Genomic DNA, 144179 nt, shown 5'->3' with positions numbered 1-144179 from the left:
CCACCCGGCAGCTCGCCAGAGCTCACCCTCCCCCTGACGTCACGTGACCCCGCCTCTAGCCTTAAGAGGGATTAAGGAGGCCAGCGACTGCTCTCTCCACACCGGAGAGCAGGCAGCTGCCCGCCGGGCAGAGGAAGTAGAGGAGCGCAGGCAACTGACAGGTGAGGCTCATTATCTTTGGTACGATATTGCGAGATGGTGTCTACCCGGTGTAGGGCCACGACCCCAAAATCTTCCAGTGTGGAAGTAGGAACACAGTTCAAACAACTGCAGCAGCATGTTGCAGTGCAGGGCTTGTGGTGTAGGGAATGTAACAACATGCTTGCAGCAGGAGACAGCTCTGATCACGGCTGTGTGAGCTGATTAGGGATCTCCTCAGCAGAGCAGCACACCTACAAGAAGAGGTAGATGTTCTCAAATATAAACTACATAGACTCATGAGCATCAGGGAGGCTAAAATAGAGATAGATTGGAGGAGCCAGGTTCTGTCCTCCCAGCCACAGAAATGTGAGATCCCAGCTGACAGTGCCCAGGACCGGAGGGACCCTGTACCCTCCCCCAGGCAGGATAGTCTTAATGGAAGGGATGAATGGAAGCCGGTATGTGGCAAGGGTAGTAGGAGAGTGCCTTCCATGCCTGTCCCTCCTCAGGTTCCTCTGAGCAATAGATACAAGGCCCGACTAGAAGGGGACCAGCCAGATAATGAGACAGCTGATGGGAAAATGACTCCTGCGGTTTTGTTCCCTAGGACAAGACCCCCTAAGCATACTATCAAAACAGGCTCTGTTAAAACAAAAAGATGGGTCATTGTTTTAGGTGATTCCCTTTTGGAGGGGTCTGAGGGCCCGATCTGTAGGCCAGGCCCTCTACACAGGGAAGTCTGCTGCCTTAAGGGAGCTTCAGTTAGGGACTTAAGAAAGAGACTCCCAACCTTGGTCAGGCACACGGACTATTGCCTGCTTTTAATTTTCCAAATTGGTAGTAATGAAATACATAAAAGAAAACTGAGGACCTTTAAGAGAGATTTAAGGGCCCTGGGATGCATGGTACAAGGATCTGGAGCACAGGAAGTGTTTTCCTCCATCATTCCTACTACAGAGAATGGGGAGGGATGGAAGGAGAAAAGCCAGGAAATTAATAACCTGGCTCTGAGCATGGTGTATGAAATAGAACTTTGGGCTCTTTGACAATGGGCTAGCTCAAGACTCACCAGCCTTACTTTCCAGGGATGGGAAGGACTTATCCCCAAGGGGCAGAAGGATACTGTCAAAGAAGCTAGCGGGGCTTATTAATAGAGCTTTAAACTAGATAAGAAGGGGGAGAGGGACAGGGCCAGGCTAGATGGAGAAAAACCTGGTTGTGGTGGTCAAGCTATTGAGGAATGGTGTGCTGGCAATGGCTTCCGGTCAGCCACCCTAGTTAATCTGGGGGGTAGTGTGATAATTCAGAGTAGAAGCGTAACTACTACCAGTGGTCTAGGTAACTTAATCAGCTGTCACTTGGGAAACAAGGCTTCCCTGAGGAGCATAACGAGGTCAATAGACCAGATGAAGTTCATCTACACCAATGCATGCAGCATGGGCAATAAACAGGAGGAATTAGAAGTCCTTGTTACTAAGGGAGACTATGATGTGATTGCCATCACTGAAACATGGTGGGACAATTCACATGATTGGAGTACTGCAATTGCTGGTTACAAACTATACAAGCGTGACAGGCTGGGTAGGAGAGGAGGTGGGGTAGCCCTGTATTGTCAGAGAATGTTTTGACTGCCTGGAGCTGGAGTATGATGATGAAGGGGCTAAGTGCCTCTGGGTAAAGGTCAGAGGAAAACAAAATCAGGGAGATATAGTGATGGGAGTCTACTATAGACCACCTGATCAGGAGAAGGAAGCTGATGAGTTGATTTTAAACAACTGGGAGAAGTCTCATGATCACCAGCCCTTGTCCTTATTGGGGACCTAAATTTACCGGATGTCTCCTGGAGGTGCAATACAGCAGGGAGGAAGCAGTCTAGCAGATTCCTGGAGTGTTTGGAAGACAACTTCCAGCTTCCAACTTGACCCAGCTGGTAATTGAACCCACCAGGGAAGGTGCTCTGCTGGTCTTGTTGTTTGTAAACAGAGAAGGCCTAGTGGGGGATGTGAAGGTTGGAGGACGCCTGGGGCATAGTGATCATGAGTTGATAGAATTCTTAGTACTGGGAGAAGTAAGAAAGGGAAACACCAGAACAAGCACCTTAGACTTCTGTAGGGCTGACTTTGGTCTGTTCAGGAAGCTGCTTAATAAGATTCCATGGGAGGCAGCCCTTGAGGGCAGAGGAGCCCAAGAGGGTTGGTTGCTCCTCAAGAAGGAAATCTTTGTGGCACAAGAACAGGCTGTCCCAGTCTGTCAGAAGAGGAGTTGACGAGGAAGGAAGCCATCTTGGCTGAGTAGGGACATCCAGGAAGATTTTTGGGAAAAGAGGGAAAAAATAAGACCTTTGGAAGAAGGGGCGGGTGTCTTAGGCCGATTATAGGAATTTAGTGAGATCATGTAGGGAGAAAGTCAAAAGGGCTAAAGCTGAACTGGAACTCAGACTGGCCAGTTCTGTAAAAGACAATAAAAAGTCCTTCTCTAGGTACCTTAACAGTAAGAGGAGGATCAAGGAGAATCTCCAGCCCTTATTGGATACTGAGGGAACATTAGTGACAAGGGATAAGGACAAGGCTGAGGTCCTTAATTCCTTCTTTACCTCAGTCTATAATAGTAAAGATGGTTATTCCCTGAGTACTCATCCTCAGGATCTGGCTGACAGAGAGGGGAAGAATAGCAAAATTCCCATGGTTAAGGAGGAAATGATTAGTGACCTACTTGGCCAGTTAGACGCTGGGCCTGATGGGATTCAACCGAGGGTGCTGAGAGCGCTGCTCTAATTACCAAACATGCCTAGAAAGCTACGTAACCAGTGACCGGTTTTTATGATGATTAATACTAATTTTTCAGCAGCAATCACATGTCAAATTTGTAAGGAATATGTGTCCTTGTGACTATTGATGTAAATGTTTCTTGGACAGAGATTGTATTTCCTTGAACTTGCGTGTAAATTTCTACCACCAGTTCTGTTGCCCCATTGTGAAGACACTGTAGGACTGAATGTATTCTTCAGGGATGAAACAGTTTTGCAGTGGTATGTCTAGTACTGCTGCCCTCAGGGTACAATATATCACTGGGATCTGAAGACAGGGACAATAAAATCGTTTATTCAGGAGATTTAAAATACTGTGAGATTCATCTCTGTTAAACAGCCTTCTCTATTGTGTCTGATTAATATTAATTTTTTCAGCAGCAACCATATGTCAAATTTAGAAGGAATATGTGTCCTTTAGAGATCAAAATATGTGATGTCTTGTGAAGAACCATTTACACAGTGGCTGATATTACCAAGTTTGGGAAGTTTGTTAATGCTGAAACTAAGCTGCAGCATTCCTAGCTGCATTTCACCCCTAAGGAGGCAGATGTTCCTATAAGAGAACAAAACTCTATTCTAGACTTCTGGTCTGACTGTAATTGTGTCACAGTGTACACCAAACCTGAGCAGTAGCAGAGCAGACATATGTCTCTTTCCTCAAACAGCAAAGCAGATGTACAGATAAAGTGCAGGGTCTTGTAGTGCATACTACAAGCTGTTTTACTTTATGCATCTCTTTGGGTACTTGGTCTCTTATTCAGGACCATGTATCCTGTTGATATCCTTTTTTTGACCTTATTTACATTATTATTCTGTCAGTTAAACTCTTTTAGACTTGAATTTTCTTTTGGTTTTAATTGTTTGGATAGGATTTATTTTTTTATTTTCTTAAATAACTTCAGATCTTTTAATGTTTTCAGAAGTGTGATAGCTGTGAAAAACAGATTTCTGGATAAGCAGAAAGCAGTTGCTGGTGCCCTAGTTGATTCAACTTCAAAAGGAACTGAGAAAACAAATGGTAATGTGGGAATTCTGACATACAAACCAGACAAAACAGCTACCATGAATGATAAATTCTGGGTGGGATTATGGACTAGATTTGAAAAGGTAGATATGGAATTCTGGTTATCTTCTTGAAAAAATAATTAGAATCATTATTATTTTAAGGAATTCAAGGTTAAAACAAAGAAGAGTTACAGGACCTGTGTTTTAGTCCCAGCTCTGCTGTGACCTTCTCGTGTTGCTTCAGCAGCTAATGAAACTGCCTTTTCCTGTTTCCTTAGCTAGCAGTGAAGTGGGGATGATGATGGTCCTGTTCTACCACTTGGGGTGTTGCAGGGGTGAAGTAGTTGACATTTGTAAGGGAATTGGGTGAACAAGGATGCATGGTACTCAGCCCTCTCAGCTGTTAAACAGGGACAGGGAGCAGAATGAAGCCCCCATAATCGGAAACACTGACCTGTTATAGGGCTGGATCAGATCCACCCCAGGATACTCCAGGAACTGGTGGAAGTGCTCACCAAGACACTTTCCATCATTTATCAGCAGTCATGGTTAACTGGGGAGGTCCCAGTTGACTGGAAGTTATCAAATGTAATACCCATTGATGGGGGAAAGAATCAGGGAAAGCAAATGGGGTTTGGGGCAACCTCGGCTAGTGGGAGGTGTCCCTGCCCATGGCAGGGGTGGCACTGGGAGGGCTTTGAGGGCCCTTCCGAGCAAACTATTCTAGGATTCTACTTGTGCTGAAATTCTGTACTCACTTAACTGATGGGACAAAGCATCTGAAGCAGGGATTTAAATACTTGAGGCTGGGCCTGACTGTGCTTTTACTGGTTGGGTAAAGACTGGATCTGGATGAAAAGAATTTTGGGAACAGTTCCTCAGCCTCCAAGGAAATAACAAATATTAATGAGTTCATTGGTATGGTATCCTTGTGAGGTAAAGGAATGACAGGGTTCCTGTTTTGTAGTAGTGAAGTTATAAAATACAAATTTCTCGATATGTATTACAAAGAGTGCCTTATATGTTTCATAATGCTTATGTGCAAAGAGAGAGTAGTAAGGTGGCAGAGGAAAAATTTGTTTTGATAATTCCATGAACTTTAATGCTTTCTGTTGCAAATTTCACTTGTAAAGTAGGGATTATATATGTATATATATATAGGGTAGTCAACTGTGCAATGGAAATTTGAGCACATTGAAATACTAACTCAAGTTGGTGTTAAAGTGTATAATTGACATAATTTTCCAAAGGTGATAATGAATTATGCCATCTACTGCAGTGAATTTAAAATTGTTTCTTTGATTAATTCCAACAAAACATTTCCTCCTTCCTACTCAGTCCAACCCTACTTTCCATCAACAGGTAGAAGAGGTTCTGGTCCTAGAGGAAACATTGATGCTACTGTGGCAAAGAAATGTGGCATTGCTTCACTGCAGTTAGAGCTCATGCCCCTCCTCTCAGGTAGTATGTGGTAGGAAGGGACCAGTGACATGCTAGGTCTACTACTTGTCTACTCCTCTGAACTCACCTGTGCGGGTGGGTCTGCCTGGAGGAAACTGTCTTGAAAGATTCCCAGGGAATTTCAGGCTCTGATAAAAGCAGCCTGGTTAAGAAGGATTTGGGTTTGATGTAGGGGAGGCTGACATATGTTCAGAAGTCTGTGTGCTCTGAAGGGCAGTATGTCAAAAATAACTGCACTGTAGTTATGTTCTTTGATTCAGAACATCTTGAAAATGGGATACTGGTCAGAGTGGGTTATTTCTGTGGTTTTCTGACTAGCTAGATCAATATTTATTATTAATATATCTTGTCCTATTGTGTGTTGTGAATTAAATCTCCCCTTGTTTTGTGCACACAGACAGAAATAGCTATATGTCATGCAGCACAGCACTCAGTGGATGTGGCAAAGCTGCTTGCAGAGAAGTCAGTTTGCTTAAAGGTGCTTGTTTACCTTTAACAAAGAGTTTAACTATGATGAAGAGTCTCCAAACTGCTTTTATTTTTGTGTTTATGTGAACTGTATATTTACAGCTTCATCCAGAAATAAACTTCTCTGTGCTTTCAGCAGTCATGCTGAGTAGGGATTCTGACACTGCTTTCCTCCTTACAGTAAAAGAGAAATTGTATTTGAAGCAGCTAAACCAATACTTGTATTTTAATATAAATTCAGTGGAAATTTGTAATTAATTGCATAAAATAGGTGTGCCTTGGTAGTATGGCTGTGATAACAGTATCTAATCTCGTGTATTTAAAAAGGAGAAAAATCAGTGATGAGTCGGCTGGCTAAAGACAATCCTAAAGTTTTAGATGCTTATGTGACTTTCACTGTGGAAACCCCTCTCCTGTCTGAAAGACAAAGGCGTGAACTGAATCCCCTGATTATACGGATTGATTCGGCTAAATGCCTCCCAAACACACCGGTACCAATAGAAGTGCTGCAGGTAACACACACCACTGCTGCTTTCTCAAAGAATTGCCTTGTTACCCTCAAGTGGCTTTGCTTAACATATGGGCAGGGTTTTAAAGATAATTTTCCCAAGTAGTAGTAAAATTGAAGAATAACTAAATTATTTCCTCAAAAACATATGGTCAGATTAGTGCCTGTGTTATCATAGGTGCTGGCAGCAAATCAGCAATCCTCATGTTTCCCAAGGGCAATAACTTATATATATAGTAATCCCATTTTGGCTTCTGAGCAATGAATCTTGTGTAAGCTAGAGAAGATCTACTGCAGTCACAGTGCTGTACTGTTTGCAGCAGGTTGCTTTCAGTATGTGTTGACTTGCTCATTAGAACAATTTTTATTCCTGTGTTAAAAATAGTTAGGAAAATAGTGAGTGTTTCACATCTTAAAAAACGTTGTGCACAAAAATTTCTACATTGGTGAGGATATACTTGAAAGGTTTTGGTTTTATATTTGTACATTTTGAGAAATGAGCTAGAAAAATATGTTCTTTTCAAATGGTTGCATTCTTAGGCTTAAACTCCCCGCACCCCAAATCTATTTTCTGAGTACTACATATGGTTGGTGTGAAAATGAAATGAAGGTCAAAGACCTTTGATTTCAGGAGCTATTTCCTGGTCCTCAGCTGAGGTAGAATTATAAGGGAAATTACATGAAAGAGCTGGCCCAAGTTGCATCAGCCTGATCTTTTACATCATTGGGATGTTTTGCTGTTGGTTTTGTGAAAATAGTTTAATAATATTATGTCAGGAACTTTATAATGGTACAGAGAGTTCTGTGGAGGAGTTGTACACTGCAGGGCTTATGGTGGACTAGGCAGATCGGTGTAGCATTTATGAAGAGAAAGGGGGGAAAAAGCAGCAGCGTAACAAATAATGGTGACAAACCCACTCTGTAGTTTCTAATGCAATCTGAAGAATGACAACAGAGGTTTTGACTTCGTTTTCCCTTGCCAAGCAGGGCACTGTATGGAATAATGAACTGTTTCCAACTTGGAATTGTCAGGATAGTCCTTGACAGGTGGCCTCTAGCATGCAGGCTGCCGTAGTGCTTATAGATGCTTACAAGTCCTGTGCAATGATTCCCCACATTTCTACAAAGATGGCTAATGATGGAGATCATACAGCCCATTCTGTACAGTACCTCTGGATATTAGTTGAATTTCCTAACTTAAAGCCTTTATTTCAGGCCTCAAATCACAGAATCACAAGATGTTAGGAGTTGGAAGGGAACTCGAAAGATCATCTAGTCCAACTCCCCTGCCAGAGCAGGTTGTTTAATCCAACAGATGAATGCATAGAAAGAAACAAAAAGGGTCTTGGAGCCATTGCAGTACTCAGCATGCTCCTTTAACCATATAGTAGCAAGGAGAGTTTTTCTGACATATTTGGAAATCGAACAAAGTGGAGGAGAGGCAAAGGAAGAGGACAGTATATTCCCTAAACCCAAAATCCAGGCATGTAGAATGGGTTCTTTGCTGCCTTCAAAGCCTATAATTTGTGCTGTGAAGTTCATTCCCATAGCTTGTCTACTAGAAAGTGTAATTGTTCTGTGAGGTTAAAAATATAAAGGAAAAAGGTTAATGGTATGAATACCTGTTTCTCCCTGGTTTTTGTTCTTTAGAGATTGTGTGTTCCCACCTACTGCAAATATAAATTTCACAACTTCCCGCCTCATCAAACTCATGGACAAATCCATGGAACTGATGTCTACTTTAAGGATGTTAATGTACTTCTAACAGGGACAATGAAACCTGGGGAGTTACAGAGATATCTTAGAGGTCCACCTTTGGAGATTGAAGTTCATGACCGGGACAGAAACATGGAAGGCAACACAAAAAAGCCATGTTTGTTTGGGGAGGATGAAGCTGATGAAAAAGTGGGTAAGGTGAGCTTCCTTGCTTCCAAATCCACAATCCGTAATTCTTTTACAAAGAATGAAGTGTGGCAGCCACATGGGGTAGCTAAAGTCAGTCTAACTGATCTATTGTTGGGTAAAAAGTACTTCACTATCAGTGCTCCCATCCAGAACTGTTCAGCTCCAAATTCAGCTGCTTTTAGAGAGAAGGCTAAAAAAGAGAAAATAACAGAATCTGGGAGCAGTTCTTCCCTGCTACATATGGGACATTATCTAGAATCAGGCTCAGTTTTGAAAGTAAGAGTGGAAATAGCTGTGCCGTTGGGAATGTGTGCAGAAATCGCTGATGCTCAAGTCTCAGATTGCCCATATGGTTGTATAATCTACATTTTTGACTACAATAATTCATTGTTGCTACATGATTTGGTGGAAGAGATTACAGAAGTCAATGCTAAAGCCCTCCAGCTGGACTGCTGTCCTTTACACTTAGTCAGAATGGATCTTGCTGCGTTAAAACTGAAAACCACACTTGAGAAAGTTTCTGAGTTGGATATTATCACTGGCTTTCACTTATCGGATGGAGCACTTCATGTCTTTGTCTTGGAAGGATTAAAAGACAAAGCAATCAAGAAAATATGGGATAAACACTTTGCAAGGTAAGAGAATTTGAGGTTTTTCAACAGTTATTTCCTTGAATGCAGAGATTTTTAAATTGATTTATACCTCTCCCATCCCTTTCCCTGCAAAGATGTAGGGGCAAGTACATTGTTGATGCTTTCTCTGCAGTTTTAGTGGATGAGTCCTCATGGCTGCTTCACTTGAGACATAATCTTTTCATCTTTATCTTGTCAAACCATAGATCACCCATGTAAAGTTGAAATGAAAAGGCTAGCAGCCTATACTTTTTTTTTAGTTAAGCTGCTATTTGGTTTGTGGGAACACCACCATAATCTGCCAATTCTAAATAATAACAAAAATAGTACTTGGGATTTAAACCAAAACTGGTCACCACGAGGAAGCTGGGCTTCCAGCTGTTTCTTCCTTTGAAGAAATGTGACAAGCTCAAAGTGAGTGTATCCCTCAAAAGTCATGCTTAAGAAACAACCGATGGTTTTCCCAGTGCTGTAGTGTGTTTCTAAAGCTTTCCTGTGCTCCTTTGGGGTTTTGTATGATTTTTATAAAAATGGAAATCATGTCATTGCAGTTACTGAAGTTAGTTATTGCATGTAAAGCTGTCTCTTGTTAGCACTTACCTGTAAACTAAATCAAAGCTTTGCGTTACTGCTGAGGTATGAAGTTTGGCATTTGTAGTAGAAATATTTATATAATGCTTTCATAGCTACAGAGAGGCTGGTGAGGGGCACCCCGCCTATGAAACGGTGATGAGCTTCCTTTCAGATGCTTGCTGTGTGACTTAAAAAGGACACATCTACAACTTGGTTATGTCATGAGAGTTGTAATTTTTTAGAGTAGTTAATGTGAAGTGGAGGCTCCATCTAAAGGACTAAAGCCCAGGGGTTTCATTAGAGAGGGCAGTTGTGCTGGAGAATGAGGAAACCTGAGACTGGGCTGGCTGTTTTAATCTTGACATTGGGGTACTTTGTTACAGGACTTGCAGACATGAAGATGGACAACTGGAAATACTATACAACTCACAACTCTCTTTCCATCAACGCCTGTACACAGACCTGGAAGCTGTCTTTTACCACTTCCGCCTCCGTAAGCGCCTCTTCACTATAAGAAAACAGCCTCTGCTTTATGTCAGGGGTACGGTTCCTTGGGCGTGTTTCCAAGCCTTGTCCAGGTATGACTCATCCAGATTCATAGTCAAGGAATCAAGAAATGAAATGTTAGTAAAGTGTAGTGAGTATTTGATAAAAAAACCCCCAACAAACTCCTGGATATCTCTCCTGTGATGAAAGCAGTCTGTGGGCCTGATGGAGAATTCAGATACCAGACCCAGTGTGGTTAAGACAGACGAACTTGGTTTTCTGACTGTAGTGGTAACTGGATATTGGTGACCATGCTTTTAGATTGGCCAGGAATTTATACTTTGTAAAGAGAGAGGTGTGTCAGTAGGATAGTCAATCAGAAAATATCTGACTATAAAGCAAATTAAAAGAGAAATTTTTTCTTATTTTTTTTCTTCAACAATGGTTGGTAAGTACTTTTCTTCCCTTAGCTACGTGCTGGCAATATTTGAGGTAGAAAATAACATAATACTGCATATTTAGATACTCAGTAATTAATTTTCCTGTGAAGTTTTATTGTAGTATCTGTCTAAAATGAAAATGAAATCAGCAGATTGATTGCTGTGAAGAACTTGCTAGACAGCTGTAGCTCAGGTTCTTGCAGTGAAAATGAAGGGTTTGGGATGGCTGCGATAATTTTAAATGCAGGAGGTTATTTTTCCAGTAGAGAGGAGGGAAGCTGCATGAAGGGTTGCTATACTTCATAGTACTCATTGCTGTAGAATCAGAGAGCATCTCAGCATAAGCATCTTTAGTGCCTGAGACAATGTCCTTCCAAGAGCAGCTCTTGTCAGCCACCCACCCACTGCCATGGATGAGTGAATCCTGTTTGCTGGGCATTGGGCATTAGCTCTTTTTGCCATGCCTTTGTTCTGCTGGGCCTGTAATTATTCAGAGAAATGCTAATCATTTCTTCACTGGAGTATGCAGACTGCAAACTGTGTTCCAGAGCACCCTCTGACTTGGAAAACTGTTTTAGTGAGGTCTGGTTGTCTGTAGTCAGGCACTGCTTTAATGTGTGCACAACAGAACCTGCTGCTTCTTGCTATATTTTCTCCTGCTAGAATTAGCCAGAACATTACCTGTAACTGTAAAAAAACTGTATCAGTATGTTAAAGATTAAATTGGCCATTGTGCATATGGCTTGTGTCCATTAAACTCAATTTGTGTCATCAATGCCGATGCAGCTTTGAAATGAGTGTTACCAGTTGTGTGTGTTGTTCACAAGTAATGGTAATAAAATAGTGCTGTTGCAGCATTTTTTACAATTTACAGTACTCTCCCCAAATAAAGAATAGCTGTGTGACAAATGAGTCAACAAACTCCTGCTTTTAGCAAGGAGTCATCTATCACTGTTTGACTGGTACATGAGTCGCTTTATTCCGTGGCCTCTGCTAGGGCTGGGCCAGAGGCTGGAAGCTGCATTGCAGTGTGAGTACAACGTGTGTGCATGGGGTTCAGAACAGCCAGACGTTTGGAACTGTAGTAACACCAGGCTTTGCAGGCCAATTTAGTGAGTGACATCAGAAGTGAGGTAAGCATTGTTGTGAATACTGTGTGGAGTGAAATGTGATCAGAATGAGATGTAAGGTAGAGGTAAAGCAGGGTGAATTTTACTGGGTGTTCAACATAAATGCGGGTCGTACACCGGGACCAGTGTGCATGAAGGGACTTCGCTTTATTGCCTTCCCAGCCAGAGGCCAGAGGAACTTCCAGCTCATTGCAGTGATGGCACCATTCCTAGAATGTTCCTAGTAGGTGTATGAAACTGGTAACCTTCTTTATTGCTGCGAACTGCCAGCATACCTGAACTGACCCAAACTTCTTCATAAATAGATGCTTCGAGAAGCTTGTATAGTTTTTCCACGGTAATATTAACTATAGTGATGTGATAGCAGTAAGGGTTTTGTAAACTAATCCGATGTTGATGTCTATTTGTAGGCTCAGTTACCTCTGTCACAGTAAGAGGTTGAAGGACGTAATTCATGGGGATTTGTTGCCCTCAGCAGAAATGATCACAGTCTTGAGTCACGAGTACGGAGTTCCCCTAACTGTTGAGGATCTCTTCACTCAGAAATCTCCTTTACTCTTGGTTTCCTCTGATGATTATACAGCACCAGGAAAAGTTAGCAGAGTGAAACAAGCGGTATATCCGTCATTAGATAACTACAATGAAAGGTGTGTGCAGCAGAAGAAAGAAATTGCAGACAAAATGTCTTTAGAGAGAAACCATATTAGGGTGAGTAGTTTATAATATTTGAGAGGCAAAACTTCATATCCTTAATCAACACCTCCTTCTTCTGAAATAATGATTCATTAGACTTGAAAATGTATGGTAAGGTGTTTGTAGGTGTTGTGGAAACATTATAGACAAGTATTTGTAGTTTTTTACTTTGTAATTTTACTTTGCAAAAGTTGAATTGCAAATGTAATTAATTTTCAAAGGGGAAAACAATTCCAGTGCTTACAGGTAAACAGAGGAAGCAGTGAGTGAGTGGCAAGGAAACTGATTATTTAAAGCACTTGTGATTTCTTTTGCAGTTTGTTTCCTACTTTTCTTTGTCTTCTCCATAGCCCCCCCGTTGTGCTTTAGCATGTCATCCAGGCTTCAGGTGCTCACCAGAGACAAGCCAACTAAGCTCATGTGAAAATTGCATTTTCTTCTTCCTCTGTGTGAAAGAGTTGCTGCCTTTGGGCAAGCAGAATGGCATTTATTCCTCACTAAACCAAACCAGCAATTGCAGACAGACCTGAGCTGAGCTTTAAGGAAATGGTGAAGAATTTTAGAACTACTTCTGGCTTGTTACCAATCTCCATCTATCCCTTCTATTGCCTCAGGGAAAACACATTGAAGCTAAACCCTTTCCTGTTAATATAAACATCAGAGAAGGGATATCCCACATATTTCCGAGGAATCTGAATTGGTTTGGAGTATATGGCTTAACTGTGGATCTAGCCATCCCATGGTTTGTGAAGAGTAGTTCTGAGTGTTTTTTCCTGTATTTATTTTAGTACAAAGAGGTTTTGCCTGATATGAGGAAGTCTGTGTTCTTGTCTTAGAGGTAGTGAAAGAAATTCAACTCCTGAGTGTTTCCTTTTTCAGTCAGTCTGTTGATAAAGGAGTATTATGTGAGGCCAGGAAAGAAAACTGCAAGTAATTGTTCGTGGTGCTTGTGTTCATAGCATCATAGCAGGATGAGAGCAGCACAGCTCTTGGGCCTAGTCATTCTGCATGCCTTATGTGTAGAGTTGTTTTGTTCTTTGTATAAAGCTAGCAGTCTTCCCAGTGTATGTGTTTTAACCAGTTTTCATGTTTTGCGTGTCCGAACTCAAAGCCATAATTACTATGAAAACAGTAGAGTGATGTTCTTAAGTCAATGAAAGGTACGAGGGTTTAATTATGCTGTGCTGGTAGAGCCAAAGAGTCCTAGTGAATGGTGTTTCCCCATGTTGCTGCATTTGCTGGAATGTCAGTGGAAGCATAGAAATGAAAGAACTAATCTTATTTTGTTTGAAGACAGTCAATCTCCAGAGCAACTGTTCAGCTCTGTAAGTAGAAGCTGCTCTGGTGAGTGCTTGTCTGCTGTGTATGGGCATTAGTCTTGCAGGATGAAATGGGGCTTTTTTTTTTTTTAAAGAGTCATCTTCTCCTGCGGGGCATTTTATTAGCAAAAGGCTGCTGTGCAATATATATAACTATATTTTTAGTGGGGTTTTTGCTTCATTAAAGTTGGAGTTCTTCATGTTTACAGAAGGGTTTTCTTGTTCATATTTTTTTCATAATGCTCTGAATCATCAAGTCAGACAGAAATCAGGTGTAATCTCTCTTTACAGGCTAACATTGCTGTTGTATGCCAACTCAAAGGAAAGAGGAAAAAGCCAGAGTTTGAAGTTTTCAGGATTTCTCCAGTTGATGGCAAATCTGTGTTTAACTACAGCTCTCAGAGCCTAAATTCTGCAGAGCTTGCAAAGAAGCATCTTCGCCGGGAAATGGCAAAGGTGAGGTGAGACAGTTAACTGGAAGCCCTCTGCTTCTGTACGTAGTGATTGAGAGAGAGAGAGAAATTAAATAGGTTTACACCAGTAACTGCCACGTTAGTGCAAGGCAAAGGAAGTTGGCATCCAAAGAGATGTCAGTCTGAGAGGTGCCCTGGTGCAGAAGTCTGCTCTTAATGCCATTCGTTACAGTGAATTTGCCTTGTCTCCATGACTTCTGCTGTCATTTTCACCTTGGACTTCGATAACCTTGGTGGTCACTTCAGTTCTGTCCCCCTCCCATTTCTAAGTGGGAATTTAAAGTAATTGCAGGGGTGGTATATGCAGTGTTGAGTGATTTGAAGAACACATTTAAGAAAACATTTGAAGAATCGCATTTATCTGCTGCTGGCTTGAGTCTTAATGACAAACGCTGTTTTCCTATCAGCTAGTGGAAATTATTATAGGTCTGTGAAAACTGCTACCTTAAGATGTATAGTACTCTTTTTGTGCAAATAATATTAAAGATACTTCTTTCTGTATTACTCTGTATTACAGAATTCCCATTATACCACTTGTCATTAAGTTCATCATTGGATCATCATAGAATTAAAATAATTTAAAAATATTTGAGATATATCTGATATATATGATCTATATACTGTATATATTTTAAATATTTGATATTTATTTTTCATAATCTTGATCTGTGATTATGTGCAGTCTTAAGGAAAGACATGATACCAGTTCCATACCTTATGGGCTCTTCTCCCACCAGAGGGGCATTCACATGAACAAAAAACCTCACCAAACACCAAACTTTTTTTTGTAGGAGCCAAAGAACAGATTCACTTACTGTCATGAGTATCTGTCAGCCACATTTGACCCTGTAGATGAGGTTTCTGCCTGCAAGGAATCCTTTGCAAAATCCAGGAGTATGTGGCTGTCGCCGGATGGGTTTGTATTTCCTGGGTTTAAGAGCAGCATTGAAAGCAACCTGCACCCTCAGATGCCCCATCAGGCACGTCAGGAGGAGCTAAATGAGGTAACAGAAAACTAAACGAACAGTGCAAAGTGAACTCAAGCATTTTGGGAGGCTTGAAGGGGCAGACTGCTTTAGCATGTGGAAGTCTCTTTTGAGGGGTTCAGCCTAGGCAGCTCTTTTGACAGTGACACCTGTGTTTGGGATTTGGGTACATCAGCATCCAGCTCACCCAGGTGATATTTTGGTTGGATACACAAAGTCTGCCCTGAACACATATGGGAAGCCCTTTGCCAATATTAATTGGATATTAAGAGGCATTAATGGACTATAGAGAGCTTTGTTTTACATTTACACGTGAAGTCGTGTCAGAAAAAATCATAATATTGCATTCCACTGCTAATGGGTTCCAGACTGTTCTTCAGGAGTTCCCAATATAATTATAGCTGTCCTTCATGTTCCCAAATTCCCTCCCTGCTTGTTTTTCCTCCGTTTTTTTATTTGTGGTTTGTAGTTACAGTTTTATGGGATGTTTGTCCTCCACCACTCTGTTCTATATCCATCTCTTCCTGCCCCATGTCCTCTCTCCCTTCTGCTGTTCTTTACTGTTTGGCTTCTAGTTTTCTGCCATTTTACTGGATCATCAACTTGACTGGTTTACAGTTCCCTGTTTTGAGCAGTCTTCAGCATTGTGCACCCTCAAGCACATGTGGTCTGCTGTTAGGAAGAAAATGTGGATGTTATTAGAATTGGCAAGATGAGGAAACAAAGGGAATAGGATGGAGGTGGGGTGTTTGTGCAGGATCGATCAGTTCTACCAAATTAATTGAACACAGTCGCAGCATGGAGAGGAACAAGCTGAGTGCTTGGGGGCTTGGTGTCATGTCCTGCAAGAATGTGTGTCTGGTTTTTAAATATATATATATATATATATATATATATAAAAAGCCTGAAAACTAGAAAGTGGCAGTTGAGCAGTATGTTCTACTGCCCTCTGGCACCTACTGGTGGGATGAAGTTGGGAAGGGAGCTGATGTCTTCCCCTGAACCACACTTGGTGTAACCGGGCAGTAGAATCAGTGCTACATGGAGCTGCTCAAGTGGGAGCTCACAGCAGTGACAGTGGCAGCATTGTAACGGACAGCAGAGGTGGGTTCTGAACCGCTCATCTTACCTGACTGGTGGGACAGAAGCTTAAAACTAACCCCAGAAGCTAACAGCAGAGAGGGGAAGGTAACTTGTAACTCAGGAAGGATAGTTTTGTCTGAAAAACCTCTAGAGTGGTATTTCAGCTGCAGGTAGTCAGAGGAGCACCATGGCTGAACTCTTACTTCACAGTTGTGATGATTCTTTCTGTGACTGTGATGCACATGCTGCTTCTCTCACCAGCTTCCTCTGCACACCTTGCTTCTTGGCCCCAAGAGTTTAATACTCACGGTTGTATTTTTAGCAGCACTAGAACAACTTCTGCTTTCTAACAGCACCAGGCTTTCGGATTATCCTTGAGCTGGTACACAGCTCTCAGAGCCAGCCCACTTCTTATCCCAAGTAAAAGAGAAATAGGTAGCTGGGCTTTGGCCTGGGTCTGTCCTGTTGTGCGAAGCAAAATACTGGCATGGAGTCATATGGACACTGTGAGTTTAGCAGCTCTGTGAAGTACAGGAAAGTGCATCAGATCCCTTATGTTACTGCAGAGAAACTGGACCTAAATCTGAACTCAAATCCTCTGGCAGGTGTGTCTCAGGTGTGCTGAAAGCACCTGTGTGTTAGTCACAGCTCAGTACTGGAGTGTCAGCAGCTTGCTCATGAATTGTGTGTATGAAATGTAACCAAGTGATGTTGGGGGTTTGGTGAGATCCTATTACAGATGACCCAGTAGTAGTCTGGCTAACTTATGTTTTGTGACTCCTCCCCAGTGTTTTTGGCCTGGCTTCTTAAAGGGATTCAATTTTCATTTAGAAATGGCAGGAGAATGCTCTGCATGCTAACATGGTGCCAGTGCTGTCACGAGATAGATGGAGCTGGGACAAACGGCACAGTGATTTTGATCTTTACAAGAAGCCACCTGAGCTCTTCGTCACAGCAGCCCCGCAGACTGGTAATGGATCTGTTAATATTGACTGATCACAAGGTTTTTAACTTGAAGGTCTGACATATGATACCGAAGCTTGCTCAGTTCAGCCATCAAGGAAGGGCATTTGAATGAGTTTGAATGCAAAGAGATGTAGCCAAGAGCTCCACGTACAGCAGAAGGGTACTGCAGCAAACGAGGCATCGCAGGATGCAAGACCTTGTCCTTGGCCACACACCAGTTTTACCCCTCCGTTAACCTAACTTCTTCACTTAGGTTCCTTTGTCTGTAGTGAAATATGATAGGGAGGTGTAGATACTCACTGACTTGTGTGTCTAAAGCTAGCTCAGAACTGCCTGAGAGTCTATGCAATGTTTACAAGCAGGAAGTAATCAAGTCCTTGTGATTGTTTGACTCTCAGCTCTTCTACATCTTTTCTGGTGCACGTGACCTTGTAACTTGCAAAACACTTGCTTAGTGCAGCTCTTCACAAATGCAGTTGGGATCAATTCTGCTTTCATGTGGGTTTTATGGAGCCTACAAGACCAAGAATCATCTTTGTGGGCACCAGCTGTAATTTTAATGCCTGAATCGTTTGTTCTGCTTGAATCCTTGTGTGGGTGGTTGCTTGGTCACAATAGAGGCTTTCAGCCTACTTTGTTTGGGTTTTGTTTTAGTTCAAACAGCCAGAATGCATCCTTTCCAGCTAACTGGTTGCTCTTGCCTGTTTTTTCTGTTGTTGCCTGGCAAAGATGCTAAGCAGATCCTGCAGACTACTTGTGGTGATACCAAGCTGGACGCTCACCAGTGCTCCATAGCAGCTGAGTTATCCACCCATGGGCTGCACCCCAGCTTTCAGCTACAGAAACTCCAAGGTCATCTGAAAGATGAACCGCAGGAATCCTCACTCAGGAAGGTAGGACTGGTTTTGAAGGTAAAGGGGAACTGTCCTTGGGTAGTGACCCTGGTGCCTGCCTTTGCACAGCAAGAGCTGTCCTGTATGTTGTGGAAGCCAGATCATGTGTGACACTCTTAATTTAGCACAGTACTTTTGGTTGTAATGCTATTTGTTAAAATTGATGTGCATAGCACGGGTTGACTCAGTCTTACAAAGCTCTTCAGAAAGCACAGCAGCCAGGGCACAATGTTTTTATTTTTATTATTTCTTTTAGTTCTCTGCTTTGATGCTTGGAGATAATGGGGAGCATTTCTGTTCAATTAACTAACTAGCCTGTCACCGTGCAGTGGGTGAGAAAAGAACAATTTTTGGCCAGCTGGCTTAGTGGCTCCAAAAGGAATTGTAATGTCCCCTAATGAAATGTAGGGGTCGAGGTGCTTCTATAGACTGGATGCCAAATGTCTCCCCGTGTGTTCCCTTGATTACCATAGTGCTGTATAGAGTTCCTGAGCTTTGCACTGCAGCCTGTTGGTGCAAAAAAATCCCCCACAGACACCGGGGTTTGCAAGACGAAAGGATTTGTGCTCATTAATATAAAGAGCTGTATGGGTGGCCTGCACCTAACTGTTCTTTTGTTGGCTGAGGCAGAGCCAGTGCTTGGGGCTCAATGCCTGGCCCAGCCCCTGAACTGCTCTTAAAGCTGATTGTCATCAAAGGGACTGAAGCTCCTGGTGGGCTACAAATGCTCTAGCAAAGCAAACACAGGAACTACAAGAATGCTGGTAACAAAAGCAGAGTTAAACCTCTGAGGCCAGCTCACTGCCACCCCTGTCCCCCCCCTTTTTTTATTTGTACTATTCTGAGCACCAGTGCCTGAGCTAAACGGCACTGCACAGCGAGCTGCCCACCCGCCTCAGGTTTCACTGTGGGTCCTGGGACTGGGCACCCCTCTGTGCTTGGCCTCTGGTCTTGATTTGGCTGTTCAAACTATCAAACTTGTCCCTCTTGGATGCTTTGGCTGCTCCCTGTACTTCCACTACACGGCCTTCCTTGCCAACTTGCGTGAGTACTTGTACTGGGCTGTCAGATAAAGCACAGCTTGCCCTTGATGACCATCTACTGGGGACGATCAGACACAACCCTCGCATGTCCCAAGTTCTTGAACACATTTTTCAAGGCTTCCAACTCTAGCCCTTAGGAAGCCATTGCTGTCTTACCTCACAAAACTGGCTGCTCCTTTGCAAAGATCCCACTTGAGAAAGGGGAAGTTATGTGCATTAACTTCCAAGGGGCTGCTTTGGAAAAAAGATTTTTTTAAAAAGGGAAAAACCCCCACTATTTTGTCCTTGTTGTTGTCCTCTGCCAGCAGAGGGTTTTTCCCTCTGTCAGAAAAAATACAGCAGCCAGTGTCCTTGCTGGATGACATGCCTGGCTGAAGGAGCACAGGACCAAACCAAGATGGACATGTAACACCTGCCATGCAGTTACATTATCACAGCATCATTTATTTTCTGCTTATTTTGATGTAAGAGTGTTTCAGACTGGTGACTACAGTCCCTCAGCTTCTCAGGCTATGGTCGTGCTGCTACTGGCTATTATCTGCTCAGGCTTGTGCTATTGCCTTTCCTACTGAGCTGTGTATGAACACCACCTCCTTCACCTGTTTTTTTTTTTTTGTTTGTTTTTTAAAATAAAAATCTCTGCTGTGGCTGCTTAGAGCTGGCTGCTGAGTTGAAGCTTTCCCTCCCTCCTGTATACACTGTGTAATCCCTTGACTGGGATTCCCAGCTCTGCGATATGAGGGCCTATATTCTGTACAGGGCTGGCTGTGCTGAACAGAGGGATGCCTTGGTGTTTCCCTGGGGTGCTCCAGCAGCCCCCCCACCCCTCATTGCTCATCTCAGGGGTGGGGCCAGCTCTGTGCTCCCCTCCCCTGACCTGGGAGCAACCCACAAGCCTTGTCTTTGTGGCTGAGGGGACCAGCCTGGCCCTGCCTGGGTGCAGCCTTGCTATTCCTAACAGCACTGGTTTGGCTATAAAGCAAATAGGGACTTCTTTCTCTTTGCAAATGGAGCCATGCAGGCTTCCCATGCCTGGGACAAATGCTGGCCTGGGTCTCACACTCTGTGCTTTCCTTACCCTTCTGGGAAGCTCATCTAACCTGGTGTGTCACTGCTCATCTTCAGGTTGTCCTTCTGAGTGTATTTGGTCTCCTGGGGCCTGGCTAGCACAGCCCTTTGATTGCTGGGACATTTTCTGCTAAATATTTCTACTCCTTTGGTGGGCAAGCAACCCCGACCCCCGAGGGCTGTAGGATATTTCTGTGGCCACTGCAAGGTGGAGTGTCACCTTTATGGGATTGGCTTTGGTTGAGATTTTCACTTTGGATTTTTTTTGCTTAACACAAGGAAGCAGTTTGTGATTTGTAGCTTAAAGGTTTTGGTTGGGTTTTTTTTTTAGTACAAAGTTTGTACATAATGGCTTAAAAACAAACAAAAAACCCCCTAAATATAAAAAGAATGATCTTCAGTGCAGGCTTATAAGACCCTACAGGTTTGTGTAACGTGCTTTAGCTGGGCACATTTCCCACCTTGTAGTTTGTCTGTAAGGAAAACACTCTGGGACTTACTGATGACTTTTTTTTTTTTTTTTAAAAGCTTAGCTGGCTGAGCACCTCAACAGACACTATTTTCTTGTCCCAGCCTGCCCCAGCCCTGTCAGCATTGGACAAGCAGCCCTGTGATGCTGGGAAGAGGAGGGAGAGCTTGGTACCAGGGCCTGATGACCAGCACAACTTCAAGGCTGTTCTCCCCGGCACAACGCAGTGTGAGAAGGTTGAAAAACTCCAAGGTGCAGACTGCAAGTAAGAGAACGGAATTGGGAGGGGGGAAAAAAGGGGCCTCCACATCGTTTTATGTGGTGTGTGGCCATTAGAGCACACAGACATTCTGACTGATAATAAATTGCTAGTAGTATAGTAATAAATTAATAGGTTGGTAAATTCATAGGGTATATCTGAAAAAAACACATTATGGAGGCAACGTGGCATTGGGAGGTCTCCCTCCAAGTCCAAATTCCAGAATTAAGGAATAAGTTTTGCCACTGGAAAACACTGGCCCAGGCCCTGTGCAGTACCACCTTGGTCACAGCTTGTGCTTTCCACATGCGGGCACGCAGGGATGCTCCAGCCCCTTACACAGTTCTAATCTCAGCAGCATCAATCTGAGCTCCTGAGTGGCAGTTTTACCCTGCCAGTTCAAGTGCTAGAAAATTGGAGCAGGTTCATGTACTTAAACTTGCTTAAACTGTATCAGCCAGCACAGGTCTGTGTTCATGGGAAACGTGTCATTACTGCCATAAAGTGGGTTAATGGGTATGTTGTTCTTTACTGTGGGCGAGGAGTTCTGGCCTTTGCTTTACTGTCATGCCATCACTCAGCTCTTGCAGGAATGTGACCCTTCAGAATCCCACACTAGAGCTAAATCAGGCCTGACAGGGTCAGTCAGACTCACCTGCTCGAGTGGCCACTTGCCAACATTAGATCCCGTGTTGAACCTGGTTTTTACTATGTTGAACCAGAGTTCTGCTTTTTCCCCACAGCTGCCCTATGCCTTCCAAAGGCACCTCTGTGGAACCAGGGCATGAGCTAACAAACTGCTCCAGTAGCTGATGCAGAACTACTAAGCTGTCAGCAAAGCTTGCCAGAGCCCACACACCAGTCTTTAACTGGTATGGCACACGCTGATCAAAATTCCATATTCAAACCACTTCTCTGAGTGTTGCTGAACAACAAGCTTGAAGTAACAGTCACAGCAACTGACAAAAGCAGTGATCCCACTGGCCAGTGCAGTGAGTTACCATGCAGTCAGTGGTGTTCAGCAAACACGCAACAGAGATACAGTTTAATCTAAGAGCCCACTTCTTCATTCCAGGTTACTCTACTATAAACATGGTTTGCTTACAGGAGACCAATCTGCAAGAGCGGGAGGATGCAGCACCACCCTCCCATAACAGGAAGACCCTCTCTAGAATGATAGGCCGGATGAAAGATACTCCCAATTCAGGTAACCTGGTGTGAACAGAAAGCACTTGGTGAACAATGGCGATGCATAGCACACCTGTGGCCCAAAATAATCACCTTCCTAAGGAAATCTGGCCAGCAAGTAGTTCCCAAAGGCCATGTGAAATGTGTCACTGGACTAAAGGTTCTCACAGGGGCAGGGGAGAGGCAGCTAAATTACCTCTGGGGCTTAGCAAGAAGGTGGGGGGAATGTCATCTCGTTTGAAAAGTCTCCTCTTTCATGAGGTTCCTTTAACAGAGGTGCCAACAGCTTATATATAAAATTCCCTATTGATTGGTTTTAAAAAACAAAGCAGAGCATAAGACTAATTAAATATAAGAAAAAATGTTCCAATGGGACAAAGAGATGGTGCAACCTCCATCCTTAGGGACACTCAGCCAGGTGATTGCAGTTGGCCCCGCTGACCTCTGGGGGGGTCCTGCCCAAACAAAATCCTTCTGACTCTGCAAGGCTTTCAGTACTGACTGAAGCATTAAGATACCCACCCACCCCTTCCCTGCGAAAACACATCTCCCCTCTGACCCTCAACTGCCTTTGGCTCCCAGGGAAATACAAACATACATCTAATGATATAACTGAAGACCTAAATAAAATGTCTTTATTTATCGTCTTTATATGAAGTTGTGTTTAGAAGTTTTATTTTACACAGTTTCAGCTAATTACATTTGGTAAATGCATGAAATAGTCAAGTTTAAGGTGTCAAAGCCTTGAAATGCAGAAAATCAGTCACTGCTTTACATTCATCAGTATTTGCTGCCAGAGCAGCATCAAAAGGTCCTGTCCAGTGGGTGAGAACAGATATAGGCTCTCTTCTCCAGCACCTGCTTTGCAGCTTTTTTAATATAGTCATCCAGGTTTTCATCTGCATCTGCGCAGAAACAGAAGGGGTGTTACAGGGGGGAATTAACCAAAGCGCTGGAACAGCTGTTCCAGATGTTTTCCAGAAAAGCTTTAAGAACGCAAAGGAAGGACCTACACTGCAGGGCATTATTTCTCAACAGCTGTTCCAGATGTTTTCCAGAAAAGCTTTAAGAACGCAAAGGAAGGACCTACACTGCATTATTTCTCAACAGCTGTTCCAGATGTTTTCCAGAAAAGCTTTAAGAACGCAAAGGAAGGACCTACACTGCAGGGCATTATTTCTCAACAGCTGTTCCAGATGTTTTCCAGAAAAGCTTTAAGAACGCAAAGGAAGGACCTACACTGCAGGGCATTATTTCTCAACAGCTGTTCCAGATGTTTTCCAGAAAAGCTTTAAGAACGCAAAGGAAGGACCTACACTGCATTATTTCTCAACAGCTGTTCCAGATGTTTTCCAGAAAAGCTTTAAGAACGCAAAGGAAGGACCTACACTGCAGGGCATTATTTCTCAACAGCTGTTCCAGATGTTTTCCAGAAAAGCTTTAAGAACGCAAAGGAAGGACCTACACGGCATTATTTCTCAACAGCTGTTCCAGATGTTTTCCAGAAAAGCTTTAAGAACGCAAAGGAAGGACCTACACTGCAGGGCATTATTTCTCAACAGCTGTTCCAGATGTTTTCCAGAAAAGCTTTAAGAACGCAAAGGAAGGACCTACACGGCATTATTTCTCAACAGCTGTTCCAGATGTTTTCCAGAAAAGCTTTAAGAACGCAAAGGAAGGACCTACACTGCAGGGCATTATTTCTCAACAGCTGTTCCAGATGTTTTCCAGAAAAGCTTTAAGAACGCAAAGGAAGGACCTACACTGCAGGGCATTATTTCTCAACAGCTGTTCCAGATGTTTTCCAGAAAAGCTTTAAGAACGCAAAGGAAGGACCTACACTGCAGGGCATTATTTCTCAACAGCTGTTCCAGATGTTTTCCAGAAAAGCTTTAAGAACGCAAAGGAAGGACCTACACTGCAGGGCATTATTTCTCAACAGCTGTTCCAGATGTTTTCCAGAAAAGCTTTAAGAACGCAAAGGAAGGACCTACACTGCAGGGCATTATTTCTCAACAGCTGTTCCAGATGTTTTCCAGAAAAGCTTTAAGAACGCAAAGGAAGGACCTACACTGCAGGGCATTATTTCTCAACAGCTGTTCCAGATGTTTTCCAGAAAAGCTTTAAGAACGCAAAGGAAGGACCTACACTGCAGGGCATTATTTCTCAACAGCTGTTCCAGATGTTTTCCAGAAAAGCTTTAAGAACGCAAAGGAAGGACCTACACTGCAGGGCATTATTTCTCAACAGCTGTTCCAGATGTTTTCCAGAAAAGCTTTAAGAACGCAAAGGAAGGACCTACACTGCAGGGCCAGGAAATAATTTAACACTATCTTCTGAAAAAGACTGATGGTTGCACACTGCGTTTCACAGAATAAAATGCCTAACTGCTCAGTATTATCAAGGTGGTATTTGACAGTTTTGGTTCTCTAATATTTTCTTTACGGGAGTATTTCTACTGAGAGATTATATGTTTCACCCCCCACACTTTTTTTCAAAAAAAAAAAAAAATCACTGCAGTTCATTTTGTCTATTAAATGAAGAGACTCATTATACTGAACTAGTAACAGCTCTGTCCCTCCCCTCCTCCTAATTAAAGGCAAAGCAAAACTATTCTGCTGGTTACATCAAACTACCCCCTGTCTGGAGTCTGCGTAAAGACTCTTTTATCTTACAGAACTTACATTTCTGTAACTGAGCCATGGCGTAATTGTTCTTGAAATACGCTTCTGTGCAGAAAATATTTGTAAGAAGCACCTGAGAAAACAGTAACAGTTAGTTACTAACTGGTAAATGAATTTCATCAACAAACCAACATAGTAAAACTACAGTCGTTTAAATTTCTGAATGTCTCTTCTTGTTTCTTGCTAATGGAGCCCTGGAAGTTAATCACATTCCCTGCATTGCTTAGTTGCTGTTTCCCCCCCACAGCCACTCCGTGTCAGGGATGACCCCTTCGCTCAACGCTGCCCAGAAGATATTCTGGGTGATAGATCCAGGCGTGTAATTTAGGTAATAAATACACACAGAGAATGTGAAGTCTTAGGGCCAGTGACAACAAAGGTTAAATCAGTTTGGGTTCATCTAACACTTAATTGTAGCAACTTGACTTGTCCTGTAATGTAGCTGTTACCAAAAAGCATTAAATGAGCTACTATACAACACCCTGTGTGTCACTGTACCGTCAATAAATTTATTGACAAAATATTCATCTTGTTACACGTTACTAGTTATTAATGGCTTCATGGATCGTTTGGGAGGAACTGCCTGGTGTCAGTGGGTTTAGGAGAACATGCACACTCGTAGCTCATTCATAAACGTGTAGGTTGTATGTGTTAAGTTAAATACATTGACAGTGTGCTACTCGTGTGGGCAGAGCACCCGAGAGGCCATCAGTGTGGTACCAATCAGTTTAGAAACAACCTGTGCACTGTCAGTGGACAGGAAATCTTAACAAATGCAGAGTGTACGCTGAGGCATGATGAGAGCTGTTTGTCACTGCGGCTTTGCCAGGTCTGAGACACGAGTGTGCAATGCCGGCTGGTTGAGGCAGCAATAGCTGGTTAGAACCTGGTAAAACAGGCTCTATAAGGCCAAGGCTGGGTAGTGCCTCTGTATTCCAGGGTGGGAAGAGATGCCTGTTAAGCTACATCATCCTGGGAGCGCAGGCATTAAGGGGGTATGACTGACAGTAAAGCACACTCACTTCATGGTCGTGGTTTCGGAGCCCAATACTGATGGACCGGCTGGCTCTGGAGATAGCTGCTGTCATGGCGTATAAATTAATCACAATGTCTGCCACTCTCTTCAGAACCAACTGCTCATCCACTATTGTCTGCGAGAATAAAAACAGTTATTAACAGTTTGTCAATTCAAAACTTTAACCAAACATTTTTTCCATACTGTGTATTTAGGGTCACATTTCCGTAGCGCAGACAGGCAAGATATTACATGGAATTCCTACCCTATGTCTGAAAGCTCTGAACTACACCCTGCCTTTTAACACTGCCAGCTACCTTTAAACTATTAAGTTTTGGATTAACTACATTCCACCTTTTAACAGTCTTCCCAGCTGCAGGCAGATAAATGGCTGTGTCAGGTAAAGTAAAATGCTGTTGGTACGGTGAAGCGTGGCAGGGTCAGTCTGGCAGACATTCTCAGCCCACATCAGCCCAACTGGAGTTCTACCACCTTGCAAGGTGTAACCCCAGAGTTCCTTGCTCTGCAATATGGATGAACAGGATAAATTCAAAACCTGCTGGTACTGCTCTTCAGGTAGGAGCAGGGACATGGGTTCCAAGGACAGCTCACAGCAAGCACCTAAACTAATCACTGCAGCAGGCAGGATCTGTGCTTACACAGGGAGACGAAAACAACTAATTCACTGGTATCACTGGGATTTGGGGCTATCTAAAGGTAAGCTGTCCATTAGCCTGTGTGCAGAATGTCAGTCTGTTTCCTCACATGCAACCAAATGTGGTGTGTAACAGAAGTCCTGGCTCTTGCCAGGCAGAGTCCACTCAAGCCTCTAGCACGACCAGTCCAGTTGAGGATAAACTAGTGAGTAACAAAGGAAAAGCAATAGTTACCTTGCCAAACCTACTGAGCAGGCCTCTCACTGTAGTTCCAAAATAATAAATATTTTCTTCAAGTTTCTTGCCACTTTCCTATGAGATAGAACAGAAAATACAACTTTAGTCTTCTAAGGGCAAACACGGCATTCTGCACCAGAAAAGAGTTGCTCTGCCAGTGCTGGCCTGGGCCCCCAGTCCAGCCCCAAGAAAAACCCCACCATGTGCCTAAGGAAGTATGTATGTATAGTTCACAGAAATTCTTACCTAAAAGTGTGTTATCAGTAAAATTATAAAGGGCAGCAACAGGCCTTACAAGAGCCTTTCTGCTCAAGTTACGTAAATTACCCAGATGGATAAACCCCTGGATTTGATATACATACAGACTTCGAGCTGCCCTTCTTTTACCTTGCTACGTACCCTTACAATCCCTGTAACCGAGTCCCTGCCCCCTGTGTGGCACAAACACCTGCTCTAACTTGTAAACCTCACTGTTCCTGCGCACACACCTTGGTTTGCATCACCAAAAGCTGTGACAGGCAGTGACGGGGCTCGAGCATGACAGATCAGTGTGTGGCTCTGACCAGAGATCCCCATGTCCCCTTCCCCTTACCTCCAGGCTGGGATGCACCACGCCGCGATCGCCGACCAGCCCATAATCCACTTTTCTGCCCATCATGTCCCGTAACTGGTTCAGAAACTCGCCCAGCGCCACGCCCACGTTTCCTTTCTTGATTTCTCTAAAAGGGTTAGAGAAAGGTGGTGGGGGCCTGCAGCATGGAAGCAGCTGACACTCTAACCGCTTTAGCAAAGCACCTGCTGCTGTCTTCTGATCCATTTTGCCATGAAGTCCCAAGAGCAATTCTGTGGCCTGACAAGTACTCAGCATGGTGCACATGCAGTTCCTCTCAAAAATACAAGGCCAGAGACCAGTACCTGTCCTCAGTAGGTGCACTACAACGTACATCTGCACCAAGCACCTTACAGCTGCCTTAGCTATAAAATGCTATTATGAAATCTTCAGTTATAAAAATTTAATTACAGGTCTTGCAAGAAAGAATTTTACACAAGCTGGAATTATAACATAAAATACAGTAAGGCCCAGATTCCTAAATCTATAAATCACCCAATTAAAAAGAGAGGGGGTGGGGGGGAGGGAAGCAACCCCTATAACATTGAACTAACTACCTTTTAGGCAGATAATACATTGATAAAGTACCACACTTCTTTTCCCTACAGTTTCCCCTCTTATCTAAACAGTTATCAGATTCAGTTTAGTATATTAAAAACTATTAGCAATAAATAAGAACATACTTAATTTTGTCAGTTAAGATTTTGCCTGCATATTGCATACCCGTCAAGGCAATATACATTCGCAGAATTTCATTTGTTCCCTGTAAAAAAAACACAGTATGAAGTGGAGTCAGTATCAACTACCGAGCATCTTCAGCACTCAGAAACCCCAGATATGCTGTGCTAATAATTTGTATACATTTTTCTCCCTAAACCTGCTTTTGATGTCTAAGTAACTTCTGCTGTGCTTTTCTTTGAGCCATTCTAAAATGCATCTCGACTCATAGGATAAAATTCCTTTGAGAGCTTGATGCAAGACAAAAGATGATCATGAAAAGACCCCTGTGCCAGAAACTGCACTCCCAGGCATCTGCCTGGAGTGGTAACAGGCTGGGGAGGGAGAGGACATGTGGCTGCAGAGGGTCAGCAATGCTGGAAGCAAGCAGCAATGACAACTCCCAACTAATTGTGCTTTAAAGTCTAATTTTTTGGTTTAAGTCTAGTTAACCATTACATTATTAATGAAAGTTTTCCAAGTAGGTCTATGGTGCCAGGCTTCCCTTTCTGCTCTTCTAGACTGAAAGATTGAGCTTCATCCATCCGACCTTAAAGGTTTGCTTTCTTTTGCTTTATCTCAGTTACAGATTATGATTTCATTTGGCTGTGAAGAAGCTGAGCTTCTCATTTCTGAACATACATAACACATCCTAGTGAAAAAGAAATGAGGCTAAAAGCATTGGGAAGGCACTGTAAGCTCTGCGCTGTGCCAGGGAAGGAACACTGAAAGAGCTGGAAAGCGGCTCAGTGTGTCTGTGGGGAGAGCAAATGCAGACCAAGAAACCAGGCTGGGCCTATACAGCTCGGTGCCGGGGCTCTGTTCTGGGGCTGGTCTGCTCCTGGCTGAAGACTCAGGGTGACAAGAGAGGGCTGGTGAGGATGGAGAGCACCCTGAGCTCTGGCCCAGCACCAGGCCGAGGGAGCTACATTCAAACAAGACCTGTGACAGAGATGGATCAGGTGCCCTGGGGAGGTGAGGCGGCACACAGCCCCCCTACCCGCTGCGTGTCCTGCACACCAGAAACGGGCCCTGCACAAACTGCACGTATCCTGTCTGGTGAGGACAACAAGGTAAGCACAACCTCTGGGCCCAGCAGGAGAGGAACTTCTTATAACTGCTGGGACCTTCCGTGAGAAAACCCAGCTGAGTAGCAGGAATTCTAATGGCCTGATGTTTGCAGGCGTTTGCTAGAGCAGCTAGGTGCCTGCCAGGCACTGAGTTGCAGCTTGAAAATTCCTGCTGGCATTAATTTGCAGCTGAGATCTTTGCTGTCCTGACCCCAGGAGGTAAATGATCATTTCTAAATCGTCCACCAAGAAAAATCAAGTCTGCAAGTCTGACTCAGACCTACAGATGATTAGCCGGGCACTGATGATCCAGCTTGGAATCAGAGTAAATCTCACAGCCAATGTTGTGTTGTTTTTTTTTTTAACATACACACCAATACATTAATAAACTTCTAAATAAACCTTGTGTGAGTTTCCCTACTTCATGTGTGAGAAGCACACAAGAGGAAAGGTTACTCAAGTCCAGGCACCAACAAAGCATCTTACCCCGACCCAAATTCTATAAGAAAAACCTATTTAAAAATTAAAACGTTGCCCATACATCTTACCAGGCACAGGAGAATAAGAGCAGTAAAAGGTTTCACAGGACACTGCTACAGAGGAAGATGGCCAACTTCCACGAGGCTCTCGCTTAGGCAGACACAGTACTGAGCTGCTCCTGAGACAGTGTGTGCAATTACAACTACTCACTGCCCATAAACTGAGGAGTTACTTTTGTCTGCTAAAGTAGTGTTAGGCTTTTAGACTAATTTAGGATCCTTTAGTCTGTTCAAAACACAATAAAACCCAACCATGAACTTGGGACTGCTCTTCTCATGCAGCTGCATGTTTTGTTAGAAGCATCAACAAAGTTTCTTAATGTTTAGGAAATGAGATATACACTATGAGCGTGTGTGCACGTATAGATACACAGATACACACCCCCATCTACACACTGCCAGTCTGCAGTGGCTATAAAAGCCAGCATATTTTATTATAGGGAAGTACTGGCAGCATCTCCAAAGAAAACATGATTAAACCTGCAGTCTGGTTCCCTCACAGGCTTTGCAAGCGAGTGAATGAAGGTGTGTGAGCTGAGCACTTGGCTTTCAGAAAGCCAAGTACACAAAAGCCAGTACACTGATACTTGCCTCAAAAATGAGAAGTATCCTGGTATCTCGGAGGTAGCGTTCGTAGGGGTAATCTTTCATATAGCCAAGGCCACCAAGAATCTGCAGCGCTTCACTCACGCAAGTCCATGCGCCTTCAGAACTGAACACCTACCGTTGAAGAGTATTTTAATCACCATGTGAATGAAGAATGAATAATGAATGCAGGGCAAATCACTGCAGTTACAGCTACCTGACATTGCTGTAATATTCTGTTCTGCTGTGAGACTTGTCCTGCTTTCCTGAAACAGTACCTCATGGGTGTACACACACACACACACACACACACACACACACACGCTCTGAATACTTTGGTCAAGCTTAAATACATGAACAGGTCTCTCTAAGGAAATACTCTGGGGAGAGCAAAAGCCTGAACCATGAGAACAGCTGTAGCTGGTTGGCTGGAGCCCGTGAAGCTGTTTGGAACTGACCACACTGTAAGGGCCCATCAGTGGGGGCTGAAAGCCTCCGAGTTCTCCTCTCTTCTCTGGCTCTGTGTGGCAGAAACTGCACAAGCAGTGATGCTCCGGTAGAGAGGGCCTGACTCTTCCTCAGTCTGTATTTTGCAACCAATCCTGCGTCTGCGCCAGGACAAAAGCAGCTCAGCCAGGCCTGCAGCTGGAAATACAACTGAGTGTCTTTTATGTGTGTAAAAAAAGGCCACATAAAAGAGAGTTCAAGAGGACCAGGACATTCCACACCTCTTGTGTGCAGTTCTTATTTCACATTGTGACGAAAGCCTGAATCTGAGGCAATCTGTGGTACGTGGGATACACAGAAATCACCGATGTCTATTTTTCCCCATCTAGCTGAGGGTTTGTATCACAGGTCTAAATACCTCAGCCCCTTTACCAGTCTGGAACGCGGACTGAAAACAGGAGAGGCATTAGTCTGTAGTAGCTTAAAGCCACAAGCAAAGTCTTTCAGTAAAATTAATTACCTTGACCATGGCAGCCTCCACGGAGCAGTCTGGAAACCCTGGCCTGTCCATCATTCCTGCAGTGAGGTAAGCCATACTCTCCATTACATATGCTTTCACAGCCATAAAACAAAACTTCTCCTGTCAAATAGTAATGTGAGGAATCACACAGTAGTTCAGATGCAAAATCCCGCAGCCAAGCCTGAAACTTAAGAGCAGTTTTTGTTTAACATATTACCAAATAGTAACAAAGTACTGCAAACAATACCAGACACTCTAGAAAGACCTATCTTCATTTATTACGCTGATCAGTCCAGACATTTACAAGACGAGCGCACAGCCGTCTGCGTTACATTTACACAAATTTAATAGAGTACAGCCAGAAGAGCCCCAACACAATCTGTGTCCTTGCACTTAAGCAATACAAAGCAGAGATTGAGATTTTTCATGCTTCATTACCTGAATTAATCCAAATTCACTCAGTTTCTTATTAAACTGCTTCCTGGTACAGGCATACTCCGCTGTCATTTCTTTAAAAAAGAAACAAAGTAAAAACACATCTCAACAGAGCAGAACTGTGCCAACCCTCCCTGCTGAGAGCGCCTGTCTGGTTCAGCCCCAGGCAGTAACCCTGTGCTGCTGTGCTTTGGGACCAGCACCCTCAAAACCCCGGTGTTAGTCTAGGAATGGTGAGCCAATGGCTTCCTAACAAGAATCCAAGGTGCGAGCCTGGACTCAGAGACAGCAGGTTTTAGTTTGTGTAATCAAGTACTTCAGAGGGATTTCTGCTACTATTTGGGGTATCTATTGGTAAAAACACTTTTTGTTACTTATTACTGTGCATAAGCTTTGAACCAGTTATTCAAGTGGGAGATTTTACAGGAGACTGTACTTCCTAAAAGCTAGAGCATATAGGCTGTTCTCTGAGCAGGAACACTGTACCTCAGAAAAATTCGTCAGAGGCAGTAACTTGCCTCTGTATGAAGTGGAAAAACCCTTCAGTGTTAAAGCACTGTAATAGGCTTTTAACAAAAATTTGAAATTAAAGTATTTTAATGTTCTAAAAACGTCAAAGCATGTTTTGACTGGCAACACAGCAATGCTGTCATGATAGAGATGTGTTATTTGCACAGCATCCAGCAAACAGAACAGCTAATGCACCCACCTATCAATTTCTTAATCATCCCAGCAGATGCACTGCCCATGCTAAACCTTCCACTGTTCAGGATATTCATGGCGACCTGTGAAGAAAAGGAATGAGTTTCAGGCAAACTGCAGAACTTCTCCTGAGGCCACCAGGCCCAGCACCACCCTGCTTCACACCGAACTGCTCTCCTGGATTTCACTGTCCCTGGAACACACCTCCCACCCTGCGCCACCCGCCCTCATGCTGGTCAGCGTGGCATTCAGCATCCCAGCCATGCTGCTTCAGAACTGGGCACTTCCGGTGACCTCCAGGTCTCCTCTGGGCTTTTATAAATCATTACTGGTTATCCTCACTGCTTACCTTAAATCCCCCTCCTACTTCTCCAATTACATTCTCAATAGGCACTTTTGTGTTTTCAAAATGTACTTCACAGGCTGAAACACAGTTAACAGCAGTTGAATTATTATCTAGAAATATTTAGAGGACACTCAGAAACATAATTTAGTCTTTTTGCAACAAGAAGTAAAGTTTCCTAATGCACTGCTTGACAGAATTACACACACTTAGCCAAAGAAGTTAGAATTTGGCAAAGAGTGTAGCTAACATCAATTACTGATGTGAAATACTCAAAATTTAATTAAATATATTACACTCAGGAAAAGTTAGGTAAAGAAACATGAATCTTACAGTGTTCTATGGGAAACTGATTTGCCTCTCAATTCATATTATCTAAACAAGATAAAACATTAAAACATTTTCTATTAGCAATGTAAAGTGATTCTTACTATTGGATCCTCGAATGCCTAACTTATCCTCAGGCTTCCCATGCGTGACTCCACCAAAATCCCGCTCTACGATGAAGGCAGTGATTTTATCTTTTAGCTGTCCATCCTTATCAACAACCTCTGTCCTAGCAAATACTGTGAAAATACTAGCAAGGCCACCGTTTGATATCCAAACCTGTTTTGAGAGAGGAAAGATGTGTAACAAATATATTTTGTCCTGACTTTGTGACACTCCTCTTCAGTGTTTCATAATAATTAGCAAAGAACAGAGCGGTGAAAAATTCCTGCTTCTTCCCTTAAGTTCTAGTGAGTGTCCTGCTACGAGTTCTGCCTCCTGTGAAAATGTTTCCAAGGAAAGTTGATCAAGAATCATAAGTCTAGAGGAACTGTAAAAGTAGGTTGCAATAAAGATTTAAATTAAAATCTGTGATACACACAAGTTTGTGTATCTTGCCACTTACGGCATGTGAGTGATACAAGGGTGATACAGAGGGTAGAATCACTTTGCCCAAAATAATTTTATTCTTGAAAGAAAACCACCAAGTCTGGCATGCAGATGGGAAAACGTCGTTTCTTTTTGCATATGTTGTCCTGGAGGGGCTAATTAACCAACTAGCTAGCTAACCAACCCACCCTTCCCTGAAGCTGAACACCATGAGCTGGTGACAGAGAAGGAGCATAAGGAGGGGCTTTCCATCTCTCTCATCTCTTTTGTGAAGGTTATTCCCTGACCAGTGTGTGCCTTTGGCCTGAAACAAACACATCTTCCTGACGTGGTTGCTCTTTGCTGGCCTGGAAACCTCAATCCTGAGATGCAGCTGCCAGGCCAGCCTCTCACTTAGCATTGCCCACAGACTGCAACGCTGCACAGGACAATGGTGCTTTCTCAAAAGTTGTAACAAAACCCTGCTGTATTTCTGGTCTGTGTGTGGATACCTTGGAGCCATTCAGTAAGAAGTATTTCCCATCTTCACTGAGGGTTGCTCTTGTCTGGATGGACGCAGCATCACTTCCACTAAAAGCAAACAAGTTATTAATGTTTAAAGAAATAAAAAGGCTTTAAAAAACAAAACTGCATCTTTTCCTTTAAAAAGAAATGTTTACAATTTTATTCACAGAATCACAGGGGTTGGAAGGGACCTCGAGAGCTCATTGGGTCCAACCCCCCTGCCAAAGCAGCTCCCCAGCTCATATTGCACAGGTCGGCGTCCAGACAGGGCTGGAATCTTTCCAGAGATGGAGACTCCACCCCCCCTGGGCAGCCTGTCCCAGGGCTCCCTCACCCTCACTGTGAAAAAGTTCTTCCCCATGTTGGTGCGGAACTTCCTGTTCTCTAATTTGCAGCCATTGCCCCTTGTCCTGTCTCCACAGACCACTGAAAACGGGCTGGCCAATTCCCCCTGCATCCCATATTTAAGATCTTTATAAACATTGATAAGGTCCCCCCTTAGTCTTCTCAAGACTGAACAGTCCCAGCTCACTCAGCCTTTCCTCATAGAGGAGATGCTCCAGGCCCTTAATCATCTTTGTAGCCCTTCTTTGGACTCTCTCCATGAGATCCCTGTCTTTTTTATCCCACGGAGCCCAGAACTGGACACAATACTCCAGGTGGGGCCTGACCAGGGCAGAGTAGAGGGGGAGGATCACCTCCTTAGACCTGCTGGCCACACTCTTCTTGATGCATCCCAGGATCCCATTGGCCCTCTTAGCCACCAGTACACACTGCTGGCTCATGGCCAACCTGTCATCAACCAGGACCCCCAGGTCCTTCTCCACAGAGCTCTTCTCCAGCAGGTCATCCCCCAGCCTGTACTGATACAGATGGTTATTCCTCCCCAGGAATAAACAGTCATTTGTTATTTAAAAACTAAAATGTATAATTTCTAGATTCAACAGCGAAGAAATCTACTAAAGTTACCTGAGGAGACATTTCTGCTGGTGAACATGTCTGTTACGAACCTTACGACCTGACCAGAGCGTTCCAAATACCACGTACGCAGCATTTGAGAGCTACACGCTGAGCTATGGGGCCATACAATGAAACTGTCACCCAAACCCACAAGTTTAAAATGTCTACATTGCTCCTCAACAACTCCTACCCGGCCTTTACACCCTCAGTGACAAAAGGCTCAAGAGAAATGAAACCCCCACCCTGTGCCAGTCTCTACCAGCGAGCACTGAGGCACATCACCTGCCTTCTGCAGGAGCAAAACAAGCAGGTGAATTACAAAGCGATCAGAAGGTGACATTCTGTGATCAGATTCTCCAGTCACCTCCTTCATCTATAACGTGACAAGCAACACGCCATCTCCCCCAGGAACAAGGGCCCGGCCCAGGCTTAGCTGCAGGTGGCTGCCCTGCTCTCTGAACAGCCAGATCCCAGCTGCTATTTTAACAGCCTTAGATTGCTACAGTTCAGTTCCAAACATAATTGCTTCTGTGCACTAGAACTACAGTCTCTTAGAAGACTGAAGTTACAAAGACTAACAAGCTTTTTTATTAATACTGGGATAAAGAAAGATGTTAGAAGAATTTCAGAACATGGCTAGCCCTTAGTTTTTTCCTGTGTATTACAACCAAGTCCCTTCCATGGATCACTCTAAACTAGCACAGAGAGTTAACAAATTTAACTGCAAGTGGGATCACTTTCAGAGTGTCAAACCTCAGCTTAGGACTCTTGAATAAAAACCATCACTGATGGCTGAGAGGTATCTGAATCACAGCAACATGAAAATAGCAAATACATGAAATGGTCCCTGCAAGCCACTCTAGCAGACAAGAACTCAGAGAAGAAAGCTTCAAACTAGAGCTTTGGATGGACGAGCAGGATTCAAACATTCTGCTGGTCTTGGCCCCTCAATCAGCTTCCTTTACAATCATACAGTAACACATCTGCCCATATACTTTAAAAACCTGTACCTCTTCTGGGTTAACAGAACTTGTAACAGTAGCAGGAGTCAATGAATAAATGTCATAGATATAACTTCTTTCCCATGAAGTTGCTGCTATAAAGATGCTTATTCAGAGCTCTACAGAAAGACCAAAACTTTGTCCTATTATTTTTGGTAGCTCCTTCAATACAGGCTGCTAGGATTTCAAAAAAGAACTGAAAGTATCCTAGAACAGTCACAGCACATCATTTCTAACACAGCACAAAGTATCCTTTCACCTCATAACACCAGAAATGAATGCTTGGCATGGGAACAACACTAAGTGATTTCATAGAGACTGCCATAAGCAGGGGAAAGAAGAATTACATGCTTTGGAATGTACCTTTATAAAAACAATCAAAAACATCTTTAAAAAATAACTTGTATACTGAAGACATCGGCAACAAATAATAAAGATTTAATATATGAACCAAAACAATTACTGTAACAAAGTTTTGGTGCTTTCTGAAGCTTTTACGATTACAAAACCAGTACCTTCCAGGCTCAGTGAGACAGAAAGCAGCAATGTGCTCCCCAGATGCCAGTCTAGGCAGGTACTTGGCCTTCTGTTCGTCCGTGCCAGCAATGAGGATGCCCTGAGTAAAGAATTAACGGGAAACTTTTCAGCATCAGCCTGTGTGAAAAGAGATGAGGCTGACAAGCTTCACCAAGTTCAGAAAGCCTCATTTGCCAGTTTTTATGGTGTAACAAGGGACAGTTTAATAAACAATGGACATTATTATTTATCAGACATTAAAACACCTTAAAGTTCTCATCACACAGTTGTTCAAATGGCCATAGGAGATGACTTATTAAGACTGCCTTCTAGGGTGGGTTTTGCTGTATTGTACTGCAAGTGAAGACGTCTCTGTTGCTCTGAAAGGCAGATCTAGCCCTTCCTTTATAATTTGTCATACCTTCATGACCAGCGCTGTAATTTTAGTTCAATAACCTCAAAAGCAACTATGTTCAAAGCTGCTCATCAGAGAGCAGAACCCATGATTAACAGGTTCCAAGTGATTTAATTACACAGGCATTCAGTGGCTTTTTGAGAGTGCACCTATTTTAATTGTTGCATTAATTTTTTCCATACAGCCAGTTTCTAATGAGGGACAAACAAAATATAAAACCCATGACAAAGCTAAATAACCTATGGTTAAATAGGTATGATAGAGTCACTCCACAAAAGTAGGATTAATCCCAACTGACCCACTGCCCACAGCATTTGTGCCTTACACTACAGTTCTGGTTAGACTGCTTTACAAATCAGCTCAGCTCACCAGTCCTGATCTACAGATGTGAAATTTTAAGTGAGGAATAAATATGTATTTATAGTTAGCATTGCCTGCTAAAGACCTTTTTCTGGCTAGAATGAACTTACTGCTATTTCAAGCTTCAGACTACTACCATCTATACCCTGCTAAAAGGCAGATACCTAAGGTTACACTGTGCAGAAAATGAGTTTAAAACTCACATGTTTGCTTGGTCCTGGGCAAATTTTCTTCTCTAAGGCCCGCAATATGCAGCCTCATTCAGCCAGGAAAAGTTGCTCCCTTTTGAACTGTCTGCACAGCTGTCCCACCTCCCCATAATTTTAGCCCCACTGATATTTTACTTATTTCAATATTTACTCTACCAACTTTTAGCAAGTTTGCCCAAGTTTAAAAATCTGGGATAATTTAAGGTATTTTTTCGAGGAATGATTTCAATGTTTCCTGGACTAATAATTTTCTTGCATTCCTCATACTCACCTTTTATCATGCATGGAAGCCTCACACTAAGCCACTGGCAGAGGGAGCTGGGAACATGACCAACCCCCGGCACCTCACCACACTCCACCCAATTCACGCTTCACCTGCAATTCTGATTCCTTGCACCCACACTCAGCAATGAAACAAGCTTTTCTCTGCAAGTTGTGCAGAACTGCTTGACAACAAAGAGCATTACCTTAAGCCCAATAGCTTGATGAGCTGCCAAAGTGACTGCAATCGAGCCATCTAAAGAAGTGATTTCCCCCAAACGCGCATACATGGTGTTCGATAGACCAAGACCACCTGGAACAAACACCAAGTTTTATTTGAAGTAGATACCTTACAATTTAACTTGTCTCACATTCCCCCCACCCCTCCCCAAAAATATCCCCTTTCAAGTAAAGAAACACCAAGAATGTAACACTCTGAACTGGAGAGCTCCTCAGTATGGACTGGATATAAAATTACACTATCTCACTCTCACATCACCCTGCCTAGTTCTGAATTCCCATGAAAAATATTTAATACAATTTCTAATGCATTTCAAAAGCATTATTCATCAGAGATCATGTATCATGTTACAACACCTGCAAGTTGTCCAATAAACTTTAATGAGTTGTATAAAAATGCTTTAAAGAATCGAAATCAGGGCAGCACCACAGCAATACCAGTTACTTGCCCTAATGGAACAAACAAAAAACATGTAACAAGAAGTGCTACAAACAATAGGGTATTACTTTAACATCAACTAAATACTGAAGTATGCCTCCAGCTTTACATGGTGTTATTGCAGTAACTGGAAAAAATATTGTTTCACACTATTCTCTTCAAATATCAGGCATCTTCCCCACTGAAACTATCTTCTGCATATGGTCAATTTTGTCTTCCTCCAAGTTGTTCTCTTTAAAGTCACTTTCTTTTATAATAAACAATAAATGAAGCAAGGATCTCATTTCTTTATAAATTTCATGTAAAGTATTAGTTTCAATCCCAGTTTTTATTTCATGCATAAGAATAAGATGATAATTTTTTAATAATTCCTTTGCAAATTCAAAGGTTATTCCACTGAGCAACTAATGTCTCTGATCTCAACTGGCACTATAATGATGTAACTTTTTGTTCAGTATTGAATGGGAAAGGTTCTGTAAGGAAGCTGTGCTCTCAGTGAACAGACATGATGCTTTTACACTTCTGTAAGGCCACATTTCTACCTGCCAGTGACAAGTGACAGCTTTGATGGATCAGTTCCATGAGAGACACTGCAGTTTGGACACAGTATTGCTTCAGGTACCACCAGCAAGAACTGCAAGTACCACAGAGTGTCATGCTACTCTGCTGCATCCAAAAAAAGAACAAAAAGGAAAATGCTATGCCAAGAGGAATTCACGCAACCTAAAATTAGTTACCTCACCCAGGCGCCAGTACTTGTATGCAGAGCTCCCCACACAGCCAGCAGACACTCTGCGTGCCCACATCTCTTCATTAGCTGGGGAGGAAGCCTCAGCTCCTAATTTAGCTGTCCAAGTCAAATAACTACATGTGGAATAGTACAGACACATTTTGCAAGACCCCAAAATGCAGTACTTAACATAGACTAGTGGGTTATCCTTTTGTGACCATTTACTCACCATATTCCTCTGGAATCTGCATGCCAAAGAGACCCAAGTCCTTCAGTCCTTTCAGAGTTTCAGGTGGGATTTTTGCATCTTGATCAATCTTCTTGGAGTCCACTACAAATACAGAAGGTTTTGTAATTCAACACTGTGTTTCTTGGTGCAGAAGAAGTCTCTGAGACTGCAGTATTGTCAAACCAGAGCCAAGGTCACTGTGTGCTATGAGCTATCTTGTAGGTCTAAAAAGGCCAGGCCTGAAGAACTGAAATAACTTACACAAAAGGAGCTGCTGGAGCATCACACCCCTCCTGCTGCAGTTTTCCTCTGGTCTCCTGAAGCACTTTAAGACCAGACACAGAGCTTGCCACACCAGATTCAGACATACTTCTCCTCCCTACCTGCCAAGAGTTACATTTCCTAGCTTCAGTCTGACCTTGCTGGCCACCCTGTTTGACCTCGAGGCTGGAGAAGTCTCAAACCCTGACCTGCCTTCTGCAGGACTAATGCTGCACTGGCCTGGAGGGCTGCTTGCTGCTGCCTGACACCCCAACCCCTCCTCCTCCCTGCAAAGTGAAAGAGCACAGTCACAGAGACAAGTCCTAAACGTGGCAGCAGGAGGTCTTGGTTCTCTCTCCTGAAAGCAACACTCCAGTCCCACAGCTGCATTTATTACACCACCAAAGTCAAAATACAGAACCAGCTGGAAGGTCCCAAGAATACCAAATGTGTCTGTAAAGTCACAACATAGCCAGGAAAGGGCTTGGAAGTGGGAAAAAAAAATCTAATTTTTATTTCATTTTCTTATATCTATGTGTACAGATTGTGCTGATGCATGTTAGCAGATTTCATGACTGGAATAAGGAAGTATTTCCAGGATTTTCTATCAGAACTATGTCTAGGTCATGATATTAAAAAAAAACCCAACCAAACAAAAAACCTCTATGAACGGGTTCATTTCAAAAATCCTGTTCTTGAGTTACTCACATTCTTGGGGGATTACAAGAGCTGTTCTGTACTGTGACAGTGCAAATAGACAAGAATCGTATTAAGCAGCTCAGGAAGGCTGTAAGCTGCAGCAAGGGGAACACAAGCCATCTTTCCTAAAAGAACACAAAGTGAGGTAACTCCACAATATCCTAAAGAAACTGAAGTGATGCTGTGACTTTTATGTGAAATATAATAGGGGGAGGCAACAAAACATTCTCGTGCTTTTCTGAGAGGAATTATTCAGAAAGAGAACTTATTTTAGAAAATACTTTTAATTCCCCACACTAGTTATCTAGCTCCACAGCACGTCATGCATGTGTGTGGTATGCCTTCTGCTGTTCTGGGGAGAGGAAGGTGGCTTTTTGCTTCTTCCTCATCACATCCACACAGACCTTCTGTCTGTGTCTGGACACTGTTCACAATGACTCCGCTGAGGTCAATCTCCTAACCCAGTGCCAATCATATCAAGTTTCTAACTGTTTAAGGCTGTTCTCCTGCCATATTTTTACTACACCTATAAACTACCCTGAGTAGCTGAACAGGAATAGCTTGTGAGTTCAAAGACGAGCAATTTCCACCTGCACATTCTATAATATGACATTTGTATTCCTCCCTTATATATGAAGGTTTTTTACTCAATAAATGATGTTCCCCAACAGAACAAGGAATTTAAAAATGCAATCTGCATAAATTCTTAATGTACTGTTAGTTTTATTGTTAAAATAATCTGGATCTCATGAATTGACAAACACAGGCTTCTTCAGACTCTTGCAGTGCTTGGCAATCTAGCCCTGCTACCTTTGTCAGTGGGAAACCTGAGATGATGCTGTTTAACTGTCTCCAAAATTGCTGTCTGCAAAAACAGTTTTCTACAATCATCCTAGAATTTGCTTATCTATTGCAGCAGTAATAGGAGAAACACCCTGCAACCCTATCAGGAATGCATGTGGCTAATACACCTTTTCCCAACGAGATTTGCTTCTTAAGAGTCATCCTTTATGAACATCTCTGCTGAATTCTGCTAGACCCAGTTTTTAGTACCCTAGGACAGTTAAAAAGTTTCAGGAAAAAAAAAATCACAATCTGTGAAGCAGGAAATGGCATTATCCAACCAAGCTAAAACCAATTTCAAGTCCTACCTCTACATAATTCTTTTACTTCCTGGATTTTTTTCCCTATTATTATTTTTTTCTGTTTTAAAGACTTACTTATTCTCATTAGCTTCCAAAGACTCCACATAAAAAAAGCCATAAATTAACATGCCAATAGAATCAGCAGCATTTTATGACTGGCAATAAATGCATAAGATAACTCAAGTATTTAAAGCATAACAATCTCATTCCATTACTACAGTTAAATCACTGTAATCACCAAATGACTTCCACAAATAAGGAACAAATGACTATACCTTCTTCACTGAAGAATTTTTCTATAGGTCCTACAAACTGGTTGATCTCTGATAGTTCTTCATTGCTAATTTCTGGATAAGGAAAAACTTCTTCCTAAAATAAGAGGAAAATTCTATTTAATTTTTTTTTTTAAAGCATGCATCATGCAACTGAAATACTCCATATACCTTTCAAATACTAGACTTTTTAAAAAAAAGTGAAAAATAAAAAATTGTGGAAAACATTCACAAACAGGACTCAACTTGGCTACAGACCAAAACCAAATCATAAGGTTTTTAACCTGAAAAACAGAAACATTTGAGAGAAACAGATTTTAAGAACTACGAATATGCAAAAATCCTTCACCAACCACAAATTTTGTCAATGTAATCCCATTCTGGGATTATTAAAAAGAAAAAAAAAAAAGGAGTTAAATTTGTATCAGAATAAATTTCGTTTTGCAGTGTTTTCAAAGCTCAGTGTGTAAACGCTGCCCCTTGGAAACACAGGACATGTTCCACCTGTTAAAGTCACCAGTACAAAGGTTAGTGTGTGACACTGCTCCTTATCATCACCCTGGTATTTTGGTCATAAACTGCAAGCAGTGTGACCTGATGGGACTGAATAAATAAGAGTCCAAGCAACTAGCACAATAAGCGAAAGACTACGTGAGATGCGCAGTCCCAATTAGTACTGTCTGTCCCCAATTAAGTAGATAAGCGTACCGCTGTGCAAACAAAACTGTTCAAAACAGCCTGAAGAATCACTCCAGCTACAAAATCTCAGGATCTGGCAAACGCTGAGCTCGGTCAGAAAGCTGCTGCATTGAAGTTCTGAGAGAACTCACACAAGAGGCACACGTACAGAGGGTTTAACATGGCGAAGCCTGACTGACCGCCCCACACTTCACACCCCGTGCGGGAGACTTTTCACTTCAGAGGATTTCAGCCATCCCTTCCTTCTGTTTACTTACATGCCGCCTGGGATAAATGCACGCCCCAAACCCGGGCTTGGCAAGTACTGCCTGAGCACAGCCTCGCTGCCTGAGTACAGCGTCAGTCAACTCTGCACCTTCCCTGCCCAGCAGCATCTCCGCGTAAGCCGCGAGCTCTGAGACGCGGCTTCCCGCTCCCAGAGCCCAGCAGACACCTGGGGCTGCGCGGGAACAGGCGGCCGCGAGCCAGGGTTGCCTCAGCACTCGCGCGTGCAGGTGCAAGCGGCTCCATCTACTTAACCGGCTACAGCCGAGCCCAGGTGAGCCGCCTGAGCGCAGGCAGGCCCGAGGCCGAGCCGCCATCAGCACCGCTCCTCCGCTCGCTACGGCCGGGCAGGGCGGCGGGGACAAGGCCAAAGCGCGGATCCACGTCGCGCCATCGTCGAGGAAAGAGGCCCGGCCCCCCGCCCCCACCCCGCAGCGCCGGGCACGCTCCGCGGCGCCTCCACAGCCCGCCGAGGCCCTATTCTCCGCGGGATGGGGACCCGCTCGAGTGCCCCCACAGCCGCGACCCCGCAGCGTCCCGCTCACCTTCCGCAGCGTCCCCAGGAAGAGCTCCTTGGCGAAGGCGGGGCGCGGCGCAGCCGTGCGCAGGCCTCGGACGGCGGGGAGCGGGAGGGCGGTGGGGACGGGGAGGGCGCGAGCGGCGCGCAGGGCGCGCAGCACCAGCCCGCTCATGGCCGCCTTATCGCCTGCCTTCCGCGCGCTGCTCTGACGGCGGCGCGAGCACCAGGGCACGTGACCGCGTGACGACCGCGCGCCTTCTCCCGCCAGCCGCCGCGGGGCGAAGGGGAGCGGCACGCGCAGGGACAGGCGGGCCCCGCCCGCCGGGGGCCTCGGCGCGCCCCGCCCCTGGGCGGCGCCAGCGCCAGCCCGTGGGGAAGTGCGGGCTGCTGGGGCCCTCGGCTCAGGGCCCGGTACCGCAGGGCCCTCGGCCGCCTCCTCAGGCTGCGGGCCTGGAGATCACGTAAGGGTAGCAACAGAAAACGGGTCTGGAAGTGGGTGGCCTAACAGGAGGCTGGTGGAGCAGGCAGCATGGCTGAATCACCTTCCAGAACCAACTCAAAAGGCATCGGCACAGACCGGGAGCACAGGTCCACCCCCGGGGATGAGGGGAGTGCTCCAGCCCCAGCTCAGGTCGGGTTATGTGCTGAACTCCACACCGAGGTGATGGTAGTCACGTCAGAAGCTGACGTCAGAAGCCCTCACCTGAGCAGTCGGGCCTTTGCTGGTGGGGCCATTTCCATCAATGCCTAAGCTCCAAAGACTAAAGACTGCAGTGAACCTGGCCCTGCACTGAGGATGTCCAGATCTGTGCAGTGGCTTTGACCGCAGGTTTTGTTTTACTAAAGACCCAAGTGGCAAAATGCTGAAATCTGGTTAGGAAATCAAGGCTGCTCCCTTCCTGTCCCAGAGGTCACCAGTTGAGTTTGTTGCATCACCACCAGCACCTCCTGTTCTCACCTGCGGGTGGATAAGAGTGCTGACACGTGAATGCTTTAGGAATGCTGAAGTTCATTTACAGAAGGATAGAATTAATTTGTTTGAAATACTTCTTTCAAGTCCTTTAAAGGCTGTCTTAACTCTCTCATTTTAACGATCACTGTGTCCTGCTGCCCTCGGTTTGTTTTGGTCTGTTAAGAGACTTCCAGAATGCTGGGGACTTAACAAGATAGCACTTAGCAAAAGAACAATTACTAAACACCTGATTTGCTTTGCTTACCTATTTGCTTAATCTAGGATTTGTAAATCCTTTAATCCTGTAGTCCAAATAAATCACCATTGTGGTAGCCTCTCAGGCACTGCACTGGGAACAGAAAAGGACTCTGAGGGTGAGGAGAAGGGAAAGGGTAGGGAAATGTACATCTGACTGCTAGCAGCTCTGCTGACTGGTTTTATGTGCGTATGTGTGTATGTATTCACGTTGTGGGCATCCCCGAATCCTCACCATTTGGAAGCAGAGAGGTGTCTGTCAGAGCCCTGTGTGCCATGACCAGGCTGACAAAGGTATCACACAAGTGTGTCATCCATACATCAGGGAGGAGATGAGAAGTATTTCACTCTGGTTGGTGAGTCAACCACAGTGCTGAGTCCAAACAAGTGTGGAACTCTCCAGATGCAAACCCTTCTCAGCCAGAAGGTTTTTGCTTTTCACAAACCCTTTGATCCCATGAAGTATGACTCTTTGGTGGGGGGCCACATGCAACTGCTGAGAGCTCTTTTCTGACACTCTCTTGAAAGGTGAGTTTAGAGATGATCTGTACCAACTGCTTGTCTTTGTATGAAAGATGAACACCCTATTTCAGAGAGAAAAGCCAGCACCCTTTGCAGCCCTCTGATAAAGGCAATCAACAGGAGAGGCTACCTGCAGGACCCCGCTTCTCTGTGGTCCTGAAAGATGACAGTACTTTCAGTTTTGTGGTAACAGGAACACAGGAGCATACAGAATGCAGCCAACAATGTTCCTGAGATTCTAATCTCCACATGTTCAGTTCTGGTTAAAGCTGCCCAGCTGCTTTTAAGTTTTGAGAGGTGGGAAAGCAAGAGGTGATTACGATGTCCTAGTCCTGTCAAGGTGGGGAAGAGTAGGGAACTCTGAGATGGCTCCAGCACTTTGCAATCTTCTGTGTGGAGTGATCATGTTACTGTCTCTATAGGGAGCTTGTATAGCTGGTTGGTGGTACAGACAGGAGGAGTAAAAACCTGCTCTGCTGCTCAGCCTCATGGGGTTAATGGAGCAAAGGCCCTTCCACATGATGTCACTGAGAGGGAACCCTCTGGGACTGGGGAGAAGGTGATGCCCCGCCAGGGCCATATCCCAGTTCTGGGCAGAGGTGGTGGTGGCTAACACACCCTTCTGGGCAGGAGAAGAGGTGTGGGTCCAGTGACATCCTCACCAGGCTAAGGACCAAAAGCTGAAGACACCCTCTACTGAGACAGGACACACTGCCTCTGACAAGTACGAATGGGGTGGTTGGGCAACTTTAAAGAAGGAGTAAACAAAGAGCATGGGGGTAGACTGCCTGGAGAAAATGATCCCACCAGTGAAAACTAGGCCATTGTGAAACAGCAGGAAAAAGATGCCTCATCAGGAAGTTGAGAAGAACTGGAACAGCAGCCAGCCCACTCCACCCTCGCATTCATTCTCTAAGCATGAGAATGGTATTGTCAGTGTAGCTTAAAGAAATACCCAATTTCTTTTCCAATTGCAGAGCAAATCACTGCAGATGGACGATAGCATACCCACAGCATGAAACTACAAGCAGACTACCACTTGCACAATCCTCTCTGCTTCTGCACTGGCACAGATGATGTCACACCATTTATTTTGTCTCATACATGGAACTCCTTCTAACACTGTATGTAACTGTGGCTGGAAGCATGCTCCTGGCAGCTGTGGTTCTCCACAGCTCTCCGTAACACTTAGTTTCACCATTCCTACCTATAAACATCTCCAAACTGCACTGCACAGAACCACACGATGTGCTGCTAAAGGAAACACAACTTTTTTTGCACTTTCTTCAGCAACACACCAAGCCTTTTTCTTTCCCTGCTTTTATTTACACAAAAATCTCTGCTGTCTCTGCCACTCAGCTATTCATGCTTGTGTTCATGTCATTTCAGCTCCTTTGACATCGTTAGACCACTCTTCACCACCTTCCTGGACCAGCTAATCCCTCAGCCCTGAGGGAGCTCTTCAGAGCTTGCGTTTTGTGACTGACCACAAATGCCACAGTGATACACATTTTGGTCTATTCCACACAGATCAGCTTTTCTGAGAAGAAATTAATATAAGAAATATGGACCAGTAAATGAGTGTCATGAAGTGACCCAACAGTTTTTCTTTCCTCTTTTTCTCTACCATACTTTTCAGTACCTACTTAAAAATGGTATTCAACAATCTAAACATCTACTGATACTTAGTTCCTTGAGACATGCGTATTTTACTTACTGAAAAAATATTCACTGGTCTTTGCAGCAGCACTTTCAGGAAAATACAGGAAATTCCTTTAGTAGCCTCTCTCCTGCCTTCAGTAATTGCTGTTTTCTCCTTTTTGGTCAGACAGATGGTAGGAAAGTTTTGCACTTGAAATTCATAATTGTCTTCCCCTTGGGCATGTGATGATGTGCTCATTGCATGATCCCTCCTGTCTCTGAATATTTTAGAAAAGTTAGCTTACAAATTAAATCTTGGGAAAGGTGAGAGCAGGAACTGGTATTTCCACTCCTGCTCCTGGTTACGTGCTGTGAAGTAATTTATCATGTTGGAAACAGAGATATTAACACATCTGCAGTACAAACACATTGGTCCAAGCTAGTGTGCATCCAGAACTATTCTACTGTGGCTGTCCCAAGCACCACCTGAAAGAGAAACAGGTACCCTATGTTAGTGAAAGGGTGTGAGTGAGGCGGCATTTATAGGCAAATCATCAATTAGCTCTGTCAGATTAGATTAAAAGGAAGCACTAAATGATCTTGGTTTTAAGGATTTTATTTTCTAAAGTATTTAATTCCACATAACAAAGGGTTATATTTTTTTCTTTACAGCCAAAAAAAGTTTAATTTCTCAAGAGAGAGAAAATAGACTGAACATTGTATTGAAGCCAAGCTTAATTCTTAGTCTGTGAAGAGGACAACCTAAACTTTCAGCCTAGGAAAGAAGCTGTTACCACAGGATCCTGCACGAGCACGTTTGTGGATAGGGAGCAGCAAGCCAGCCTGGATAGCATAGGCTTTACATCACACAACAGTGACAGTGATAAGTGAGAGAACAAGGGTGGCTATAAAAAGACCTTGCAGTAACTGAATAAAGCACGGCTTGGCAGTAATAATGAATGCAGATGGGAGATGGGTCAGAGCCTCTTTGCCAAAAGAAATCTTATTATACTCTAATGTTGGAGAGCAAAGAAGGAGCTCCATGGCCTCAGGAGCATTTTAATAATGGGTTTTTTTAGTCCAATAATTTGCTTCATCCCAGATGAGGCATCCGTTTCTCCCCTCTCATGTATGGAAAGGGAAACAGATGACCCAAAATGCAAGGGCTTTTTCATCACATTTTTCTTCAAGGTACTTCAAATCCAGAGAGTCAGAGGATTCATTCAGGCTGCCTCTCCTGGGATTCCTCACTTATATTCTTACACCATTTTGCATGAAGCTATGCTGGCAGTTTCGAAGTACGTTAGCAGGGTTGTGAAGTAACTCCAATAGCCCAGATTTCTGAATGCTGTGGTAGTGGAAAAAAATTAGAGTAGAAACAAAGTTTCCTCCACCTCTAGGTATAAAATATACATGCAAACTATTCTGAAAAATGTACAAACTGCTATGGTAGAAGAGTTAGCACATAATCAAAGGCATTGTTAAAAATTGCTGAAATGCTATCAAAATTCAGGGCTATGAACACTGAGGATGCTTGAAGTCTGATTTAGAATGCTCAGCACACATTTCTCATTGGGTAGAAAATGTTACTTCTTGTGACTGCTCTTCCAAATGCCAGTTTTGAAACAGAAGTGTCTTGGGTTGGGGGTTTTTGGTTGGTTGGTTTTCTTGTGCTTTGCTGTTGTTTTTTAATTACAGCAAAGGCATTTTTGGAGCTTGGGGTAAAGTGAGGCAGAAGCAGAGACAGGGGATTACCAGAAAGATGGAAAAGACAACATATGGGATGAATCATTAGATTAAAATGTTGCTGCAGATGGATACACAGGAATATTAGCCACTAGCAAAATGAAAACAATAATCAGTCAAGAGCATAAGGTGAGTGTACCAGGGAGGAAAACACTCACAGGGGCTGCATGCCTGGTACAAGTGCAGTCCTGCCAAGGTGGTCCATGCAGCATCAGCCCCACACCTTTGCTACCTTCCTCCCTCACCCCTGGCACTGCGTCCGCTTTCCTGCACTCACAGGGCTTGGAGCTCCCTCCTACTCCACAGCCTGACCCACAGCACAGCTGCCCCAGGTGCCTGGGGAGCTCTGTAGGGAGAGGGACCACTGGATCGTACAGCTCCAGGGAGGGTGTCTTTCTGCCCAAGGATCATGGATAAAAAAGGCTGCACATACTCACTCTGGCTGGATCCAATGTGATGAAGCTCCAGGTCTGAAAGACAGGTTGTTTGCTCATTAAAAAAAATAATCATAGTGGTAATGATTACATTCATTAATTTCCAGCTTTGGTTTGCTGTGATACTGTTGCTGAGGAACAGCCTCCTCACCCAGAACACCTGCAGAGTCTTTGCTTTTTCTATTTCCCTAGACAAAAACTAAAGCCCATTTCTTTGACAAACACTTGTTCATGTTTTGCAGCAGAAATGAGAAGCAGAGAACAAGTGTTTTTCACCAGGCATGCGTAACATTTCATTTGTGTTAGAATGAATTTACCCTCTGCATCTTAGTAAGCCAGGTTAGTTTTTCTTTGCTCATTACACATACCTGTTTAAATTGCTGTGTCTAAATTTGAAGAAATAAATGAAAGCTGAAGTTGTGTAAGTTGTTTTACAACGGAGCTGATTAATTGTACGGCTGCTGTGATTTGTTTGAGCTCGCTGTGTCTTATGAACCATGATGCTAATTTCACATCTCAGTTATTGCAAGAATGCTAAAGGGGATTTTTCATTACATTTTATCCCTTAAAATATTCATTTTTATGTACAGTAAAACAGTAAACCTAACCAGTTGAAAAAAATTATGGTTTCAGGTCAGTATCACCCACACAACTTTCATCTAAGTTCTTACTTCGCTTAGGAAGTACTTCAAGCAAAGATGTTAATTTAAGCATTTCCTGACATCCATGATCAGCCTCATCCTGCAGTTGATTTAGTTTTGCCAAGTAACACAGGATTTGGCTTTAATTCTTGAAATAATAGGAAATGAAAAGAGAGTCTAGTAAAAAGTACATCTAAAATGAAGCATTTGTCCATCATTTCTATCACGCTAGCTGTGCTACATTCTCTTCTAGGAGTTTTATATCAATAAAATAGAGCAGCAAAGAAATCACTAGGAGGCTAGTGAACCCACCAAAAATCCGGTACGCTGCTTTGGGAGAAAAGTGTATATATAATGCAGCTATAGTACCAGTAAAGATTTATTGTGGCATCTAAGTCCATTGCTCATCTTACACAAATATGTTTGGCAGTACGTATTCATGCTGAAATACGATTTATCCCACAATCCCAACAGCATCATAATTCTGATATCCCGTGGCAGTTGTTTGAATGGCTGCAGGAGAAGCCCTAGAAGCTGACTTAACATTTCAAGCTCAGTCTGAAAGGCTGAGGGATAGAGGAACAGCGTTTGGGATGCTGTGTGACCAGGGCCTGTGATACTGTGCCAGACACGTCAAAATAATTTGGCCCCCCAAATCATCCCTGTGCACAGGTGGTCGCAGATGAATAAAACATCATACAGCTATTACACATACACTGTATAAATAGGTGGCAAAATGATACTACACCTGTTGGTATGAAACTCCTGAATGAAAACTGAGGCCAACTGGGAAAAAAAGTCAATTTGTGAGATTTTTAAGTAAAAAAAAAAAAACCTGACAAAAAAAGACAGTTAAAAAATATCTCAGAAGTAAAAAGTATGAAGTTCATTATTTCATTTCCTGTCATTTCAATACTGCCTTACTGTATTTCAACCAATACTGAAACTACCTGAAAAGTAACTCTTAAGAAGATGCTGTCCAGAAGAGCTTGAAGGATCTTGCTGCTGCATGAAAATTCATTCACACAATTGATGTGTGCACTGACACATGCATGCAAACACCTAAAGCGCACAAACGTAGGACAATGCTTAGGAAAAGTTTTCAAAAATCAGACTTCTGACTTGCAAAATATGTGATTTTCAGTAACAACTCCTAATAGGAAACCTTGACTTTTTCCTTAATATAGGTTAGACTGCCTGTCCTCAGTAGGAAGGCAATATAACCTCTGAAATGAAGGCATTTATCGCTAGATATGTACATATGAGCTTTATCGGAGACTTACAGAATGCAACTCAGAGATGAGCACCTAAAACAAGTAAAGATAGTAAATTTAAGAAAAAAGCATGAACAACTGGGAGCCATTAGACTACTGCATGCTTAACCTACACTGAATCGCTTTAACTAAGTTACTTGGCTTTGCTGTAACCTGTGGAAATCTATCACACAAACCACAACTGCTGCTGAGGTTCCTTCAGCTATTTATTTTTCCTCAGTGCCAGATCGTAAGTGCTTTCAACCCTGTCTTAGTTTAGGTGGGAAGCAGTAGCATTTAGATGCATTATTTAGGTCTTACTTTTAAAATGGATCAATAATTAAAAAAAGGACAGATTTAGGACATTATTTACAGGCTCTTAAGAGTTTAATTAGAGAAGACAGACTCTTTGCCTTCTCAAAATGTCCATAAAAATTCTTCAAATCCTAACTTCTGAAACGGGAACAGAAGTACCAGTAAAGAACATCACTGCAAATTCTTCCATGTCCACCAACAGAATGTTGCTATGAGGCATCAGTTACCTTCTCACACCATGCACAGGCCTGGAGGAAGGCATGCTGAAAGTATCTGGTGATAAATGTGTACTTACCTATCCAAAAAATCACTGATTGAGGTGAACATTGTGAAATCACAGCCAGTCAGAAACAGGTCATAGTCGACTACTGTCAGAAAATAATTCAAGAATGTCCTAAAATTCATAGAAAAACAAGCAAGCACAATATTTAATTTTAAATTGATAGCTAAGCATTATATTTTATCAGGCTTTACCGACTCGCTGTAGTGTCCTTCACATCTAGGAAACACAGAAAAACCAGAACACAATTCAGTATGCCACAGTTACTGACTAGAGCAGCTGTGGGAGTGTAATACCAATTACTGTGAGGGCCACGTGTGACAAACATGCCTGCGTAGCGATCCTTCTGTGGTACCAGGACACACAACAAATAAATACTGGTACAAGCAGTATCGGGATAATTGGTGTTCAATTACATCACTTACTGAAGGCTGGTGATGGTTTCCTGCCAGCGGGCGCACAGATGCAAGGAGCACTGCCAAAGCTTGATCCAAAGCGTGCAGGTTACACTTGGGAATGCAGGACTGCTCCCTGGGAAGGACAAACTTAGAACAGTTGTGAGTCAGGGTCCTGAGCACGAGCTGTTAAGGAAACGTGAGAGCCCAATGGGATCAGTGGAACACGCTCGCCAGCTTGTGTTTCAGAAGATTCAAAACCTGGTTACTGTTTTTCAACATTTGAGTAATTGGACACATAGTATGCCAAAAATGCTTCTTCTGGTACTTCTCCTCCTTTGCAGACCTAGGTGGTGCGTCTGCTGCTCTCCATTGTACCTTGGAACCGAACCTATTTACAGTACCACTGAACAAACCACTGCTGCTCCACAGCACTAGGACTGTTTCCAACATCTTATCCTTAATTTAAGATGAAGGCTGAAATCTCAGCCCCTTTGCAATGAGTAGCAGAAATCCCATGGGCTTGGCAGACCCAGAATACTATGGGAAGGAATTTCCTTCATCTCAAGTCTGAAGAGTTGAAGTTCTTGCATTACATAAAATGAGAAACAAAGAGTTTTAAATGATTTATTTGATTTCTCCACATGATCACAGTTATAGTTTTACATCAATAGGGTCTGTTACTACTTACAAACAGAATGCATATTAAAATGAAAGCACTCCTTTCTTCCCCATGTTACAAAAGGGGTCTCGAGCCTCCCCAGAACAGAAGCTTCTTGTAAGCATAATGTTTTTTTGAAGTCTTTAACAGTCTGCATTCAAGACCTAATTCTAACAGTTTTAATACAACTCAAAGCTGATTTAAGTTCCTAGCAGGAGATAGGCAACCTCAAAGTGACTGCAGACTTATAGTAATACTAATTTACACACTATGTACAATTTAGAGAATTAATCTATTCCCCCAACTGGTCCCATTTTCACCACCCCCTTTTCTCTTTTCCAGATTTAATCTTATTATTGGTTCCACTTTTCTTTTAAATATATACACAAGAATCCATTTTGCAGGCAAGAAGTGCGATGGTATCTTACAACGGAACAGCAAAATGCATGCTTAACTGCAGAAAACACACAGCTTCATATGGAACAGCAAGTCAACATCTAGAGATTCATTGTTTAAATATCTGCTGACTGTCTTTCAGCTCATTTTATCAAGAAACAAGAGGCTTCTGCTGCATGCAGTACATGATGGGAAAATCATTCTACACCGTATGTTAGACTTGGTTTCTTTTTAGCAATACAAGACGCACATTATATTAGGATGAACTTTTGTTTTTTGTTTGTACATTGTTTTACATTTCATTCTTAACTTAAAAAAATAAAAACCCCAAATATATATTTGATTGTTGTCCCAGAAAAGATTTTTGTTGCCACACCTTCACTCTTTATGTCTCCCTTTCATGTTTTCAAATCAGCATTACTACTTTGCCACATCATCTATGGGAAGAAGAGAAACACGGTTGCTCCGTGCAGTTCTGTACCAGTTTTTAATTGGCAAGGGCATTACTGGAAAAAACCCTCTCAATTTTACTCCTGCCTGCAGGCTGAAAAAATGAATGTTCTTAATCACACGCAGTGTTAAAGCACTATCATTTTCCTATTCTAGGCGTGATCCACACTGCTCTAAGCAACTGTTAATCTAGGACAGAGTCAGAGAGGTTATACTACAACCCTAAACAAGCAGCAAAGTTCTTAAGACTTATGCTGACACCAAGACAGAGTCATTTGTTTAAAGTACATACAAACATAGAGTCTAAAAAATAATGGAAAAAAAATATCAAGTCCACTGTTTCTCCTCATTGACAACCTGAAGTAATAGTTTACAAATACTGTGCTCTTACATGACCGGTTTTGGTGTTTAAACTAGCCTCAGAATGACTGGTGGTTCCCCACGTGCAACTTAATGCACCCAGAGGGTAGGCACAAACTCTTTCCCCATAGCACATGAAATCACGAGTAAATGGGTTTTTGCATGCACATTTGTGACATCTCCTGAACATTCAGTTGATCGCACATGGAAAATCAGTGGTCAAGCATTAAAATGTGGCTTACTGTGTAAGTTCAGAATATTTAGATGTAACTCTAATTTAAATGAATGAAAGGGGGGTTTAAACATAGAGCAGATCCAGGAGATTGAACATCTTTGTTGTTAATTAACACAGCTAGAGTCGGGTTTTCCTCTCCACTGCTCCCACATACATTCCATACACCAGCAATTTTACTCCCATTGAAACTCTGCAAGTGAAACAGGCACAGACTCCGACACTCAGTGAAGAGGAGCATTCTTACCTCTGTCTTAATTAAAAGATGCAGTTTCTGAAAGATGTTTGTACCTGAATAGTTCTTTATCTTTTCTGGAACAACCTATAGATTACAGTTAGACTCTACTATTGGTACAGATGTATGAAGAAAAGTCTACATATTGAAATATGTTATCACTTTACTTCAACTAATATCAACAGTAACACTGATATATTTTGCAAATATACAATATGTAGAGTGTAGCCTCACACTAATAACATTAGATGACATGCAGACAGTTCTACTTTCCCTTATAAGAACAGTATATATTTTTTAAACTGCAAGGAACAGAGCCTCAGGGGACCCACATGGGCCCTCTTAAGGTAAGCCGCAGAATTTAGGATAGAATGAGCGATACTTAAAAATAATAATGCGAGTCTTTTCATGAAGACAATTCAGAGGAGAAGGAGCAGAAGGGGAAATCATATTGCACATGTGCGAAACAAACGTGGACAGCTTTAAACAAAAGGCTAAACTCTAGATTGCTGTATTTGCTCTCTGTGGAGGTTAACAAAGTGCTCAGTTTGCAGTTTTGCTGGTATTGTGATATCAATGGTATGAAAGGGAAAAAAACTACTCAACCTCTTCCTGCTCCCCCCCAAATATCAGAGATGCCATGAGCAAGACACTATGAAAAGTCACTCTCTTGTTCCCATGTCCTCATTTTTCCTTACAACTTTATTACCATTAAATAGAAATTTGACTGGTTGTTATTATTTTTATTACTTTTACCCATCTCATACTGGAACTTTTTGCTCATCCTCTTCAAGGTTTGCTTTTAGGCTGGTACAGTTTGGCAGTTGTGATTCCTTTGTCTCTACTGTTTAGGTGTAAAGTCCTTGCAGTGGCTCAAAATGCTGAAACTACAAAGTAGGCGCCATGTATAACTTTGTACAGGATTCGGGGATAAAAATTGTATATAAATTTGCAAATGGTTTGGTTACAACACATAAGCAACAACAGCACAGCCTGCTTTTATGTGATGTCTTGCAACTAACTGGACTATGAAAGTGAGGGTTTGAGCATCAACTCAGCCTGCTGAGTGCTGGGTACTTTCAAACTAACAAATGTGATGAGAAAAAACGGTGAAGCCACTTTGTTGCTAGCACATGGCTACATGGAATTACATTCTTTTTCTTTTTAATATATATATATATTTATATATATATAAAAAAATCCCTATGCTAAATTCTAAAACAAACCTTCAAGTTTTAGAGCACTTCCACCCAGAAACACTCTGACTAGAATTCAGCTTCATTGGGGGGAAAAATGAGAAATTATGGTAAACAGGAAACAAAGTAGCTGCGAAAGATGGAAGTTTGCCATTTTCATGTCTGAGATGAATGTTTTTGCAGTGTGTACATGCACCTGTCGTAACTCTTTGTGTGTGTTCCTTAAGTCATACGCATACAAAAGAAATGTGGATCATGTAAATTCACAGTTATCACAGCCTTTAAAGTGTCTAAGAATTTGTGTGACCAATGTCTGAAGGTGACCACTGGTAAATGGTCACCCTACATTGCTACGGTATAATTACTGCATCTTAACAAGTTTGCTTACCTGAAATAGCAGAGCAGTTATAATACTGATTACGTATGATATTATTGTGTTAATAAAATAAGGATTTATACAAAGCAGTATTTGACTACAACATTTAAATGCTATGTTACTTGGCACATTTAGTAATGATTGCTTAGAAATCTTAGCAAGTCCAGAGGACTCTTAATGAAAATACTGAAATGTCTGAAATTTGTTTCTAACATTTTGTGGTTTTGGTCTACTCTTTCATATGCTATTCATCTATTATACTGTCCTATCAAGTAAGTGGAATTCCTTGTAAAGTCTATATTGCTAGTTTTGTGGACTGAAAAAATTTCTTTCCAAGCACAAATGTTAACTATACAGTATATATATATATATTTATATGTATATATTTATATTATATAAAGTTTACTTACGTACTTTCATCAACCATATCAGGTCTACTTATTTTTTTTGCCCATTGTCAATAAAAGAGCAAGAATGCAACACTTGGTTCTGTATCACTTTTTTCCTTTTTTTTTTTTCCAGAGACTAAGTTTTTATTATGTGTGGAAAATTGTCAAGGGATTTGGTGGAAAAGGTAGCTTTACTCATGTTCAGCAAGCAGCATGTTTTTAAAGGCAGTTTGGATAGAAGAACTAACCGGATGGCAAGCGTCTGTCAAGTAGATAAGTAAAACCAGTATCGATTGCGCTAACTTGAATTATTTTATTTAGTAACAGCAAGCCTGGAAGCTCACACAACTCAATCCAATTGTCTAGGTAAAAACTGACAATAGTTTTTGTTGCTTCCTGTAAGTGCCTTTGTAACTCTGGTTAAAACTATGGTTAATAGGAGGGTCGATGCATTCTAGACTATTGTGCTGATGCCGCTGTGCTTGGGCTTAGTGCTGGCTGAAGTGGAGGGAGGTGGTGGCGGTCCATGGTGATGCTGAGAGTGTGGGGCATGAGAAGAGTGCCCTGGGTGTGGGGGGGGCAGCGGTGGATGAGGAGCGTGGGTGTGCTGCGCGTGGGGGTGCTGCATGTAAGGGGCGTGCTGGGCGTGCGCCGCGTGCTGGGAATGGGGCACGTGTTGGTGATACTGGTGCGGGTGCTGGATGTGCTGGGGAGGGTGATAGTGGTGGTGGTGGTGGTAGGGCGGGGGGTTCTGCTGCATGTGACAGTACTGGGAATGGTGAGAGTGCACTTGTGCCTGCGCCTGCCCCTCAGCTGGCCCTGCATGATGCATGGCAGAAGGATGCTGTGAGTGTTGCTGATGTGGGACTGCTGGAGGGTGCGGAGGTTGCTGTGATGAGCCAGATGGTGGATGGCCTTGGGAAGGTGGCTTTCCCCTTTTACTACCAAATAAGGAACCTAGGAGTGAGGAGGAGTTAGGCATAGTCTGGTGAGGGCGAGATGGACACTCTCGGGTTGATGTAGCTCTTCGGCGCATGTGAGGACTGCTAATGATGGACCCCTAAAAAGAAATTAATAGAAATAAAAATTAAAAAAATCTTAAAATGTTTAAAAGAAAAAGTTCACACTGACCCACAAACTCCTCCTTCAGTGTTCACATGGATGGACTATCTTAAGAGTTCTAGGAAAAAAATTATTTCCACCTTCTCTAGGTTGCCATTGAGGCATTCATGCCCTTCTTGGGGTATTTTAAGCATTAAATGTTTTTTCTCTTGGTACTTTAATATAGAAAGCTTTGACTTTAAATAAGAAACATGTCACGGATGAGTAACATGACATAAGACCTAAGAGTGTGTTTTTAAAGGAAAAATACATTTTAAAATACTGTAAAAAAATACCATGCTTGCTTTTTTACAACAAAAAATAAAACTACATGAAATTCAAACTAAACAGTTAAACACACAGCAGCAGATATTACAATTACAACTCCGATTTCAAAACAATATTTTAAACTTTTCTCTTTTTTTAAAGTAGTTTTCCACTACTGTATGCCACAGTGCTGCTTCTCAATCCTACCTCAGAATTATGTGTTAAATGGAACCATACCATTTTGGCCACTAAGATTTCTATGTGATTGTGTTCTTCTGACCTGTGGTCCAACGTTCTCTATTATTTAGCCTGGAATGATGTATTTAGTTTCTGGAAGTTTTGGGTTTGTATTTTTTAAGAAGAATTATGGGACACAACAGTATTTAGGCAAAGTGTGCTAGATTTAAACTGCAATCTACCTAGAGCAAACACAAAAAAGAAAAAAAAAAGAAAAAAATAGAAAAAAAAATCTGCAAGCTGAATTCAGAGACATGAACAGTATATATAAATGGTTTGAAGATGAATGAAATCTCATGAAATCCACATTGAATTCACCTATCTTAGTAATTTTTTCCTCCCATGCCCTATCTGTGCAATTCCATGGTGTCATGACTGCATACATTTAGCAATTTAACTGGAAAATAAGCAATGGGAATGGTTGAGCATGAAAGTCGATAGTTGTAGCTAAATATCAAACAGCAATAACAGTGTACTTTGTAACAAAGAGCAAGTGGGCTTTTAAGCTGGGACCAGACTGAAATGGTGGCAAAAGGACACATCATATTCATTTAACCATGCTTGCAGGAACACAGGGAACAAGGTTAGCTCAAACCAAAAATGGCATCGGTCTAAAACAAGCTGTCAGTGCTTTTTAAGCTGGAAGAATACGGAGTGAGTAGCCCAGGCATGCATTTTATTTGAGGCAGGCAGGTTATATGTTAGAAGAAAAAAGAGCAAAAAAATATGTATATAAAAGAAAGGTTTGAAATGCACATCATCACATCCAGCTAGACATCCGTAACTTCCTACTTACTTCCATATTGCTGTCTAGCGATCCTGCACTGCTGCGTCGCCCACGCTTGCCTGCCCAGGACATGCAACACCATAGATTAGAGACTGAGACAAGACCCGGGTGAAGAACAGCTGCTTTCCCTCAATCGCTAGAGGAGTCTCTAAACACAACTAGGGGGCTGCGGGGTGAACATCGCACTGGACTGGCACAGCAGCTACTACGGCAGAAACTTAGATTTGGGGTTTTTTTAAGGCCATTAAGTATAGTAAGTTTCTGAACCTGACTAATTGTTAAGAGGTATTGTTGTTGTTGTTGTTGTGAACCAACTGTCATTAGCGGGGTGTGATTTTTTTTTCAGTCTGTACAACTCTTGCAGTAGATGGATTTTAGCACCTGTATCTATAGTAGCACGGTTATGATGTTGACCAGCAACAATTTTAAATTGTTTGATTTCCTGAAACGTAATTGTCTATGAAATCTCTTTATTTAAAGACTGGTGGGATTGAGATATACTTGTGAGGTATTAATTTAAACAGAAAATTTAGTATCAGCACAGTCTGAACTTCAGTGTGGGGGTCTGGTAAGGGTCAATGGTTTCATCATTTCATTTTCAGTTTGGAACCTCAAGTGGATTTCATATAATCTTCTTTCATGAGGTTTAAAAGTAACTAAACTTAATTTTTGATCAAGAAATCTGGAATCTGTCTTGATATTATGGTTAGATTTTGTTTGTTTAGCTGTGCAGTGCTTTATCTTTACGTATGATGGATTTGTCCTCCAATGTCCTCAAACTGCTAAAGACATTTGCCTAAAATTACACATGAAACACCACACTGGTTGCCTAAAGAGCCAGAATACCTCAGTGGCTATATATAGGACACAGAATCCCAGATTTTTTCTCTCATTTCACAGGAGAGAAAAAAGCATATGGCTGCAATGGAAATAGATATTTTTGAAGAGATAGCTTGTTTGAGCATTGCTCTGCAGTTTCACAGTTCTTTACTGGCAGGGTGTACAAACAAAGCTAACCTCCGAAGAGTGGTTGGGTTCTCAAAGCTTCTCTAAAATCTGCATGTTTGTAGAAACCCAACTTTTCTCAATGCTTTACCCTTGCTTTTCTGCAAGGCCAAATATCAAAGACAATCTTCTCCCTGCATTGGTACATTGCTGCCTTCTGAATCTTCTATGCTAACAGGTGGCTTTGGGGAGGAATGTGAAGGTTTCAGCATCACTGAACCTACGAGCTACATACCCTCATGTTTATGAATCCCAAAGCCACATGGTATCAGGCTAAAAAGAACTTTGGGACTGGTTTTAAGTGGGACACAACAGTGATTCCCAGAAGGTTCACCCTTACTTCTCAATATACCCTCTCACCGACCAATTTAGACTACCTATAAGGCTTATAAGATCAGTATGATCTCAAAATACCACTGACTGGATCCATAAGCATAACTTTGACCTGGTTGGTTGTGGGATGGTGCCCTGCAACACAAGTTTCTCTTAGGAGCTTCAGTTCCCTGCAACCTTTTCCCCTCTCCCAGAGTTACTCCCCAGTACAAACCCCTCCATACTGACATTAAATCGAGGGGAAGGTGTTTGTGGTGAAGGTGTTTTGTTCAACTCTGTTGGAATTCTGAACAATTGCCCTAGGCAGCCTCATTGTCAAAAGCTTGGTGGTTCATCTCTTGCTGCAGTTTTATCTTTATCAAAACCATAACTGTGCTATCTTATGACCCCCCTGAGAAAAACTGGTTTTGATAATCCCTTATTTTTACTTCTAGTCAGGCTTTGATATTTTTCTGCTCTGCTAACGGGATTAGTACTGATTAAGACTCAAATCACTCTTATTGCTGACACAAAAACAGAGAAAGATGGCAATCTCGACTCAGCAGTCAATACTGCAAGCAAGACTGACAGCTGCCACAAGCCATTAAATGTGGCCAAAAAAGTAAGGAAAATCTAATGCCTGTTCTATATGGCAAGAGTCAAAGGCTCTAATAAAATAACCACAAACACAGTATATACACAGTATATACGGACAGAGAGAGACAGATGGATTTTTGCTTAGAATAACTTGAAGGCAAAGAAGTACTAGCAAAGCCAAGAACAAACAGAAATCCTACTAAAAATCCCTGTAAATTCTCTCAGATAGGTACTATCACTATAGACAGTGCTTTGTTTTGTTTCTTTAAAACACATTGAACCCAATTCTGTATTGACCTATAGTGTGATATGAAAGCTATTAAGTAAATCCTCCAGAGTGTTCTCCCTGCCAACATGTGTTTGTTCAGGACTGTTCTCTGGTGCTGGAGATGGCATCCTGTCCCAAAAACGCTCCCCTAGAGCTGCAGCGCTCACAGGCGTTTCAAGGAACTGGTGACCTTTGGCTCCAGCTGTATGTCAGCAGAACTCTTTGCTTGCTTCATAATTAACAGCTACGGTATAAAGCAAGGCAGTGTTCACCAAGTCTGAAAGCTGGTTTTGCTTAATATATTCTGAGCTACTTGACATTTTTAAGGCTATTACTTAGGGTGGGTTTTTAATTTATTCTTATGAAATTAAATTTCAATTGGTTTAATCTCTTCTGAGTCACCCAAAATTCACTGATATAAGACATGAATATTCTGTCAAAGAAATTTCTTAATTTACACACATATGTCCCATATATGTGCATGCATCATGTGGGACAGAATATTTCAAATTCATAGAGGAAATATTAAATAATGAAAATATTTTTACAAATTTAAACATTCCAAAAGAAATTTCAGTGTTTCATTAGTAAAAATCCATTCTACCTTCAAGAAATTGATCTCTCAGATGTGCAGATCATGACAGTAAATGTAAATATTTCTCACTGATGCCCTGTAATTCTTGAGACTGTTCTATGCCAGTGAGATACACTGATATCTGAAAAATGCATTGTGATCTGGCTTTACATGTCTTGGTAAAAAAAGTCTTTAAAAAAGTTCCTAATTAATGTTTGGGTAAAGCAAATGAATATAGCACCTCTTGTAACAATGAGCCATTACACTAGCCTTCCAAAGGCTGTGAAATTGATATATTCAGCAGCAGCATGTAGTTACTGATCTTTGAGGTACTAGTCAGCCTGACCTGCTCAAAATTACCTACATTATATACTCTCATCATTCATTTAGAGAGATCACTTTCCAGGGTGAAAATACTCTTTCTAACCTTTGTATTTTCATCTTGTTTTCTGGGTGAAACAGATGAAGCCTGAAGATCACACACCAATTGTGAAAATAGTTTCTTGGCACCTTCAAACAGGTTATTCTCAATATACTGGTTAAGCAGCAGGAGATGAGAAAGCAGCATAACCACACCTCACCTTGCTGAGCTCCTTCTGGAAAAGCACAGTGCCTCTTCCATTGGACTTAAAAGTTGTTGGTACAAAGGTCTTTACATGGTGTGTGGGGTGTCTTTGTACAACATACTTGCAAAATGGTTTGGTATTAACATCCGCATGTGACCAGAGACCTGATCCACACAAGTCTGTTTTATTTAAAAAGACCCAGTAAATTTTGTCATGCCCCTTACCATTGCTACAGGAAAAAAATCTCTGATAATAAAGACTTGCTAGTATCCTCCATCCTATGTAGCACAGCAAAATCCACGGGACAGGAAGGAGGAAATAACCTGGTAACTCTGCCTGCGTGATGGGTGAGGAGCCAAGGGCACCATTCTGTTACAGACTGATTCAGCAGGGAAAGGGATCCTGGAATTGTAGGAACTCAGCACCTTTCAAAGGGGACTGCTGTGCTGTGAAGTTCCCCCATCTTTTCCACTAAATTTTGGGATATAGGAAATTTTAAAAAATGCAAGATGAAATTTTAAAAATAGAAATAATTTTAAGAAAGCTTTTTTGGAAGGTAGAAAAAAACATTGAGGACTGAGATTATGTGCAATATACAGAGAGAATTATTTTAATTGTGGAACTACTTTATGGTTTTGGTTTGGGTTTATTTGGTAATGTATTTTAGCTAGTCTCTCCTTGAAGATTGTTTTGAGATACCTCAGGAGATAATGAGACAAGCACTACTTTTATTAGTAGTAACTGTTATACCATCCTGCTCTTCTCTGCAGATTCCAACATTACAGTTATGCCAGTTGTATATTACTGAGGCAAACCATAAAATTAAAATTTTTAACCCAGTGAAGCATGTAAATATTATTCCCCCCTTAAAGGTAAGGGATGGGGGGAATAAGGCTTGACTTCCACAGTTGCTCACCACTGTGAACTCAGTCTGAAAGCACCAGGTCCTCCAGCAACTCAGAGTCACTGGAGTTCAGACTGAGTAGCCTAAAATCAGTCAAGAAACCTGAGAGAGATACAAATAAATTCAGATCTTCCTTGACTATAGCTCAAGAATGAATAATAAAAAAGATAAATTTTTCTTTGAAGAAAAATAAAGCACTGAATTTTTGACATATTCACATCTTGGAAGAGTTGGTTGCCACATTCTGCTTTTTAGTCCATGGAGAGAACCATCAATCCACAACAAACAATGAGATCAAGACATGCTCATGCACATCCTTTTTGCAATTATGATTTAAGCTATTGTGGCAAATGCATGGAAGAACAACCACCAGGAAATGATTCCTGACATTTTTTCCTGACAGAGAAAATCTTGCCTTTTCTTATGCTTTACAGCTTAGGGGTCTGAATCATTCAGGGTATCAACATTCATTAGATCTAAGGAGCTTATGAATCATCACTCTTTTCCAAGAGAGAATTTTAAAGGCCCTTTCTACAGCCACCATTTACTACTGTGATACCTGGTAGAGAGCAACGGACATTTTTTAACAATCGTTTTGTCATATATTCATGCAATCAAAGTGCTGTTCAATCACATTTCCCCTTCACTGTATAAATATTTTAAATTTTTCAATTTGTTTTTGCGATGTTCATTGGACAATTACCTGCCTCACTGCATGACTATGCGACCAGGAAATTTTCTCATGTTTATTAGATTTAGTTCTGTTGAAATTAGAAAGGAACTCAGTAAAAATCCACTTTTATCATGGATTTTCCTACACAGCCAGACACAGTCCCACTACTCTTGTTCCTCCTCCTTTTTGATCCTGTGTCTCATCCAGAAAAAGAATTGAGGCAACCTAATTTGCTCCTGTTTTACAGAAGCGATTTAGCATGGTATAATCGCTGGGACGCAGCATCTTGCTAACTGAAAGAGATTTCTTTGGTTTCCTATGGATCATCAGTCTCATACTAAAACAAAACCATCCTCATGTGCAAGCTGTTCACTGAGAAAAGGCAGAAGAGATGCGTATAATCTCATTTAAATGACACCAAATAACAAAGCAAATAACAGGTATGTAATTGCTCAAGTCAGTTGCACTGCACAAGACCAAACAGAAACTCTCCATAATTCTCAACTCCTTAAAGTTAAAATTAAGTTTAGTTGGGTTTAACAAGCTCATTGATAAACCCTGCAGTCTGTGAGTGATTTCTACTTTTTATTATGGAAAAACATTGTTTTCAGTCCTAGGCATGCTGATTGCAGGCATGCCCTTTTGAAACATGAAATGTTTTCATGATTACAAATAGTCATTTATTGCATAGTATCCAAAACATGAATTTAAATACATGGCAATGTTTGAAAGACTGGGATGAGAAATTCCTATGGGATGAAAAAAATTGATCAGAAATCACATTTATGGGTACAGATACCCACTGAACTCACATATTCAACAATATGGTAGTTCTCATTCTCATGAAATAAAAACAAAAAACCAAAAAAGGATGATGGAGGTATCCTCAAATCTGAGGTATAAGAGTGGTGACGACTAGTGGCTTGATCTAAAATCCTTTGAAGCCAATCAAGCACCAGTATTCAACTTCAGCTGATTTTGGATCAAGGCCCTACGTCTTTTTAATGAAGCAAATGGACATATGAGTGTGAAAGCCTAAACAGAGAATAAAATAATTGAAAGAGCTCACCTCTACATACTTATATGCACATACATACACCCACAAAACACAGGTTTAATTTCAGTTTGCAATTTAATTTACTGCAGTACAGCTAAAATCTTTTCAGTTAAAAAAGGATAAAGATAAGTAGTGTCTACTACTAAGATATACTTACTACTGAAATTACAACTATACTGTAACTCATCACACAATTGAAAGAAGTCAGGGTATGCAGCACAGACTATGAACTACCAACAAAAAAATAAAATAAAAGTAGCTACTCTTCCCAGAATTAATTCCTGAAGAGTGGGCATGGTGTTCAGATATGACTTCTTGTAAACGACAGGGATAGTGTTTAACACCAAAAGACAAGGCTATGACCCATGGTAGCCTTTATTCCATGGGTATGCCAGTTGTGTATTATCAAGGCAAACAATAAAATACATACCAAACTTCCTCTGGCTTTTCCTTGGCTAAAAAATCACACCACCACTCCTTTCCAGTCTTTAGCTCTACTAACCAGTTAATAAATCTTAAGACACATCAGTGGCATTTTGGTATGTTGGCATTCTTGTCCACTAGGGCTTCCTTTATTATACTGGCAATAGTATTTCACAACAACCTCTTTTGCAAGAATTGGAAACTACATCTTGAGTTACAAAACAATACAAGAAGGTCAGGGACACACTGTATCTGAACTACACAGCTCTAGGCAGAATTTAGTAGGGCTTCACTCAATTTCATTCATCAGTGTGGTAACACAGGTACACTTGAGCACAACATACACAGAAAGCGGTCATTACACAGAGACCAGTTTTGTTTCTTTTCTCTCTAAGCCTATTGTATGAAGGGGAAGAAGCAAAGGGGAAGAAAAAAAGAAAGGAAAGCTAAGTGGGTTACTCCTAGCACAAGTAAACCAGCAGTTTTTTAATAAAACACTTACAATTTTTCCTCTGTCTTCACTCTCCTTTAAAAGTATATATAGCAATCTACAATGGTTTAAATGCTTTCAAATAGTGGTTGCTTAATAGAACAAGGGTAAAAAAAACAAACAGAAATTAAACACAAACTATGAAAGAGGAGCTATTTAAAATGTTTGAGGTTTCAGGATTACTAGTCCTAAAAGCCCACTGCGAGCTGGGCTTTATATGCATCATTCACACCTCTGCATGCACTAGTGGGAGCAAGGGAAGAAAGGCAATGCTTACCTGCTTCAGACAGGTCTCGCAGGGAGCTGCTCAGGGCGCTTCTCTTCAGCCCCTCCCCAGTAGCATAGCTGTCATCCAGGCAAGCTCTGTTCAGCGTCCCATTGCCAGAGTCTTTTTTCAGGCTGGAGCACTGAGACATGCTGGGACGCACCACACCCTTCTGCTTTTCTAGCTCAGCTGAAACACAGAGAATAAGTGTGCAATTCATATTCACTGACTGTATGTACTGGAGGACACGGGAACATCGCGGTTTCTGTATGTGGTCACATACAAGAGTTCATTCTGGCACTGTTAAATGCCAGAGAGGAACTTCAGCCCTGTACTTACACAGGAGGAAAGGCTATTCCTCTTTTGGAAACATGGTAGCTAACATGCCATGCTTAGACAGTCATCAAGCTTTCAGCAAAATATATAGATTTGTACTATGGCTACTTATTTGAAAGAACAGAGGCATATCAATGTGGAAATGAAGAAATATTAAGTGAAACTGTTTTGAAGGGTAATCATTGAGAATTTCAGTGTGATGGAAATTACCCCCAAAATTCATACTGCAATTTATATTACAAATTACAAATCCATCTCTCCTCTGTTCATTGCCATTTGCAGTTTGTCCAGGCTAAATTTCCACTGCAGCTACACTGCAGTCTATGAACTCAGCTGGGGCTTAAGGTATCATTGGGTTTTTCCACTTTCTAGAATCAAAGCCATGGAAAAAATCTCACATTATTTTGAACTTTTAAAGAATCCTAATGGGTATACACCAATTCAAGATTTTCTATTTTGATTATCTTAAAAGTGCTCTATTATATGTACCTTTGTACTTACACTCTATTCTGTGCTTTTCCATTTCTTGAACCTCTGCAATTGACTCCCTCAAGTCATCTGTAAACTTCTTCCTGTCCTGAGGATTTGGTGCATTGAAATTTATTAGCACTTTGATATCTGCTCCTGGAACAGCTGACGTGAGCCGAATACCATTGGGATAATCTAGAAAAAAGAGTCAAGAAAAACTAAGCTCTGATTATTCCAATTCCTCTCCATTAAAAAAAAAAGCCCCAAACAAAACCCAAACAACCTCCTCCCACAACTGATGCTACCACATCAGGAACAAAGTCAGAGAACTAAGTCTAAAGGCAGAGAAAGAGAATGAAAATCCCTGAGATACATTGGAACTGCTTAACTGTCAAGATGCTGAATAATTATTGAAAGACAGTAGTTAAGCAGCTGTTACCCTTTAGGTACAATGTACAATATGAAAATGTAAAATCCCAGAAAAAAAACCCAAAAAAGTCCTCAAAATTAAGGTGATATTTTTGTTTCATGGAGCAGATCTCATGAGCTACTTTACTCAATTGGGACTGAAGTTTTGCTGGATAAAGTCTACTTGAACACATCTCAACTACTAGAAACTGTCTTACTTTTAATGTAAAGTTTGCAGGAACACACACACACTAGCATGTACAGCTTTTAGTATTTTCTGTTAAGCTGTACTCCCTGGACACCCTACTTTCTCTTTTTTTCTTAAAAAAAATAGTTAACATTTGCTGTGAAATTACAGGCACTGTCAGAAAAACCAGCAGATATTTCAGCAAACTGTCTTTGCCTCTTTTCTAACTGCATATCTGAGAATGCAAATTTTATCAGCTTGTAAAAAGTATCTTCTGGTTGAGATAAAAGGCTCATTTACAGAGAGACAGATTATAAGGAAGAGTCATTCTGCTGCAGAAAACAGAATCAGCCTTTGCTTGAAGCACAAACATGTAATAACTGGGTGTCAGAAAACCTCAAAATGTCCATTTTAATTCACTGTGTTTTCCTTTACTTAACTGCCTGACCTTATTGGTTTGCCAATGCTCTCAAATATTTACTTAAGTATTCAACCTGAAGTTCAAGTGCTCTCACATGCTAAAATCTCATTCCCTGAAGAACCAGCAGATGATGTAAGGTAGTCTTTTCCTCAAAGTCATGAGGTTGCAACATATACATACGTAAGATGTTGAGAAAGAAGTGCAAGCACTATGCTTTTTTAAAAGGATACTTTGGCTTCCAAATCAGATTTGCAACTAAAAGTGAAGCCAAGTCCATTTACCATTCTCAAGTGAAAAAAGGTGCCAACTACCACAAGCTTCAAAGAGAACCAAGGGAGCAAGAATCTGGGACTTCTGCTTCAACATCTCCCACAGAAGCAAAGTGTAGCCAATTTGCTTCTCCTGATCACAGGACAATTGCATCAAATCAGACAGCCACCTCAAGCTGTCTGCAGCTGCTGTCATTCAGCATACAGCCAAAGGTGAGGAAGAGTCTGGTGCTAGTCAAGCCCACGGATGTGGGAGGGGGGTGGGGGGGGGAGGGAAGCATGGTCTAACAGCATGTGCTGTTTTCAACACTAAAACTGGATATGCAGCAAACAGCTCCAGAAAGCACACTGCTTGGAAAAGAGCTTATACAACCAAGCAAGGAAAGCTGGTAACCCCAAAGTCACAGGGGCTACTGTCACATAAGAATGAAGAAAAACAATCTTCAGATACTGAAGAAATGGAAGTATTTTATTACCAGAGATACTCCTCTACATCATATTGATTAAGCATCAGGAAATGCTGATAAAAGTATTTACTGGTTTCAGACACACTCTCTTTGAAGCGATCTGCTTTATATTTTCAATGATTTTGATTGAAAATGTAAAATACATCCTCCTTTATGGCCTATTTATTTAAATGACATTATTTTCTCTTTTGAAGCTCATCCATCCCACAATGTAACAAACTTCTATCATCAGAAGTCAATTCTTTTGTCATTAACACCATCCCTTTCGCTCAGTCTCACCAGTAGTAATGCCAGTATTTTTGTTGCTTCTACTTCAGCAACACTACATTTCATTCACTTGAAGACAGCTGATCCTGACAGCTGCTACACACAGATTTACTGAGTGGCATGATGCCTCTGGCCAAAATACCCCAAAGCTTGCTCGGGACAAGGGGAGCCAATAATTTTACAAACCAGAGAGGAAGAATACTCTTTCCCAATGGGAAAAAAACTGCATTTCACCTGACAGACACCAGTATTAGAAGTACAATCACCTCACTGATTCAGCGCAGTGAATTCACCTTAGGAGCCTGTCCTGGTTTGGGCAGGGACAGAGTTAATTACCTTCTTTGCAGTGGGCACAGTGCTGTGGTTTGGATTTAGGACCAGAATACTGTTAATAACACACCAACATTTTTCACTGCTGCCAAACACTCAAGGGCTTTTCAGGTTCTCACGCTGCCCCACCAGCAAGAAGGTGGGGGGCACCCAAGAAGCTGGCAGTGAATACGGCCAGGACAGCTGACCCCAACTGCCCAAAGGGATATTCCATATCATATGATGTCATGGTCCATATATAACTGGGGGCAGGGGCTGAAGGCAGTTAGCTTGAGAGTATTAGCTTCATCTGGTGAGCAACTGCCCTGTGCATCACTTTTTGTATATTCTATTATTATTATTGTTATTATTATTAATTATTTTTCTTTTCTGTCCTAACAAACTGTCTTCTCTGAAGCTACAAGTTTTACCTTTTTCTTTTACTGACTCTCCGCCCCCCGTCACACTGAGGTGGACAGCGAGCGAGAGGCCCTGTGGTTGTTCTAGCTGCCTGGTGGGTTAACCCATGACAGAGCCCAACTATGTCACCTAAATATCACAGGTGTCCAGCTCATTGAGAGGAATCCAACCTTTCACTCCCAGTTTAAGTATAGATATTTTTAAGTGTACTTCAAGGAAGTGTTCCTACGTAGCATCGTAATGCGATTTCAAGAAATTAGTTATTTATTTAACTAGACATCAGAGAAATGATATATCCATCTGTTTTTAGTAGAATCTAGGGTAGAAATACTGGTCTTCCTCTCTAAAAATGAATTTTATATCTTATCATGCGTGCATAAGAGAGAGAGAATGAATGTGTATGCATATAAATAATCTGCAGGCTATATTGCTGCTATAAGCTCTACAAAATCTTCCTTTTTGAAATCTCCAGATGCTTTGACTCACTAACAGCAACTCCATAACAGGTTGCTCAAGAGATGAGCATTAGAGCACATTCTCAAGGACAAGTGGGAACTAACAGCCTTCCACAACAGAAAAACACAGACACTACTCACTACTGTGTTACACCAAACTGTACCCAGTTCGTCAGGAAGGTCAAGGTTTGGTTTACAAACCATGAATTCAGGTCAAATATAACACCTTCCCATATTCCCAACAAAAAAAAAAAGATTTTTCTTGGGCTGCTGTCTGCTAAGACTGAGCTTGACAAGCATTTAGGAGAATACTGGATTTATAGAGATCACAATTGACATAAACAAAAGGTGTCAAACCCCACTAACTTCAATTCAGATTCTCCGTGCTTTGTGTTTACCTTTGAATGAATACACATTACCTAGGCACAAAGTTAAAATATATGTCAGGAAAATGAATTAAACAGTGGTTAGAATAACATGTATCATTAGAATAGTCATTATTTATTATCATACATACAGTTCCAGCTAACTGCACCAGTGACTCAGTAGCAGATATAGCATTATTTATTTCTTTACAAACATTCCATTCCTTACCAGCACACTTCCAGATTTGGCTTCTGAATAAAACAAACAAACAAATCTAACAGCAGTCTTGTTGTTTAACTGATGCCATCTTATTTTAAACTTTAGGGCTAAATTAAGTTTAGAGCAATTTTATTCCTAAATTCAGAATCAAGTCTTGTCCACCCTGTCACTCACATGAGTTTTATTTTATTATAAATAAAACAGTCATTGAAAAAGAGAGGAAAGACTTACACTGGTTCTCAAAAAGAAGAACTTGCATTCCATAGAGGGAAAAGGACTGTCGAAAACTGTATGTGACTGAGTTCTTCTTCTTTTGAAAAATCTTGGTCACCTGAAAGTTATCACATAAACAAAGTTAAAAATCCCTTTTAACATATGTGTTTGTGGAAAATTATTGCTCTTAAGAATTAGCATATAAGAGAACATTTTATGCCAAAACTAGCTATAATCTGCCACAAAAGGTGAATTTGTAATTTGTTTTTAATTTAATTTAATTTTTTAGTGCAACTGTTATATTTAATCTACTACAACTGAGGAAATGAAGCTAGCTTTGAAGGGTTGGTATCTCTTAGCCAGAAGGGTTCGTATTTTATCCAGATAAAATATGTGTCCTCTATTCTCTAGAACTCTTGGATATTCCAAAAAGAAAACATATAGTGCATTCTAGCAAAAATTTAAATATGCTTAAATATTCCTTTTTAAACAACTTAGCTGCACGCTTCCCTTCATGCTTTTTTCTTACAGCCTGACAACAGGCAGGACATGCGTACAGACCTCTCCATACCAGCTTAGTCCTTCATACTTACATACTGTGCACCCTTGCAAACCTACTTCTAACTAGTAGTAGCATGTTACTTCTATTGCAGCAAAAAGTAAAGGTTTCCATGGACTCAGGTTTTACTGAGAGAGGTGCTGTAGAGATCACAGGGGCACAGGGTATCTATCACTGGATGAGACAGTGTAAGGCAGTATTTGGTGGTGTGCACAAGTGGGCTTTTTCATAACAAACCATAAAATAGTTTAGTTCTTAGTTCTCAGGTAACAGCCAAATATATTCCAAATAAAGTGCAACAAATTTTCCTATTTTTAAATCAACCAAATAATTCCAAGCTGTCACTAGCTCTACACGTCTGTTTTTCAAAAGATGAGGTCAAATTAGATGCACACTAAAACGTAAAGATTTACTAAAAGTAAAGTCAACTGTAAAATGTATTTCACCATATCCTATTCCAGCGAATAAATAAGTCTAGTTCATAGAACATCTGGGGAATACATAGTATGTAATTTTGTTTTTCCACAGGTAACTTGAATTCATTATTCACAGAATAAAGAATGTCTCCGTTTATCCATTAGGGAAATGGGTAAACTGGAAGTAATTTTGTTAAGGCTATTGCATCCAAGTACTTTCTTACAGTAGAGTACAGGAATCAATGAAAGGCTTCAGTTTAAAAGCGAGTTACATATAATGAGGAAAACCAAGAGAATTTAAAGTGTGATCATCCCAGGATTGTTGGAGTACAGAGTAACAGGTAATAGGTGTTTATTTTTAGGAATGCTCGTGCACGAGTTCCACTGATTTCACAGAGACAGGCACTTCTAAACACCTCACTAGAAGCCTGTCCACTGGAAGTACGTACCACAAGAAGATCATTAAATAAAAAAATTTCTCGCTGGTGCAATCCAAGCTTCTGAGGTTTATTTGGATCTGGAACTTCAAACAGCCTGCAGTAGCAAACAAGCCTCCGGTGGGGTAGAGAGAGGACCTATAACAGGACAATTTTCATGGTTAACATAGCAATATTTAGCCAAGAAAGAGCATCTTTCATACCCAAAGTCTTTTTTTTTTAATACTTCAAGGGTTTTTATCTCTGAGCCCATTAGACTTTCTCATCAGAGGACCAACAACAGAAAAATTAAGATTTATATGCCAGAAACTTGCATGACATTCAAACTTCATCAACATTCTTCTATAAAATTATCTCTAGCAGCTTGCATTCCTGTATATGGATGCCAGCAAAAGTTTTACTGGGGATAGAGCTTTAGTTTGGGAAAGGATAAAACCCTGAAAAAATGTGAGAGCTCAAAGCAAAGGATGTTTGCTTTCCTGAGCATTTTTACATATCTCTATTAGGAGAAAGGGTGCAAAGCAACTTTAGCATTTGAGAGATAAATACACTGATGTTGTAGATTACATTTTGCCAGCCACTGAGTCAATTCAATTTGTTCACTCCCCAATACCAAGGAAATGGTGACATGAGGAAAAAGTAAATGCATTTTCAGTCTGGCTTATTTTCTCATGCCAGGAAGAAAACCAAGAATAATTTTCCATTTTCTTATTTGAAATGTCTGATGAAGCTATCTCTTGAGCTGCTGTTGTTAACCTAGTGAGACTTCATTTATTTCAAATGCAAATGATGGTATCTTGTCAATAATATTAAAATAAAATCATTAAAACTTAAAAATTTGAAGTAGGGAATATCCCTTGGTAGCTAGACACACATTTCCTTTATATGCTGCATTTCTTTCTAGTTCATGGTGCTGCATGGGAATGACAAGATTTACTAGGCGAAGAAAAACAGTCAAAGACACTTAATGCTGCTGCTCCTCCCTCTACATGAACAGGGGTGGGGAAAAAAAACCAAAACAAAAAATCCCAAGTGGGTAAGGGGGGCAAGTTTAGGATTCATTAACTGCCCTTGTTCCTGGTTAGTTATCAATTCAGTTGGTGACATTCCAGTTTTTCCCCAAAATCCAATCATAACCATGCTAATAACAGATAAAATGCTAATAGCATTTAATTTATCTATGATGTCAGATTAATCACCTTCCCTGAATTTGCAAGGAGTAGGTATTTAAGAACAAATCTGACATGTTCTAAAGGAGACAGCATGGTGAAGAATGCTGAGGAAACCAACAGTTGTTTTCAGGCTATTCCAGTAACTGAACAGCTTACATGTGCTCTCCAGGAAAAGTGTCGGGAATAAATGTTACATGTTCTCATTCTCTCTTACCTCCAGATTTAGTTTCCCCAGCACGTGGCTGGCTGAGATTTGCTACATCAAGACAACAAAACACAAGGGTAGTCACTGAGACTATGAACTTGCAAACAGCTACAGTCAGCTCTGGTACTGAAACTTAACTACAGATGATGCTTTCATTCACAGCAACAGATGACCTGGGAAGATTCTCTTCCACCACACTTTACAAAGGTTCCATCTTTCAGTTTGTTTTTACAGTGCAGTGGTACTGCTAGACATGCAGCCATGAAACAATGCAGGTACATCATGCCAGCTCTGCATGATTTTCATGGCTTACACAGAAAAAGCAAGACATGGAAGACTGAAAAAAACAAAAGATATTTTGAAGTTCCTTCTCTGTGTTGCCTTGAGTGAAAAGCTAATGCATGGTGCAGTTATAATTGAGAAAAAAAAATAGGATTAAATCTGTATAGCGTAATCAGATTTTGGTGCACTATGCGCACTCTGCTGGGGGGGGGTTGTTTATTCAAAACTACTGTCAATAATGCTATCACAAAATTAAAGTGGAACACTGCATTAGAAGACTAGCTTTAGAAATATTATTGAAAATACAACTATAACTTAAATCTGGAATCAATATTTTCTGTCTTCATCTACCTTTTAGAAGAGAACTGTTAAATTAATTGGCAAAACCTTTCTAGGGTATCATTTAATATCAAAGTGGACTATAAAGAATAAACACAGCAGGGGCCTTGCGGAAAGGTGAGGTGTTACTGTAATTTTACCTATTTATTTATTCTTCATTGGTTGTCTCATTTCTGAAATGATAACAGCATTTGGAATTCCAAAACTGTGTACTAAGAAAAGGTCTAAAAAACTCTTGCCAATAAATTAAGCAGTCTCTCCAGGAAATGTATTTTTAAGAAAAATCTTCATCTTTGGAGGGTTATTACTATAAGAATAGGAAAACTTTGCTTGAAAGAAGCTAATTTTTTAAAAAAGTGAAAATGTAACAGAATGCATTATTGCCAGTTTAAGAAAAATGCTGCCAGTTAAAATGACCACAAGTTTTGAAGGAGTATGAGAGAAATACCTACACAACCAAGTCCATGATGCAGAGATCCAATCTACAGTAGAAAGACATATACAAGTTCGTTAAACTTCAGAGAAACACAGTACTGTATCATAGCAAGTAAATACGTCATGGTCTTACTATGACTAAATGCCTATAAAGTAAAAACAAACATTTCTATCAATAAAGGCTGTTGGCTGTTTCCTACATTTTCTTTCACACAGTTAAAAAGTCTTACAGCAGAATCCTTGAACCTAGGGCTCCACTGAGGGCATTGTTCTCTTAATCCCATCTGATTTACAAGGTCAGGATTAGTTTTAGGATTTGAATTGCCATATGCCTGAATAAAAAAAGAACCACAGGAAAAAACCAACATCTCCCACAGCAGCCTATATATAAACCCAAATATCCAAACAGCTATGGAAGAGAATTTTCATATGAAAGCATAAGCGACTGTCAAATCCTGATTCAGAATGCTTTTTTCCCTTATCCTCAAAAATAGGTAAAAGCTTTTATTAAGGAAATTTTGCTTTCTCTCTCCTCTGCTTCTTCCAAGAGATCTCCTCAATATTTCCTTACTGGGACACAGATGTAAAGTGGAATTTTTTTTATGCTTTTTTTTTGGTCCCTCATTCCTTCCCTCCCACCCCGCACTGAGGCCTATCTGAGAAGAGATTACAATTCTCTTTAAAAGTGACACACAGAATCTTGAGATCCATGTTTTTTTTCTTAATAAAAAATCTCCCAACCCAGCAGTTCCTGCTGCAGTAAAGCACCCTGGAGTTGATAAAAAAACTGATGTAGGACTTAAAAAACATGCTAGTGGTTTTTTTGGCTTTGTTCTGGGCTGGTTTTGTGACTCGTAACACAAGGATGACTCTAGGACTTGAATTCAGGAAGGCTGACCTCTCCACATTAGGTAACATTGTTAGCATGTAAAAGATTGGTTTTAATATATCTTTGTTCCCTCAGCTCCTAAAACACAGGAAAAAATGATGTTGCCTTCCTTTTCATTCTTCTTTCCCAACAGATGCTTTGAAGATAAGTTTCTATAGCAAATATATATTTTATATATAAAAAATATCAATTATATATTCCAGGATTTTTCCCACAACAAAGAAAGAGGTATCTTTGGTTGCTCAAACCCAGCATTAGAATCCCTGGGATCTGATTTCCAGATGAGTTCTGAGACAAAATGACTCACTCTCCACTTACAAATACCAGTTCATAGAGCTAGCTGCAAAGTTGAGAAATACACTGACGTGAATGTAAGTTTTTTATCACTCTTTTAAATTATGGAGCCATAACTGGTAGCATAAACTTTGAAATATGATTCTCTGCACCATCGCTTTAACAACACACTTCAGTTTTCTTGAAACAAACATGAGACCTGCCTAAAATGCAGGTATTTCAGTATAATTTCTGAAATGTAAACCTTCACATAGAGATAAGAGATTAAGGCTCATAACTTCCCCACCCAGGAATACAGAACTGCACCAACAAATTCACCATCAACACTGTGAATGTTCCAATCTTATGGCAAACCATTATTTTGCAGTTTCTGCCTTTTGCCACTTATCATCAATTTATCCTTCTAAGCAACAACTGTATTGTTCTGTCCTGTACACTGCCCTACGCCTCCTCAGTAACTGACAGGAGGCAGTGTAAAATGAACTCACCGGCTTCTTCCCTACTATAAGTTTTTCAACCTTCTGGACTTGGGATACATGATCCTCATTCGTCTTCAGCTCCCGCTTGCGGATTCGCTCATAAATCCCAATCAGCATTTCTCGTGGGATATCTTCCCCATCATCCACACCTGCAGAAGCCAACAGTTCCTATTATCAGTCCGGCTCTGACCAATCTGACACACACTGTTCTCTCTCAGCAAGGTAAGCTTCTCAGCAAGGAGAAGGTAAGACCATGGCAATCTGTCTTCTGTCTGCTAGCTGTACTGCTGACATTGCCCAGGACTGCTGATGTCCTTGTTTATGCTGTTTTCTTTTATGCCAGAGTACTGGCAGCTAACATTTCCTATGCTGCTCTTGCACCTACCGTACCAAAGCAGCACAAGTTACGTTACTCATTACTGAAGCTCTGATTTTTGTCCAAAAGTTTGTTGCCCCCAATATGCCAAGACATTGATGGAGATTACACGTTAGTGTTTTTGTTTTAAAACTCTAATCTAGAACTAAGCCATAAAAAGGCTATGTTCCTATGTCAATTCTTTGATTATTATTATTTTTGTTAATCCTTTAAGTTTCGTCTGTTTGGCACCAGAGCTCAAATGAGATAAAAAATCCTTTAGACAGTAAAACCTTCATACAGCTTCCTCCTAGGACTATACCACTGGGGGAAAGCAGAACAACCATTCCATTTTGCCTCTGTCTCAGTAATACTCAACAGTAGAACCTTATGAACACCCAGTAAAATTAATTTAACCAATATTTCCTGTACGATTAGAAAAAAAAATTACTCTGGAAAAAACAAATCACCAGAATAGCCTAGTTACAGTATTATTGTTTCACACTGTGTGATTACTATTGGCATGTCTGCATTATGACACCACAGTGTCTTGAACGCTTGATCCTGAATTTTTAATAGCAGTGGAAGCAGCCCAATTTCAGTAAGCGACTTAAAGCTGGATTTCCTGGGGACAGGGAGATACATGTACATCTTTTAAACAGGTTTTAAAGCAGCAACCTCTTATCTCCCATTCAATATCCAAAATTCAATACTTAGTTGCCCAGTGGAACAACTGCTCATGTAAAATATTCTGTGATAAAATAGTTTCTTTGCAACTAGAAACAAGCAAAACTGCCTCTGCTCTGTTCCACACCAGAAAGTCTTCCACAGGTCACCCTGTGCAATCCAGTCCTTTAAAGTTACAAACAAGGCAGCCTGTTACAAAAATGCCTACGATAATAAGAAATCTCTGGTTTTCAAGCTGGAACTGAGAGAGAAGGTACTGCATTTAACACAACAAACATAACTATTGTATTATGGTATGAGATGAGCATCAGGCCTTTTGTGGACTTTATGACAAAATCTTAACTTAAATTTTGCTACGGTAAAACATCTGCTAAGCATAGATCATTCATTGCTGTCATATAAACCTAAGGGAATAAAAACACCAAACAGGACTTCCATTTTCAAGATCTGAAACTCCAGAACACCACAAGTATTTTTGTTTTATTAACACTAAACTGAAAGTACCACCTGCAGACATGAATACAAACTGCCACACATCTGAGACGTACCAGTATATTTTTATGTATTAATAACTTTCTACCATTCAACCCACTTTTAGGTCTCACTGAGAAAATGGCTGTTAAACATACATCAGCACTTGCTGGTGCCTGCAGTAGTGACCTGTTCTGCTACCATGCTGCTACATCCACTGTTGCCAAAAGGAAGGAGAATGTGCACTATGTTGTGCTTATCTTTCTTAAAAGCAGGAGGAGGAGGAGAGGAGGAGAAGAAGGGAAGGAGGCTTGCAATGACTGAGCCAGCAATTCTCCTGGCCTTTGCACAAAGACACAGTAATGGAGCTATAGTAAAAGCTGCTTTTTCCCTATAGGCACAAACTATCTTAAAGGGAAAAAGGGGATGGAGAGTCCAGCCTCATTTTATTTCTCTAACATCTGAGTGCTCTTCTGAGATAAAAGGTAAATGCTGTCAGATCCATTCTTCCCTGAGTACTCAGGAACAAGAGGAGATACCATTTCCCCATGTGAGATCTCCCCTCTCAGCTCTACAGTGACTGCTTCCTGTTCAGCAGAGCTCAGCTGACCCGTCATAAAAATCTTGGTTTGTCCAACAGAAGGAACCAGGATAGAAAGAGCTGAGATACAGATTTGAAAAAATATTTTTGTTTTTTTGGCAATCTAATTACAGGCTGAGGTGTGCCATGGTTTGACATACAGTTTCTTGATCAGGAAATGAAGATCAATGAAGAAACTAAAATGAAATTTCAGTGCTATTTACTGTGTACCTTTCAGGAAGGTTTTAGAGTTGGAATTTATGGTTTTTTTTCCTGCAATGAGAATTGAAATCTTTAGTTGATTTCCAAAACTCTTCATCCTGGCACAGTGATTTGTGTTCCCTGATATACCCATATATACTGTCTGAGGAAATGTATGTTTTACCTATTACACAAGTTTCTAGCAAAGTCATGAATCTGCATCTCATAAGCATGTGGAACACTGTTACATTGCTTAGGGTCCCAGGTTTGTACCCCTCAACAAAAACATGGAGACAAAGGCTGTCTCCTCTGTACGTTTACTTAACAAGAATAAGAAGCTTACACTTTTGAATCTGAGGGCAGAAAGAGATTTCCTTTTAGAATAAAACTCTAAAATCTTTAAGAGACCTTACTTGTTTTTTTTCAGACTAGAGATCTGATATCCCTTGTAATACATTGTTAGCTGTGGAGAAATCACCAACTATGAAGACAGCATCTCTGTAAGGATTCATTAGTAAGCTTCTGCTGCACTGTAGTGGTGTAGGTTACTATCTAGAAATCGCTTTCTTCCTCCCAGGAATAGTCCACAACACATGGAGACACTATGTGAAGATTTACCTACATATAAGCAAACACACATGAATTCTTTGCAATGGAATTTATTTCCACTCATGCATGTGCATAGAAGTTGTTGCCTTTCTGAGTTGCCCTTTGACTTTGTAAGAGTGTAAATGTGGCAAATTCCAGTTGTATCTGAGAAATTGAGGCACTGAAGAATTCTGAATAGGAGGTAATGGTCACTTTTCAGCCAAAGAACTGAGAATAAAAGGACCTGACAATACATACAGAACCCCAGACTGGTGGGGGTTTTCAGGGACCTCTGGAGATCATCCAGTCCAAACCCCTGCTAAAGCAGGGTCACTTTGAGCAGGTCACTGAGAATTATGAACAGGTAGGTTCAGGATCTCTGTAGAGAAGAAAACTCCCTAAGCTCTCTGGGCAGCCTGTCCCAGTGCTTGGGCACTGCAGACTGAAGAAGTTTTTCCTCATGTTCAGGAGAAAACTTCCTGTGTTTCACTTTGTGCCCATTGCCCCTTGTACTGTGACTGGGCACCACTGAGAAGAGTTTGGGCCCTTCCTCTAAACATCCATCCTTTAGATATTGATAAGCGTTAGTCAGATCCCCTCCCAGTATTCTCCACTCAAGACAGACAAGATAAAAACATCAGAATACTATATGCTTAGTTCTGTTTTCACTGCTCCAGAAATAACTAAAAGCCTGCAAAAGTGACAGTAGTTTTAAAAGTCAGGGGAAAAAAGATGCAGGATTTTGTCTTTTTCTCAGAAAACACATGGTATTCCTTCAATAACAGTTACAGGAAAAGCTTTCTTGAACATCATGTTTAGAGTCTGCTTACCCCTTAGATTCTTGACAAAATCTTCTAGCTTCATTTTGCGTTCTGGTTTGACATTTGGGCTGTACATATCAGTGTTTAACAGTATGATGGCAAAAGCTAGAATGAAGATGGTATCAGGATTTCTAAATTGTCTCACAACACCTGGGTTGCAGATACAGTATCGTTGGCTGTAAAAGAAAACAAGGAGGGGAAGCTGTCAGAGCTATCAATTACTATGCTAATTCCAGCAAATAACCCAACTGCCCCATTCCAGAAGCTGAGCAAGCTATTAGTCATGTTCCATGTATCTATTAGTTTTCTGTCCAGGTATTTTCATAATCCAACCTTAGAATGTGGAAAGCTTTTGTTTCCTACTACCACTGTAACTTCTGAGTACAGATTCTGAGCAACAAGAACTTCAGAATTTCATTTTTTTCCCAGTGAATAATACCTACTGACACCAGGAAAGAATACAGCATTGATTTTAGATTACTGCCACGTGATGATTCACATCTCATCCTGGTCTAAAGCACGCTTGTGATAGTATTAATAAGTTAATGCTCTTTATTCCACTATTGTTGAAATGCTTAAGGAAGGCTTGAGAGCACATAAACTCTAAAATGGAAATGGTCTTACAATTCCTCTCACACAAACTATTATATGCAGCTTGTTAGAGACATTAAAAAATACTTGAATTTCTTTTCAAATGATGCCAGAAATAACTTTTAAAAGCCAAATATTGCTACATTAATATAAAAATGACATATATGAAAGCCCCAGCAAATAAAACTTACTACTGCATTCTTAGAAAACCACAACAACCAACAAGTTGTATTTGAAACTGTAGCCCACAAGGACAGTGCAAACAAGGCAGGGGAGTCACTTGGGGATACTCAACTTCCCGACTTCCCCATCTGACTGTAAGACAACAGCAGGGTTGTGGTGACTGAATAATTGTTCCAGCATCATACCTAAAAGCTTCAATGAGCCGTTCTACTTTCTGTGCTTCTCCTTGAACTCGGATATGAGCCTGAAATTTCCTGAGTGCTTCATCCAGTTCCATTGTTGAGAAGTCCATCTCATCCACAACACAGCTAGAATAAAAGCATATTGCAATTGGCTCGTTCAATTTCTAACATCACATCACCAAAGGGAAGATTTTGAGCCCAAAAGAACCCTTCGATTTTCTCTCTCTTACAGAGATTCACAGAGGCTTTCGAAACATTCAGCAGTAATTGCAATAATTGTAGGTAAGCTGTGAAGGAAGTATTGCAAATAACAGATCGATGAGAATGAGGACATGTAAACAGGCTCTTTTTTAGGAAAAAAAAAGAAAGATTAAGAAAAAAAGAGGGAAAAAAAAGAGGAAAAAAAAAGAGCTGCTGGAATGACAAATATCAGACCAATAAAAGTGACACACCATTGCAAAGAGTAATTATTGACTTTGTGCTTCCAGGCCAATCAATTACTACTAAGCCTACAATAATAATAAATAGTTTATACTGCTAAAAATATCAAATCTCAAACAGCCTGCAGCAAGCACAATAATCTGTACCAAATGGGTCTGTGTGTAGGAATGTTCTTATACACAGAGAAAAAAAATTTAATCTTGTTTGGATACTCTCTTCCTCTAATTCTCACCTCCCCATCATTTGTCATGTCTTTCAGTTAACATTTATGCAGAAATAATTACTTTCTTGCTCTGAAAATGCAGTGCTGACAAAAAATAAAAAAGGAACCAGTTTAATAGAATCAACATAATGAATGATGTCATTCTAATTCTTTGTTTAAAGACTACTTTAAAACCAGAAGCTTATAAATTCACTTTCTTTAAACTTAGCTTTCAGTTTTTAAGCAGACGTGAATCACTGCAAGTAACAGCACTGTAATGCAGAAACCACAGAAGAGAGCAGGATCGTTTTAAAAGCCTTTTCTTAAACATATAGCTGTACCATGATAAATCAAGAGTAGCTCAGTTGCTTCCAGTAACACTTGAACTAACATAGATTATTACCAAAGGAATTAATTCACTTTGCCCTGAATATTTTCCCCTTTATGCAGAAATGCAAGGAACCAAAGACTGGCATTTCTCACGCCCTTTCCAATCCACACCTAAAACCCTATTATCAGTTCTAAAATAATATTTACAATCTTCCCACCTATTGTAAATTCTGTAATACTTTTAAAACCTCTTTTCTCCTTCAAAGGTGTAAAAGCACATGTGCAGACAAGCTTGAGTCAAAATGAAGGAATTAGAGCAATTAAGGACCTCCAGAAGCACACTGTCCAACATCATCATGGTGAGGGGTTTGAAGAACCTTTATATGGACTGTGAAGACAGCAGATACACCACCACAGTCCATGTTTTTAACTGGAAGCAATACTTTGCTGCAAAAATTTCAAAATAATAACCAGAACTTTTCTGGAGGCTATGTAATGACAAATAAGGAGCAAGTTATTTTAGCTGGGTCATTACAGCAAACATATAAGATCAGACATACTTGTTTAGTTTTTGTTAAGAATAGTTAACAAAATTATAATCCTTGATGATAATATCATGGTTATAATGATAAAGAGAATACGGACTTCAGTCACTGCAGGTGATTTTGAGAACGTACATAGTCTGGGTGAACAAGCCTGTGCTGAACAATCACATCTGTGCTATTACAGTCAGATCTCCCAGGCAGGTAAAGGCAAGAAGCAGTGAAGGTTCACTGCTTCTAGGGAGACACATCACCAAGGCTTCTTCCTGGGCACTATTCCCTGCTCACCACCTCTCCAGGAAATTAGGTAAGAAGACTGGAACACACCATTTGCTGGGTCAGCACAGCTACACCTGTCTTGGTTCTGTACTGTACCATCGTGTAGTGCAATGGACTCAAACGATGGAGCCCCGTACAGAGACATAGAGTCTACCTCCAATTTGTAAATGGGTTGTTTAAGATAAAATGCTATTCTATTGTCTCTTTTAAAGAAAAAAATACCTTGTTCCTATTTGCAAGCAAGGTTCAGAATACCATCAAGAGAACTGCAGCTTTCACAGGGTGTTCCTTGCCCTAAAGCATAGCTGAAACAGCTTATTTAAGAACAGCTGAATTTCAGATTGTTGTGGGGTTGTAGGTAGGTGATTATGACCTTTTAATAATTCACCTCAGATACAGCACCTGGCTTCGGAGAGACACACTTCTGCTTCCCCATATTCTGCTAGTCTCTGAGATGATGAGGGCAAACAATTGGTTCAAGATGACAAAATGAATCATCTGAGATTAGAAGTCATCTTGTCCTGGACCTGTACTGTTTTCTCCGAAAAAAAATTAGAAAATACACACTCTTTGAAAAGTCTTCAGCCTAGTCTGACTCATAATTGCAAAATACAGATGATCGTTACAAGTAGCTAGTAATGACTCATGCTGAACAGGGACTGCATCCAAATCAAGCCGTATTCTATTACCCTGCATTGAAAGGCTAGCTGGGTGATTGGGTACAGAGCCTCTCCCGCTGCTTCTTGCTGGGTGCTGCACTGTGAGGCAGCAGCCTTTAATAAGGCGCGGGAAAGAAAGAGAAGGCTTTTATAAAAATAGGCCTATGGCATATGTACACATGCCATTAGCTGCACTAATGCAGTGCTCAAGCTTCTGATTTGAGATATATGCATTCTGACAGCGTAAGAGTAAGCTCAGGGTGACTGCAGGGAATGTGACGACGTCTCCACCGCATGCAGGCAGTGAGAGCACTCCATGCAAAGGAATGATAAGGTGTTGCCAGACACTATTTCATGATACCATAAACTTTTTTTTTTTTGTGACCTATCACTATTTTGTGTCACCATTCAGTCCTCAAGAAAGGCTGCATCTCTAGACCAATACAAATTTCAGGGCAGCTTTTATTGTACTCCAGTTAAAGACTGCAGTCAGAATTTTCCCTGGTCTCCCTTCACAGGCAAGATGGGGAGACTTCTGCTTTCATTCTCAGCAGTTTTGATAAATATATTCTGCATTTTTTCCTACAGTTCCTTGAACAAAACTGGACTAAGATGTATTGATGAGTTTTGACTACAACCCTCCCCCCCCGCCCCCCAAACATCCACCAAAGAATACATATATTAAATCCTAGAACAGTTTGGGTTAGAAGGGCCCTCAAAGCTCCCCCAGTGACACCCCCACCACAGGCAGGGACACCCTCCACTAGCTCAGGTTTCCCCAGGCCCCATCCAACCTGGTCTTGAACCCTACCAGGGATCCAGGGACAGCCCCAGCTTCTCTGGGCACTCTGTGCCAGGGCATCCCCACCCTCTTTGGATGGGATTTCTGCCTCCCAGCTCCTGTCCAGCTGCCTTCCTGCAGCTGAAGGCTGCTCCCATAGGCCGGGCTCTCCCTGCCGTTGGCAACAGCCCCTCCTCAGTTTACAAAATGAAAATGAACACTCATTTGGCCTGTTCTTGGTCTACTCTGTATATAAGGTTTAGAAATTTATGAACAAACTGCTAAAAGTCTAAATTTCTGGTTTGAATTTCTCTGGGTTTTAGAACAGTTTTTGTTTATCTAATCTTCTGGAAAAGAACAGTTTGTATAGATCTTGTCAGCATATGCCCGTACATGCTGAAATCTCTGTCTATCCAACATCTGAGCCATTTGGCTATAATAATTATTTTCATGTTCAGCTACTGATGAAGCCTTATGTTGCATATAATATTATTTTGTTTCATTCAGTAAATTATTAGAGAGCCTGAGGAAGGAAAAAGACTTTGAAATAACACACTCTAACACCAATGAAATTAAAACATAAATTCAGAGTAAATGTACATGACTACAGAGAACATAAATCCTTGTAAGTATCTTGCTGGATCAATAACAGAAGCAGTAACTTAAAGAAATAACTATTTGCTCATGTGCATGTTTTCTTTCTTAACCCTTAAGAGCCTGTATTCCCCCCTCCTTCAGAACAAGCACAAAGCATTCAGAGCTCATTACTACCTCTAGCATGGTGGTAAGCCTGACTTGAACAACAAAACATGCTCACCTCCTCCCCACACACAATACTCACTCTAATACATCCCGGTTGAACTGTTTCTGTCGGTTTCCTAGAAATTCCCCGATCATCTGTCTGCTGAGACCTTTCCGCTGCAGGAGAAAGTGGGCAACACCGACCGGAGTGTCCGGCACAAAGCCTCGCTCGATTAGGTACTGGACTCCTTTTTCAGGTTTTCTGAGGAGAAATGAGAATGAAAACTATTAATTTTCTTCCACTGGACCTGATTAAAATTTCACAGCCATTTTGCCCATCACTTCTGACTAACACACTAATAGTACAGGCTAGCATAGTTCCAGGATAAATGTAACCATTCCATAAAACCATTCCCGGATGATGGTTAAGAGCTTAGTAGCTTTGAAACACCTCTTTGCATGTTATTACACATTTTCCTGCTCCATAACCCTTCCAAAGAGAAGCTGTATAAGCAAAGCAACTTCAGGCATGAAAGTCAGGACACAAGCCCAACACCAGGTACTGAATGCTCCTGCTGCTGGGAGAGACTGAACTGAAAAGCTACTGATGACAAACAAATAACAAAGAACACCCCTTCCCCCCACTGTCAAAAGTTAAATTTATCGAACCAAACTCTCTGAAGATGTGTAACTTGCAAGCTGAGAATACAAGAAATAAGGGGAAAAAAATAAAGTCAGTCATGCAAAAAGCAGCAATTAAAATAGTGGAGCTCCCATCTAATTTAATTTTTTTCTTGTCCTTTAACATACCCACTGCCTCAGATTCCCCTCTTGCAGACAAGCACCTTCACAATTTCTGGAGTATTTTACATCTCTTTAGACATCAGATTTAGCTGTAACCATTTTCAGATCTCAAAACAAAGCATGCCCACCGAACCCACTCACTTTAACATATCAAGAACCATGTGTGGGGGAGGAGGGTCGGTGATGGAAGTGGTTTCTGGCAATAAAATCTACTGCTTACCATGGGAAATGCTGCTTATATTTTGAAGTGATGTAGAATTTCCCTCACAGCACTTTCTATGCAATGAGTCTTCCAGCACTGTGACACAACAGACAACTGTAATGTCTTTTAAAGATATTAAAGGGATGCTGTTACACAACCAGTAATTCCATCATCATCGTTTTGTTGTAAGGAATTATAATATAAAGTCCACCTGTAAGAGTGAATGATTTCCAGCATGCTGGATGACCTGGAAGGTATTTCCTTTAAGGCAGCAAAATCAATTCCAAGGGACAAGGTGACCTCACTATTTTTATACAAAGTTGATCATACAACCATAAGCCTTCCTCAGAGTTTTTAATTGCAGATAACATTACTAAATACATTACCATTCAGTACTCCTGTTCTTTTGCATTACACTATTATACATTTAATACCCTATTAAGACTTAGATAGATTAGAGCAATATATATAATTTAATCATGAAGGAGTTCTCAAATCTCAATTTCTTGCATCAGAAAGAAATTCCTGTGGCTCTTTTCATCTGAAATAAGATTACATATATGGTCATCTCCTAAATATCATCTTGGAAAATTAATCTCTTTCATACGCAAAAAGTACCCTTTTTCTTCTAAGGAATGTAGCTGCTATGCTCATATCCATTTGAGTTCTATTTCCGAATTCTTAATCTTTCTGCACCAAATTTCACCACATCCAATAAAACAGGAACAGCTTCCTCCATCCCCCTTGTTACTGAGCAACATTTGTCCACAAATTCAGTGATACAAACCCAGGAGAGTTCCTCTCCAGCAACTGTCAAAACAGAAAAAAATGAATGGTATCAAAAAGCACAACTAGATCCTGAGATCACCTTTATTTACGGTATAGAAAACTGGGACTTACTCTACTAAATCACAACTTGAATTCTTACCATCCCCATAAGCCTGAACATTGAAAATCATCTTTCCCACTGATGCTTTCTTCATGCTGAAATGAACCATCAGGAAGTTTTGTGGTTTCAGGTTATTTGAAAGTATTCCAATTAGTTACAGAAGTTGTGATGTAGAAGCAATGTAAACTCTGAACCACAGCAACACGAAAACAGTACCCGAAAACTGAACTGTAAGAATGAAGACTACTCTCTCCCTATTTGATAAATCAAAAGCAGCATAAACTTTGGAGTAGTAAGCCTGCAAAAGTCATTTCCATGGGTAAGAAATTTTATTTCTAATCCATAGACTTATCCTCAGAATTTGCCAACTGCAGATCAATAAAATCATCTCATATTACTTTGAAATCCATCCTCTAAAAACTGATAACTCTGAAGATAACTGGAACTGAAAGCCTGGAGAATATGACTGACCTCAACTGAAGAGCAGCCAACAGCCAAGCACCCAGCCTCACCTGGCCCAGAGGTACTGTCAGAAACAAAAGGCTTCTCCACAGAATTTCTACTGGGTGTGGAGAAAGTAGCTTTCCCTAATTTCACTTTGATCTTTATTTGAAGGCTCCCACAGTGATCACTGCACCCCAGATGAAGGATTTCTTGGAGCAAGCATTAGTAGGGCAATTGCTCTTAATGGGAGAACCTGCAGGTTCAGGTGGTCTTTTGGTACCTCAGAGCCTACCACAGAGAATATCCTAAAGGATGGCACAACGGGCAAGCAGCCAGGGACACTGGTACCCCTCCGCAGTTGTCAGGGTGTCGCTCCTTGAGAGAGGCAGCCTACAATGTTTCCAGTTTTCCTGTTACCCAAATGAATACTGTTTGGCTCACAGGGTAAGTCCACAGGTTAAGGGTTAACCAGGAATGAGCACAAATGAAATTCTAAATGAAATCCATTTCTTATCCGATGGGTCTCTCCCTAGGTTCCCATCCAGCTCATGAATGCTAATTTTGGTTTCTCTTCTGGAAGTCTAGCTTGCTGACAAAATTGCTTCATATTTCTCTTCTTGATAATCTGAGACCTTGAATTCATTCTTGATGAAATTAAATTTAATATGAACTACATTTTATCAAACAGTTTACTGGAAGAACAATCTCCCCCACCCCGTTAAGCTACAGAGGTTCAAGTGTTTTTACTGCTGTTGTAGGGTCCCTCCCACCCCACGCCAGGTGTGACATTATCTTATTCAACAGGGAAAGTACTAAAGAGAAAACTGTGACTTTTGAAGAGTGTTCTGAAGTGTTGGACCTCTGAAGACATTTTACCATAAAAGCACAGGTAACATTACACTAAGGATGTACACAAGGGTGCCTTCCCTCTGTCTTTAAACACAAACAATGCTTTCCCTCTTTTCACATTAAGAAAAATTGAAGAACTAAATGTGCTCCTGGAAATTTAAGTCATCCCTAACATAAATTACTAATATTACTAAGTATGATGGAATTGCCTCTTAAATGAGCCAAGAGGACATGCAAGTTGTGGTGCTGACAATCGGAAAACTACCAGAAATGCATGTGTTCCTTCTCAACAAAAGGCAAAAAAATATCACGTATCCTCAAGCAAATGAGGATTCTTCTGCTGGCAAAACCAGTTGTTATAAATTGGACAAACTTTCTTTTTCACCAAAGCCTAATTTTCCTAAAGTGCACAACTGGATCCAGGTAAGGGTCATGGATTTAACATAAGATAGGACATCTGACATAAGTTATCCTCACTTCTGCCTACCCAGAACGAAGCACAGACCATTTTGTACTTACAACTAAGAGTCTTTTGTGATTAGGAAAATTCCCAGTGATGGCTTGTTAATTACACTTACCAATAACAGAAAGATGAGAAGTCTATAAATAGCAGCAGTGGAAGCTGCATAAGCAGAGCATTTATTTTCAGATTTGAATACATTACCTAATATCAAAATATACCCTCTAAAACTAGCATCTTATATAGCTGATGACATACATAGAGAACTTCTATTGTTCATAGAATTGCTTCAAAAATAAAGCTTAAACCGCCTTCTAATGCAAAAAAACACTCCCCTCTCCCCCCTAAATGCAAAATAACAGATCATACTAAGCATGCTTCTTAGAGAGTATTGGTTATATCCAGTAGAAATGTTGTCTTTGTGTGTTTCTGAAGGCAGGTTGGACCCTGCAGCAACTTTTAGAATTGGACATCTTTAAAAGGAAGCAAATTCCAGAAATAAAGAGTGCAAAACCACACACAGACAACAACTAAAAAACCACAAAGGGCAAAATAACCCACAATCCACCCCAAACACCTATTCCCTCAAAAGCCAAAACAATGTTAAATCCTTGCACACCAATGCTGTTTCCTCTAGTCAGTATTATGCCTTTCCTTCCTAAGCCTGATACTAACTGAAAGGAGGTAACTTATTTACTCAGCAAGTTCTACATGCAGGACTGAAAGTGTCAGTTTATAGAACGTCTTGACATTTGTGCAATTTGTGCAGATCTCACTAGAGCAGTGGTTGTTGGGGTTTGTAGCTTGTGAAGCTGAAGAGTTGTCTTTTTTCCTTTAACAGCTATGCAAGATTAATCTGGAAAAGTCACAAGAAGGTCAGTATGTTTAGAAGCTTTGTTAATGTTAAGTGATGTACAAGGTTTTCTTAAGAATGAGCTCGTTTGGAGTACGGGGGGAAAAAAAGAACAATAAATATGGTAATTGTATCAAAGTCAGTACATTCCTGAGAGAATAGATCTTTGTTATGAATATATAGAAAGCAATTTAAAAAAAAAAACATTTTTCTTCATTAAACTAAAACCTACATGTATATAAGCAGCACAGTATCTTTAGAAAAACACTGCATTCCTATTATTTCTACTCTCATGAGCAAATTAGTAAGGAGGGCAGTGATCCAGCATCTATAATTCTGAATGTATCATCATTTGTCTCAATTTCACTTGGTTAGAGGAATCATTGACAGCTTTAGGATACATGCTATTACAGTCATGTACCTGCAAAGATAATCACTGACTAGCTGTTGCAGAAAGTCTGGATTGCCAGTGACAAAACCCAGCGCTAAAGCTCCCTGCATTACTAAATATGGACTGTCAAAACCGGGTCATTCCAGGCCCTGGCTTGACATTTCCACTGCTTGAATTCTGTTTTTGTAGGTGCTCAAGACATGCCAGAGTTTGGGAAAGCAGGAAAGTCACAGTCCACGGTTCCTCCTTTGAAGAAGGACAAGGTACCGGGATCTGGTGAGTGACTTCCCAAGTCAGTTCATGGCAAAGCTGTCAGCAGCTGTGCTTCCTCAGCCCCACAGGTAGTGTAGGAGCAGGGACAGACACACAGATTGCTGTTTAAGCCACAAAAGGAAACATGATTAGAAACACACCAACTTACGCTGTGGTTGGACAAAGTGACACCCCATTCCAAAGGTCAGTGGTACTTGGGAAATAAGGTGCTGCAGATGTTAGATAGATTCTAGATGGAAAGAAAGATATCAGCACAAGTGTAGTTTTACTGCTATCTACCAGCTGTAGTGGTACAGGCAGCCTCACTGCCAGCGACCCAGTGAAATGCTGTCCTTAGGGGAGCACGTCAGGAACAGTTCCAGCACCAAGTCACTCTGCTTTCATTCCTATTGCTGGTTTAGGACTTCCTGACAAACTGAACTAGGAGGGAAAAGGGGTTTGTTGGTTGATGTGGTGTTTTGGGTTTCTTTGGGGTTTTTTTGTGGCTTGGTTTATTTTCTTTTGTTTTTTGTTTAAATCCAGCCAAGCTCCCCTGCAGCTGCACAATCAGTTGCACTAAGCAAGCGGCAGTGTGGGTGAAGTGGCTGTGTCCACACTGGCTAGCAGAAGAGAAGAAACACTCAACAAAAACACAGTATACAAAGGTATATAAAGCCTTTCCTATTTTAGGCTTGCTAAACACGTAAAGCTTACAAACATCAAACCCACATTAAATCTTTGTATTTCCTTTTAGATGCTCAGACAATAACAGAGCTGTAAAATGGAAGCATTAATAAACAAACGAGCACAGAAAGCAGCTTGCCCAAGTCTAGATTTCCAATGACCAGCAATGCCAAAAGTATCTTTTGAGGTAAACTAAGGCTTTATTCACATGATGCAAATAACCACTTACTGTTCCTACAGCCATCTGAGAGGCAAGGGTGGATAAAGCCTGCCTGACTAAAAAATGAAGCATTTGGTGAAACATCTAGAAATGACATCAGTATTTCTGAAGGCACATCCATGCTTTTTGGTTTCATGTCTGGGTTTAGGCACATGCAGGCACACAGCACTGAAAGGGCCATAAGCTGAGAGAATCTAGAAAACATGCAAACCAGAACTACAAACATTTCTCAGGGGCTGTGGACACTGCAAACAGAAACAGTTCACAAACACACTGCTGCCAAAGAAATCTTTTCATGTTGGAGGTGGAGAACTTCATGCAGCTATGATGCCAGCTCTCTGCTAAAAGAAAATAATCTTCCTTGCCTTTGATACTAGATATCCCATTTTGAAAATATGTAGACTGGTCACAAAACTAAGCATTAGTTTAACATTAAAATCCAGGGATGGCTATTTAACAGCAAGTACCTAAGACTTAGAATCATTTAAGAAGTTAGGTATTTTTCAAAAGCCAAGTTGGCAATAACAAGCTAGCTGCACATTCTACCTAGTTTGGCAGACAGATAAATTTTGTGTCTACAGTTGTACTTCTTCACTTTTGCTGAATAGCCTCATGCTGTTGCAACAAAGCTAACAGAATTACTATGCCTGTTTTAAACATTCTGGGAAAGAAGAAAAAACCCAGTATTGTTAAAATACTAACAAAACTAGTGCCAAAACAACTTGTCAGAGTTCACTCAACTATGCAGCAATGTAAAAAAGGGACTGAAAGGGAAAAAAAATTAAGAGAAATTGCCTGAGAAGCTTGATCTGTCTTCTTCACGTTACACAACTCTTTAATGAAGAAAAACTAGGAGTGAATTGCATCTTCTGGTAATTACAAGAATCTCTGGGTCAGGAAAATAAGCCAAGAAACAGCATATTTCTCACAGCTTCTCTACATCCGTGGAAACAGGGAAATAGTTATCCACAATATTTGGGCAGGAGCCTTACAGTTTCCCCCACAGTGGGAAGATTTCTCTCCACAACATTCTCAGTTTTGAATGGTCTTCTCAGCTTCATTCATTCAAGCCCAAACAAACTACCACTACAGCCCTGAAGGTCATGGCTTGCTTGCAATTACACAAAATTACCTGGAGTAATCTCCATTCAGTGAAAGTTAATTTATACTTGTGTCACTAACGAAAGAATTTCCTAGGAAGTGATCTCAGTGCCCATTTCTATTTGGTGGTGGAGCAAAATAAATGAGAGGAAACTCTGTTGACATCAGTTTTCACAAAACTGGGTAAACTGACCCAAACAGTTCTACCGCTACTTTCTCTCTGATACTTGAGTTTCTTTATGTCACCATTTCCTAGTAAAGTGCTGGGAAATTATACATTAAGTGTTGTTACTGCTACTTAATGTTTTAGGCTTGTCTGAAAATTACCACCTGAATCAGAGCTGATTACAAAACCACCAAAAGTGTATAAAAGGCAGAATAAGGCTCCAAGCAGAAACCCTGGCCTATTCTAAAGGGGAAAAAAAAAAGGTGGCAAATAAGAGCTTAAAGCTATTTAAAAAATATTACTTCTTTGTATGAGAAGCAGCAGCCTTGAGGAACAAAGCAGTTGGCACAATGAAGAGAATCAGAAGGCACACCCCAAGCAGTTGCAATGCAGTAGCTGGACATGTCCTGGCTAGTAAAAACAAACCTGAGTCATCATGCTATACCAGATTTTGTAGATCCTCATTATTCCCTATTGGCAGTGGACTGCCTGCTCTCCCCCCACCCCACCCCCCAACTCCTGCTTTCCTTACAAGAAAGAAGGAAATATTTCCATTAAATAAATGGACTGTGAGGGTTTTCTCACCTCCTCTGACCCCACTGCATCCCTGCATTTCTCCAAGAATAAGGAAGAGTCTGCAGCAGGTAGCAGAGCAAAAGACACTCCACAAGATACACGAGAAACCTGCTGGCACTCTCAGAACTGTTTGCCAGGGCTGATTATTCCTTTCATGTTTATGCAACTACAGTCAGGAATGAGACATTGATGACTACATCCTTGAAATTGAGGAACAGTCCCTGTTGTAGTGAATGGGTTAATATTTTGTTCATTGAAACAAAGTATGAATGACAGGAAAACACTTAGCTTCTAATATTAGTTCTAATATCAGGGAGGTTGCTGACTTATATCTCGAAACCCGTCACAACATCTGCTGACACATTTCGAAATCGGTCACCACATCTTAGTTTGTAAAAAAATAACTGTGAGGAATTATGGACCAGGATATTGTTTATTAAGGCTTATGCCAGCAGCTACCAAAAATGTGCAATTGCTTATGCAAGCTACCAGACACTGCTTGTCCAGGATAAGGTAACAATTGCTTACACAAACTAAACCTGCTTGTCCAGGATAAGATAACCACAATTGCTTACACAAACTAAACCAGATACCGCTTGTACAAGATAACCAGATGTCCAGGAGCCACAGATAGGACAAAGGAAGAAGACTTCTTACTCCGGCCTCAAAGACCACCCAGAGGCAGAAAACAACCCCCTAACAACAACTGAAGCATACGCACAGTACCTCCACTACTTCATGAACACGGAAGTAAAAAATATATAAAAAGGGACTGTTTGAACTGATCAGCACGGCAGTTGGCAGAGCGCAGACTCTCCTGCCGTCCAGCGCTGTCTTTGCTCATATTCTACTTGCTATAATTAATAAAATTCTAATTGGATTATGATCCATTGTAGTCTCAATTTATAACAATCTGGTGCCGTGACTCGGATAAGGAACGGTGGGCTTCTGTCCTCGGGGAGGCGCCCCGCGGCAATCCGCGGCCCCGCGACCGACAGCCTACCTCAACCTTACCGACGAACCTAAATTCTAGGATAATGAGCAAAGGAGGAACCGGTAAAATCCCATAAAAATTCTGTGCACGGGAGTCCGGACGAAGACGCAGGACGCGTAAGTATATTGCGAAATTTTTCGCGGGTTTGCCGTTCGGGCGGGATTGGGTTTCCTGGATTATAACGAGTGAGAGGTTCGATATACTGAACCAAGTGAGTGTGGACTCTTAAGTACTGCGTTTCCCATCTCCCGCGAGGGACTGGGCCAGGAACAAAGGGAGCGAGTGAGTGTATGTTTGTGGATAATCCAGAAGATGGGGGTGAAGGGCAGCAAGCCTTCGACTCCCATGGGAAGGGTACCCACTGTACCTAAGAATACCCCTCTGGCATATATCTTAGACAATTGGAGATATTTACCTGGAACTCTAGGGAAAGATAAGCAAAAAATGATAGAATATTGTACTAAGATATGGGGAGGGAAGAAGATTTCTAAAAATGTCTTTTGGCCAGTCTATGGGTCAGAAGAGGATTGGGTAAGACAGCAATTAAACCTCTGGGTTAGTAATAAAAAACCCCTTAACCCGGAGGAGAGTCAGTATGCGGAAGTGTGGCTAGAAAAACCGGGAACTAGACTTTACCCACTGAATGAAGTAAAAAATTAAACAAAAGAAAAAGAAAGAAGAGTTAGACGAAACCCTTCTAACCCCCCCTCCTTACATTCCTTCTCCTGCTCCCACAGCCCCTCCAGAGGTCCCCAGAGCGCCCACTCCCCCACCAGAGTCGGAACAAGGGTCTCCCCCTCCTCCTAGACGCGTGACTAGAAGTCAAAAAGAGGCAGCTCAGATATACCCTCTAAGGGAAATGCCCATGGGGGGACCTCAACCTGTGATTGGATATATTTCTGTACCCCTAAGCTCGGCTGACCTACGAGATTTTAAAAGAACCGAGATGGGAAACTTAATTGAGGACCCATTCGGAGTGGCAGAAAGATTAGATCAATTTTTGGGACCAAACCTTTATACTTGGGATGAGATGCAATCTATCCTTGGTCAATTATTTACTACCGAGGAAAGAGATATGATTAGACGAGCAGGAATGAGACTGTGGGATACTCAGCATGCCCAGGGACCCCAAGCAGATATTAAATGGCCACTCCAAAGACCTAATTGGAATAATCAGGATCCGATGCATAGAACTCATATGCAGGACCTGAGAACTATAGTAATTCAGGGGATTAAAGAAGCAGTACCCCGTGGCCAAAATATCAATAAAGCATTTAATGAAATGCAAAAGAAAGATGAGAGCCCTACTGAGTGGCTGGAACGACTGAGGAAAGCCCTTCAGCTGTACTCTGGGGTAAATCCAGACGACCCTTTAGGGCAAGCGCTCCTCAAAACTCAGTTTGTAGCAAAATCATGGGAAGATATCAGAAAGAAAATTGAAAAGTTAGAAGACTGGCAAAATAGAGGGTTGGATGAATTATTGAGGGAAGCTCAGAAAGTCTACGTAAGGCGGGAAGAAGAGAGTAGCAAGCGACAAGTAAGAATGATGGTAGCAGCGGTCAGAGAGGATCGCAAAGAGCGGACTGGTGAACACAGATCCGCTGGAATAAAACAAGGGAACGTAGTAGTGAAGAAGGAACAGAGATGTTGTTTTTACTGTGGAAAGAGGGGACATATAAAGAAGAATTGCAAAGAAAGGATCAGGGATGAGGAAATATTGAAAACGGAATAGGAGAGTCAGGGGCTCTATATCTTAGGGGACCGGAGTCATCATGAGCCCTTGATAAAATTAAAGATAGGTCCCCATAAACAAGAATTCACCTTTTTAGTAGACACTGGGGCTGAGAAATCGACTATTAGGCAAATACCTGAGGGATGTAAAGTTTCCCCTGAAAAGGTACAAGTAATTGGGGCAAAAGGAGAACCCTTTATAGTAAGCAAAATCAAAAATGTAGTATTCGAAACTGAAAATAAATTTGGAATGGGTGAACTCTTGCTCGTCCCTGAAACAGAATTTAATCTGTTAGGACGAGACTTAATTGTTGAATTGCAATTAGAAATTAAAGTAAAGAATCAAGAGCTAACAGTGTCTGCTTATCCTTTGACCGTGGACGATCAAAAACAAATTAACCCCGATGTCTGGTACTCCCCAGACACAATAAGCAAACTGGAAATCCCACCGATTAAAATTCAAATTTCCGAACCCCACGTACCTGTGAGGGTAAGGCAATATCCCATATCCCTAGAGGGACGGAGAGGATTAAAACCAGAAATTGATCGATTGTTAGCACAAGGAATCTTAGAGCCTTGTATGTCACCCTTTAATACCCCCATTTTGCCTGTGAGGAAGCCAAATGGAAAATATCGGCTTGTACATGATTTAAGGGAAATAAACAAAAGAACTATCACCCGGTTCCCTGTAGTAGCAAATCCATACACACTGCTAAGCAAGCTAGGACCCCATAACTCCTGGTATAGTGTGATTGATTTAAAGGATGCCTTTTGGGCCTGTCCACTGGCAGAAGAATGCCGTGATTATTTTGCCTTTGAATGGGAGGACATAGAGACAGGTCGTAGACAGCAATTGAGATGGACCGTGCTCCCCCAGGGGTTTACTGAGTCCCCTAATCTGTTTGGACAGGCCCTGGAAGAGCTCTTAAAAGAATACCAGGTACAAACAGGAAACGTGCTGTTACAGTATGTAGATGATCTGCTAATAGCAGGGAATAATAAGGAAGATGTAAGAAAAGAAAGCATTCGGCTCCTAAACTTTCTTGCACAAAAAGGACTACGGGTATCACAAGAAAAGTTACAATTTGTGGAGGAAAAGGTGAAATATTTGGGGCACTATTTGTTTAATGGCAAGAAAATATTGGATCCAGAGTGCATTAAAGGAATTTTAGAATTACCTATGCCTGTCACTAAGAGGCAAATTCGGCAGGCATTAGGGCTATTTGGGTATTGTAGGCAATGGATAGAGAACTACAGCTTTAAAGTTAAATTTTTATATGAACAACTGTCTAAAGACAAAATACCCAAGTGGACCCCTCAGGATCAAGAGCAGTTTGCCAGTCTCAAAAGGGAGCTAAGTCAAGCACCAGTTTTAAGCCTCCCAGATTTAAAGCGGCCATTCCATTTATTCGTTAACATACATGAAGGAACGGCATTTGGAGTATTAACTCAGAAATGGGCTGGACAAAAGAAACCGGTGGCTTACTTATCAAAGCTGTTAGATCCTGTGAGCAGGGGTTGGCCAAGTTGTTTACAAATCATTGTTGCTGCTGCCTTATTACTTGAGGAAACAAATCGTATTACCTTTAATGGAGAAGTTGTCCTATATGCACCTCATAATATAAGGGGGGTGCTTCAACAAAAAGCAGAAAAATGGCTTACAGATAGCCGACTACTAAAGTATGAGGGAATACTCATAGAATCTCCAAAACTGTCCCTAAGGACTATCGGAGCGGTTAACCCCGCAGAATTTTTATACCCAGGGGAAAGTACTGAGCTAGTACATGATTGTTTTCAAACGATTGAACAGCAAACACGAATTCGACCAGATCTAGAAGAAGAGGAATTACAACATGGAGAAATAGTTTTTATAGATGGGTCATCTCGAATAATAGAAGGTAAACGATTGTCTGGATATGCCATCGTTAAGTTGGAAAAAGGTGAATTTAAGATAATAGAATCAGGCCCCCTGAGTGCCAGCTGGTCGGCTCAAGCCTGTGAACTGTATGCATTATGGAAAGCATTAGTGTCACTGAAGGGAAAGGATGGAACTATATATACGGACTCACGCTATGCGTTCGGAGTAGTACAAACCTTTGGGAAAATATGGGAGGAAAGAGGATTTATTAATTCACAGGGAAAAGAACTGATACACCCGGAATTAATTCGGCGAGTTCTGGGGGCGTTGAAAATGCCGAATAAAATAGCAGTTGTACATATAAAGGGACACCAGCGAGGTACAAGTTATCAAGTTAGAGGAAATAATGCAGCCGATATAGAAGCAAAACGAGTGGCAGGCAATTATAATACGATTTTAATTATGCAACAAGTACCTGTTAATAAAAATTTAAGTTTTGAATCTATAGAAAAGGAAAAACTAAAACAAATGGGAGCTAAGGAACAGGATGGTAAGTATATATTACCAGATGGAAGAGAAGTCTTGCTGAAGGGCATAGCACTCGAAATATTTTCAAAAATACACAGTAAAACACACTGGGGAACGCAGGCGTTAGTTGATCATTTCAGTCAACGGTTTGCCTGTATAGGTGTATATAACATAGCAAAAACAGTAACGGCAGCCTGTGAGACCTGTCAAAAGGTTAATCGAAACAACATGAGACAAAAACCTCTTGGAGGACGTTCCCCAGCATATAGACCTTTCTCACACATACAAGTGGATTTTACTGAACTACCCAGGGTAGGGCGTTACAAATATTTATTAGTAATGGTGGATCATTTAACACATTATGTTGAGGCTTTTCCCACCTCCAAAGCAACTGCTAACCAAGTTACTAAGGTATTACTTGAACACATTGTACCTCGATATGGAGTACCTGATGTAATCGACTCGGACAGAGGAACACATTTTGTGTCAAAAATTGTTAGAGATCTAACAGAAAACTTGGGTATTAAGTGGGAATACCATACTCCATGGCATCCACAAAGTTCGGGAAAAGTTGAAAGGATGAATGGAGAAATCAAAACTATTTTGACTAAATTAATGATAGAAACCAGATTATCATGGACTAAGTGCCTACCCATGGCACTATTAATTCTCAGAACCAGGCCCCGAGCAGATATAGGAATATCAGCGTTTGAAATGGTATATGGAATGTCCTATAGAATTGAAAGTCCACAAACAAATGTTTTAATTCGAGATCGTGTGATTAATGAATATGTTTCACAATTAGCAGAACATCGCAACAAACTTTGGGAACGTGGACTGATTGTGCAACGACCCCCGTTGGACTTAAAAATTCACAATTTTAAACCTGGGGACTGGATATTGGTTAAAACGTGGAAAGAAGAAACCCTAAAACCCCATTGGGAGGGACCTTATCTTGTTTTGCTTACAACAGAAACAGCTGTCTGGACTGCTGAGCGTGGATGGACTCATGCCAGTCGCATTAAAGGCCCAGTGACAAGACCCCACTGGAAAATAATCAGTACTCCAGGTGACACCAAGATAACCCTGAAAAGATAACGTGATGATAAAGACTTTATTTGATTATTTTGCTGCACTACCTTTTGGTATAAAGTGCATGTTGTCGTTTATATTTGCTATAATTATTTCTTTTTTGTCTATTACATCTGGAAAAACACAAAGTGTGCAAAAGGAAAACTGTTAGACCCATGCAACCACATAATATTGAATTTAGAGAATATGTTGATATAAGTAATACATGTACCTTTGACGTAAAAATTAAGTGTAATAATTAAAACTGTAATTGTTATCCATTTGCTTGTTTTAGGTGCAAGGTATGCCAAGATAAATGGTGGGCACACTGTGGATATGGATACCCGCCAATAGGGGTTTGTACACAGTGTTGGAAAATTCAAAGAACACTCACTGAGTGGAAACTAAAACAATTAGAGCTAACACAAGAAATTGTCCGAGAATCTCGTGAGTGGTGGGAAATTTTTACCAAAAGAATAAACCCTCAATACTATTGTTACCATTCAAACGAGCCAGTCCCCTTTGTAGCTGATATCTTGGCTATAAAGTGCAGAAGGGAAGTAATAACGGTGTCTTGTTTTGCCCCATTAGTTAAAGCTGCAAAGTGGGAAGCCTATATAAATAGGAAAAAAAGCCCAGATCAGCTGTTCTCCTGAAGAATTCCCTTGCTGCCGAGAAGATGGTACCCCCCGTGGCTCGAAGCAACCGAGTCGACGGGCGAGGCAGAGGAGGAACAAACTGTGGAGAAAAGAACCAGAACAATGGGACGCAAAAACAGCAATGGCCGAACTTCCCCAGGACTGGTAAAAGTATACTTAAATTAGCCAAATTAACAGACACCCTTTTTCCTGGTATACCGTTAATCTTGTTATTAATAATAACTCAAGCAAATGGAAATCCTCATCAACCATTTAAGTGGGTCCTGCGTCACCTTTCCAGTGACAAGGCACTCCACAAAACTACCACACCGGGTAATCCATTTTTTGAATTTAAACTAAAGGACATATTTCCTTCACAACTAGGATTTCCCAAATTTGGTGATCAATCATTGTATCAAACTTATTGGTGTCCTGGTTCAACTATTCTCCTTGGTTAACTACCCTTTTATCAACTATAGCAGGACCACTCATCCTGCTAATATTAGGTTTGACATTTGGACCATGTATCTTTAACAAACTAATTACCATTGTAAAAGGACGCTTAGAAGCAGCACATTTAATGCTTATTAGAACACAATATGAATCATCACCTGAAGAATCAGGCGACGAGAAATTAGAATGGGCCAAAAAGGAATTAAAAAAGGTTCAATGAACAAGAATAAAGAAAAAGAAAAAGGGGGGATTGTAGTGAATGGGTTAATATTTTGTTCATTGAAACAAAGTATGAATGACAGGAAAACACTTAGCTTCTAATATTAGTTCTAATATCAGGGAGGTTGCTGACTTATATCTCGAAACCCGTCACAACATCTGCTGACACATTTCGAAATCGGTCACCACATCTTAGTTTGTAAAAAAATAACTGTGAGGAATTATGGACCAGGATATTGTTTATTAAGGCTTATGCCAGCAGCTACCAAAAATGTGCAATTGCTTATGCAAGCTACCAGACACTGCTTGTCCAGGATAAGGTAACAATTGCTTACACAAACTAAACCTGCTTGTCCAGGATAAGATAACCACAATTGCTTACACAAACTAAACCAGATACCGCTTGTACAAGATAACCAGATGTCCAGGAGCCACAGATAGGACAAAGGAAGAAGACTTCTTACTCCGGCCTCAAAGACCACCCAGAGGCAGAAAACAACCCCCTAACAACAACTGAAGCATACGCACAGTACCTCCACTACTTCATGAACACGGAAGTAAAAAATATATAAAAAGGGACTGTTTGAACTGATCAGCACGGCAGTTGGCAGAGCGCAGACTCTCCTGCCGTCCAGCGCTGTCTTTGCTCATATTCTACTTGCTATAATTAATAAAATTCTAATTGGATTATGATCCATTGTAGTCTCAATTTATAACACTGTCTTAATGTTTTCCAGTGTCCCTGCCCTAAATTCTCTTTCCACACCCTCACCCCACTTACGCACAACAGGAGCACTTGGGCTTCGATTTCTGCAACCCTGCTGACTGCAGATGGGAACCTCTGACAACCACATTTACTTTCAGAGGGCTACCTTTGAAACCAGCAATGCCCAAATAGCATTTAAAGATCTTAAGATTTTAATATAACTCCAATACAGTAAACAGATGTGAATTCTAATGAGGATGAAAGAGTCAGTGCCTCCGCTCTCTTTTCCTTAACTCTTCTTCCAAAGGTTCCTATGCAGCTTCTCAACTCCCTATCCAAACAATCCTCTCTATGCCTGCAAAGGCAGCTGGTCACATTTTTCACCCTCAAAATTTGGTCACTTGGGGTGGAGGGGAAGGAATTAAAATTCTGGCACCCAGCAACATATCAGGTGCTCGTCTGGGAGTCACTCACCCAATCAAATTCCTCCAGAGGGTCACTTTCTAATAACCGGCCGTATCCTGTGTAACAAGGCACCCGGGCATTGTTAGAGCAAACCAGTTACGGATTCCTGGCACGTAGCAGCGGGAGGGAGACGTGTGCCCAGAATGTTTAAGGGCAGGCGGAGCTGGCGGCTGAGGATGAGGTAATGGCTCTTTCACGGTTCCAGGGACGCTTGCACATAGGCACAGTGCAGCCTTTTAAAAGCTAGATTTGCTTTCAACATTTGGTAAAGTTTATACTCCCTTTTAATGGCAATAAAGGGAATCCTTGCGCCCATACTTGAAACTGGTGCTTAAATATACAATTGGTTGAATTCTCATAGTTATACATTTCAGCTGTTTCTTTTGCGCAGGACGTAATGAATGCTAACCAAAGCACACGTTTTGGGGAGGACAAAAAGAGGAAAAATAGGTCTCCAAGGAGAAAGATAAAACATGCACAGAATAAAGCAAATCACACAGAGCTATTTTTTTTCTTTGGGTGTTCTCACTTAGGGCTAAACATTTTTAGAAACAATGAGAGTCATACTAAGAACATTCTTTTCTTCTTACTAACTCCTCGGCATGTTAGAGGACAAGCTACACGGAGCGCTTTGATTTTAATTTTTGTTGGAACTGTCTGTGGCTAAATAATCTGCAGTCCAGATGTTGTAACAACAGCAAAGTCCCTCTCAGCGTACACACGAGGGTGGCAAACGGTTCTGTTGCAAAGCCTGAATAACCCCGGTGTCTCCTTTCCTCCTTCTCTTGAAATCACAGAACAGGTATGACTTGCAAAGATACTAGAGACCAGCTGACAAAAGAAAAGAATTAGTTCAAAATTCCAACTTAGTTTGATTTACATGTAAATGATGGAAACCATATACCTCTCCTGAACAGTTAAAGCTGCTTTCATGGAAAATGAAAAATGTGCCTTCTCACAAATACTATTATTGTGTGCCTCAGATCTCCAACAAGAATTTCTCTAGAAATTGTAATCTGCAATTCTGTATTTGGTATAATCCTACCAGCACTCAGCAAATTCTTCTTGTATCTGCTCAGTAAAACAAAGAAATGGTTAAATTAACATTCCAAACAATCTAGACATGTTAAAAAAGTGCTCCTGGAATTAGTATTCAATTCATATTAATAGTGATTTTTAAATTTTCAGTCAAATCACCTTTATTATACAATAAGTGAAGCCGGTAGGGCTTTCAGGTCAAAAGGTGGTATGATACATCACTGCATAATGCAAACATACTAACGCCTTTTTAGTTCTGTCAATAAATCCTTTGAGAGAACTTGGGAATAGTGGGAACCTTGATAATAGCCTGTTATAAAGGAAGCTACAGAAAACTCTTCAATGCTGGAGGCTGCAATAGACTGAGGACACATGGGGAACAGTTTTCCAGCTGTCACAAATCTTGCCAGAAAGCAAAAGAGGCAAAAGAGGACAAAAAAAAAGGAGAGGGGGGAAAGCAAAAGGCATCTAGAAAAATATATTGTAAAAATATTTATAGCTTCAGTCTCTGTTCTAAGCAAGGTAAAGTGGCATCACGTTCATTTACCTCCAAGATGTATGTGAAAGATTAGGCCATGAAACCTTCAACAAAACACTACAGAAGAGCCCTCAACAAAATTCTGCCACAACATAACCAGCAGAGCAGCACGGTGCAAGGGGCCCAGGAGCTCTACTTCATAGTCTCTCTTCACCAGCAATGTCAGAAATTGGCCCCATCAAGACTGGCGCCAGTGGCAAGAAATCACAGTGCCAGAGGAACACTGCCAGCATCATCCAGGATCTGATATCCCAAAGGAGATAGCAAATATGACTCTAGTCTCTGCTAGACAGATGAACAAACAATTCTAAGGAACACAAATCTCCCATCTTTTATAATATTAGGCACAGTTGCATCATTATTTTCAAACTACTCTAATGTTGTCCGGGTTTTATTGAAAATACTTCATTAATAGAGAAAGTGTTTGTACTCCCTGCCCAAAAGAATGCCGAGTAATGACTGCACTGCGCTCCACCTGACATGGCCTGGTTGGATGCATCACTGCACTCTGAGGAGAGAGTACTGGAGGGCAATGGTACATCTACAGACATGCCTCGGAGACATACTGCCAGCACCGCGGCGGTACGCAGGAAGAAATACAGCAGTGTGCTTCTTCCTAGGCACACACAGCTCTGCACAGCACTACAGTCTGCTGCGACCCACTGCAAAGCTGACCCAAGGGCAGCACACATTCCCTCAGACTCCTGAGGTTAAACCATTCGGTCCTATTTAATCTGTTAGAGCCATCAGTGCACCAGCAGCAGAATGGAACCTGAAAATCCTACCAGATTGTGCTGCAGGAACTGGTAGACCTGGTATTTCCAGCCTGCAGTCAAAACAAACACAGGAATAAAATCACAGCCCTTTTTACTTTTTTCCCCCTCTCTTTTTATTTTTTTTTAAATTAAAAAAAAAAGCAGCAGTCAAAAGCCCTCTTGAAGCCTTGTTTATAAGCAAACTAGTCTCAAAGGCTGGATTTGCATTGGCAGGGTTTGGAGCCTGCAAAATAAACCTTTCTAGGTAGTGTTTTCCTTCTGCCTATAAGGAAGGAATGGTTTCTAGCGTAATTTCTCCCAGACTACATCCCTTTCAAACTACACTGAAGAAAATGCCAAATTCAACACAGCTGGCTTCAGCAAGCTTCCCTGGGAGCCCCTGCACTCTGGGCATGCACCTGCAGCCCTTCCTTTAGGCAGGCAATGAATGGTAACACACAACCGGGCAGCCTATTGACAGGGTAAAATCACTACTGCCATTCAAACCCAGGAGAATGTACAGAAGCTGTTACTCAGTTGCAGTTTCTTTGGCAGAAATCATTCCATTGGGGTGATACTTTATGCTCCAGTGTAGTGGATACCAAAAAAATCTCTTTTAAAAAATACACTTTAATCAACACGAGGGTTCCAAATTGAGTGCCAAGTTATACCTTGAAACAAATTTTAGGATAAGTGATTCCTAGAAAAATAGTTTCCAATTACCTGTTTTTTTCTGCTACTGCCCCGTGTTCTCCACTCTCCGAGAACCTTTGTGCTACTAATGTTTTGCATATAATAGTGATTAAGTGACCTCGACCACCAGCTGTGCTCAACCTTTACTCCACCCATAACCAGCTATTCTAAAAAAGGGCCTCTAGCAAGAAAACCGTACTTTGCCTTCTGAAAATCATTACTGTTATAGGGAAGCTGGAAAAATTATGAAGCATCTGTTGAATTCAGCTGTGAGGACAGAGAAAAAACTTAATTCTTTCAGCACTCCTAGTGAACAAAGCAGAAGTATTTACAACAATTCATGCAGGTCCTTAAGGTTCTAAACACTTCACATTTCAGTCAAGCTTCATGTATCAGAAAGAAAATACATGGCTATTTGTTAATTAACATTTGAGATCTTAGTTTGCAAGGAAGATTTCAAAGATGCAGTGAAATGAATATGAACTTCTTGTAAAAGACAGCCCTAACGTTTCCTTTGGTAGGAAAACAACGTTTGTAAACAACTCGACTTTCTGTAACAGGTAACTTCAAACCGCTTCTGTCAGTTTCGCGTGGTCCTTCTGCATGGGTGGAGCACACATCCTCTCAGGAGCTCGCTGCCAAGACTTTTATGGTCATAAATGTGTCATGGAAGATCATGTGATCAAAAGACATCTAAATGATTGTGCTACATTGACCCCAACACTCAAGAGTAGGCTAAAAATGTACACATGATGGGATGAGATACATCTGGACACACTATAGAACACACAAGCAGTTCGCAACATGGGACTTAATGTGCAGATTCACAGAATTGTAGGGGTTGGAAGGGACCTCCAGAGATCAGAGTCCAACCACCCTGCCAAAGCAGGGTCCCTAGAAGAGGTCACACAGGCAGAGCCTTGCTCACATGAGATGCCAGGCAGTTACATTTTTGCCGTGTCATGAGAGAAACTGTGAAGACGGGCAGATGTCCTTCCTGACCCATGTCTAGCCAGGCTGGGCAATCCTCCTTAATGCTGTTCTGTATGGGAAATACCAGCCTTTTGCTAGGGAAGCCAACCTCTAGGATGTAGCTTTCTTTTCAAAAACTATTTGGACACACAGGATGCAATGACATACTTCATGTGCTGAGAAGGATGAGCATAATGCTCAGACGCTAAGTGAAACTAATCCATCCGTACAGCGTGTATCTAAAAGGAAAAAGAATTCTCCATCTTGAAGAATTCAGGATTTACATCATTTGCAAATCCTGGCAAATGCCCAACCACAGTCTCTATCCCTTCACTCACCTCACAAAATGCAGTTTGTAACCCCACCTGATACACTCTCAAAGAGTCTCCTTCTGAATGTTTTAAGGAAAAAAGCTTTGGAAGTTTCCCAGCTCCCTTTTTGAAAGGGCTTAGAAGTTCACGCACCACCACATTCTATGACGGTTCAATACCTGACACTGTTCAGAGGGGAAATAAGGCTATTAATGAAAATGTCACAATCTGTAGACTTGAAGAGCCATAATCAAAACCAAGACACATGGGATACCTGGGACTGTCTGAGCTATCAATAGAATCAGAGTGACTCAGCAGAAGGTAATGAGAATCTTCAGTTCTGTGGCAATACCAGGGATACAATGCGGTGGGGGAACGCAACAGCCACACAGAGCAAAAGATTGCCACACTGCTGCCTGGAGTTCTCTGCAGTGCTATCTTTTAGGACTTGCTGCTAAGAAACTGAAAGTCATCTTAAAAACAACCAGTATATAAAAAAACGTTTATCTGGTTCCAGTCCAGTCCAGATCACTTAGATCTGTTTCAAATCACAGTCTCTATTCTTCTCTATTCCTAGTGTTTATTTTTCACTTTCAGCCACCTACTGAGATGGTATGTGACTAGAAGCATTGCTTTCCAACACTCTAATTCACCCTTGCTTGCTGCCAGAGCACTCCTTCCATTCACCATTTTTCTTCCACCCTTCTGCAATTGACTCAAAAGACTCGATTATCAAGCCTGAAGTTCACTGATTATTGGCTTAACTGCTGTGCAAAATACCTGAGCAAACACGAGGTCTTTTAAATGTCAGCCAAACAGCACCAGCACCTTCCTCCCCATCAAGGATGTTAGTGTTTCAAATCTTCTAAAAAAGGCCAACTGAAGTACTTCCTACCCGGTGTACTTCATTATCTGTTAGAGCTGCAGAGATCCTGCAATCGTATCAGTTGGTTAAAGGCTTCCATAAAGGCTTATTAACTTTTTACAAAGATTAAAAAAAACAATCCTGAGTTTTTACAGGCAAACCTGGCTGATCCATACTTAGTACTGCAATGCACAGCCTCATGTGATGGCATCAAAAAGCTTTAATTAGCTGCAATGTTACAACTTATTATTATATGATGAACCACTGACCTATTAATCCAAACAAAACACATCACAACACTGACAGCTGAAATAGAGGGCTGAACTCATTCAGGCTGTAGGAGACGGAAGCAAGGTCCATGGCAGCATGCTGAAATTAATTAGCTCTTCAGAAGCGACAAAAATTTCACAGAGAAATCTAGAAGCACTCTGTAGAAAACTTACACAAACACTGGAAGCTGCAAACCAGATTTTAACAAAAGTAGGAAAAAGTTCTGGTACTTATCATCTTTCATCTAAGTGTTCTGGAGAGGTTTATAAGTTTATAAGCACTACTACCAGGAAAGGTTTAAGTAAATTATACCCATTCTCAGTCAGGGAAAAGGGCATACTAGGCATTAAATCAGCAGTGAATTAAAATTAGCAATTCCAGTGTCAACCACCTAGCTGTTCTTATCCTCAGATTATGATAGTTCTAATGAGATCTATGTAACTCCAATCATGTGAATACAAAGTTTAAAGTAGTAAAGTATTTGCTACTCTCTATCACAATATTAATTTTTTTACAGCCACGTGGGAGTGTCCAAAGAAAAAGTATTTAAAGGGAAGAAAGAAAACTTGAAAAAGTTTTTGTATAGAAAATTAAAACAATTCCATATGTGGGAAAATTAAGTCATAGACAGAAATATGAATTTTATGATAAATTTCACATCAATAATAAATATTTATTTAGTGAAAAAATATTCAATGCACCATTTTTTAGTATCAAAGTTTTAATGAGATTTACTGAACAAATTCCAGGCCCTGCCTGTGTTAAACAGGAAACTCATCTTACGTTGCTTGTTATTTCTAATTCCCATATGACAAGTTTTACAATACCTACGTGATTAGAGCAGGAAGAAATCTGAAATTGTTATAACACCAAAAATGGGTCAAGATTAAGTGACCATATTTTTCAACAGGAAAGGAATCTGCTCTACTTTCTTCAATGGATTACTGCCATATATATATATATCTACACACACACAATTATATTTTTTCATTTCCCCCCCTGAAGCTGTTTAACTACGAAGCCATCAACTTGTAAGTACCCTAACATGAAGAGACACCACAGGCAGTTTATTTTTTCCCTAAAAAGTCAGTATTAGCCACCAGTCACTTATGCATGACAGTACTCCTGGTTCAGCGGCTGTCTTTCTACCCAACACAGAGAAAAAAGGAGGAAATGCTGTACTTACTTGTTAAAAAGATTCAGGCCAATCCTATAATGGCGTTTCCTGATAACATCGTTACTGAAGGCAGGGGAATCCCAGCTGTTTCGAGTTTCTTTGTGGTATGTTTGTTTGCTCAAGGTTTGCTCCCTTAGGCTGTCTCTTGAAGAAGATTCTGAGCTGCAATTTATTGTATCATTCGAGTTGGAAGTGCTGTTGATGCTGTCATTGTCTCCATCGGAATAATCAGACTCAGATTTGCTTTGCCTGTTAGCTGTGCCATTGATAGCTAAATGACTGTCTATAGGCCTAGCCCTATGTCTTGCCTCCTGTTCCTCTCGGGTTATTATCTTGGCAGGAATACCGTGAGGGATGTGTTTTGGGCTTCCTTGTTGACTAGGGATCCCTCGGTCATACGCATTTTGTCTCTTTAATGAACCTCTCTCAGAGCGATCACTCAAGTCCACTGAACTGTCGCTGGGTGGCTCTATCGTGAGCAATGGCAGGTGATCCATTCTCATCCTCTGTTCCTGGCATTCCAGCGATGGGGTACTCCTGCAGCTTGTATCGGTGTCTATCTTATCATCTTTGTGGGTCATGGACCAGTACTCTTGAGAAGAGTTCATGGACCGGAGCCTCAAATCAGATTCTGTGCTGGACGGTCTGTCTACTGACTGGGAAAGTGGAAGGGGAGGAGATAACTCTTCCTCATCAATATACAACGTAACATCACTGTATGATGCTGTCATCTCATCAAGCTTCCTGTGATCCACACTGTGAATCGTTGGTTTAGTTTGAGCACAACTATCCCTCTCCATTTCACGACTTCTGACTTGATCCGGAGTCTGGACTTCATCAGAATGTAGACTGCGGCAGTTCAGTGCATCGTCAATGGACTCTGCAAGGGATTTCACTTGCCTGGAAAAAGCATCTTCCAGTTCTGTTATAGCGTCAGCAAAATCAGTAGATGCTGCTGGAGACTTCATTGTGGCTGAGTCTCCGAGGTCACTGCATTCAGACTGAACCAGGGATCCCAGCTTTGACCCATCATTTGTAACAGAAACTTGTTTACCTTCAAAGTAAGAGCTGTGGACTTTCTCAGGTCCTTCAAAGGAAAACTGCATTCTCATATTGGACAGTACAATGCGTCTTGACATACGATTTTCAGACATAGAACTTCTAAGGCGCTCAAAATTTTTGTTCATCTGATACTGGCGAAAAGCTGTTTGTATCGTACGAGCAGCATGTCTAGTTATGAGACGGCCTCCATACTTCCGTTCTAGCATTTCCACCTGTGAAAGCATGAACACAGTTATTTTAAGACCTGATGCAGCTGAGAGCAAGTATAATACACAAAAAACTCCTCTTTCAACATCTTTTTTTCAAAGTGTATACTAGTTTTGAAAGTAAAACCTCAAAGATCCAGACTAACAACTGCACAGACAGTGAACTCGAGTCATTTAAAAATTCCACCATAAAAATACAGACAAACATAAACCTACGTGAATACTGTCATATAAAATCTAAGGTGTTGCCATTTGTATGTGTAGATTTTGGTTTTCACACATTAGCACCATTGAACCCATGCCAAAGCAGACAAGATAGCACTCTAATGCTGCATGACGTGGTCATTCTTTCTCTGTGGACACAACTGCAGAGAAGGGAAATCAAAGTATAATGCAAATTGCAATATTTTGGGAGTAAATTCTATAAGTGGCAATCACCTTTCCAGGCACTCTTGACTTGAATAAAAACAAGGTAGCATCGTTTCACTCAGGCCTGAGTCTCCCAGTGCATATGCTTCCAGAGAGGTTTCTCTGATAGAATATCCACAGAGTCTTTGTGAAACCCAGAACATTTCCGAATTTCCGAACACAAATTCAAATCTCTTTTCATTCTGATAGTTATGCTTACATTGACAGTGTTTCCAATAAACAAAATGAATATGCAAAATAAATACAATATAAACAGTATCAATTTAATTTAGTGAAAATGACATCAATAATTTTGGAATACTCGTTAGATATTTTCAAACCTTTCCTTCCAAAACAGGAAAAGCACCTGCTTATTTAAAAAACACTGAACACAATGAATAACCAATTTAATTTCAATTTTTTCCCCCAATATTTAAGTTTTGTGCTGATCAGACTTTGCTGGATACCTATTATTCGCAAACACATAACATGTATCACAAATCAATATGGTTACTACTGCAATTAAATCCACCGTCTTTCCGGCAGCATTTTTGTGTAAATCCATGCAATTTTCGTAATACTCCAATGACTCAAAAGCAATTTCTCCTCACTTGCAAATCCAGGTACCCTCTTTTATTACACACTGTGTTTTAATCACATTACATGCATGTGCCCATCCAGCCTCTTTCCCTCATATCTTGGACAGATGTCCAAGTAATTCTTAAGTTCAGGCATTGATATACGGAGAAGCTTCACCCCCCTTCTATGGAAGGAACTAAATTCTACTAAAAAAATATTTTCTAGACCGTTTTGTCTATCATTTGGGAGTAGATGACATTTCTTTAAGTGCTCCGTTCTCCTTCCACATTAAAGACTGCCTCCCTTTTGGCTTGATGTTATTAAATGCGAATTACTTACTTTGCACTAAATTGGTCATGGGGAAAAAGGGTATTTTCAGCATCACAACTGAAGTGATGCTAGAAAAGACTTTTCCCAGCTTACAGACATGCTGCCACTGTCATAAATTAGGTAACGAAGCTTAAATACCTGCTTATCTTGTAGGTCTGAAGAGAGTTCATAGCTCTCAGAAAGTGATCTTGACCTTTTAATAGCTTCTTCCTCTGCTTGTTTTCGCAGTATGGATGTTGAGTGCTGAAGTTTCGGCCTCCGAGATCTTTGTTGTCCAGGGGAGACAGAATACAGCCCGTAAGCAGAGTGATCGTAATGGTCTGGGCTTACAGCTGAACTGTGGGTTATAGGTCCTTGATGGTAGGTAGATGGGCTGTCCAAAGATGTGCCAGTTTCACTGCTTGGAGCTTCACCCTCAACACTAGACAGAAAGAAAAGACAGGAAAATTCTCAGGTGAACACTGTATCCCAAAATTCTCAGCAACAAATAGCACAGTTTTGTTTAATATCCTTTACACAGACATTCAGCCTATTTTGTACAGGGTAAAGTGGCTTTCTTCTCAACCACCACAGTTTTCACTGGAATCTAACCAAACCTCTATTCCTGTTGCAGAGGTCATCTTTAGAGCACAAGTCAGGCTGCAATTAGTAATAACCCGAGTAAGTCACTCGGCAACTGCTGTATAAATTAAATGAAAACATTTTTTAAGACTGTTCATTTCCAAGTTGTTCTACTTCAAAATAACAGCTTCTTTCTAACTGTTTTTCTACACTTTGACATAAAAGGATTACTTCCATGTTCCTCAGAGGAGATTTGGGATTTAATGGATCTTGTGAGCTACTGTGTTTCTAGAAAGTGAAGTTGGGATAAAGCACCTACAGGAGAAATCGCATTTATTTCTCTGTTAGTGGAAGATGGCTCCCATGGGATACCTTTTGGCATGCTTGGTGGTAAAGCATCCCAAGGGATGGTCCTTCTAGCCAATGAAAGGAAAATAGTTTCAGGTAAGAAAAACACAACAGGAGCTACCTGGCAAATAATCCACTTAATTTTCCCATGAAACCTGTTATTGCTAAGGAATAGAGGAAAAAAAACCCAAACCCTTTATTTTGAAGGAGCTGTACAGAATAGGAAACATTTTAAAGCTGAGTCCTAGTCAAGGTTTACCCTGAAGTACTGGTGACTAATAGTAATTTGTTTTGTATTTACAGTAGGGCATTCTCATGTTCCAATAGTTATGTACATTCTCTCTTCCACTGTATGTTTCTTCACATAAATATTTACTGTCTGCCTCATCCTGTGTACACAGAGCACTGACAGAAAACCAAAAAAAGTTACTTTTTTTTTTTTTTATCATTCCAAAGAGTTACCAAACACTCCACACACGCAGGACTATAAGCAATTGCAGTAGTTCCCTACCTTTTGCTTCAGGACCAGGCACATCCAAACTCTAAAGGAGTAAAATTCCACGTTCCCACCACACGCTGTATTTCTTATTTCACTTTCATTCACACCTATAGGACCATAAAGACTGAAGCCCTCCTGCTGTCTCTCAGCAATGCAACGCTGTGACCCTTGCTGCACACACATACCACAGCGGTTCAAAGTACAGCGCGACTTCTGAAAGAACATTCTCCCCTGGATCACAGTGCCAGAAGAGATCAAGGTTAACGCTGGCAAAGCTCTCCTAGCTTGAACAGTGTGTACTTTTTAAAGTGAAGGAGAAAAAAAATAGCTCCTTAGGTTTCTGAGAATGTTTCTATAAACATGTAAAACTGAAAGCAAGTCCCCTTCCCTCACCCATTCAAAATATGACTCTACTGAAAGGCATTCTCAAACATACTTCACCCAAGCTGGAAATATTTTCAGTGTGGACACATCATTTTTTCCAAAAAGGAAGTTGACAGGAAACTAATCCCTTTCCCTCTGTGCTGTAGCTGGCTTTCAACTTAAAACTGATACATTATCCACAGTTTTGCTAGTGAGATTGAAACTGTGTAACCACCCATTACAAACAAACAAATCTTACTCCCTAAAGCATTCATTAAAGAAATTACTATGTGCTGAACTGCTTCACTTCTCTTTTGAAATACACAACTACATTTCTCTGCTGCTGCTCTGCTGAGTGCAAAGCCACACTGTTTTGTACATCACAGGTTCTGAACTTATCTGGAAGTACTTTTCACACGAGTAAATTTGGTTTTGCCACAATTCTATTTCCCCCTTAGTTTCTGCGACTTTTTTTGCCTTCCTCGCCCTTAAATTGTGAACTAACAACCCTTCTGCATTGAGTATAATCTCATGTTGACATTTTAATACCGATACCTTCAATGGATCACTTAACCTTTTAATCAACAAAAAGGGTCCTGCCCTAATCACAAAACCTTGGAAAGAGGTCTGCCAGAGGCTCTGATTAAAGTCAGGCTTTCTTGTTTACTTTGTGTTTTGTACTTCTTCTAGACACGAATATGATCTTTGACCAACTGCAACGCCTGATTTCATTTGGCTCCTGCGCCTATTCCCTGCGATCAATTCTAACCCCTGGCGCAGGGCAGTCACTCTCTCTGGCAGCGGGCAGCCTCCCGCATGACAGTAGGACAGCCCTTTAAAGCAAACAAGCCCCGCAGTCCATACTTCGTATTTGAAGGATTTCTCCCTTTCAGCTCCTCCTTGCCCGTTAAGAGCAGCTGAAGCTTCATAGGAGTTATGAGATAAAAATGAAGCTCCACTCACAAAGAAAAGCAGCTTGCTTTCTGCTTCTTACTACTTTACATACAGCTGGAAAATAAAAATGTTTCAACAAATGCGACTTGTGCGAAGCTTTAGGGATGACAAGGTGTGCTGCTCCGCTGCGGAGGAGATGCACGCAGAGCACTGTGGAACAGGAGCGTGGAAACGAAAATCATCCTATTTTGAAGGACTTTTTGCCTAAAAGGGTACCTTTGCTTCAAAACAGGTGCAGAACACGAACCAGTCACTGCAGGGTTAAAAGGGTAGATTTTATCTATCCACTTATGAAAAATGCCAACACACAAAAATGTCAGGGAATCTGCTCCAGGCTTGCAACAAGAATTAGACTAAGTCCCCCCCAAGTTAGACACCTCTCCCGCACTGCTTCATTCCAGTATGCTTCACTAACCCTAACCCCAGCCCTGCACACACTTTCTCAGAAGGGTGACAAATTAACTACTTTAAGGAGACTGCAAAAACGAGACAGTGTAACACTTGACTCAGTCCCAGCTTGAATTAGAAAGAACTTACTAGGGTCATAGAATCACCTGGGTTGGAAGAGACCCTTTGGATCATCAAGTCCAACCATAGCCTAACCCTGACTAGTCCACCTCTAGGTCATGTCCTTAATAAAGGTCTCTGTTTTGAGGCATCTGCCAGGTACTATACATGCCCAGCAGAATTACAGCTAATTTCAATGCTTAAAAAAAATCTAGTGGATGAATTCGGTTCATCTCCGTGCAATGTGCAGTGGCATAGTACCAGGGAGACCAGCAATCTGCTGAGTATTCCAACTGTGTAATATTAGGAGAACGCAAACCAGTTGAAATTAACCTTTCATTTTTAGAACTCCCGATTGTTTTATCGCACTCCTGTTTCAGCAGAAAATAGACATTCATTATCTGCCAAGGCAGAAAAGGAGAACGGACGCTTGCCAGTATTCTACAAAGACGCAAAAAATGAAGTGGCTGAAGACTGAAAATGGAAATTAAATATTTAAAAATAGTACTATTAATATGACTTTGCATGAACAAAACTTTACAACAGAGCAATAGAAAAACTTTGTTTCTTTGTATATCTGAATTACTTTTTTGAAAGAGTGGCCAGCACTGACTAAATTGGTATTTTATCAGAAATTGAGAATGGAAGTTTCTTCCTGCATAAACCTCAACTTATAATACCATTAAAAAGAAAACCAACCCAAAACACTGCTGCATCAAGGAACAGTAAGGAAGAAGGCTTACAGAAAAACAAAACCAGACCGAGTACAGTATTTTTAACATATCTCTATGGATATGTAAAACTATCGGTGAAAATCAGTTTGTTCCTTTTTCTAATGACTATAAATTACCAAACATAGATGGACCCAGGCATTTTGTTCCCTTCGGTGTACGTACGGCTGGCTCTAGGCTTCCTGCAGGAGCTGAGCCACAAACTCTGCAAACACTTTTAAATTAAAATACATCAGCTGAAGTGACATATGTGTGTGCAAGTCAGATCTGCTGGCTGCATCAGCAGGGCAGTGAGATAAGGGTCATCCCTGCAGCGCAGCCAGCGCTGCATTTACCCATGATGCACATTGTACTCTGACAGCGACAGAATCAAAGCTCACTGCTCTGGCTGAATCAAAGACTGATACCGATGTGCGGGCGGTCGCTGCCAAAAGCTGCTTTTCCAGCTAATTTGCCTAGATGTGAAAGCTGAGGAACACGGTGCATGGCTGGATCTTTGGACTAACGTAGCACACAATAGAGCCAGGCTAACTGTGTGTGAAGTAGATGATGTTGCTAGCTAGAAAAACATCATGATTTTTGCAGTTCTTTCCCACTATTGAGGTGATAAGTTCATTTCAAGAAAACGCTCTGTCTCCTCCTTCCTTCTGTCTAATCATCTAATGTAGTTGTGTGGTTAGCCATGACCAAAGCAAAATGTTTCCCCTCTGGGCATTTTAACAGCAGGTCTTTTCTTCCCTGACTCTCGTACCTCCAATTATTACTTCTGATCACAAAGGCTGTAATTAGTAACCGGTACACTAAAACCACTATCATATTTTAAAACAACATCTTATTCAGGGTGGTTGAATAACAACTGCTGTTCTTTACTTTTCATTTTTACATTCAGACCTTTTTCCTTCAATTTTTGCCAAGTTCTTATCTTAGCAAAATGAAAAATAGCCACAATACAGACAAAATTTTGAAAACCAAGAAAACATCAATATTTGAGCTTAAAATGGAAACTGGAAAGAGTCCTCAGGACTTAAATTTCAGTAAAGAACAAACCCCAAGCTTTTCCAAGAGCATAGACTTATTCATTCCCCTGACAGTAATGGCAGAATGATCAGAGAAGCTGCAGGTTTAGGTCCATAGGTGCAAGCATTTCCCTCTCAGAATGACTATACTACGGAGAGAGAGAGATGACAACCAGAAAAGCAGTAATAGCCTTTTTACCGAGGCCCAGTACCTCACCTTTAAAAGTGCATGTATGTAAAGAGGAATTATATAAAAATAACATCAGAGGCTATGAATTATTCACTCCAGAATCCTCACAGCTTAGAAATAGTGAAGTGTCCTGGTGCATTTGTCGGACAAAGATACTGGGAACATATGCTAACAGAAATCATCCAAATGTTCAAACCAGATTTAATTTGGAACTAAAAGTAGCACAGAAATCCTACATGCTTCTAAATAATGTAAATGCCAAACCAAAACTGCATGCAACATTTTAAAATAGAACCCAGAAAAACAGAGTAAATACTTGAGAAACTATTTTACCAATGAGCATTCTCTGAAATCACTTGTTATTTTCATCATTCATTTAGAATGGACTTTCAACAGTGTCATATAAAGACACAAAATTGAAAACAGGCCCTAACAACTGGATGGTACACACATGAGAACTGATTAGCATTATATTCACCCTGTAACAAATTTGGTTTGGACATAAAGGAAAGTATGACAACATAGTGAGTTTGTGCTGCTACATCTTGAAAGATTTTTCCATGGATTTTACATCTTTAAGAGCATGAACACAAGTTCAGAGGTATACAGAATAAATTCCTTTCTGAATTGTAAAAAATATACGCAACTATAATAATGCAGTAAGTAAAACATGGCAAATAAAATTCTAGTCAGCACGTGATGACAAAATAACTTGGCTTTGCCATGACACTACAAGTGCTCAGACCTTTAGGAAGCAGGCAGTTTTTAAAGCATGACTGTGGTAGAGTATCATTTGCCAGAGACAGCATCAAAAGTCCAGGTTGTCTGTATAACCTGAATTCAAACTGACCTTAATGAAGTATTTATATGCTTAATGTATTTGTTGTGACAGTGAAGCATTTGCATGAGTAGTTCCTCATGAAATTCCTCAATCAAATCCATCCCTTCTATAGCTTGCTTACTTTTCCCTGAATCCAAGTAATTTGTTTTCCTCTTCAGAAAAAACTGCAGATAAACCTGGCTCCCTTTAAGTCATACCTACTGACAAAACAATTCAGCAAGCTTGTTTTCTTCATTTATCCCAGAAACTAACTCTTCTGTCCATGAACAAGATCAAAGATGATACCTATAGCTGAAAGATGTAACTACCTAGGGACTCATGACTTATGAGATGAATTTAAATGCAAACCAAGGAGCAAAGCTTGTTGTATTATAACCTCATTTCATAAAGATGGTTCTCAGTAAAACTTCTGCACCACTGAAAAACAAATATCCTAGTTAACTAGGCCCAAATGCCCAGGAAGGAAGAAGTACTACATATCTGTTTTGAACTTTTTTGGAAATTTGGAGGTTAAAAAAAGTCAAAGTCTGATCATAACTCCTAATAATAGATACCCGCTTGAAATGGATCCAAATTCTCTACCTCACTCAAAGAATGCAGACCAGAAGTCACCCATGGAACTAACTCTGAGTAACAGCAAGAAGCATGATGGCAGCTGCTAGAGCAGCTGGTATGGTCAGACACTTGCAACGTAAAGTCTGAAAAAAAAAACATTTAAATGGCAAAAATGTTTAGGTCAAATCTAGGCATTCCACATAGGAACAAACCCCTACAGAAGTTAACTTCTTGCATATAACTTTTATCTTTGGAAATGCAACAAACCCTTAATTTGAATGTGAAATTTTAAAAGGCAATTACAAACATAACACTGCTAACTGAAAACTATGACTCCCCATACAAAACTTAATCTGAACATAAGCATTCATTTGACAGAAAGGTACACTCCACTGCTTGGAAGTTGGCTTACAGTTCAGTACCTGTGGTGCTTTCTGCTATAAATGAGGAGGTGTATTTAATTAAAGCTCTGATGTACACACTGTATTATCTCAAATTACTCTCCTCAAAGTTCTTAATGTAACAGGTTAAAATGCAAAGCTAGCCTATGGAGTTCAAACAAGCTCGTTTTTAGCATTTAATTCTCTCTCTCACCCTCTCCCCCCCACCCCCATTTACAGTATTCCCCAGTGGAGTGAGAACATTTGAGCAGAAATGTATTATTAGTACAGTTTACAACAGATTATAATCTAGTTCTTATTGCCGTGTCTGTTTTGTACTGTCTAGTAAACAAGAGTCAATTATATTAAGAACTTATACAAACCCCTAAATTCAATAAATGCAATAACATTAACAAACCAATCTACCTTCAAATATACACTGTCAAAAGTTCAAAGCCATTATGATGGACAACAGTATTCACAGGCACTGACAAAAGCTTTGATCCAGGAAAGAAATATTGACCACTTTGTTTTACTTAGAATGCACTCTCAATTCAGCTGTTTCTGTTAAAACCAAACGAAACCTTTGAATGCACATCAAAGTAATGTCCCAGGTAATTCATCTTACTGAAGTGGAATATCATTGCAAGAAAAACCCAGACAAAATTTGCATGTGTCTCAGAAGCGAACACTAACAAAGCGACTGCTCCATCTGTAATGCTCTGTGTGGTGAGCCTGCCAGAAACAGCCAGCTTAGGTTCAAACACAGTCCAATGGCTGCTGACAGAGTGGCCCAAGTTCTGCAAACCAGTACCACTATATGCACTGCAAACCTTCTTTTGCTTTCTGGCTGTAGTCCTGGATTCTGAATTACAGAAAAAAACCCAACATCTACTCACTTGGACACTACCAAGTCTTAATTCTCACTAAACAGCCCCATAAAAGGCACTGACAGAAAAGTTTTTTAAAAAGGGCATTTTGACACACACTCTTATATGCCATTAGTAGTAGCAGAGCGCAGGGGAAGAAAGAGGAGAGATTATTTTTCCCCACACCAAAACAGAATGCAGGGACTAATTCACTCTCTCTTCTGAGCCAGAGATGCACAGCAGCAAGACCAAAATATAGCCAAACAAAAATCTTCCCAATTTCTCTGTTTTAGGAAACAACCTTTATAACAGATTTAAGAACTAAGAATATCCATTTGAGAAGAGCTTACTTGAGATTATCTTCATCTTCCAAGGAGGAGAAGAAAGGTTAAACACCTCACACACCTCACCTTTGTCCAAGTCAAACAGTGGCAGCATACTGGCTAGCTGACACAAGTATTTACTACAGAAGGGTCAAACAAACCAACCACCCAAACCTCACCCTGTACTCTATGCCTCACGAATCCTCTCTGCTATAGGCAAAACTGAATTTTATTTTCGTTATTTAGCAGCTGAAATATAACAAAGGTGACTGACAGCATCAACAGAACTTGAGTACAGCTTACAAATGTTAGCTTCTACCTCAGGTCAAGACAGACAATGTCAATCTCTGCTAATCTGTGTTAATCACCACCCAGCACATATTTATTCAGCAATGACTGCATCCTATGCCTCAAACTCTTTAAAAAAATGATAAAATATTAAACAATTACTAAAGTAATAGAGACTTGTCGCTGGAGGAACAGTTCTCAAATTTATCAGCCCGAATTTTAGAGGGGTTGATGTGTCAGCATAAAACACACTAACATCAGAAAATGTCACATATGGTTCAAAAGGATTCCCACCCACTTAAAGGGACTGTGGCTAAAACTTTTGAAGGGTAACTCTGGTATCCGACCGTTTAACAAAATCTGTGAAGGTTTACCTACAGCTACAGACTTTGTCCTGTCCCTCCTATGTAAACTCTTACACAATAGGATAAGCTTCAGAAATCTGTGGAGTTTCTCAATGCAGCTGTGGTAGAATTTGACATCAGCTATTTATTATTTATTCAGGTATTTATCATCCAGCAACCGGAATCCTCTTCTTTAGCATATCTACGCAATGCACGACATGTATTTAAGATAGCAAGATAATAATACACATTCTACCATTTATATCATGACCTTAATACAATGCTAATTTTAAATAGGAAGATTTAGTTTCTGCAGCTGAGAAAAAACTGATTTGCATGCACAGCTGAAGCAGCATTTGACATTACACAAAATTCCTTGGTGTCCTATACCAGCCATCCTTGTATTTCACCTCTGTTGTGGCTTCAGCTGTTGTGTTGAGCCCACCAGAGGAAGAGGTGCTACAGAAGGGCTCTGCTGGGAAATGGGCTTAATGGCAACTGGCTTCGGTAAGAGACTCAGCAGTAGCTTCCTCTCCCCATTCAGTCCTCACTGGATGATACTTTTCTTTCTTACATACCACAGATCATATCAACGTGAATTAAAGATCCTTAATGACATCCTGGTTATTGAGTAAATAAAGTGTTTCAGGCATTGAAATTTCATACCTAGAACAAAACTACACTCTCACCTTAGACCAAATATACATGACAAGGCCTATCATTCAAGTCATTTTAAGGTTTTGTGCCTGTACTATTTGAAATAATTACAAATAAAGTGCCTTATAGAGAGCTGGGAACAATTTTTGAGCAGGCCAGCCCTTCCCTTCAAGTATGTCTCTCTGCCTGGGCAGAGAGAAATTAAGACTCATCATAGACCAGAGAGCACACAGATGTTCGATGCAACGCAGTGCAAATGACAACAAAGCCATCTTTTTTATATTGCACACTATACTGGATAAAGTCACAGATCACATCACAGCAGGATTCATTCAGGCCATATTTTCACTTAACAGGCAAACCAGTGTTATGCAAAAAGGCCTATTTAAAACAAACAAGGAAATCCATTTCAATTAGTTAAAAATATATTGCTATTGTCCAATGAAATGTGCTTTAGAAAAATGTCACTGATAAACACAGAATACTTTGTTTTCTCACTTGGATTTAAGAAGCAATTGGTTAACAGTCTCCCATGTAAAAAAATCAGAAAGTGGCTGTTTGACTTAAAATTACAGATAAACTTCACAAGGTTATAGAGCAATGTACTTGAAGTCAATCTTAAAGGAGGATGGACTGTTAAAAGTGATCAGAGAAAGACTTTTTACTGATCTAACTGAATCTGTAAGTATCTACAGAAGTATCATGTAACCTTAAAGACTGCACAAACTGCATTTCGACTGCCAACTATACTACGCCAAGTCCAAACCCCCCCCCCAAAGCAACCAATGCAGCAAAACCCAAGCAACAAAGAAACCTTACTAGTTTTCTCTAAGGGAGAACAATGCAATTGCGATACACATAAGCACAAGTGAGCATGGGAAGCTCTCAGCAGGTAGGAAAATGGATGAGAACACTGAACCCTTGTTCCTGCTCTCAGTGAAGTTCAGAGTGTTGCTACCGAGTTAGTATGGGAACTGGCCTTGAGCATTCTGCACAGAAGTCTGTGTTGTAACGTACTGGAACAGAATCACTGCTAACCACTGTTTAATCACAGGCATCCTCATAAAAGTGAGATTTTTATCCCCTGCAACACGCCCAAGGTTTGTATCGAAGTGTACAGAACACAATGTCTAAGGAAACAAAACGCAAGAGATCTTTTGTTGGAAGCATGGAGGGAGTTTGGTGGGAAAGAAAATGCTTTAGATGTTACTTAGACTCAAGGCAAGTGTTCAAATACAGCAGATATTTCCAAACACACTCAGAAAGATATTCTGTGACATACTGATGTAAATCTTCACTCTCAGGACAAACGAGACCTCAAAAATTTGCTTGCAATCTCTAAATCAGGTACAGAGCTGACATGCTTTTTTTCATTCACAAACTTCCTTCCTTTTACATTTCCTCTCCATTGTGCTGAGTCTATATATTTTATAGTTCCTTCTGTGTCAGTGACTGTATTGGTGAGGAATTAAATGTAGGCTTTCAGTCGGTCTTCTGACCCACCTCACTAATCACGATGAAAGAGTAACACAGGTAGCAATTCCTGTCTTGGAAACCTAGAAATGCTATTTCAAAGCTTACTGTGAGCCAAGAACTTTCTCCTTTCAAAGCTTATTTATTATCAAATTTTAAGACCTGCTTTATGGTCTAAAAATTTTTATTAGCTACTTCCAAGCAGCAGCTAAAAAATAGAGGCTTTACTGCACATACAGAGACCAAGAGTAGGTTGCACTGCAGCATGTAGCAGCTTCATTTCGATGCAGCACACAGATGGCCTGTACGGCTCTGCAGCTCTTGCTCCCAGAAGCATCAACAATTTGCACTGACTTTGCTGATACAGCTTGCCTTAGAGGGGGCTGCACGTGAGACTGGTCAACCACAAAAGAACATTGGGTCTAAAATACAGAACTTGGATCACTGTTATAACATGTAGGCTCTTTACCACAACAAATTCATAGATCTTTCTGTATTAGAAAATAGTCTTTCAGGACAAGAGTAGAAGCCTGAATCCTGGAAACAAGAGTCACCGCTTTGTGAACTGAAGATGAAATACTACACAAAGACAGATTTTGAAAATGTTGACCAAAGACAGTCAGAAATGATCTTGTGTAATGTGCTGCACTGTGGCAACACACGAAAACCCGAAATACTTCTTTTCTTCTAGGCTAATCTAACCAAAACCATCTTAATCATGTTTTAATAGGAAGAAAAGAATCCAAGACTGCAACAGGTTGTCACCATTCAGGACAATTTCCAATAAATGCCAGGCAAACCTCTCTTCTGTCTCAATTTCACAGAGCATTAACTACTAGCATTGATAGGAAACTATTAGCTGTGAGGTCCCATTCTCCCCAAACGTGAAGCATTAAGATCAGCTCCTTCTTGAGATCTGTTTCTACTGAATGTTCCACATCACTGGTATCTTCTAAACAAGGTTCACAGGATGAAATATATAAACAACAGTAATGAACTGTCCTTTCTTAAGAATCTAAGAACAGCTGAAAATATTATCTAACATCCACCCTGTGAAATGTTAACTTCAAAATGTTGAGAGTCACCATCAACAGACACCTCTTGAATGGAAATACAGCAGCTGTTTCCAAGCACATTACAAGACAGCAGAACTGCGTAAGAAAGAAAACTAAAGATAAGTTTTACTCCCAACTGAAAGTGCAGAGGGAGAAGTCAGATTGAGAGAAAAACTATTAAGCTGAAACATGACCAGAAAGTCAGGGGTCTGTTGAATGTACTATCAGACCCCTAAAAACTGCAGCTGGACCAGGAACACTGCTGTCCATGTCATTTGAAGGATGATTTCCTCAGCACAGGCTCCACATACAATGAGGGAAACCCTGTCTTTGGTGCAAGTGCTTCCAATCAAATCATCCATTCATTCCCAAAGATTTTTCCTTGGCATTCTGTGTCACTACTGACATGGCACACTCTCACTTGACTCACAAAACCTGAAAGGTTCAAGGATAATCATTACAGCTGTAGGATACACCTAAAAGAATATACCAAACTCAAGTTAAATGAGCCAAACATACAGCTAAGCTACAATGCCCACAGCCACTGCTGTATTTAACTCTCCATGTAAGTTGAGATCGAGTTTGGTCCATTCTGCTATAAAGGTGGGGAGTGAAAATTGAATTAAAGTCAAATTGTGAACTTCCCTGTAATGCAGTTTTAGGACTGGCTGTACTCATAGCTCACAACAGCAAATCCATCAGGCTCGCATCCCTGCTCCCCTTACACTGCAGAAAGATGACCTGAGGGGTCACATATGTATCAAAAGACAGAAGGAACTTAGTCTTTTTTTTTTTCTCTGTTCTTACCCAAACATTTAAACCCACAACACATCCATCTTTATCTGGTGAATTTTAGGGGCAACTGAATTTTTTTGAACTGAACAATGCAAGTACTCCTCACAACAGTCTCAGGGTTCTTTTTCTATTGCCCTGCCCTGTATGTAGCTGCTTGTGTAACAAAGGAAGCCAAATCATAACTGTTGCATTTTGTTTGTGCTTGCGCAACAGAAGGCAACAGGGAATTGGGTCCTTTGTTTTTAAGTACAAGTTTAACTCAGATGACACTGAACTACTGAAAGAATCTGATTAACAGATATACTACCTCAATTTCCTGTATTAAAGGCTACCAAAGCCATCTTTCTAATTTTCTGCTTCTCCCACAGGGGCAAAAGGGTTTGATTTTTTTATCATACCAAAGCCTGTCTTTTTTTTCTTTCTTTTTATTAAAGACATCTTTACCATAATTTTATGAAAATGTTTCTAGCCTTTTGTCTATTGTGAGGAAGCAAAAGAAGATTTATTTAGCTAAATTCGCAGTCCCCTTTAATGTAATACTAGGGCTTTGTGCTACAGTGGATTAAAGCAGCATCTGTTCTCTGGAAACCTGGAGTCAAATCACAGCAGTGCAGTAAAAATTTGCCATCTCTGTCTGTACCCTAACTAGAATCGCTCCTCCTCTAAATACAATTCTGATTAATTCCCAAAAGACACAAGAAGGGCAATGTATCTAAAATAATGTTGGTTAATTAGTCTTGTAAAAGCCCGCGATCAGTAACTGGTTTTGCATAACAAAGGTGTATGAATGAAACAAAATCTGTATTTACATAAGTTTGGCTATAAAATAACAAAATACAGGATGCTAAAAATGACCTTCCAAATCCAGGCCCTGATTCTGGTCCCACACAGCTTTGTGAAACAACAGAAATAAAGCAACAAAACTTGAAATATGACTTTGGCCTGTGGCCCATACTCTGTTTAAACATAAATGAAACCTAAACAAAGCCCAGTTAACAAAAACAACGCACCAACACACTTTCTCCCCCAACTCATGATTCATCTCTTCATAATTCCAGTGGTTCTGTTGATCAGAACTGTCGATCTGTCTGGGTTAAGGGCACATCCTTATATATTTAATGTAGAAATAGAGCAAACAGGGCTCCATCTTGATTACAGTTTCTGAGGTCTCCTGCAGTTCTGTTATTAAATAAACATGAAAAGCAATAATTGATTGACAGCTACTGTGATTAAAATATGCCTGGCTCTGAAATTAATGATGAAATTGCTATCGATTCTGACAGAAAAAGTACTATGTAAATGCTGAAAGAGCAAGGAAATCGCATCCTCACTGTCCCTCTTAAATTATGGTAAATCCTTGCAATGAAGGTGCACAACACACACAACCACCCCACTGATACCTACATTCATGTATCATAATGCTCAAAGCAACAAAGTAGGGGGTTTTCCTCAAATTGTGATCCTTCATGGTTTTTTTTCCAAAAAGTACAATATTCAAAAATAGAATAACTGAAGTCTGAGTATCAGTGGTGTTAAACACCAAGAAGCACAGCTGAAGGATGCAAGATGATGTTAAATACCTATAGGTAGCAGCACCTCCGTAAGCAGTGGTTTTAGTTCAGGATGACACCTTCCACTCACCAACAGAGGACTGGCTACTTTCAGGCCCACTGTTGTAATTCACAGCTACTTCTTTCCGGTGTTCAGGGCAAATACAGTTTGCAAGCATAATTAAGAGCAATCACACAAGTGTGCTAATGAGCTACACAATCATGAGATCTACTACGGAAGGTTTGAATCTTTGAATTGCCATCCTCATTCTTCAGCAAACATGATCAGTATAAAGTTAAGATGCTGACTCAAGGTACTTGTTCCACCCAAAGTCCTAGCACCTACCCTCCAGATCCTCAAAGCCACGAAACAATCCCAGCCCCCAAGTTTCATGAAGACTCAAAACTTGGAGGAAAACTTTCTAAAGCTGTATGAATAGAAGCACAATTCCCTTCAGAAAATTTCCATTTTGAAAATATGAAATGGTCACGGGGCAAGAAAAACCACGTAAGGCCATGGGGCTGTCTGTCCTAAGAAATCACTTACCAGTTCTCAAGAGGAACACCCTGCCAACTGGAAGTGAAGATACCTTCTCTAGCAGATAAGGTCTGCTTGCCCAGTAGTAGCTCACTCTGTCAACTCCTAGCAACCTTCCAATACAGATTTGTAACAAGAACAACAAATCAGAGTTACTGTCCAACTTGGTATTTGTACTTTTTGGGTGAAAACCTGGATCCTTTCCGTTTCCTCACCTGAAAGTTGCAAGTTATTCTGTGAAAATGAATTGCAAATTGTTTATTAACTGCACCAGGGTTCCCATAGTTTCTCAAGGCACAATGAAACAACCAAATGTTGTTGATATGCTGAGTGCTATAATTTTCACTAATTAGCTCCAGATCTTGTACTACAATTAGTATTTTTTATGAGAATGAATTATTGCAGAAGAGTAGAAACGGGGAAAAAAACGGATGATAGCTGACTTCAACACAAACCCCCAACATTGACCACATATTTAACAAAGAGGAAAAAAATCCGGCTGACAAGCTGACATCCATATAAACAGTACTCTATATAAACAGTGCAGTTTCAGGAACTAGAACAGGACATCACAACAGCAAAACAGATCTGGTACAAAAGTAGAATTAAAATGGGAAAAAGGTCATTTTATTCAGCACTGCTTGAGTTCTGCCAAAGCACTAGGCAGACCTAATGAATTCCGTGTTTCTATGAAGGATATCTGCCACAAGAACTGACAGAGTTAAATACAACCATCCAAACCAAGCGCTCAGCAATTCCTCTTTTAACACATCAGGCAGAATAATCAAGTTTAACTGAAAGGAAGCACATAGCAATGTGCAAATGGAGGGGAAAAGTCTGAAACAATGACTGAATAGCAGAAAGTCACTGTGTGGATACAGGCAAATCTGTCACTACAGTAACAGTAACAGATGAGGTTTTGTAGTGACCCATGCACTTGTAATACTGCTTGTGTAAACGCTACCAACTCCACAGGCTCAGCTTTATTATTTTCCATAAGGGTCAAAATGGGCTTGAGGATCATGAAACGTGTGACCAAACTGTTGTACAGAACATTTTTCGTTATCGAAAATTTTTTCCTTTCTTTCCCAGGAAAGACCCTGTTGCATTCACATGCAGTTACACCAACCTCGTCACTTCCTCCTTTTATCCTTTTCCACACATGCACACACCCAATTTAAGATGTTGCTATTTTCATTTAAATTCTTTCTTTAATAGTTGGTCTCAGGATTTCATCGAATTATTTTTAGTGGAATAAACTTTCACAATGCCTCGCAGATAAATTTCTTCTGCAAGTGCACTTGCCAAGGTAACTACTCCAGCCCAACCGAACCCTCCCAGAACATGGCACAAGCACAGCCTGGTTTTGTAGGTGCAGCTCCCCAGTGGCCCGTGTAACAGTGCTGTGTTTTTGCCATTTCGCTGCACGTTATTTTAGTAGTCACCATCATCCCATCATCACAACCATGGAGGTTGTGCACGGTAACGTGACAAATCCGCCTTCTGTCTTTCTTGCACCAGTAGTTCAGCATCCCGACTTTAAATGCCTCTGAACTGGCTTTCTGGGGGTGGATCTGGGGTCGGTTGTTTGGCTGAGGGTCCGAGCTGCCGGGGCAGCGTGCCGCGGGCAGTGTCACTGAGCGGCGCGCACCGCCCCGCTGGCCCGGCCAGGCGTCCCTCCCGCCTGCCCGCGATTCGGACACCGGGACAGCGCGTCCCGGGGCTCTGAGGCAGAACCCGCCGCCTGTTTGACACCAGTCACGTGCCTTCTCGCGCCGCACCAGGCTGGAGGCAGAGCGGGGTCCCGTGCCCGCCTGCCACCCGCGCACATCTCGGCGGCACCGCGCTCGCCCCGTCACACCGCATCCTCACAGCGCTCCGATACTTCGCCGACCGGCAACACCAGATGCGCGGGTCCGCTTCTGACACCGCGTTTACACGATGTCAAAGTTGTATCCCTGCAAGGCAGACGGTGCCGCGGTTCTTTCTCCCTCCCCGACCCAGGCCAAACACGATAGTCCAAAGCCGCCGTCGCGCCTTCACGGTCACCGGGAACTTCGCAGCGCACACACACACCCATACACCCCCCCCAGACAAAGGGGGTGACCCCAGCGGCCAGCCGGGCTCCCCCTCACCCAGGAGCGGCTCCGTGCTGCCGCTCCGCCCGGCTTCTCTCAATTACAGCTTTCCGCGGCGGCGACCGGCGAGGCCGGGCAGCGACGGAGCGGAGCCCTTTGTGTGACAGGACGGGGCTCCCGCCGCCGCAGGGCCGGGCGGGCTCCCGGTTACCCCGATCCCCGTCAGGGCTTACCAGCTGTCAAGCTCCAGCTCCAGCAACGACTGAGTCCTCTCCGAGCTACAGTGCAGGCACCACATGGCTGAGCCGAAGTCGCGGACGAGGACCTCCGCGCCGCCACCATAGCCGCCCCGCCCCCGCTCCCCTCAGCAGTCGCGCACAGCTTGGCGGCGGGAGAGAGGGCGGGAGGGAAGGAAGGGGGAACGGGACGGCGGGCGCGCAGGCGCAGGGACGCTTTCCAGGAGAACGCGCTCTCCTCGCGGCAGCCGCCTCACGGCGTTCGGCGGGCCGGGGGCTCCGCATGGTACCTGCCGGAGCCGGCCCGCGGAGCCCCCGGCAGCGCTCAGTTACGGCCCGAGGCCCTTCCCAGAGATTAAAAACCTGGAGCGTTGCGCGTACCTAATTAAACCCAGAACTCTATTAATTACACGTAAATGCACAACAGACCTGGGAACTCCTCGGTGGCAAGGGCGAAGTTTCAATTTCTGTTACCTTTTTGAATTATTTTAAGTGAAAAGGTGTCTGCAGAGAGGGAGAAAAGCTCCCAGGGCCGGCGGGCACAGCTGCGTTTTGTCACGGCTGCTGGCAGCCACGCTGAACGCCCAGAAGTGGCCGTGGAAAGGCCAACACCAAGCAGCAAAGCTAAAAATATTTCAGATGTGCCTGTATAAGAACGTGAAGAAAGAATTTAGCTTGTTAACCACGTTAACCACCCCTGACTCGAGGCGGCGGCAGCAGCTCTGCTCGCAGCAAATATTTCCAACACTTTTCTGCCACCACTTATTGCCAGGCACACAACCAGGTGAGGTGTTCTTACCAACATCACCCATGCTCAGAGCCACAGCACCCGGACTTCCCTGTTGTTAAGTATTAGAATAACCCAAACCCTATATGCTTTCCACAAAGCATTGGGTTTATATGCATTGTTCTGGTGTGAGATGGTTTGAGGTTTGCGATTGCAAGGCAGGATGGGAACGCCTGGTGCTGTGAAGCCCATGAAAGAAAAGGCACACAAGATACTGAAGGCGTTGTGCGCTGCAGAGGCCTGATGGCAGGAGAACAGCAATTCTGGGAGGAGCGGCTGATTTAGTGTTATAAAACTACCTATTGAGATTTTGGATAAAAATTAGTAATTCAAAAAATATTTTTATTATTATGCTTTGTTGCCCCACTGAAACCTGACCTAGAAAGCTTATGGATTTTGCTGTATCATGTCCTCAGTGTTCTCACAGGATGTGTAAATGGGAAAGGAAAGAAACCTCCACCTCCTCCAAACACATGGGAACTCAATAGTAAGGCTAGTTCTGGCAAGAGAGAATTCCTCATAGAAAAAACACCAACTGAATTTCATCATCACAGTATTTGACACATGAACAACAACCCTTCCTAATTTTTTTCCAGCAGATTCACCATGCAGTGATTAAAGTATTGCAAGAAATCAAGTCCAAACAGAGTTAATTGTAACTTACTAATTCACACATGAAAACCATCTCTTCTCCTAATGCTTTAATTTATATATATATGCCTCTTATGCAGAAACCACACGCCTGTGAATAAGAACACTGAAATTGCATAATTTTCTCACAATAACATTTTACATGCATATTTTAACAAGAATGCCTGTGCTTCATGATGCTTCCCTCATCTTCCTTCCCCAAAGCCCAGAAAAGAGAAGGGGTCACAACATATCTTGGAAGGCTAGTCTGAGTGCTAAAGAGCTAACGTCTTGTCAGGTTCCAGAACTTGTCACCCCAGAGAACATTACTTTACCAATTGTCTGCTCATTTTCAAGATGCACCCTGAATTCTTCTGCTGTTCTAAACAACAAATTTTAGAGTATTTGCTAAGTCATAGTTTCTTTGGTAGGCTATACCTACAGCAGTTTTAGCTTTACAGGTCGAAAGAACAGCTGAAACTGCACCATAAACCCAGCAGATAAATAGTGCTACCTACGGGTACAAAGAAACTGGTGTTTCCAAAACCAGCGAGGCCCATACAATTAATATCCTGTAATAGCACAAGAAACCAAAACGAATTTTAACTTTTTCACAAAACCATCAAAACAACTTGCTTTCTAAATTAAGTTTCCCTTCATGAAAAAAAGCATCATGTCTATGTAAGCTGGACAAACTGTAACCACAGACACTCCCAGTCTTCATTTAGATGCCAGGGTCCTGTAGAAGAGGAAGCTAGTTGACAGAACAAGAACTGTTCCTGGAGGGCTGGGGGGAAAGGCAGTTGGTAAGTTGCCATTGAAGGTTTCATTCCTACTCATTCACACAATATTTAGTGCAATTTTGTGTTGGGACAAAGCAATTTGCACTGTACTTTTTAGGAACGGAAATATCCCAGCACTAAAAAAAGAAGCACTGGCTGCTATGGGAAGCTCAGAAGTTTAGTCAGAAACTAAAAATATTGCTCAAACAAATCAGGTACAAGAAAGAGTACAAGGAAAGGCCCAGCTGTGCCCTTGTGTGCCTCTTACAACACATACCATGAGAGCTGATCACATTTTTCTGGGTGACAAAAAGAATCAAAACAACTTTACTTCAACCCAGTTAAACGTTTGGTTCACGTGTGCATTATACCTGAGGAAGCATTAGGCATGGACTCCAATGAGCATGGGTTTAACTGGCTTTCAGTGAAACTCAAATACGCTCAGGCAGGACACACCTACGCTGACCGTTTTGACAGTAATGTCACTGCAAGTGTGAAACCAGAGACTATTGACACTGCAGTGCCGACCTTCAACATGCACCCGTCATCCAGACAGTCCCTTCCCTACGGAAGTCTTTGACATTCTGGGATAGACAGACGCGACAACAATCCCACATTTTTCTGGTCTTGACTCAGTGCCCTCTTGCATTAAGCTTCATCTCCACTTGTAAACAGAGACAAATCCAAAGCAGACATAAACAGTCCATAAAAGTCAACTGCTCCTTTGGAAACCAGTTTCCATTTAGAAACCAAGTGCAGATGGTTTCAGTGTGAGCTGTGAGGAAAGGGTGGCTGGGAAGCTCTGACCTCAAAAGCAGTCCTGGAATTTTCTGAAGAACGTGCTTTGCTGAACTCACTTAAAACAGAATTTTCCTTCAACATGCGAGTGAACACACTAGATAAGCAAAGAACTAAGCGATACCAGCACATCCCATCTCAAATACAATGTGGATAATTGTTACAGCTTTCTCTCCACAACATCAAGTACCTTGAATTCTCAATTTTGTTTTGACCATTCTGCTGCAATTTTTTGTTCAATCACTTCTTGTTTTAGTGAGTCTTTAAAATCTAAAGTAGAGATTAAATGCCAAAATCATTTACATATTTAAAATCTCGCATATATTCCAACAGGGGAAATTAAACACAGAAAACCAAAATTCTTGATGCACTACACAGATGGCATTGTGGTTTCCAAGTAAAGGCAGCCTGATACAATTATTTTTGTAGGGATTTTTTTTAAATAATGTTTCAACAGTCCAAAACCATCTTTGTTGAACCCTAATCCATACTGCATGACCCATTCTCACCCAGGTAACCGGTGGTGATTTTTCATCTACATCTAGGCTTGACTTCTTAGGACACATAGCTATGTACTTCTGCTATCCTAATGATAGAGGTGCAGTGCTTATGCTCTGTGCCAAGTGTACAGAGGTGATGTTTCTGGCCTTACAAGACAAGGAGAGTCTCTTCTAATGGTACAGAGCCAGTGTGGGCTTCTATACCACTTTAGCTGCACTTTGCATAGGAAGTTTTGGCAGAACCAATAGGACATACAGAGGCATACAATATGTAGCACAGGGTAAGGCCATAGGAAAGGAATTCTTCATGTTTTAGTATCCTTGTTCCTGGCAATTCGTTGGTATATGACTAACAGTAAAACACAAAGTTCTCTTTGTTCCTTAAAAAAAAAAAATCTATTTAAGAAAAAATTAAGGAAAAAACCTAGGAAATATCTGCACAAGAGGAAGAAACAAAGATTTCAGACTTTGAATTTAAACTCAGCTAGATCAGTCCAGAAGTTTGAGGTAAATAATTCTGAGGCAAGCAGGCTGGCTGACAGCAGGAAGAGCTAACTATTGACAGCCAGCTCACTCGCTGCAACTGCCAGTTCATTCACACTGCACCACCCAGCTCCCCCTCAGTGTGACCAGCAAACGCCACTGACGAACTTACAAAGGCGCCTCCAATTTTTTTATCATCATGTTTAACAATATCTCAGGAGCGAGTGTTATACTTACACTATTCAATCTCCCTTGCTAAAGCTAACCATACTTTATTTCTAATACAGAAATATAATTAAACACAACACTGAAATTTTGGTTTATTCAGTAATTGACATAAATCACTGTTATTTAATGTGTTAATAGCCAAGATAAAGTTTATAAACCCCCAGAGTGCAACAAACTCAATTTGTAATTATGAGCACACAGCAATTTGTATAACATGACATCTAAAACTACAGTAATTATGACCCTGCTTAAGGGTAATTCCCAACTTAATCACATTTAATACACCATTATTTCCAAGATCTAAAAGGCTGAAACAGGCATTTATCTTGCATTTTGCTTGAATAAAAGCAAAGGGTTGCCCAGGACAAAAATGGAAGCACTATCAGGGAGTAGTTTTCTTCCTGCCCAGTATAAATACAACCATGCAGCACTGTACAATAAAATGCACACATGCCTCAAAATACATGTTATTCCTCTCACAGCTGGCTTGGGGAGTTGGAGGGGGGGTATTAATCCAATCTATCCCCTGAAAAAATTGTTAACCCATATAGATCTTGCACCTCCTCCCTCCTGTGACGAATTCTCTGCTTCTCATGTTCTCCCTCCACCCATGCTGACCTGCACTCCAAACGGAAACCACACATTCCCAAAAAAATATTGAGATACATCAGTTTCCAGGACATGCAACACATCACTCTCACTTTATTCTCTTTTGGTGCTCGATGAGAAACATCAACAAACAGTAATGGACTCTCTAACGACATAAAACATAGTATATAGTGGTAATTTTCCCATACAACCTGGAATTACATAGTAATTCTCAAATATGCCAGGTAATTTTTTAAAAGGTAACACATTACTGTACTTATCCCAGTTCTGTGTTCCCCCAAAATGGGTTTCTTATTTTCTGTCACACACATTTCTTCATGGAACTATGGACTAGTTCACTCTATTTTTTGATGCCAATATACACACACAAAATTGGCATTAAAATAATAGTTACAATTTCAGTTTATTTTTAATTTTTATTTTTTATAAAGCCTTTAAATAAACAGATCTGGGAAAAGGCTTTAGGTTGTCAGTTGCTACGGAGTAGGCAAAACAATTAAACTTTGTAGCAGTTTTGCTCTCTTAAGAACAGATCCAAAGCCTATTTAAGGCAAAGGAAATCTTCCCCGACTTCAAGAGTTTCTACAGTGGAAACTCTACTTTTCAACTACTTACTTCAACCTCCCTTCCCCCAAATATTAAATAGAATTATCCCTATGTGAAAGGTGGGAATATTGAAGCACAGAGTATAAACCACAGCAGAGAAAACTTATAATAACTTTTCACAGTCAATTTGCAGAGATCAGTGGGGAAACTAAAAATGCAATAGAATTACAGTTTCTTCAGCTCTATCCCTGGCCATAAAAGAAGACACTGAGCTCTACAGAGGAAGAAAAGAAAAGAGTCTCTCATTAGCCCTTCAAAAGGAACCCTGCCAGTGAAAGACTGCCCTCTGCAGCAAGAGCTCCTTAGCCCTGGATTAGGGCCCAGATTTGGAACAAAAAGGAAATTCTACAGTGAGAACAATGTTTCAAATGCTAAGGTACACTGATTTCTCCAGGGTGGAAGCATCCAAACCAGACAACCCTATAAACTATGGTCAGTTGGGAAGCACAATGTCAGCAATGAGAAAACAAAGAGGATTCAATCTCCGTGAAACCATCAGACCAAAGCCTGGATTCCTGATTCCAAGTTGTCTGCTTTCAGCCCTCTGCCCTGGCTTTGTCCCCCAAAGTCAGTAGCTGATCCTACAAACCCTCCCTTGTGCAGAGAGATATTAGGCAAAGAGTGTTACTACGTGCACTGCAACACTGACTGACTGAGGACTTACACCCACAGGAACAGCACCGGAAAAAACATTCAGTAAAGCATTCAGGTATTCCTCTCACTGGTCACACTGCTTCTGAACTGTTTCCATCCGCTCCGGTCCTGCCTCTGCTCCCCACAGTGCCGCTCATAGCAAGACACAGTTTTGGTTTTCCACAAAATTAATCAGTCACTAGATAACTACATTTCACTGTAAGACTATCACAGTATTTAAAATTTCTCCTGACAGATCCACAGGCCTGTGGAACAATTTGTTTGTTGGGGTTTTTTTGCAGATACCATGCATCCTTCCTTTCAAAAAATATTTAGCAGGGAACTTTCAGCAGTGACTCACCCCAGCAGTGAAACTATACCTGAGAAGCAGAAGCTGCCATCTAGGTCAATCAGCTCCGAGCCGTGGTTCTTCACAAGAGAAACACCTTTCTTTTCACAAATCCATGGGTGGAAGGACAGTGGAAGCTTTGAAACGCCCCAAAGAAAGTACAGAGGCTGACAAGAAGCCAGTGACCACCTTTAGAAAGAAGTTCATCTGTGAGCCAGGGCGGCCACTCTATTATTGCCGGAAACTGTAGATCAAAATAGAGTAAACTAGAGGAAAAGGGAAAGGGAAACCTTTGAGCTGCGTTCTCGGGGCAATAAAGGCAGGAGGACTCTGTACTGTGAATGTGAGGTGACTGTTTGCCAATACCATTATACATGTAATAGTCTTTTCTCTAATAGTGAAATACGGACAAGAGCGGCTCCTTCAATTTCCTCTCTCAGAGCAACATGTGCTCTGACGAATTCAGAGTTCCCACAGCTCATGGCACACCTGAGCATTTGCAGCATCAAGTTACTGGGCTTCAGCATTTCGCTGGCTGCGTGTTCGGTGCCACTCCAGACAAGAGTAGTGGGCACCGAGCCCATGCGACTCAAGATTGAGACACTCAGGATGTAAGGAATATATCCTACTGCTCTAAACCAGCAGATCTAACAGAGAGAAAGCTTAAGCCATGAGCTCCCCCTTCCACACTGTTACTTAGTCATGGCAAAGGACCGATAAAGGAACGTAATTCCCCTTTACTAAAGAAACAGTGCAGATTTGTGGTGAGATTAGGCTAATACTGCCAGGGAAAGAAGCGGCTTTACCTCCCCCTCACGTCTGCAGCTTCCCCCTTGCAGGCATGTGTTCATGTCGATGTGATGGGCATGAACAGATTTAAAACCAAGCTGGTTTTAGCAAGTCGGTTTGAGATGTTTCATCTCATATAGGGCAGAGACATCAGTAAAAGTTGCACACCGAGTAGCAATCAGTGTTGGTAAGAGCCACTGACTACATACTTAATGCACAAGAGGAAAGCAATTCAAACATTCACTTTTATTTGTTACCTCAAGGTATTGTCCCCAAGTGGGGCTGGAATGGAAAGATTACGATCACTGGGAACTCTGTAATGTTACCACGTACCACAGTCAAACAGCCCTGTGAAAAATCCACAGACATGGGGTGATACCAGGATCTGAGTACTGTCCACACACTGGTCACAGAATAAAATCCTTTAAATGAGGTTGGCCAGAGCACAACCACTGAGGTGATACACAGAGCACAGGTAGCTAACACACAACACATTAACGCTCTTCAAACACCCTGAGTAAATCAACTGAAACAGAACCATCCTTCCAAATTTGCTGTACCACAAGGTTCCTCACAGTCACCTCTTTTCTTCTGCTTTCCTTTTCTGGCAGTAATAACATGCTTTCTGAGACAAGTATTTCTTTGGGATTAACAGACAGCTGAGATTAACAATGCTCAGTTACGCTTCACGTCACCAACATCCCAACAGCTCTCAGTCCCCAAGAAAAGCAAAGGTTTGTTTGCTTGGTATTTAATTTTTTCCTTTCCCTGTTTGAATGGCACACAAATTGAGTGAGATGAGTGAGCTGGTGTGTGCACACGGGGATTTGTGCACACACTGAAGTCAAGCAGAAAAATACATGACTGATTTTAACACGGCTTTATTAATATTTCCTAATTCTGGGAAACACAGAATAGCATTTCTTCAAACAAAAACTGCAAAAGAATTACAAACCCCACAAAGAGTGGCTGAAAGCTTATGGAAGTAATTGCTAGTCGGTATTAAATATCTGAATGCCAGTAATTTATGTGCTATTTAGAACTGTCTATCAGCATTTGTGACATCTGGCTCAGTATAATGTGCTACATCAAGAAATCATGTGTACAGTGCACACCATGCAGAAGCACATACTTTCCATGACTTGCCTTTCTGCAAGTACCATTTAAACCCAGCAGTTTTTCTACTTGAAGCTCAGATTGTGTTACAGTTGTTTGTTTGGATGGCAACCACTGAGTTTAAACTGTTATTAAATTGACAAGCATCACTGAAATGTCCTATATATAAATTAAAAAAATGAACAAAATCTAATTTTAAGGTAAAGGAATCATTTACTGATTGCATATTTAAACCAATGACTAAGGAGAAGGTTATAAGGAAGATCTTATTGACCTAAGAAAAGTTGATGTAAAGGTATTTTATCAAAACATGTCCACAGCTTCTGTATTAGTGCCTGACTGCACAATACAACAATTTTTAATTCAAGAGGGATATTTATCTACATTCACACTGTGCCAAGTGCATCACCACTGCATGCACTGTGTCACTCAGACAGAACTCTTAACTCAAATGCAGAAATATTTATGGACACGACACTTTGGGCAGTTGCACATCCTCAGGCTGATATCACAAGCGACTGCTGGCACTGCTGAGTCACCTTCCCCAAATCTGAGCGAAGGTTGCCTGTTTACAGCTTTACACCTACTGTATAGGGTGATCACTAAGGAAGAACAAGCAACAAAACCACATTCCCCAGCAATGATCACATAGCAAAATGAGTTACTGTACTAAGACTACCCTATACATGTATATATAGGTAACGTAGGAAGTAGCTGTGGCTCTGACGAAAGCACTGTGTGGTAACAAAATCTGAGTCTCCACTGACTGACTTAGGTCCATGGACCAGATCTGGTAAACATAAAACTAAATCTTAGCGTAAATTACACAAACAAATACTGACCTTTTCTAGTAGAAACTTTGAATGGTATTTTGAGCTAGACTTAAAGTAAACAACAGGAGAGGAGCCAACAACCACACACCTCACCTCAGCAGAGAAAAAAAAAGGCTGAGGCTACTTTTGGAGTGAGATGGGACACCTCTGCCTGTCCTCCAAGTGTGAACCTGCAAGGTCTGCCCAGGCTCTGAGCAGAGCCAAGCTCAGGCACAGCAGCTTGTGCTCGCTGTTCTGCTGCCATGCAGCTCTCAGCCCGCTCCAGTCATACACCTGAAAATCCATCAGCTGTACACCTCTCTCTGAACTTGAAAACAGAGAAACAAGGTGCGAAAGAGTAGGATAATCTGACATCACCTTTCCAGGCATTATTAAACCAGAGGGAAGAAATTATCAGAAACCGCCCAATCGAAATGGTAGTTACTGGATTTTACATGCAACGCGTAAGGGATTTGGAGGCAGGTTATGTATCTCTACAGACCCATAAATTCAACACTGACCTATATGGGTACATTAAGGTAAAGAAAGGACCAGGATAATTCATTTTTGAAACTCTTCAGTGCAGCAAAAGAGTTACATTTGCTAATATGTTAAGCGAAAGAGGCAGTGTGTGTCCCTGCAGGGACAGAAAACACCCCCAGTGACACAGGCATCTCTTTAAAAGCGCATATGGGATGTGCCCGAAACCTCTGAAAGGCACCGTTAGCAAAATACCAACAGAAGCAGCAATTAGAGCATGACTGTGCACAGCACACGTTTGTTCACAGGCAAACAGGATAATATTTTGCTTCCTCTTGGAAATGCCTTAATCCTCAAGCGTGTGCCTTGCACAAGGGTTATACTATTGCACAACTGCACACTGGCTGAAAAGGTAGGGGGAAGATAACAGGGCGCTGAGTCCTCATCTTTCAAAATGATCCCTTACTGCAGTCCTTGCTTTGAATCTGGATAAATAGAAAAAAACAAACCACACATGCCCCCCACTGTGCAGGAAACAAACTCGGGGTCGCTAAGCGGAGAATCGTTCCGCTGATGGGCACACACCACGGCACGCAGACAGGGCAGCCTGCCCCTAGCCCACCCTCCTCCACCATGCAGGGGAGCTTCCACAGAACACCAACCACTGCTTGCCCCATGGCATGTGTGGGAAGGGACCTATGCCATAAACCCAAGAGTATTTGAAGCAACCACCTTCAAAGGCAAAAATGGGCAAAGAAATCCTGCTTTTGTCACCCATAACAAAGGTCACTGTGCAATAAGCTACATTACTGAAGGCTTCTAACTTGGTGCTCTATCACAGAATAATTATTGTCATCTAAGTCTTAAAAAAAAATCCATTATGCTAATTAAATACACAATATAGTTAGGGCACGTACCCTTTCCAATGCAAACAGCTAATTTACAGTAAGGACCACCCCCAGATCTCTAAGGAAAAGCTGCTAACCAGTCTGGAGATCCGAACAGAAACAGAAAGTCATATCCTTACCACCGTAAATGTCCTTCTCTCCCCTGTAATCTAGGGGCCCATGCTACCAACTGCAGTAACGTGGCAAAGCAAAATGACCCTGAGGCAATAAAACAAAGAACGTGGTGTACATGGGTGATCTTTGCACATGCCATAAGGTTAGTCAGTGAAGCTGTTTATATCAATGTTGGTTATCTTCATTAATATGGAGGAAACATATTTGGGACCCAAAGGGACTCCCATTTCTCCTCCTCCTCAGCTCAACACACATAGGACTGCAAGAGCACTGGCAATTTAATCAATTTGTATTCTTTCATGTGAACTGACTAGAGAGATTTCCTCCTTCTCTAGGGTAGAATTTATCTCAGTGTGCTCAAAGCTCTGTTTGTTGAGACTCCACAAAACTAAATTACAAGAAACATTTTGTTTTATGGATGGGATCGTGCAGCGGTAACTGATGGCAGAGCTCAGCCCACGACACACAGCTGCTATCAGCCACACCAGCCATTGGGGGCTAAGAGAAGATGGATGCAACCCAGTTCCAGCCAGCGTTGTGCTATGGAAACCCAGCCACGGCTCTCCCTCTGCTGAGCTTCACAGGTTCTGAAAGTGCAGATGAAATAGGCTATTTCATAAACTGGAAGTCATCTAGAGTTCTCAGAAGCTTTCTGGAATGAAGAGTATTTTATGGACTGCAGATCTGAACTTCTATCTTTAGGGTCAGTGTAAGGTGCAAACCCCACTCTGGGTGTTCAAAGGGGACACGCTGTGCTGCCAGGGGAACCAAAATGGCAGAAATCAGAGAGGTGGCACAAGCTGGCACTTTGCTGGCAAAACTGCTCCCAGAGACTGTAGATAATTTGTTTCTGAACAAGCACGAGGATAAATTTTACCTCTGGTGGAAACCTGACACCAAGTGCAATGTCAGCCACTGTGTGTGAAATAGCCTAAACCCTCCTGATTCTCCAGCAGTAAATACCAGTCAGAACTGGTATTTAAGTCAAGGAGGAGACTTCTGACTTCCTAGAGACAGAAGAAAAATTAAGATAACCATGGCTCGATAAGAAGCGCTAGAAGACTTTTACATTTACTTGATTGGATCACCAGCTTGGATATTATGCCATCTTTCGTTTAAATGATGAACTGCAGAGTAATTGGTATGTGAGGTATTGCTCTATCAATTTAAAATTTGATCTCAAGAAATTCAGCCATGCTTGATTTAAAGAAATGTTATTTTTCTTCTTAAAAAAATAAATCAAGAAAAATGAAGAATTTTTAATCTTGCTACTCTGCACTGTTTGTAGAATAACTTTCAGATACTCTCAGCTGTCAACAAAACTCAAGTTTTTATACGTAGATGACAAAAAATTTTATAGAACTAATCGCAAAACTAGTTTAACATGTCAAACTGTATCAGCTCCTTCTTTACAGCCATGTCAGCACTTTTTCCTCCTGTATCACTTCACAGTCTTTTGTCACAATGTGTCTCCACGGGTAACTGTTCTCAGATGTGTGACAATCTTTAACTTAAAACTGGCAGCAAAGCCTTGCATGGTTCTCCTCCTGCATATTGCAGCCAAAAAAGGATTTACCTTGGCTAAATATAAATGAAATCATTCAGTTTGCTCTGACTTTGCTTATGAAGCCAGCAGTGCCTACCCTGGTATTCTTTAGTTAGCGATGTGTCCTTACATTTATTTTATATTAAGCATCTACTTAGGAACATACTTTCAGGACTAAGAGCAGGATGGTGTTTGTTGTGGTTTGGATTTTTTTATTGACCAAATTAGCTCTCACTCAAAGCATCCCTTTTGGTACGGTCTCAAAACCTCTTCCATGCACCAGAAGGAATGAAATTATCAAACAATCCAAGGTGGAGTCATTTCAAATGGATTCTTTTTGTATGATTCCAGTACATTTGGAAGGATGTGCCAAGACCATCTGAGCATTACAGACAATCTGGAAGTCTTTATTTTCTCCAAAACAGATAGCATGTAAGTGTCCAGTGGCACCCAGCAAGCCTTTCCCCAGACATACTGAGTAACCTGGGAGGATGAGAATTTCTGCACACCACCTGCGCAGTACTGTGTTGAGCCATGGGATGAAACCACAGGCAGACAAGAGTCTCCAACCACATCTGTATGAAAACTGGAAGGGAACACAAATGGTCTTGGGAATCCATTTCTCAAATCTCCTGCCATTACCTTGCAATGACACAGAGCTGAGAGGCTGGGATTTTTGTTTGTTGATGCAGAAGAAAGCATTCCAACAGTGGCATAGACTGCTTGGATTTGTGGATGTTATCCCCTGTCCTTTGTAGTGTCAGGATTGTTGAACGGAGGTCACAGCTTAGAGCAGCTGAGAGGAGGAAGCAGTGTCAACACTGAAGAAAGGTGAAGCCTTCCTCACCATGACAGAACATTGCTCCCTGACCCCTCCAGGCTGGCCTGCATCCAGCTACTGCTTCCCTAAAATGCAGCCACAACAAGAGCCTGCCCCTTCCACAGACCCAGATTCACCCTCCTTACACTATGCCACCCTCACGAGCACTCGCTGCAGCCATACCGCACGTAGAAACTGGTGCAACTGCTGCTTCTGCCGCGATGCTCAGAAATAACCTTTCTCTTTCAAAGAGTAAAGATGCTGCAACTCTCAATCCTGCTCACAGACAGGCTACAGAATATACATACTAACAAAAAAACACAATTCATTGTTTCTTCCAAATTTTCAAATGTTATTTTGCAGTACAGTAACCATCCAAGTTCATTCTCTCCTCCTCTTCTTCCACCACCCAAACACAAGTTGAACAGTCTGTCACAAATTCCCATCTCCTTGTAAGTTGAAGACATACTCTCAAGCAGACATCTGGTGAAGATTTCTGCATATGCTGTGCACGACTTTACATAATGCTACAGTGAGCCTGCAGGGAATGGTAGTGGCACAGACATTCTTCAGTTAATTCAGTTCTAAAAATGAAGGATTAATTATTTTAACCCTGTTAATAAAGAAGTTCAGGCATTTCTGTAAAGTTTTGATATAAAAATAACTTCTAGTCTGTTACAGGTTTTATTATAACAAATAAATCACCATATAAAACCCTCAGAGATTCATTCTTTACTCAGACTAATTCCAACTGCAAGTAAGATTCTCTCTACGCAGAACACGCTACACTGATCCTTAGGATACTCAGCTCTGTATCTAGAGGGCTCTGCATGCCCATGCTCTCACACAGAAAGCATCACGTGAGTGCATCTACGAGTATGTGACATCACCATAAAAAGAGGGAGGCAATAAGCTTTCAAAAACACCCAATTGCAGATAGTTTTACTTAGGGGAATGTATTGCTGCATTTATGCTGTTCGGAACATGCTGACTCACGTGTGCAGTCGGGGTCGACAGAACAGCATCTCCTTCGGAGGCAGCGGTTCCCTCTGTGTTTGTGAAGGCAGCAGAGTAGACCTGACTTCAGGTGAAAGCATGAGCTGCAGAATTCAGACAGAAGCACGGTTCGGGCTCTGAACAGCTCTGCTAGCAGAGAAGAGGTTGGCAGAATCCCAGATGGGGGACAAACGCCTGCAGCAAGTTAGCTGCTGCTACAGGAAGCATCCGGAAATACACTGAATGTTCGAAGTCTGTATCATTCAAAACATAATTTAATCAATTTACCAAAGCCATTAGAACATTCCCCTCTGGGTGAAAGGCAAAGGCACAAAAAAGCATCTCATCTTGGCTCACTTCTATAAAGTGTGGTCAGACATACTCTAATCAAGAGGCCAGACAAAATGAGCGTGATGCTGAAATTAAGTTTTCCTTGCTGCGCTAGCAAGGGATGTGATTTTATCTTAAGCATACACTGTTGGTTGGTGCAGGCAGCCATGTGCTGACCGCTTGCTCTGCACCTTTCTCTCCTGTCGCATCTTACCAGGCTTATTAGAAATAAATCACCAATGTTGTCAGTACAACAGTACAGGTGTAAACCTGCTTACGCGTTACTTGCTGTGTTCACAAACCAGGAGGCTGTTAGCTGATCCTGCTCCTGCAGTCAGTATTGAAATAACATTAATATTCCACTGGCTCAAACATCAGGCGTGAGCTCCTCAGCAGCAGCAAAAGCACCAGCTTGTTCAGAGCTGGCCTGCTCAGCCATCACAGCACACTCGGCCTCCACAGCAGGAGGTCAGGGCAGGACCGAGACACCTGCTTACGCAGCAAAGCCCGACCTGAGCTATTCACTGAGATAACTACAGACAAGCAGTTCACCTCTGCTGAGCAAAGATGCTTATGTTTACTATGACTGCTACACTTACAGCTGAAGTGCTACATACATCAGGTAAGAACCCTGCAATCTATATACAGCTCTTAGTGACCGATCCCAAAAAGCTGTGAATCTAACACTCTGTGAGTAGCAAGCAACGTTAAAAATAAAGTGAAAGGTTTGTCTTCTGATTCTATTTAAATGGTATAAATAACTGGGGGTCCCAATTAATTTTCCGATTAACTATGTTTTCTGACAAAAGGCTCAATATGGATGTACATTTTTGTTTTGTAGTCTGAAATATAAATGTGTATAAATAATCCAAGCAGACTTCCAGGTTGAACCAAGCAACAGGATGCTGTAATTCCTCAAGTCAGATAATAATACCACTTAGTTGACAGTAAGCAGCACAACCTGCTTGAGGCTTGAGACAGGTGCTGAAAAAAGCTGGGACAACCCCCCTGAAACAGCTCAGTGCTTATACCCAGCTCCCACAGGAGTACTCGGCAAGATAAAACTTAACTACCTTTGCTAGATGAAAGGAGAAACAAACATAGCTTTGAGAAACATGTCTCTGCTTCTGTCTGTTCACGTAAATCTGACATTTTAGATTACAATTCTTCAGCCAAGTAGACTAGGTATTATTTTACCTGACACAGCTGAAGAGCATTTAGGTCAGTCTGCACAAAGTGTCAGAACTTCCCTGATGTCAGCTTTTTGACACCGTCTGCCTTTGAACCGCTTCTCCAGCTACTCTCTGATTAAGTTGTCATTTTCTCATATGAGAAAATTTAAGATCAGGGCCATACTATGCATTTTGCTTAAATTGTGTTGCTGTGGAAAGGGAAAAGTCCATCAACATTTACTTTGGAAAATGTTTTTTTCTCTGATCTCTCAGATACATCTTTGCTAGGACTTCCCCCTGGCTGGCAGGAGCTCATGGTGTAATTGCTGTTGGAATGATGAAGAAAGGTACCTTCTCCTTCACAGACAGACCTGCCCTGAGATCGTCCCGACGCACCGTGGGGACATAGCACAGCAGCTCCGCGTAAAGCCTGAATGTTTAACCATCTTCAGGTATTTGGCCTTATTCTAAGATGAAGAGAGCATTCTGGATATGCAAATGGATAATCAAGACAGGGATTGTTTAGGGCGTGCAATACCACAGAGTTTATTATTAGTGGCATTATTTATCTATGCTTGTCCACTATGGTTGATTCAGAGTTGCTCCTGATTTATGAAGATGCATCTTAGTGAAGCAAGAGCATGTGAAATGAAGGGAGAAACACTGGTGAATAAGACAAACACAGTAACTGTATTCAGCAATGTCCAACACGCGCATAAAACTCTGTAGCTCCATTGAAATTGAAACGGCTGTTGCCAACCCCCAGCTGAGTACCCCAACTGATGAGATATAGGGGAACCCTACTAGCTTATTCTTATTTTCTAAACTATGGAAGAAGAGAATTTAAGAAGGTTAATAAACACATCACATTTTAATGACTTTGTTTTTTCTGTGTGTAGTAAAAGCTAATATATCTTTTTTACTGTGTGTTCTAACTCAGATTTTACTTTCGTTATATTAAGGTACTCTGTAAGAAAATATAGAATCTCCATTCATGCAAGAGCATTTTGTAGAAGAATTTATAAATATTAACAAGATAAAATTTACAAATGCAAAAGAGACCATTTGCAGCTATAAATGTTTAATTCTGAGGGAAAGGGAATAACATTTTCATATTCATGCATGTCACGAGCTACATTAAAATATGTACAAAGCGTTAAAGTAACAGGACAAGCCAATCTTCATCTGAGGTGATTCAGAGTCTTAACCACTATCCTTGCTACCCTCACATCACTGTATGACGTTTAGACCAAAAGATCTGTTTGGTATTGGTAGGAACCTGGGAAGTGGAAGACCAAATGATCATACGAGATGTATTAATTCAGTGTATCTTTCCCTGGCAGAGCTTGTTGATGTTACTGCTCATAAGTTCCAGGCTTTGCAAAACACCTTTTATGAACAGTGAAAGACAAAGTTTATCACG

The 144179-nt window shown here is 41.3% G+C and overlaps 2 protein-coding genes across 2 annotated transcripts; both read right to left on the bottom strand.

Moving 5' to 3' along the window:
* Nucleotides 1–22611: 22611 nt before the first annotated feature.
* Nucleotides 22612–43334, bottom strand: ACAD9 (acyl-CoA dehydrogenase family member 9). Its single transcript, XM_084269396.1, has 18 exons — nucleotides 43184–43334; nucleotides 41679–41772; nucleotides 39299–39400; nucleotides 37867–37973; nucleotides 36415–36515; nucleotides 33926–34004; nucleotides 32990–33164; nucleotides 32565–32638; nucleotides 32223–32298; nucleotides 31517–31587; nucleotides 31079–31198; nucleotides 30118–30246; nucleotides 27884–27963; nucleotides 27183–27309; nucleotides 26588–26665; nucleotides 25705–25833; nucleotides 24683–24755; nucleotides 22612–22903 (listed from the first exon to the last, which is right to left on the bottom strand). The coding sequence occupies exons 1-18, from the start codon at nucleotides 43328–43330 to the stop codon at nucleotides 22803–22805; spliced, it is 1863 nt and encodes a 620-aa protein (XP_084125522.1). The 5' UTR covers nucleotides 43331–43334; the 3' UTR covers nucleotides 22612–22802.
* A 12848-nt stretch (nucleotides 43335–56182) lies between these two features.
* IQSEC1 (IQ motif and Sec7 domain ArfGEF 1) lies at nucleotides 56183–127358 on the bottom strand. The gene is made up of 14 exons (XM_084269468.1): nucleotides 127266–127358; nucleotides 110256–110538; nucleotides 107542–108806; nucleotides 84460–84621; nucleotides 80388–80510; nucleotides 79438–79604; nucleotides 75735–75874; nucleotides 74081–74110; nucleotides 71643–71768; nucleotides 70237–70336; nucleotides 66251–66412; nucleotides 65426–65602; nucleotides 58289–58338; nucleotides 56183–56947 (listed from the first exon to the last, which is right to left on the bottom strand). The coding sequence occupies exons 1-14, from the start codon at nucleotides 127328–127330 to the stop codon at nucleotides 56342–56344; spliced, it is 3456 nt and encodes a 1151-aa protein (XP_084125594.1). The 5' UTR covers nucleotides 127331–127358; the 3' UTR covers nucleotides 56183–56341.
* Between the last annotated feature and the right edge of the window lie 16821 nt (nucleotides 127359–144179).

This window comes from Gallinula chloropus, assembly GCF_964237585.1.
Source record: "Gallinula chloropus genome assembly, chromosome: 12".
Lineage (NCBI taxonomy): Eukaryota > Metazoa > Chordata > Aves > Gruiformes > Rallidae > Gallinula > Gallinula chloropus.
Note: the sequence above shows the minus strand (reverse complement) of the source record. Positions and strands in the feature narration are given on the sequence as shown.

Bases quoted from the DNA above. Each gene is read 5' to 3' on its own strand.
- ACAD9 (XM_084269396.1), bottom strand. From the start codon at position 43,330: ATGAGCGGGCTGGTGCTGCGCGCCCTGCGCGCCGCTCGCGCCCTCCCC. The intron at 33,165-33,925 runs GTATCCACACAC...CTCTCAAAACAG, and splicing joins TCTTACTGAATGGCTCCAAG to GTTTGGATATCAAACGGTGG. The intron at 25,834-26,587 runs GTAACTATTGCT...TTATTCTCGCAG, and splicing joins TGCTCAGTAGGTTTGGCAAG to ACAATAGTGGATGAGCAGTT.
- IQSEC1 (XM_084269468.1), bottom strand. From the start codon at position 127,330: ATGTGGTGCCTGCACTGTAGCTCGGAGAGGACTCAGTCGTTGCTGGAG. The intron at 79,605-80,387 runs GTATGATGCTGG...TTTCTTTTACAG, and splicing joins CGGCTCATTGAAGCTTTTAG to CCAACGATACTGTATCTGCA. The intron at 56,948-58,288 runs GTAAGTAGGAAG...ATTTCTTTTTAG, and splicing joins CGCTAGACAGCAATATGGAA to GGGTCCATCATTAGCAGTCC.